Raw genomic sequence first — 121896 nt, 5'->3', positions numbered from 1 at the left:
TTCTTTTTCAGATTTCAGTAGTCTTAAATTTATTGAAACTTATTTTGTGGCTTAGCACGTGATCTATCCTGGAGAATGTTACATGTGCACTTGAAAAGTGTGTATTCTGCTGTTTTTGTATGGAATGTTCTATAAATAGCTATTAAGTTCATCTGGTCTAACGTGTCATTTAAGGCCAGTATTTCCTTATTGATTTTCTGTGTGGAGGATCTGTCCATTGATGTAAGTGGGGTGTTAAAGTCCCCTACGATTATTATATTACTGTCAAATTTTCACTCTATGTTTGTTGATATTTGCATTATATGTATCTAGGTGCTCCTATGTTGGGTGCATACATGCATACATATTTACAATTGTTACATCTTCTTGTTGGATTGATTCCTTTATCATACTAAATGTCCTTCTTTGTCTCTTGTTACAGTCTTCATTTTAAAGTCAATTTTGTCTGATATAAGTATTGCTACCCCAACTTTCTTTTCGTTTCCATTTGAATGGAATACCTTTTCCATTCACATACTTTCAGTCTATGTGTGTGAGATATTTTCTTTCATAATATTTATTTATTTATATTTTATTTTTTTGAATTTTATCTTAATTATTTTTTTACACAGCAGGTTCTTATTAGTCATCCATTTTATACATATCAGTGTATACATGTCAATCCCAATCTCCCAATTCATCACACCACCATCCCCACCCCCTGCGGCTTTCTCCCCTTGGTGTCCATACGTTTGTTCTCTACATTTGTGTCTCAACTTCTGCCCTGCAAACCGGTTCATCTGTACCATTTTTCTAGGTTCCACATACATGCGTTATATACGATATTTGTTTTTCTCTTTCTGACTTATTTCACTCTGTGCGACAGTCTCTAGATCCATCCATGTCTCAACAAATGACCCAATTTCGTTCCTTTTTATGGCGGAGTAATATTCCATTGTATATATGTACCACAACTTCTTTATCCATTCGTCTGTCGATGGGCATTTAGGTTGCTTCCATGTCCTGGCTATTGTAAATAGTGCTGCAGTGAACATTGGGGTGCATGTGTCTTTTTGAATTATGGTTTTCTCTGGGTATATGCCCAGTAGTAGGATTGCTGGATCAGATGGTAATTCTATTTTTAGTTTTTTAAGGAACCTCCATACTGTTCTCCATAGTGGCTGTATCAATTTACATTCCCACCAACAGGGCAAGAGTGTTCCGTTTTCTCCACACCCTCTCCAGCATTTGTTGTTTGTAGATTTTCAGATGATACCCATTCTAACTGGTGTGAGGTGATACCTCATTGTAGTTTTGATTCCCATTTCTCTAATAATTAGTGATGTTGAGCAGCTTTCCATGTGCTTCTTGGCCATCTGTATGTCTTCTTTGGAGAAATGTCTATTTAGGTCTTCTGCCCATTTTTGGATTGGGTTGTTTGTTTCTTTAATATTGGGCTGCATGAGCTGTTTATATATTTTGGAGATTAATCCTTTGTCCGTTGATTTGTTTGCAAACATTTTCTCCCATTCTGAGGGTTGTCTTTTCATCTCGTTTATGGTTTCCTTTGCTGTGCAAAAGCTTTTAAGTTTCATTACGTCCCATTTAAAAATTTTTTTTATTATTTTTGTTTTTATTTCCTTTACTCTAGGAGGTAGATCAAAAAAGATCTTGCTGTGATTTATGTCAAAGAATGTTCTTCCTATGTTTACCTCTAAGAGTTTTATAGTGTCCGGTCTTAAATTTAGGTCTCAAATCCATTTTGAGTTTATTTTTGTCTATGGTGTTAGGGAGTGTTCTAATTTCATTCTTTTACATGTAGCTGTCCAGTTTTCCCAGCACCACTTATTGAAGAGAGTGTCTTTTCTCCATTGTATATCCTTGCCTCCTTTGTCATAGATTAGTTGACCATAGGTGTGTGAGTTTATCTCTGGGCTCTCTATCTTGTTCCATTGATCTTCTGTTTTTATACCAGTACCATATTGTCTTGATTACTGTAGCTTTGTAGTATAGTCTGAAGTCAGGGAGTCTGATTCCTCCCGCTCTGTTTTTTTCCCTCAAGACTGCTTTGGCTATTCGGGGTCTTTTGTGTCTCCATACAAATTTTAAGATTTTTTGTTCTGGTTCTGTAAAAAATGCCATTGGTAATTTGATAGGGATTGCATTGAATCTGTAAATTGCTTTGGGTAGTATAGTCATTTTCACAATATTGATTCTTCCAATCCAAGAACATGTTATATCTCTCCATCTGTTGGTATCATCTGTAATTTCTTCCATCAGTGTCTTATAGTTTTCTGCATACAGGTCTTTTGTCTCCCTAGGTAGGTTTATTCTTAGGTATTTTATTCTTTTTGTTGCAGTGGTAAATGGGAGTGTTTCCTTAATTTCTCTTTCAGATTTTTCATCATCAGTATATAGGAATGCAAGAGATTTCTGTGCATTAATTTTGTATCCTGCTACTTTACCAAATTCATTGATTAGCTCTAGTAGTTTTCTGGTGGCATTTTTAGGATTCTCTAAGTATAGTATCATGTCATCTGCAAACAATGACAGTTTTACTTCTTCTTTTCCAATTTGTATTCCTTTTACTTCTTTTTCTTCTCTGATTGCCGTGGCTAGGACTTCCAAAACTATGTTAAATAATAGTGGTGAGAGTGGACATCCTTGTCTTGTTCCTGATCTTAGAGGAAATGCTTTCAGTTTTTCACCATTGAGAATGATGTTTGCTGTGGGTTTGTCGTATATGGACTTTATTATGTTGAGGTAGCTTCCCTCTACGTCCAATTTCTGGAAAGTTTTTATCATAAAACTTGTTGAATTTTGTCAAAAGCTTTTTCTGCATCTATTGAGATGATCATATGGTTTTTATTTTTCAATTTGTTAATATGGTGTATCACATTGATTGATTTGCATATATTGAAGAATCCTTGCATGCCTGGGATAAATCCCACTTGATCATGGTGTATGATCCTTTTAATGTGTTGTTGGATTCTGTTTGCTAGTATTTTGTTGAGGATTTTTGCATCTATATTCATCGGTGATATTGGTCTGTAATTTTCTTTTTTTGTAGTATCTTTGTCTGGTTTTGGTATCAGGGTGATGGTGGCCTCATAAAATGAGTTTAGGAGTGTTCCTTCCTCTGCAGTTTTTTGGAAGTATTTGAGAAGGGTAGGTGTTAGCTCTTCTCTAAATGTTTGATATAATTCACCTGTGAAGCCGTCTGGTCCTGGACTTTTGTTGTTTGTTGGAAGACTTTTAATCACAGTTTAAATTTCATTACTTGTGATTGGTCTGTTCATATTTTCTGTTTCTTCCTGGCTCAGTCTTGGAAGGTTATACCTTTCTAAGAATTTGTCCATTTATTCCAGGTTGTCCATTTTATTGCCATAGAGTTGCTTGTAGTAGTCTCTTAGGATGCTTTGTATTTCTGCAGTGTTTGTTGTAACTTCTTTTTCATTTCTAATTTTATTGATTTGAGTCCTCTCCCTCTTTTTCTTGATGAGTCTGGCTAATAGTTTATCAATTTTGTTTATCTTCTCAAAGAACCAGCTTTTAGTTTTATTGATCTTTGCTATTGTTTTCTTTGTTTCTATTTCATTTATTTCTGCTCTAATCTTTATGATTTCTTTCCTTCTGCTAACTTTGGCTTTTGTTTGTTCTTCTTTCTCTAGTTCCTCTAGGTGTAAGTTTAGATTGTTTATTTGAGATTTTTCTTGTTTCTTGAAGTAGGCTTGTATAGCTATAAACTTCCCTCTTAGAACTGCTTTTGCTGCATCCCATGGGTTTTGGATTGTCGTGTTTTCATTGTCATTTGTCTCCAGGTAGTTTTTGATTTCCTCTTTGATTTCTTCAGTGATCTCTTGGTTATTTAGTAATGTATTGTTTAGCCTCCATGTCTTTGTGTTTTTTACGTTTTTGTCCTTGTAATTTATTTCTAATCTCAAAGCGTTGTGGTCAGAAAAGATGCTTGATATGATTTCAGTTTTCTTAAATTTACTGAGGCTTGATTTGTGACCCAAGATGTGATCTATCCCAGAGAATGTTCCTTGCACACTAGAGAAGAAAGTGTAATCTGCTGTTTTTGGATGGAATGTCCTATAAATATCAATTAAATCTATCTGGTCTATTGTGTCATTTAAAGCTACTGTTTCCTTATTTATTTTCATTTTGGATGATCTGTCCGTTGGTGTAAGTGAGGTGTTAAAGTCCCCCACTATTATTGTGTTACTGTCGATTTCCTCTTTTAGAGCTGTTAGCAGTTGCTTTATGTATTGAGGTGCACTTATGTTGGGTGCATATATGTTTATAGCTGCTATATCTTCTTCTTGGATTGATCCCTTGATCATTATGTAGTGTCCTTCCTTGTCTCTTGTAACATTCTTTATTTTAAAGTCTATTTTATCTGATGCGAGTATTGCTACTCCAGCTTTCTTCTGATTTCCATTTGCATGGAATATCTTTTTCCATCCCCTCACTTTCAGTCTGTATGTGTCCCTAGGTCTGAAGTGGGTCTCTTGTAGACAGCATATCTATGGGTCTTGTTTTTGTATCCATTCAACAAGCCTGTGTCTTTTGGTTGGAGCATTTAATCCATTCACGTTTAAGGTCATTATTGATATGTATGTTCCTATGACCATTTTCTTAATTGTTTTGGGTTTGTTTTTGTAGGTCCTTTTCTTCTCTTGTGTTTCCCACTTAGAGAAGTTCCTTTAGCATTTGTTATTGAGCTCGTTTGTTGGTGCTGAATTCTGTTAGCTTTTGCTTGTCTGTAAAGCTTTTGATTTCTCCATCGAATCTGAATGAGATCCTTGCCGGGTAGGGTAATCTTGGTTGTAGGTTCTTCCCTTTCATCACTTTAAGTATATCATGCCACTCCCTTCTGGCTTGTAGAGTGACTGCTGAGAAATCAGCTGTTAACCTTATGGGAGTTCCCTTGTATGTTATTTGTCGTTTTTCCCTTGCTGCTTTCAGTAATTTTTCTCTGTCTTTAATTTTGCCAATTTGATTACTATGTGTCTTGGCATGTTTCTCCTTTGGTTTATCTGTATAGGACTCACTGTGCTTCCTGGACTTGGGTGGCTATTTCCTTTCCCATGTTAGGGAAATTTTCAACTATAATCTCTTCAAATATTGTCTCTGGTCCTTTCTCTCTCTCTTCTTCTGGGACCCCTATAATGCGAATGTTGTTGTGCTTAATGTTGTCCCAGAGGTCTCTTAGGCTATCTCCATTTCTTTTCATTCTTTTTTCTTTATTCTGTTCCACAGCAGTGAATTCCACTATTCTGTCTTCCAGGTCACTTATCCGTTCTTCTGCCACAGTTATTCTGCTATTGATTCCTTCTAGTGTAGTTTTCATTTCAGTTATTGTATTGTTCATCTGTGTTTTTTTGGGGGGGGGGGTACGCGGACCTCTCACTGTTGTGGCCTCTCCTGTTGTAGAGCACAGGCTCCGGACGCGCAAGCTTAGCGGCCATGGGCCTAGCTGCTCCGCGGCATGTGGGATCTTCCCGGACCGGGGCACGAACCCATGTCCCCTGCATCGGCAGGCGGACTTTCAACCACTGCGCCACCAGGGAAGCCCCATCTCTGTTTGTTTGTTCTTTAATTCTTCTAGGTCTTTGTTAAACATTTCTTGCATCTTCTCAGTCTTTGCCTCCATTCTTTTTCCTAGGTCCTGGATCATCTTCACTATCATTATTCTGAATTCTGGAAGGTTGCCTATCTCCACTTCATTTAGTTGTTTTCTGAGGTTTTATCTTGTTCCTTCATCTGGTACATAGCCCGCTGAGTTTTTATCTTGTCTCTCTTTCTGTGAATGTGGTTTTTGTTCCACAGGCTGCAGGATTGTAGTTCTTCTTGCTTCTGCTCTCTGCCCTCTGGTGGATGAGGCTATCTAAGAGGCTTGTGTAAGTTTCCTGATGGGAGGAACTGGTGGTGGGTAGAGCTGACTGTTGCTCTGGTGGGCAGAGCTCAGTAAAACTTCAATCTGCTTGACTGCTGATGGGTGGGGCTGGGTTCCCTCCCTGTTTGTTGTTTGGCCTGAGGCAACCCAACACTGGAGCCTACCTGGGCTCTTTGGTGGGGCTAATGACAGACTCTGGGAGGTGTCACACCAAGGAGTACTTCCCAGAACTTCTGCTGCTAGTGTCCTTGTCGTCATGGTGAGACACAGCCACCCTCCGCGTCTGCAGGAGACCCTCCAACACTAGGAGGTAGGTCTGGTTCAGTCTCCCCTGGTGTCACTAGTCCTTCCACTGGGTCTCGATGCGCACACCATTTTGTGTGTGCCCTCCAAGGGTGGAGTCTCTGTTTCCCCCAGTCCTGTTGAAGTCCTGCAATCAAATCCCACTAGCCTTCAAAGTCTGATTCTCTAGGAATTCCTCCTCCCGTTGCTGAACCCCCAGGTTGGGAAGCCTGACGTGGGGCTCAGAACCTTCACTCCAGTGGGTGGAGTGGTATAAGTGTTCTCCAGTCTGTGAGTCACCCACCCAGCAGTTATGGGGTTTGATTTTACTGTGATTGAGCCCCTCCTACCGTCTCATTGTGGCTTCTCCTTTGTCTTTGGATGTGGGGTATCTTTTTTGGTGAGTTCCAATGTCTTCCTGTCGATGATTGTCCAGCAGCTAGTTGTGATTCTGGTGTTCTCATAAGAGGGAGTGAGAGTACGTCCTTCTACTCCGCCATCTTGCTTCCTCTCCCTGTATTTTTTATATTTCTAGTAGTAGACTTTTCTTTTTGGCTTAGAGAAGTCCCTTTAACGTTTCTTTTAAAGCTGGTTTAGTGGTGCTGAAATCTTTTAGCTATTCATTGTCTGTTAAATTCTCTCTCTCTTTCAAGTCTGAATGATAACTTTGCTGGCTAGAGTATTCTTGGTTGTAGTTTTGGTTTTTTTTTTCCTTCTGGCTTGCAAAGTTTTTGTTGAAAAGTCAGTTTATAGCTATAGCCTTACGGAAGTTCCCTTGTATGTAACTAGTTGCTTTTCTCTTGCTGCTTTTAAGATTCTCTCTTTATCTTTAATTTTTGGCATTTTAATTTTAATGGGCCTTTGTGTGGACCTCTTTGGGTTCATCTTGTTTGAGACTCTGTGCTTCCTGGACCTGAATATCTGTTTGCTTACCCAGGTTGGGGTAGTTTTCAACTATTATTTCTTCAAATAAGTTCTCTGCCCCTTTCTCTTTCTCTTCTCCTTCTGGGATCCCTGTAATGGAAATGTTAGTATGCTTGATGTTGTCCCAGAGGTCTCTTAAAATATCCTCATTTTTTAAAATTCTTTTTTCTGTTCAGCTTAGGCAGTTTCCACTACTCTGTCTTCCAGATTACCGATCCATTTCTGTGTATCATCTAATCTACTGTTGTTGATTCCTTCTAGTGTATTTTTAAATTTCAGTTACTCTATTCTTCAGCTCTGTTTGGTTCCTCTTTATGTTTTCTAACTCTTTGTTGAAATTCTCACTGTGTTCATCCGTTCTCCTCCCCAGTTCAGTGAGCGTCTTTATGGTCTTACCTAGAACCCTTTATCAGGTTGATTGCTTATCTCTACTTCATTTAGTTCTTTTTCTGAGGTTATGCCTCTTTGTTCGGAACATATGCCTCTGTCTCCTCATTTTGCTCAATTCTCTATGTTTATTTCTATGTGTCAGGTAGGTTGGTTACACTTCCTATTCTTATTGTTATTTTATTTTTGGCCATGCAGTGCAGCTTGTGGGATCTGAGTTCCCTGACCAGGGATTGAACCTGGGTCACAGCAGTGAAAGTGCCGAATCCCAACCACTAGATCACCAAGGAACTCCCTACATTTCCTGATCTTAGAGAAGTAGCCTTGTGTAAAAGAAATCCTATGGGGCCCATCAGCATGCTACCCTCTGGTCACCAGAGCTATATGCTCTAGGGGTGCCCCCCCATATGGGCTGTGTGTGCCGTTCTTTTGTGGTGGGGCTGACTACTGTGGGTGTGCTGGTTGGAGGAGCTGACCCCTGGCCCAGTTGGCTGCAAGGCTGTGCCTTATGCTGTAGCTGCTGTGGCCAGCTGTGAGGCAGGACTGGGTCCCCGGTGCTAATAAACTGCAGGGAGGATTCCAGGGTGGAACTTATCAGCAATGCTGTTATCACAGTAGAATGAGCTCCCCCAAAATGGCTGCTGCCAACATCTTCACTTCCAAGGGGAGTCCCAGTTGCCTCCTGCCTCACCAAGAGGCTCTCCAAGATCACCAGTTTGATCCAGGCTTATTTCAGAGTACTACCTCTCTGCTGGGACTTGGAACATGTGAGATTTTGCAAGTGCCCTTTAAGAGTCAAGTCTGCTTCCTATAGCCCTCTGGCTCTCCTGAACATGTGCCCTGCTGTTTTTCAAAGCCAGAAGTGCTGAGGTCTTGTCTTCCTGGTGCATGACAACCAGGCTGGGGAGCTTGATGTGATGCTCAGCCTCCTCACACTTTGGGGAAGGACCTCTATGATTAAAATATTCCTCTTGTTTGTGGGTCACCAGATTCGGGGGGTGTGGGTCCTGACTATACTGCCTCTCTACCCTTCCTACCCATCTCGTGATTCCTTCTTTATGTATTTAGTTGTGGAAAATCTTTCCTGCTAGTCTTCAGGTTGTTCTCATAGGTTGCTGCTCTGTAATTAGTTGAAATTTTGGTATGTCTGTCAGAGAAGGTGAGTTCAGGGTCTTCCTACTTTTAACATCTGGCCACCTCTCTTATGAGCACTACTCTTAATGCAATACTCTTATTAAGAGTACAATGCACTCTAAAGAAATATATTTAGCTTAAGCTATATATATATATTTTAAATTTATTTATTTAATTTATTTATTTTTAGCTGTGTTGGGTCTTCATTGCTGCACGTGGGCTTTCTCTGGTTGCAACGAGTGGGGGCTACTCTTCGTTGCCGTGCGTAGGCTTCTCATTGCGGTGGCTTCTCTTGTTGTGGAGCACGGGCTCTAGGCACGTGGGCTCAGTAGTTGTGGCTCGTGGGCTCTAGAGCGCAGGCTCAGTAGTTGTGGCACCCAGGGTTAGTTGCTCTGTGGCATGTGGGATCTTCTGGACCAGGGATCGAACCTGTGTTCCCTGCACTGGCAGGTGGATTCTTAACCACTGCGCCACCAGGGAAGTCCCCTTAAGCAATATATTTAATCAAGATCAAACAATGGCACTTTTCTTTGGGTGGTAGAAATATGGATGTATTTTTCCAATTTTCTATTTTTCTGCATTTGCAAGTAGTCTGTAATGAATGTGTTACCTTTATAATAGAAAATAAAACATGTTGAAGGACTATTTTGATGAATAGTTTGATAATTATCTTTTTTTGTTATGTTATATCTTTTTAATGAAGATCTACTAACAGCAAAGTTGTGTTCCTTGTGTATACTGTGGAGTAGAACTCAAGAGGCCTACCCTAGAGGAGCTTATCATATTTTGTGTCTATTTAGAGTTTTAATATCTTAATAGAATTGCTGAAACTACTTCGTTGTTTGCTTTTGCTGACCGTCTATGACTTTGTCCACACTTTGTTCCAATTTTCATGCTTTTTTTTCAGATTTTCTTCTAAATTTCTCTCATATCTGACCCTGAATTTGTCCTCTTTGCTTTAATTGAAATTTTCATCTTTTCTTGCCTGTGTTATTGCAAAGGACTCCTACCTGTTTTTCATGCCTCTATTTTTAATCTATTCTAACTCCATTGCTCTACAGCAGCTAGAATGAGTAACTTAATCTTCTGAAGGTTGATCTAATTATGTCACACTGATTCTTGAAAACTCTGGTTGCCTTCCCTATACCTGGTATACAATCTAAGCTCCTTAAGATCATTCCTGATCTAGCCCCTCCCCACTTTGCTGATATTATTTTCCTGCGCTTGCTTCACCCTTGTTGGCTCTGGATAAACTTTAACATGTTTGACATTCCTTATATTGCCACACCCACTCTTCCCTCAAGATTTCACTCAAACAGATCTTCTCTGGCCTCCTTAAGTAGAGAGGCACATGCCTCTTTGGAGGTCCCATAGCATGCTAACTAGGGCAGTTAATTGCTCCAACTGTGTCTGTCTCTTCCACCAGAGTGTCTACACCCAAAGTTGACATCTTTGAGTTTCTCCTTTTTCAATGCACAACACATTTACTCGTTTAATAGTTCTCATGCCCCTACCTCCTCCCCCCATCCACGTACCTTTTTATTAACAATTCCTTTCCTCTTCCTAAAATCTTATCAAAATTCTTTGATCCTGTGGCCATCAGAGACCTTGAATAGAAGTGATTCAGAAAATTTGGACTGAATATGAAGTTTAAGGAATAAACATTTATTTGGCTGCAGTCTCTCTTCTTGTGTATGTTCAAGCATGATATGCTTAGAAACTTAAGTATGTTTAAAAGCTCGCTGAATAAATATAAAAAATTCTAGGTGCTAATAAAATTTTTTTTAGTCTTCTACTTTGAATAATCCCCTAATCCCCTTACCTACCAATGATTAAGATGGTCCATATATATATATATATATATATATATATTTATTTATTTATGTATGCCATATAAAGCAATGCTTAAGGGTACAAGGAACAGTCCCCTAAAGTCTCCTATGAAGTCCGAGTATTCCAGGCTTCAGAGAGTCCAGGAATCCAATGACATGGTATGTAAAATGTTGTGATTATGTCATAGGGAAGAACAAATCTAACTCCATATTGGGTCTGTTTCTTTTATTTTACCTTTGTATTCTATTGCTTTTGCTATTAGAATGTTGCCTATAGCCTGAAATATACAGGATAGCTCATTTTCAAGTCTCCGACCTTTAAAGGTATAACACTTTTGGGACTTCCCCTGTAGTCCAGTGGTTAAGACTCTGCTTTCCAGTGCAGGGGGTGCGGGTTCAATCCCTGGTTGGGGAACTAAGATCCCACATGCTGTGGGGTGCGGCCAAAAATTAAAAAAAAAAAAGGTATGACACTTTTCCATTCATATAGAGATAAAAAGTTACAGAACAGAGAATAACATTTGTCTTGTTGCAGGTTTACAGGAACTTAGTGACCTGATCTATGTGGATAGTTGCAAAAACAAAGGAATCTGACACCAAGAAGTTTGTAACAACCAACTACACCCCCTCCCTTTTTAGTGTAAAAGCCCGAATTCTAACTTGGGTAAGATAGTTCTCTGGACACCCTTAGTCTGCTGGCTTTCCAAATAAAGTTACTATTCCTTGCCCCCCAATAACTCCTCTCTTGATTTATTGGCCTGTTGTGTGATGAGCAGTACGAGCTTGGACTTCGTAACAATTAGGCCTATGTTATTGTTCTGAGGGGAAGGTCCATTGCTTTCATCAGGTTCTCATGGGACTACTCTAGAGTTTTTGTAGTCTCATGGTAAATAATACCACATCATATTTCATTCTTGTAATTAATTTCATTCACATGCCTATGTTATAAGCGAAGAGAACCTAAAAAGCTGTGTGTTCAGAGCAGTGTTTCCCAACGTGTTTTATAGAGCTTCTGGATAAGCATTCTCTGAGGTGTCTCTTAAAAATACAGATCCCTGGGTCTACACCAGGCCAGCTAAATAATAAGTTGTGGAGGTAGGGCACAAGAATTTGCATTTTAAACTTACCAATGGATCCTTAGGCATTCTGGTTTAAGAACCAGTATGAAAACCAAGGAGAAAATGAACTCTTTCAAAGGGAGAAAATTAGTTTTGTTTTTATTTATTTTTTTAATGGATTAATAGTAACTAACATGAAACACTTACTCCCTGCCAGGTGCTGTATGTTATATGGTTTAACTATTTAAATGGCTATAACAATCATATATTATTCAGTGTGAGGAAGTTGAGACACAGAGAGGTAAATAGACGAAAGACACATAGTAAGTGGTAAAAGTGGGATTTAAACTCTGTCTTGGCTCCAGAGGTCAAGCTCCTAATTGCTACCCTATATAGTTTCACTTAAGAGAGAATATTTTTATTAGTTTCCTGCAGGTTTTTTGTTTTGTTTTATAGTTATAAAAAGTATTGATTCTTAATATTTATTATTATTCAAAGCTTCACTTTGAAGCAAATATAAAAAAATCAGTTTTTCTTCCCAAGTGAATAGCTGAAAGAATATGTATGTAAGAAAACATTTTCTGGAACACATAGTTAAAACAACTACATCAAATTAAAAAATTTGATATGACACTGAGCAAAATTTAAAAACTTTAACATTTGTTGATGTGGGTGGTGTTAAATTTTCTGTACTGTTTCTGCATTTAAACTTGTGATGGCAAACCACAAATGTTTTAAAAAGAATCAATATTTGAAATGATTTTTAAAACTCTGACTTATTACCTGAAGCAATATTCAGTTTAAATGATTTGGAACTGTAGTTGAATCCTACATGATGTTTTTGGATCATCTACTATTCAGAAAGTGGTACGTGTTCATCATTGTGATCCCTGAGATGTAAATTATACTGATTTTCACCTTTCCTGAATTATTTTGGTAATGTTAACTTATATTACCATACTAAAATTCTTTTACTTCATACAACCAGCAAGGAAAAATAAGCGACTCTACTCCTCAGATATATCAAATATTTTCTGTATCAGATATGTGAATACAATTATTCACATTACCTAAGCTAGTTTTTATATTTAAAAATCACAAAAAGTAATTTCCCAGTTTGCCAAAAGTTTTGACTATTAAAGTCTGACAAATTTATTTCCACACAAAAATTAAAGGGATATGTTTATTTTATTAACTCCTTCATAAGAAAGAATATAGGTGAGAAACTATGGCTTACAGAATTGACTAGCCCAAAGCCAGTCAGCTGATTTAGTGGCAGAGTAAGTTACTGCATCACTAATTTGATATTTTCTTCTACTTTAATTTTTAATATTTTGTATTTTCAATAGCTGCCCATAGCTTAACATGCTGACATAAAACTAACAGGTTGTTGCTTTGTATTGATGCCTGACACCAGTAATCTACTTTATTGGAACTCTTATCCATGTGAACTCTCCTGAGTTCACAAAGTGAGTCTCTATGATAAATGATCATACTGAATAGTTAACAATTTATTATTCATGTGTTAGGACAGTATCCAGCACATCTCAGTGCTCTTTAAATGTTTTTTAAGTAAATACAAAATTTGGAAGATGTAAACATTAAATCCAGTAGTTTCTCTGTTACTTCGTTTACTGTTAATTCACCTCAGGCAAAGCCACTTTTTATGTTTATAAAATAGGATAGTACCATCTAGATCCTAGCTATTACAGAATGAATTAATATTTATAGTGTTGTGAGGTCTCTAAAGGAATATGTGATACATCTGGAGAAATATGTCTTAATTTTTTCCACTTTCCTTGATGGAAGATTTTTCTTCCTTTAAAACATTTTTTTTCCCTTAGCACAACTTTACACGTGGCAGAAATTCGACGTAGAACATTAAATACCTTCAACCTCTAACTTCATTTCCTTGTTTTTGTCCTGTCCCAGATTTTCTATATCCCTTCATGTGCTCACTTGCCCAGTGCTCCCCTCTTGTTCCAAACTTAGAATATTAATTTCTTAAGCATTTTTACATATACGACTATATTTTATTCTCTATGTTCCTGCAATGAATAGGAATCACTACACTATTAGCTATGTGTTGAGCATCTGTATGTCAGATGTGGATGCTCACAACCTGTGATAAGAGCCAACACTGGGAGTTTCCTGGTGGTCCAGTGGTTGGTGGGACTCCGAGCTTTCACTGCTGAGGGCCCGGGTTCGATCCCTGGTTGGGGAGCTAAGATCCCACAAGCCACACAGCGTGTCAAAAAAAAAAAAAAAAAAAAGCCAAAGCCAACACTTATTAGGTGTTTACTGTGTAACAGGCATTGTTCTAAGTGCATTACATATATTAATTCACTTTATCCTCATAATAATTCTATGAAGTAGGTACTACTACTACTATCCCCAGTTCAGATGAAAAAACTGAGGAAGAGAGATCAAGTAACTTGCCCCTAGTCACAGGTACTAATTGATGAAACTGGGGTAGGAATCTGGGTGAAGCCTGCTCTTCAATCAGAAAAACTTGAGTTTTCCACCTGTGTGTTTCTCCTTTACTGTCACACTATTACCACTCACAACACTTCTGACACCATGTTTCCCCCACCAAGCAATTCTCTGCAACACCAGCTGGGTGTCCTACAATTTAACCAACTCTGACAGTCTACCTGGAGGTAGCGTCAGATCCCACAGGTTAAGGGCTCGGTCCGAAAAGACTGCCCCTACTCCACTTTAGATACCAATCACAAAGTCCAGGTTGTTATCTGTGCTTCTGACCGATGGACTTTAAGTCTGAGGTTCCCATAACTCCCACCTTGGGTTTGATTAATTTGCTAGAGTGGCTCACAGAACTCAGGGAAACACTTATGTTTACACTTTACTAAAGAACATGATGAAAAATATAGATGAACAGCTAGATAAAGAAGTACATACGGTGAAGACTGGGAGGATCCCCAGCACAGGAGCTGCTGTCCCCATGGAGGAGGGTGCATCACCCTCCCAGTACGAGGATGTGTTCACCATCCTGTAAGGTCCCCAAACCCCATAATATCGGGATTTTGTGGAGGCCTCCTCACATAGACATGACCAATTATTAACTCCATCTCTAGCCTCTCTCCCCTCTCTGAAGCACGGGGGTTTGGGGCTGAAAATTCCAAGCTTCTAATCACAGCTTGGTCTTTCTGGTGACCGGCCCCCATCCAGGAGCTCACTTAGAGTCACCTTATTAGAACAAATGCTGTTCCCACTGCTCCTACTACGTAGGAATTTACAAGGGTTTTAGGAGTTCTATGCCAGAAACCAATATATATATATTTTCTATTGTCTCACAGCTCTTAACCACTGTTATATGTATATACCTATACCCAAGGTAGGTATAGTACCATATAGCTGAAGAAAATGAGTCAGAGATCAAGTATAACTCAAAATCAACCTAGTAAGTTAACTCCAAAACCTGTACTTTTTTACTATATCAGAAAAGAAAGTATAGGATATGGCTCTTAAGCCAGAAAGGCTAGGCTGAAATCCTGGTTCTACCACTTAATAGCTATATGACCTTGAGAAAGTTACTTCTCTTTGCCAGTTTCTTCAACCTTAAAATATGGATAATAGAATTTACTACATAAGAGTTGTGAGGAATAAGGATATAAATAAAATGCTTACAAAAGTACCTTTGCACTCAATATAAACTTTTATTTCTAACTTTCCTTTTTTATTTATAAGAAAATAATCTGGCATGTGCGCTACTCTGGCAGCAGTTGTAAGCCAGAAGTTAAAAGAATGAAGGCTCAAATTAAGCCGGCTTGGGTCCAAATCCCAAGCATATGTCCTTTAGGAAGTTAACCTCCGGGAATTTCAGCATCCTCATCTCTGACGGAAGAGAACAGTACCACTGCACAAACTTGTGGTAAATGTTTTAATAATAAATATTAACTACTGACCATCTCTGCATTTCTAGCAGCTAGCACAATGTTTAGTGAATAAACAGTGACATAGGTAAGATGTCCTTTGTGCTTTCCTTCACTAGTCCTCTCATTTTCTCCCTGGCATCATCCTAAAAATTTTTAAGTTCACCATTTCATCTTTTCCCTACTGTAAAGACCAGAATAACTATAAAGAAAAATGTAATTTTGTTACCACCTTTAGTTACCACTTACCCAGTAGTAATCATACCAGATTTTCAGCAAGTGTACAAAGAGCACCCACCAGTACAGAAGGGGAAATGGAATTTTTATCTTACCACATTAAGGACTATTAAAAAATATTCACATTTAATGTAATTAAGGCATATCTCTTTCTGTTTTTAACCAAGTTCCTCTTCAGTCCTAAGCTTGTACCACAATAAAATGTACAAAATCCATAAGTTTACAGTAGACTCATTATTAACAAGTATGCTGCTCGAGAATTATACTTTAGGTAAATGAAATGTCAGAACTACATTATAGCCTGTCTTACAAATAAGATGACTGCCAAAGGTGCATTCTTTTCACTTTATGTGAAAAATTATAAAAGTACTATAAGTTTGATTGTTGCTCCACAACTAGCTGTGGAATTTCCCTAGGCTACTATTTGACAGAATGTTGGAGAACTTTTTTCATCACCATCTCTCTTCCCATGCACCCTCATATTGTTCCCGCAGTTCTTAGTATGATCTGATTCCAAATTAAAACACAAATAAATTAAGCAGTAACCCAAACAATTTTCCCTATTGACAGACTTTTAAAAATTTACGGTTAGGTATTAAATATTAATACAATCATGTCACCAGTTAAAAATAAAAATTTATTGATCCAAAATTATTGCCAAAAAACTTAACCTAAGCAAAAACTTTATTTAAGCTTAATGCTCTTTTTAACCCCTGCACGAATGCCAGATAGTTCACCACTATAACGTTGCTCTTCTCTACGAACTTCACGAACCTGGCCTCTTCTGCGAATTTTGGCTCTTCTGAACTTCTCCCGGTGTTTCACTCTGGGATTCCGATCAATCTTCTTTCTCCTAGGTGTAAGCCCCCTATTTTTAGCAATCTGATAAGTAATGGCTCTCTTTGCATTTTGAACTTCAAGAGCCTGTTCTTCAGTACTATCTTCTTTCTTTCTCTTCAATTTTTGTCCGTCTTCTATTTCTTTATAGTATTTCAGTGCAGCTTCATCAAAATCAGAATCATCAGAAAGGTCTGTAACAGCAGAGGCAGCAACAGCAGAAACAGATTTTGGCTTGGCCTTTGTGGATTTTGCTTTTAGATTCAGTTCTGCCTTTCCAGCATCATCTTTAAGTGTGAGCAGATGACGAATCTCAGAGGACAGCTTCTGATCCACAAATGACAGCTTGTTGATCAAATTTCGGTAGGTAACAAGCCTTTCTATGACAGGATGTCCATGTGCAGGGACTCTCCTAGCTTTCAGGATCAGATAAAAACTGATGTTGGAGCAGTAGTTCAAATAGAGGTTGTATTTGGTCCTCAGGTATTGGCTTCCTTTTCCAGGTGGAATGATCTTTTGCTCCACCAACTGTAGCAATGGCTCCAGCTCATCCTTCACCTCTGTCAACTTAACTTTCAGGTCATCTATCAGCTCCAAGAGCTCTGGCGATTCCTTTCGCAGCATCTTCAGCTTCTCTCTCACTGAAACTTTCGCCAAATCCTTCACGACCCGTGTCTCAACCTCATTTACCCGAGGTACTGGTTTTGCAAAGGCCTCCACCCAGGTAACTCCAAAATCGTCCTCTTGCAGAGCTTGGGCTAAACGCCGCTGAATGAGCTGTGCCTCCTCTTCCTCCTCTCTTTCCTCTTCCTCTACTTCTTGTTGACTCTGCCGGCCTCGGGACTTGGAACCATAGTCCGTGTCGTAGTAAAGTTTTTTCCTCTGACCCCACGACAAACTGGGATCCACCGAGGCCTCAGCCTCACTCTGCATGGAGCTCCCACCATCATCATCGTCATCCTCCTCATTCCCCGCACTCTCTTCATCTTCATCGTCCTCATCGGCGATATCTAGGGCAAGAACCTCCTCCTCATCGCCATCCTCCTCCTCGGCCCCACTCTCCACTTCGCTCCACCCCTTAGCCAAGGCAGCCCGAGATCGGGCCTCATGGAAATCATCTACCTTATCTTGGTAGTAGCTGGAGTCCGCTGGTGAGGGAGGAGATTCCAAATTGTCATCATTTTCGTCCGCTGGGTCGCGACCTGCCTTAGCTCGCACAGCTGCCCACTTGGCCGCTCCGCGCCGCCGGGATCGCCCCACCATAGCTCGCAGTGTCAGCTTCTACAGCGACGTCTGGCTTTCGGTCACCTCTGACTTCCGCGCACGAGCCACGCGCTCCAGCAACAAGCCTCTATAACAGCTACGCGCTCTCCTACCATGCGCGTCTGCGGGCACTCCAGTAGGATGCAGGAGTTTCCACCTCCTTCCGGCCCCCAGGATGCTCTCTGTGTGGCGTTTGAACCAGGACTTCCGGTTGGTCCTTCAGGCCTTTCCGTGTAGGAACAATAGGTATAGGAAGTTCAGTTCCGTAGAGCCCTTTAACCCAGTTCTTACTCTCGCGAGGCTGGGCGTCGCTAGGGGGATGGCCTGGTGAACCGCGAGGTGATGTCGCGGTAACCATTGGAGGGCGCTTTACCTCCACGCCTAGGAGAGGTCCCGGGGCGGTGCGGTGAGTTGTCCTGCTTCCGTACCGGTTGTCACCGGCCTGGAGCCGAGTCCAAGTGTAGAAGATTTCTTTGTTTACTGGAATTGTTTTATCTTCTCTGCCTATCCGTCTAGAAGTTAATCAGGTTATTGTTGTCTCAGCAACGTCCAAATATGACATTTCTGGGCCCCGTAGCCTGAGGCGGCAGCGGCGCCACTGCGCTCTGGAATCCTGGCGCGGGCGTCCGGGAAAGCGCAGGCCGGGCCGCCGGGCGGGTGGTAGCCCGCCTTCAGCTCCCTTTCCGCAGGGCTCGGCGACTTCATGGGATTTGTGTCCCTGAGGAGTTTCTGAGGGATGACGGTGGGAAGGCAGAGCCGCGCTCTAGAGTTTGCTTCTTTCCGAGGAGCTCAAGTAGGCTGCAGAAGACACCGCGATTTCTCTGCCTTTTTAGTGGAAGAGGTTCATTCTTCAAGATATTTTGGAAATGGCACATTTTAACTTTCAAGGGCGGACGCTTCATGAATTGTTCAACACTTAATAAACACAGGGCAGCGTGCTAGGCTTTGGGAGAACAGTGGTGGGCGAAAGCAGACGCTGTTCTGCAGTGGTGGAACTTGTGGTCTAGCTGGGGGCACGTGTTAATCAAGTCATCATGCAAAACGTGCCTGATTATAATTGGGGTGAGTACAGGGAACACTTGTCCTGTGTTACCCAGCTGCTGAAAATACTCAACCTGCCTTTTTACATCGCTTTTTGTACACGCCATCCATCCCCCTTTACTAAACACTAAAGTGTTGAGTACTCCCGCCCAAATACGGGAAATTTCTGCTGTATTGAAGAGACAGTCTAAGCATCACCTCTTTGATCTCGTCTTTAATTCCCTTAGTCTTTTCCTCAGTTCTTCTGTATCACCTAGTAGACCTCAACGAACTATGATATTGCAAGCACGCAATACAGTGTCTGGCACAGATTAAGTGTTCAATGAAGATTTGTTTAATGAATAAGTATTGAAATTGCAGTATTTGATTATCTGTTTCAGGTGCTCCAATAAACGGAGGGAATGAATAATGCATAAGGCTGCGAACATCCTTAAGGGAGATAACCTGAGCTGGAATGGATTTTAGGAGTCATGAATTCCAATTCCAGTATCTTCATTGTATACATGTGGAAACAAAGACTTGGGAAGGTTACATTAGCAAATCGAGCACAGAAACCTGGGGTAGGGCTCCCACACCAGGCCCTCACATTCAGCTGTTATCAGTCCTTTGCTAATTCAATGTGAATGAGTTTCAGACCTTTTCCAGAGCATAGGCTAAGCTGGGTGGATGAAAGAAACCAAGAGCTCAGATGAAAGTGTTTGAAGAGGAGGGTGGTAATAAGGGAAAAATCAGTCAAATTTGTCTTTAGAAGTATTTCTAGGACTAGAAGTGTGAAAGGACTGCCCTGCAATCTTAGAGTAATTCAGGGTTTAAGTTTTCAGACATTACATATGATAGGTTCATATTCATTATATATGTTAGGTATTATGACACCTTCAGATGTGGGTAGTTGAAAGCTGAACTTTTGATAAGTTGCTAAAATTAATGGCGACATACAAGTTCTTTGCAGAAAGTGCAGTGTCATTAGGTTATGAAAAATGGTACAATTTTTTAGAAAAATGGTATTTTGAACTAAATATTTTTAAAGTGTTAAAAGTTATCTTAAGCATTAAAAAACCTTTACAAGATTTTAGGAAATACAATTTAAACAATAGAAAAGGTGTGGGTAAAAGTCTTATGTTCTGATGGTAAGCCCAGAATTCATTTTTGAATGTAAATTTTAATAGGTTTTGTCATTCAAATATTAACTGCTTATTAATTGTAGCAGAATGCTACATGCTGTAGTAGATTTAAAGGTGAATTAGCCACAGTCTCTTCTAATCAGGTAGAAAAGAAGACATGCATACAGATTATACTAAAATACAAGGCAGTGTGAGGTAAACCCAGCGCTGTGAGAGATCGTCTCTGGATTTGTTCTGGAAATGTTGCTTAAAGAATGTTGCATTTAAGCTGCGACTGTGATTAGATCCATGCTTTAAATGTATTAAATTTACATTATATGTAAGCATTAAGTTTTACTTAGGCATGTAAATCTCAATTTTTCTGTTCATTTTTATTGCTAATTATTTGAGAATTTGTAGTCATACTTAACAAAATGCGTATACTGTTATAGAGAAGGTAGAAAAATATTTTGGATATTTTTAATGGAATGATCACATTCCTTTAATATTATTTGGTTTATACTATACATTACATTTCCTAACTATTTAAAATAAAGTTGCAGTAACCAGTGCATATTCAGAGAGTGTTGTATTCTAACATTCTCAGATCTTTTTGATGAACAGTTCAGAAGTTAGTTCTTCCATTCCAGCAGCTCCCATAGTCTAATTTCCATAGCCTAATCTTGGAATTATTTGCCATTTGTTGAGGAAATTGTTTTCTTAAAAATTTGTGTTGCCGTGACTTACCTGGTGGTCCAGTGGTTGGGACTGATCACTTCCACTGCAGGGGGCGCGGGTTTGATCCCTGTTTGGGGAACTAAGATCCGGCATGCCGCACCGCCAAAAAAAAAAAAAAAAAAAAATTTATTGCTGGAAAGACAGATTAATGCTTTATTATATTATAAGCCTATGCCAATTAAAAAGAAAAACAGAGTCCCCAGAGAAAATGCACAAATATTAAATAACATTTAACCATTATTTTTGTGGCAACTATAATGTATTATCAACTTGAATCTTTATTACATTATTGTGATGCCTGCTCAGGAGTTAGCACACTACACATAATGAGAGCCAACAGGTTTCTTTTCTTTTTTTTCGTTTTTTTTAGAATACCCTTTTTGCCTTATTCTAAGCCTCTTGTAGGATTTTCTTACTGTAGAGGTGGGGTTCATGAATGACACACTAGGTGATATTAGGATACTTTCTTCAGGGCATGAGTTCAAGTTGTTTAAGATATTCTACCACCAGATTAGCTTAAACTGATCTCAGTTTCTTCTGGACTTGCAGCAATAATAATAGCTAACATTGAGAGTAGTTATTATGTTCCAGTACTGTTATAAGCTCTTGACATTTAACCCTATGAGGAAGTACTATGATAATCTCTAATTTAGGAAACTGAGGCACATGGAGTTTAAACGAGGTCTTAAGACTGGTAAATGGTAGAACTAGATTTGAACCCAGACAGTCTGGCTTTGGAATTCACACTATACTATAGCTAACTACTGTACTATATTGGCTTTCAAATATTCCCTTAATAGGTCTTTTCATTTCCAGTCTCTGCTATACATTTGATTCAGCATCATCAGGTAAATCTTCCTAGAATACCATTTCCCTCATCCCACCCCCTTGCTCAAAATGCTTCAATGACTCTCCGTTACTGTCAAGATAAAGTTCACAACATACATGGCCCTCCCACAGTTTTGCCTCAAAGCAACCTTTCTCGCCATACCTTTCATTACCTCCCTACTAAAATCTTCCATTCTAACTTAAATGCTCTACCACTCTTTATTCCCCAAACGTTGCTTTGTGATTTCCTCCTCTCTTTCTTTGCTCATCTTTTCAGTGTTCTCATAATTCCTTATGTAAAAAAGTTGCAAATCACTACAGACATCTTTTTGGTTAAATTCTCACACAGGTCCATAATGGGACCTGTATGAGGCTGTTTGAAAAGCTATTATTGATAGCAGGGTGTTGGAGACAACCTGGATGTCCATCCCTGGAAGAGCAGATCAATAAATGTCATGGGTGAACAGCATGGAATTTAGGAGCATAAAGTGACCATACAGCTTAGTTTGCTTAGTACAGTCTTGTTGAACTTGTTATTCTAGTGTAATTATTAATAGCAACCCTTTTACTTTTATGATTTAGATGATAAAGTATATGGTCATCTTAACTATGCAATAATTGGAAAGTGGATTATATATCCACATATCAACATGAATGGATCTTAAAAGCAATGTGCTTAAGAACAAAAGTAAAAAAAATGAGATATGTAATACAATGTGTACAACAATACAGCAGCACACATTTTGTAAGAACATATACAAACAAAATAATGTGCATTAAATACAAAAGAACAATTGCTTATGGAGGAGCAAAGAATGGGATGAGGCTTGGAGATTAGAGGAAATAGGAGAGGTATCAATACTTTCCATGGACCAATAATGATAATGTGCCAGGAACTGAGGAGAATGATTAACTGTTTGCATCTGAGGTTCAATTAAAAATAAGGAAAACAAAACAAAAAACAAAACAAATAAGCAGACAAAAAATGACCATATACGTCTCTAACTTAAAGTCCTTTAAAAGCTTCCCAACATCTATAGGATCAAGTTTATATTCCTTATGACCTGATTCCTGCATACAGCTTAAGCTTTACCTCCTACCACACTCTCACTGCTACTATGTACGGCATAGCCTTGTATATGTACACAACATATGTACAATAGATGTAAATATTAGGCTAAGAGCTAAAGCCTTTATTGTATAGCAACTGAGGGCTGACTAGAAAAAAAATTTATGTGGGTTGTGTTTCAAAAAGCTTCACCATCAAAACTACAGTTATCATTGTATCAATAATTAATATAAAAATAATTGTATCTACCAGGTTCCTCCGTAACCTGGTACAGGCTATGCTTTTTCTTGCTGCCTTTCCTTTACACATGTTGTTTTCTTCTATGCTTTCTAGAGAATTCTTACTCATCATTTAAGGCTAGTTTTTTTTTTTTTTGGCCACGTGGGAGCTTAATTTCCTGAACAGGGATCCATCCCGTGTCCCCTGAAGTGGAACCTCGGAGTCTTAACCATTGGACCACCAGGGAATTCCAAAACTAATTTTAAATGTCACCTTAAAAGCCTTTCCTTGTCTCCTCAGACAGGATGAAGAACTTCCTCTTTTGCATTTCCATGCTTCAGATCTCTATTTATACTTACTGCTTTCCCTCCATTAAGTGTATAAGCCCCATTAAGGCTGGATCCAAGCTGTTATTTTTTAAATCCCTAGAATCTAGGCCAGTATTTGAGAAAATATGTTTCTAAATGCAGTGTCAGCATACAAAATAGTAGCCTTTAACAATGAATTGCAATGTCTTTTGTACTGCTCTGGTCATCAGCACAGGTTTGTTTTTTGTTTTTTTTTTAAGTAACATTTAAAAACTGAAATATTTGATATATGGCTTTTGTGAACTTAAGCTAATAATTAAATGTGTATTTGCCTTTCATCCCAGTGTCACAGACTAGGTTATGATGACTGAATTTGTCGAAGAAGTAGTGTTTTTTTTTTGTTTAATGTTCAGAAGAAGTAATAATAGTTAAAATAATTTGATATGAGAGTAATAATGGGAAGATGTATTCTTGGTGTTAAAAGTGATCAACCTATTTAGATAATTTAATATACCTCACGGAAACTCCTTGAACTACTTTTAGGTACAAAAAAAGAAGGATTATTTTTAGGTGTAAGAAAGAAAATAGAAAAGATGAAGCATAGTTGCCATCTGCTTTCATTTCTGTCAGAAACCACTTACTCTGAAACCAGTAAGTTATTGATTCTTTTTGCAACTAGGGTGTGTATCTATTTAAAGACACAAAAATCCTAAACGTGATTTGGAAGTAAAATATAGAACTTATACTGAAGTATGAGATAAACATATGAACCCTTGTAAGCTTTTAATTAAAAATGACTAGGTTTGGTAGTTTTAATTACAAAATGAAGAATTTAATGAAATTGTGACACTACTTTCTCTTCCAAACTCTAATTCAACTAAATACTGCACAATTATTTTCTAAACATTATTTTAACCCCTTTTTGTTTTTTCTTGTCATGAGGAACCTTGTAGATACAATTATACATATAACTGTTGATTCAGTGATAATTGTACTTTGATGGTGAAGGTCTTTTGAAACAGTTCACGTAATTTTTTTCTCTTTAGTCAGCCCTCATTCTCTACAGTATAAAGCCCTCTTATCCTAATATTCATGGCCTGCCTATATCTGGCCCCAACTTATTTTTCTAGCTGCTGTCCTACTACTTTCATTGAGGAACTCTACATTGTAGTTAAAACTAAAATGCACATTGTTCTTTTTCTCTTTTTAAGATTTCCTTCCCTTGGCCTTTGCTTATGCTGCCCCACATCTCAATTCTTAGATGGCCTTCAAGGCCCAGCTAAAATCATATCTTCTCAAGGCTGTATTCTCTGATATGTTTCCTTCCTTTGGCATCTAATAGCCCTTTAACTCTTCCTATGTTAGGATTTTTTTTTTAAATGGAAGTATAGTTGACTTACATTATTGTGTTAGTTTCATGTATACAGCAAAGTGATTCAGTTATTTTTTTCAGATTATATTCCATTATATGTTAGTACAAGATATTGAATATAATTCCTTGTACCATGCAGTAAATCCTTATTGCTTATCTCTTTTATTTATAGTCGTTTGTATCTGTTAATCCCATACTACTAATTTGTCCCTCTCTCCCTCTCCCCTTTGGTAACCATAAGCTTGCTTTCTATGTCTGTGAGTCTGTTTCTGTTTTGTATATAGATTCATTTGTATTATTTTTTAGATTCTACATACAAGTGATGTCATATAGTATTTGTATGTCTCTGTCTCACTTCACTACGTGTAACATTCTCTAGGTCCATCCATGTTGCTGCAAATGGGAATATTTCATTCTTTTTTATGGCTGCATACTATTCCACTGTGGGTGTGTCTACACACACACACACACACCACACCACACACCACATCTTCTTAAGCCAGTTGTCTGCTGATGGGCACTTGGGTTGTTTCCGTGTCTTGGCTATTGTTAAGTAGTGCTGGTATGAACATTGGGGTGCATGTATCTTTTCAAATTAGGGTGTTCATCTTTTCTGGGTATATACCCAGGAGTGGGATTGCTGGATCAAATGGTAGCTCTATTTTTAGTTTTTTTAGGAACCTCCATACTGTTTTCCATGGTGGCTACCCCAATTTACATTCCTACCTACAGTGTTCCCTTTTCTCCACACCCTCTCCAGCATTTATTTGTAAACTTTTTGATGGTAGCCATTCTGATTGGTGTGAGGTGACACCTAATTGTGGTTTTGATTTGCATTTCTCTAATAATTAGCGATGTTGAGAATCCTTTCATATGCCTGTTGGCCATCTGTATGAATTCTTTGGAAAAATGTGTATGTAGGTCCTATTTTGGGATTTTAAAACATTTTCTCCATTGTGTTGAGACTATTTATATACTTGTTTTATATTTTCTGCCAGATATATCACCATTCATCTCTGTAACCTTTATAATATCTGATACAGTTACATAGTAAGTACCGATAATAGCTAATCAAATAATGAGAGTTAAATTGAGTTCTCTTAAATTTCAATAAGGTATTAGAAGTTAGTAAAAATAACTTAAAAATTTAATGAGTCTGAAAATGTGACTGATCTATATCTATTTTTGATATTAAGAGATAACTTAGACTTTATGCTAGGAGCAAAGGGGAACCATTGGGGGGTTTTAAACAGGACAAGATTAGAGGATTGACGGGAAGAGGTAAGATTATAGAGAGGAAGTTAGTGTGAGGCTGTTACAGTCATCTAGGTGAAGAATTTTAGTGTCTAAACTAGGGCCCTGGAAACAAAAATATAAGAAGTACACAGATTAACAGCTATTTACGCAATGGTATTACAGGACTCAGTGTCTGATTAAGGATGAGGAGGTGAGGAGTTAAAGTGACTCACAGGTTTTCTTGGACAACTGAGTGGATGATGGTACCCTCCACTAAGAAAACTCAGGAGGAAAGAGGTTAGCAGGGGTGAGGAAACAGAAAAATAAGTTTTGGACATTGTGCCTTTGAGGTGTCTGTGAAGGGGTTTAAGTGTCTAATCCCTTCTAGACAGTAGGATATATGGTTCTGAAGCTTGGGGGGAGAATATGAACTAGAGCAAGAGATTTGGGTGTCTTCCACGTTTAGCTGGAACATGAGACTATATTTGCTATTTAACTAAAAAACAAAATATGGTTTGGAGTTGTTTTTACCTAAGTAGCTAGCGTGCATGAATTAGTTGAACAGAAGGGATATACTACCTGCCTGCCACTACAGTTATAAGACTATAATCAAGTGTGAAATTTAAAAGGTTTGGATTAATAAATGAGCTACATGCAATTAAGTATGTAATTTTAAACCTATTCAAGTTTAAGACCTCTAAACTTACCCTGTAAAACTAAGCCATGAAAAATTACTAAAAACAACAATAACAAAAAATACATCTGAATAAAGCTTTCATGTGTGCTCATCTCTCATTTTTATCATGTTCAGAAGTTTTAGTCCCTGTCTGGGCTTTCTCCACTTGCTGTTGTCAATAACATTGAATATTTGGGGAGATACTAATTACATATCAGGCACTCTACTAGGTGTCTTAAGTATATTATCATATTTAATTCTCACAATATATCTATGATGAGGGTACCATTATTATCCTCTTTTCACAGATGAGGCTCAGAGATGTGAAGTAATTTGCCTGAGGTTATATAACTGGTTGTTAAACCCAAGTCTGTCTCAATCTGAAGTTATTTTTTTAAAACTATTTTATTATACTGTCTCTTAGTCTACATTTTATCACAATGAAAAACTTATGCCCAGAGACATATGCATTTCTGTTTCAATACGTACTGAAAAAAGTTGAACCCTCAGATTTATAGACTAAGATTACTCAGAGATATGGTATCAATTTCAGCCAATATAATGGCAGAAAAATAGGAGAATCAGGAGGCATCAGCCATCTTGCATCTCTCCAGTTTTATTTTAGGGCCTGGGAAAGCATGAATTGAGTAGATTTGTTCAGAGTACAGGCAAATATAGTCATAAAGTATAATTAGAGGATATCATTCAGAGATTGATCTATTGTTCCTTCATTGATTATTTTTGGGCAGGTTTATTCTGTGTTGTTTTTTTTCTTCTATGATTTTGGTAAAATTGTTTATTCACTATAAATTACTTTGTTTACTTCAACTTATTTTTGTTTACACTGATTGCCGTATCAGAGCATTACTTCACGTTGTGATTACTAACTGTACAATTAATGTTCTATTATGCAATATTTAAAGTAACAGTGAACACATTACTTGTTTCCTTTCATATAAGTATAAATCACTGATAATATTGTGATGTTATATTTAAAATTTGTTTCTTGTTGCTAAAGAGCTGAATTGAATGAAGATATTTAATAATCAAGTATAATATAGTTATCTATACAAAATCATTACTCTACAACCATATCATACAATAATGCTAAGTTTACATCCATGTAAACTATTTTAATTTTGCACAGCACACAGCACTGTAGTAGGTGCTTAAGGGTAAGTGTGTTGAAACATATGAAATATATGGTCTCTGGACTCATACTGCCGTACTGAACTTTCATTTCCTTCAATAGTCATGTTTTCTCTCAACTCCAAATTGTCAATGTTTTATTTATTCCTAGACCATAGTCCTCCCATTTTTGCCCTACTTCTACTCATCTTTCAATCTCAGCGTAGATATTGCTTCCTCTGGGAACCTTTCCTTGACCCTGCCTACCTCTCTCCCAACATCTGTGCTCCTATCGCACTTTGTACTTGTCATCATGTAAACCCATTTGATCAAGGGTCTTACCTATTTTGTTCACTTGTATCCCTGCCACATAGAGTTGATGCCAATAGATACTTGAGAGAAAGAAAAAATGAATGAATGAATGATCATTTGCATTAAGGGCCAGGTAAGCATTGGTCTTGCAGGCCACATATACACATTTGCTATAATGGCAACTTTATTTCAGTATCATAAAGAGAAAATAAATTTGAAATTTATTTTTAAATTTTTAAAATAAAAATATGTGGTTGCCTCCAATTATATGAGGAAATTATGAGCCAAAAAGATAGCTATATTAATTTCCTATTGCTGCTGTAATAAACATTGGTGCTATAAAAAAATTAGCCGGGAATAATCAATTATTGCACATATTTTGGGCCAAAGCAACTTATTTGAAACTCTGAGAGAAATACAAAAGAATTATATAATAGTCTTGAAAGAATGCATCAGATATTTTAAAAAATTTCTTTGGATATTCCTCACTATGGATTTATGCTTTCTCCTTGTTATTGGGGAAAACAGACTTAGTATGGCACTTAAATATGATGTAAAAACTGAGTAAAAGAGTTAGGAACAAGAAAAATTTTATTTTCTTAACCATTTTCCTAACTGAGTCTTTATAATTCCGTTTTGGTACTTCCTTATATCCTTTTAATGGGGTGCCAATTGCTACTGCTCTTTATGAACCCCTCTCTGCATCTAGAAAGTGTTTATTTATTTTTACTTTTTTAAAACATCTTTATTGGAGTATAATTGCTTTACAATGTGTGTTAGTTTCTGCTGTATAACAAAGTGAATCAGCTGTGCCTCTCCGTTGCAGAGCACAGGCTCCACATGCGCAGGCTTAGCGGCCATGGCTCACGGGCCCAGCCGCTCCGCGGCATGTGGGATCTTCCCGGACTGGGGCACGAACTTGCGTCCCCTGCATCGGCAGGCAGACTCTCAACCACTGCGCCACCAGGGAAGCCCTCCCCTCCCTCTTGTGTCTCCCTCCCACCCTCCCTATCCCACCCTTCTAGGTGGTCACAAAGCACCGAGCTGATCTCCCTGTGCTATGCGGTTGCTTCCCGCTAGCTATCTATTTTACATTTGGTAGTGTATATATGTCCATGCCACTCTCTCACTTCTTCCCCGCTTACTCTTCCCCCTCTCCCATTCCCAAGTCCATTCTCTACGTCTGCGTCTTTATTCCTGTCCTGCCCCTAGGTTCATCAGAACTGTTTTATTTTTAGATTCCATATATATGTGTCAGCATATGGTATTTGTTTTTCTCTTTCTGACTTACTTCACTCTGTATGACAGACTCTAGGTCCATCCACCTCACTACAAATAACTCAATTTCGTTTCTTTCTTTTTATGGCTAAGTAATATTCCATTGTATATATATATGTGCCACATCTTCTTTATCCATTTATCTGTCAGTGGACACTTAGGTTGCTTGCATACCCTGGCTATTGTAAATAGTGCTGCAATGAACATTGTGGTACATGACTCTTATTTAAAAAATTTTTTTTGAATTTGATTTATTTTTTTATACAGCAGGTTCTTATTAGTTATCCATTTTATACATATTAATGTATATATGTCAATCCCAATCTCTCAATTCATCACACCACCACCCGCCACTTTCCCCCCTTGGTGTCCATACGTTTGTTCTCTTCATCTGTGTCTCAATTTCTGCCCTGCAAACCGATTCATCTGTACCATTTTTCTAGGTTCCACATATATGCGTTAATATACGATTTGTATATTAACAAATATACGATATTTGTTTTTCTCTTTCTGACTTACTTCACTCTGTATGACAGTTTCTAGATCCATCCACATCTCTACAAATGACCCAATTATGTTCCTTTTTATGGCTGAGTAATATTTCATCGTATATACGTACCACAACTTCTTTATCCATTCGTCTGTCAATGGACATTTAGGTTGCTTCCATGTCCTGGCTATTGTAAATAGTGCTGCAGTGAACATTGGGGTGCATGTGTCTTTTTGAATTACGGTTTTCTCTGGGCATATGCCCAGTAGTGGGATTGCTGGGTCATATGGTAATTCTATTTTTAGTTTTTTAAGGAACCTCCATACTGTTCTCCATAGTGGCTGTATCAATTTACATTCCCACCAACAGTGCAAGAAGGTTCCCTTTTCTCCACACCCTCTTCAGCATTTGTTGTTTGTACATTTTCTGATGATGCCCATTCTAACTGGTGTGAGGTGATACCTCGTTGTAGTTTTGATTTCCATTTCTCTAATAATTAGTGATGTTGAGCAGCTTTCCATGTGCTTCTTGGCCACCTGTATGTCTTCTTTAGTAAATGACTCTTTTTGAATTGTCGTTTTCTCAGGGTATATGCCAGGAGTGGGATTGCTGGGTCATATGGTAGTTCTATTTTTTAGTTTTTAAAGGAACCTTTATACTGTTCTCTATAGTGGCTGTATCAATTTACATTCCCACCAGCAGTGCAAGAGGGTTCCCTTTTCTCCACACCCTCTCCAGCATTTATTGTTTGTAGATTTTTTGATGATGGCCATTCTGACCGGTGTAAGGTGATACCTCATTGTAGTTTTGATTTTCATTTCTCTAATGATTAGTGATGTTGAGCATCCTTTTATGTGTTTGTTGGCAATCTGTATATCTTCTTTGGAGAAATGTCTATTTAGGTCTTCTGCCCATTTTTGGATTGGATTGTTTGTTTTTTTGATATTGAGCTGCATGAGCTGCTTGTATATTTTGGAGATTAATCCTTTGTCAGTTGCTTTGTTTGCAAATATTTTCTCCCATTCTCAGGGTTGTCTTTTCATCTCGTTTATGGTTTCCTTTGCTGTGCAAAAGCTTTTAAGTTTCATCAGGTCCCATTTGTTTATTTTTGTTTTTATTAGAAAGTGTTAATTTATTTTTTATTTTATTTTAAAAATATTTATTTGGTTGCACTGGGTCTTAGTTGCAGCTTGCTGGCTCCTTACTTCCGGCATGTGGGCTCCTTAGTTGTGGCAGGTGGGCTCCTTAGTTGTGGCCTGCGAACTCTTAGTTGCAGCATGCATGTGGGATGTAGTTCCCTGACCAGGGATTGAACCCGGACGCCCTGCATTGGGAACACAGAGTCTTAACCATTGCACCACCAGGGAAGTCCCTTGAAAGTGTTAATTTAGTATGAGATAAATTGTACACATATGAAGAAGAGTGATAAAAATGGAAAGTAATATGCCAACTTGTGTAAAATGATATAAAGAGATATAAGATGAATTTATTAGCAATGAAGAAACAGAGTAATGGAGTGAACAGAATGGGATGACGTGAAGCAGGGAAGACTTACTAAAATAAGTTTAAAAAATTTTAAGATTTTTGGCAAAGATTGGCAGGAAGTAAAACGAAATTTATGGCGAGGAAATAACAGAGTAAAAAAGATTCTGAAACAGGAGTTAGCAAATCATATATAGGAAAAGGAAAGCAGACATATTTGACTAGAGCAGAGGCCTCCCTTGAAAATAAATTAGAATTTTCTTAAAGCAGCAAGGGACCAGACCACTGGAGTTAATGGATTGGAAGGAGTATTTTGTTGTTTGAGGGGTTTCCTGGAAACCTTGTTTATTATTGTGTCTCAAAAATTATCATGAAACCTAAACCATTGTTTTTCAAATGAATTTTTGGAGATAGGCTGTTTGTAAATTAGGACCAGCCCAGAAGGTAGTGTGGTGAGAGGGAAGAGCTCTGTATAATGGTCAAATGACTAATATGTAGTATCCCAAATAGCAATTCTGTGAAAAGCCACTGCAGGTGCAAGTTTATTTAAAAACAGACTACAACACAGGTGCAATTCTCCTTATAAACATTTAACCACAAAACACTACCCTGAAAGTCTATGTGGAAAGCCATTGGGAAAGAAAGATAATTCAGTTTCTTGTTTGTTTTAATTTTTAAAAGAGTTGAGGATGAAATTTCTTTCTCATAGTTTGAATTCTTTTTAAATTTAGTTTTTGCCTCCTGATATCTACATATAAATTTTACATATGCCGTGATTGGAGGCAGATCAATACTTGAAGAAATTCTGTATGCAAGAACCAAAATGTTTAGGGTTAAAAAATGTCAGTTAGAAGAAATTTCTCCATACAGGTGTGAAAAAAATACTATTGATGACTTTTGGTTTTGTGGGAAGTGAAAGAGACTAGAAGTTAGGAGGCTTAATGCTCTACTGTTAGCTTTAGAATGACTAAGATTGATTGAAAAATTCAAAATAGATTCTAAACTTGTACAATTTAAATGGGAAAAAAGTTACTCTTATCAATATAAAGAAGTGCATGGTGCCATTACTATGGTTTTCCCTTTCATCATTTTGCTGTAGCTCCAGGGTTCTTTTTGTTTGTTTGTTTTTTGCTATTGTCCTGGGCAGGCCAAGCTCTTTCCTATCTTAGGCCTTATACTTGCTGTTTCCTTTCTTCTTGGGATAGTGTTTGTCTGAGTCTGTGGAAGGCAGAATAATGTCCCCTCAAAAATGTTCATGCCCTAGTCCCTAGCACCTGGAATCTGTTACCCATTACATAGCAAAAGAGACTTTCAAATGTGATTAAAGGTATTGGCCTTACAATGGGGAGATTATCCTCAATTATCTGGCTGGGCCCAATGGAATCACATGAGTCCCTAAAAGCAGAGAACTTTCCCTAGCTGGAAGCAGGAGAGACATGGCAAAAGCCCAGGTTAGAGACATTTGAAGCTTGAGAAGGACTTGACCCACTGTTGCTAACTTTGAAGATCAAGGGGCCCACTAGTCAGGGAGTGTTGTCAGCATCTAGAAGCTGAGAACAAACTTCAGCTGAGAGCAGGCAAGGGAATGGGGACCTCAGCTTTAAAAGTGCAAGGGACTGAATTCAACCAACAACTTGAATGAACTTGTCAGTAGATTCTCTACCAGAGCCTCAAGATAAGTTAAGACTCAGGCTGGCTGACACCTAGGTTTCCACATTGTGAAATCAGAGCAGAGGAATTAGTTTACCCAGACTTCTGACTTAAAGATCTGTGAGGTAATTCATTTGTGTTGTTTTAAGCCACTCAATTTATGATAATTTGTTATAGCAGCATAGAAAGCTAGTTCAGGCTTCTTCTCACTTGCTCCTGTTTCAGCTTAGATGTTACCTCTTCAGAGAGCCCTTTCCAGAGTATGTCTTCTAAAGTAGGCTACATCAACCCTACCCCAGATGCTCTCTGTCACACTACAGTTGTCCTCTGGTATCCGTGGGGGATTGGTTCCAGGACCCCCTGGGGATACCAAAATCTGTGGATGCTCAAGTCCCTTATATGAAATGGGATTTATATAAAATGGGTCTGCAGATTGCGGATGTGGAACCTGTGGATGTGGAGGGCAGACTGTACTTTGTTTATCTGCTTCATTGCATTTATTGCAAACTGTGATTGTTTTATTTATTTTTCTCATCTGTCTTCTCCACTAGAGTATAATCTCTGGGAAGGCAGGGACAGGTTAGTCACGGTCAGCTGTATCTTAGCACCAAGGATACAACATATTAAATACATATTAGGTTGGCAACATACATTTTTTGAAAAGTAATTTTTGATATATAGGCATACCTTGTTTTATTACACTTTGCTTGTGTTTTCTACAAATTAAAGGTTTGTAGTAACCCTGCATTTGAGCAAGTCTATTGGTGCCAACAATGTTTGCTCATTTTATGTCTTTGTGTCACATTTTGATAATTCTTTGACTATTTCAAACTCTCCACCAGCAAAATTACAACTTGCTGAAGGCTCAAATGATGTTTAGTATTTTTTTTTTTAGTATAAAGTACTTTTTTAAAAAAAATTTTTCTGGCTGCACCACATGGCATGTGGGCTCTTAGTTCCCTGAGCAGGGATTGAACCCATGCTCATCTTAACCACTGGACCACCAGGAAGTCCCTAAAGTACTTTTAAATTAAGGCTAGTACTTTTTTTTTTTTTTAGACATAATGTTATTGCACACTAAATAGACTATAGTATAAACATAACTTTTATATGCACTGGGAAACCAAAACATTCATATGACTCACTTTATTGCAATATTCACTTTATTGCAGTGGTCTGGGACCAAACCTGCAATATCTCTGATGTATGCCTATAATAGTAAATGAAATAACTCCAAATAGGGTAGTAGAGACTATGTGACAAACCATAGTATATCGACATTATGGAATATTACATAACTACTTCAAAGGTTAACATGTGTTCTATATAAATTTTTGGAAATTGGTGTATAAAATATACAGGTGACAAAGAGGAACACAAAATAGTTTGCATAAATGTATAATCATTAAAATGCATTTATATAGACTTTTAAAGATTAGAAATTAATTTTGGAAATAAATTTAGTATTCTTAATTCTGCCCTTAATTCTAAGCATTTGCTTAACCTGTAATAATATGCAAAATGTGAGGCCATCATTTAATTCTTAATCTACAAAATAGATCCAGGGTTAAGATTCTGAAAGGGAAGGGATAGGCATGCACTGTTTGGAGTGCTAATTGGTCTTTCTTTGATACTGACTCAATTATCTTTAATTTATTATGAATATATAAGTTGTAAAGGATAATATAACAAACACCCATATACTACTACTTGATTCAAGAAATAAAACATTACAAATCCAATTGTAATTGCTTGTTTACTTCTTACCATTATTAAGCATATCTTTAAAATTTTTTTGATAACGATTCTCAATAAGTTATATTTGCTTTTGTGGAATTGGAAGGAGAGTGCTCTACAGGTGTTTTGGGAAGTCCAGACCAACCCAGCCAGGAAGGATCTCCCCTTCCAGGGGAGAAATAGATTACCAGTAGATCAAGGGCTTTAGCTTGCATTTGTCATAGAAAAACTCCCTCTTTAATCTTTGTGAGTAACTTTACGTACAATGGATTTGTGGAACTTTGAATGACTATCGGATGTTTTGGGGCTTCTAGGATGTTTAAAATTAATTGGTAACAATTATATATTTATTATACTATTTATAAATACACAACGAATTTTCCACTTTTTTTTTTGGCTGCGTCTGGTTGCAGCACGTGGGATCTTTGTTGAGGCACACGGGCTCTCTTGTTGAGGAGTGGGAGCTCAGTAGCTGTGAGGTGTGGGCTTAGTTGCCCCACGGCGCGTGGGATCTTAGTTCCCCGACCAGGGATGGAACCCGCATCCCCTGTGTTGGAAGGTGGATGCTTTACCACTGGAGCACCAGGGAAGTCACCAGAATTTTCCACTTTATCTTGCTTCTCTTGGAGATCATTTTTGCAGTTAATGATTCTTGGATCTTTCCTCCAGTGCTAATATGATCTTCCCTCAGTTTATTTTCCTATGTTAATTCAAAAATTACTTTTGTATTGTCTAGTGTCTCAAAGGTATAGAAAATAGATATATAGAGAGAAGGTGTAAAGGCTTTGTTTCTGATGACTCTGTAACATATTTTAGAAGTTATTTTCTGGAGCTGATTTGGGCAATACTATTTACTACCAAAACCAGTTTTTCATATAAAGTTCAAGGGCAAATTGGAGCAGTGAATTGTTAATACTAAATGTAGAATTTAATCCATTAGAAGGAAAATCAAGAGTGTTGAGCTACTTCTTGGATTTAAAGCCAAGAAGGCTATTAAAAAATATCATCCTTTTAAGTGTTTAACTGGAAAACTGCCAGGATATCAAGGATCCTTTTATATTATGGAAGACTTTCAAGGAGAGAAATCACATGATATTAAAGATAGAGGCTAAGGAGAGATTGATTACTTATGGTAAGTATTCATGCTCTCCTTATGGATGAAATGGAGAATTACAGTCTGTGTGATAGTATGGTATTAACTTGATAGTATGGGTTAACTTGAAATGAACTACTATACCCAAAATGTGCTTATTAATGAATTGTTGTTAGCTTGGAGGGGGACTTTAGATGTATGCCATAGAAGTCTATCTTCAGCACTATGCCACTGTACATTTTTATTACTGACTTAAATGAGGATTCTGATGGCATGTATATTAAGTTTGTAGATGCTGTGGAGCTAAGAGAAATAACTAATGTGCCAGGTTTCAAAATCTGGACTCAAAAAGAATCTAATAGGTTGTAATGTTGGTCTGAGTTTAGTAAGAGAAAACTTAGGGACTAATGCTAAATCTCACACCCAAATCCCAACTGTTCAAGTATGAGGAAGTTATTACTTTATAGAAACACTTATTATTTTTTTTCCAACAAAAGGTTCACATATTTATTACTGAGCTACACAGTGAGCAGTGGTGAGGAAAGATCAAGAAAAGAGGAGAGAGCATCAAACACAGGCAGCTGTTCCAGACACTAATGATGTTCTGATGCGGTAAGATACAGTTGACCTTGATAGCATAAGTGTGGGCCACTTCATATGTGAGGCTCCTTATAGACCCAGCTTGGTTCTTCTCCAATGTCTTCTCTTAGAGTTGTACCTGATTTTATTACCAGTTTTTATTTGAATCCACTGGGGAATGGGACGATTCTGCTTTTGTTTCTTGGCCAGGAATCTCTTGATCCTGAAAGTCTTGTGAGAAGACATGGCGAGGAGCAAATCCAACCGCACATAGGTTGGCGGACAAGAGAAAAGACTAGAAACACTTATTTTTTGAAAGAAGATTTTAGTTGACTGACATGTAATAGAAGCCAATAGAGTAACACAGTTGTCAAAAAAGAGATACTATAATCTTAAGTATCATTTATTGAAAAATGTTATATTCCTGCTGTGTTTTGTACTTGGTCAAATAACACTTGGACAGTTGTATACATATCTGGACATTACACTTTAAAAAGTGACATTGACACTATGGAGCCTGTCCAAAAAAGAGATGAATAGTATTAGAGGACTTAAAATTAGACACAGTTTTCAATGCCTTGTGAAGATGTTCTCCATTCATCCTTTATTCAATAATATATTTTAGGCAGTCCTGTGCTTCGTTCTTGGAAACAGAAGTGAGCAACAAGACAATGCAGTTCTCAAGGAGCTTTTATTCTAATGAGGAGGAGACAGATACTAAGTAAACAAAATAAGATATTTGAACAATGATAAATACTATGAGGAAAATAAAATAGAGTAATATGACAGTGACTGGTAGTTAAGATGATTAGCAATCAGAGAAATTGTCTCTGAGGCAATGACATTTGACTTGAGACTTCAGTGATGATGAGGGGCCAACCATGCAAGGATATGGAAAGTGTTTCATGCAGAGGGACTATAAAGTACAAAGGCCCTGCACAGAAGTAGCTGCTGGAGAATGATGAATGAAAGGGAGAGTTGTGGGAAATCAAGGAAGATAATGAGTTTGAATTTATTCTAAGTGTAATAAGAAGCCAGTAGAGGGTTTTAAGTCAGATATGATCTCATTTACCTTTTGAAAAGATCACTGCTGAGCGGACAATGAGTTATGGGGGTAAGACTGGATGTAGAGAAGAGTTTAGAGCAGAAAATAGTTTAATGAGTAATAAACATGAGACCATTTTTTCCTCCCAATCATTGCTTCCAATTACTGTATTTAAATTTTTCTTTGCCTTACCTTGACAAGGTTTTAAAAAGATTCAATAATTTTGGTAATTTTCCATTATTAAATGTTTGGTTTATTTGCTGTGAACCTGTGAAACTGTTGTAAAAAGTAGTCTATTAAAAAAAAACCTCTAGTTCAGTCTAAAAACTTTTATCTCATACTTTATGGAAACACTTATTTTTAAAAGAGAAGTTTAGTTGACTGTATAACTGATAGAAGCCAAATAGAAGCCAACAGTGTAACATAGCTGCCAAAAAAGAGATACTGTAATCTTAAGTAGTATTTATTGAAAAATGTTGTAGTGTTGCTTTTTGTTAATTTCAAGCCTCTGGCATCTAATTCAAACAAGATGGAATGGTAGAGACCAGATTTGCCCTCCTGCCTGGAACAACTGACAAAATCTATGAAATAATGATTTTTAAGACACTGTAAATTAGGCAACAAAGGACAGTGATCTCTGAGAAACAGAAAACAGATGAGGAGACCTCTGCAATTGCCCCAGCTTGCTTCCTTGAAAGAATTTCTAGGCCATGGCTTTACTGGTGAAATCTGCCAAACATTTAAAGAAAAAAATAATACTAATTCTACACTCTTCCAGAAAGTTGGGGAGGAGGAAATACTTTTAAACGTAGTCTATTGGGCCTGCATTATCCTGATAAAACCAGGCAAAGACATTACAAGAAAAGAACATTTCAAACCAATATCCATTATGAACATATATGGAGAAATTCTAAGCAAAATTTTAGTAAGTTGAATCTATCAATTTATAAGAAGGATATTACATCATGATTAAGTGGGGTTTATCCCAGGAATGCAAGGTTAGTTTAACGTTTAAAATCAATGTAATTTACCATATTAACAAACTAAAAAAGGAAAATCATATGGTCATCCAGTAGACAGAGAAAAAGCATTTGAAAAAATACAATATCCATTACTGATTAAAAAAAAAAAACTCTCAGCAAACTGGGAACAGAAGGGAACTTCCTCAACTTGATAAAGGACATTCAAGGAAAACCTAACATCATGCTTAAAAAATGAATTCTGAAGATGTGAATGTTTTTAACAGCTTTATTGAGATGTAATTGGTATACAATGAACTGTACACATTTAACCATACAATATGATAAATTTTGACTTATATGTGCACTCCTGAATTCATAACTACATCAAGATAGTGAACATATCCATCCTCCCTAAGAGTTTCCTCATGTGCCCTTGTAATCCTACTCTCCCTCCCTTTTCTCCCTGTCCCTACCTTCCCAGGCAATCACTGATCTGCTTTCTATCACTATAGATTTGTTTGCATTTTCTAGAATTATTTATATTAAAACATTATGTATTTTATATGTAACACTTAATATAAAATTTAATATCATACATTAAAATATATTTTTAAAGAATCTTTAAAAATATATGATTATATATTTTATAATATATTTAAATATTTTAAATATACAAAATATATGGGATCATACAGTATGCACTCTTTTTGATAATTTTTCTGGCTACTTTCGCACAGAACAATTATTTTGAGATTCATCCACGTTGTTGTGTATCGCAACAGTTCATTCACTTTTATTGCTGAGTAATGGATATGCCACAATTTGTTTATCCAGTTTTTTTTTTTTTTTTTTTTGCGGTACGCGGGCCTCTCACTGCTGTGGCCTCTCGCGTTGCGGAGCACAGGCTGTGGATGTGCAGGCTCAGCGGCCATGGCTCACGGGCCCAGCCGCTCCGCGGCATGTGGGGTCCTCCCAGACTGGGGCACGAACCCGTGTCCCCTGCATCGACAGGCGGACTCTCAACCACTGCGCCACCAGGGAAGCCCTATCCAGTTTTTTTAATAGACATTTAGGTTGCTTCCAGTTTTGGGCTATTACAAATAAAGCTAACACTTTTCCCAAGTGTCCTTTGCCTCCCCCTCCAAGTCAGAAAAACTTTGGATATATTCTTTTTCTTCCTTTTGGCTTTATTGAGAAATAATTGGCATATAATGGTGTGTAAGTTTAATATATATATCACATTTTCTTTATTTGTCTCTGTGTGGACACTTAGGTTATTTCCACGTCTTGGCTATTGTGAATAATGCTGCAATGAACATGGGTGTGTAGATATCTCTTTGAGATAGTGATTCAGTTTCCTTCGGATATATACCCAGAAGTGGGCTTACTGGGTTGTAGAGTAGTTCTATTTTTAATTATTTGAAAATCTTCATATTGTTTTCCATAGCCACTGTATCAGTTTACATTCCCACATACAGTACAACAGGTTTCCCTTTTCTCCACATCCTCACCAGTATTTGTTGTCTTTTGTCTTTTTGATAAGTCATTTCAACAAGTATGATGTTATATCTCATTGTGGTTTTGATTTGCATTTCCCAGATGATTAGTGATGTTGAGCACCTTTTCATGTACTTGTTGGTGATTTATATGCCTTCTTTGGAGAAATGTCTATTCAAATCCTCTGCCCATTTTAAAATCAGATTTTTTTTCTGCTATTTAGTTGTATGAGTTCCTTATTTATTTTATATATTAATCTTTTATCAGATATGTGGTTTACGAATATTTCCTCCCATTTCATAAGTTGCACTTTCATTTTGCTAACTGTTTCTTTTGCTGTGCAGAACCTTTTTAGTTTGATATAGTCCCAGTTGTTGATTTTTTTTCTTTTTTTGCTAGTGCTTTTGGTGTCTTAGCCAAAAATTATTGTCAAGACCAATTACAAGGAGTTTTTTCCCATCTGTTTTCTTCTAAGAGTTTTATGGTTTTAGGTCTTATGTTTAGGTCCTTAATCCATTTCAAATTAATTTTTGTGAGTGGTGCAAGGTAGAGGTCCAGTTTCATTATTTTGCATGTGAATATCCAGAAGAGACTGTCCTTTCTCCACTGAGTATTATTGTCTCTCTTGTCAAATATTAGTTGACCATACATGTGTGGATTTATTTTGGGGTTCTCAATTCTGTTCCATTTGTCTATGTGTCTGTTTTCATGCCAGTATCCTACTGTTCTGATTACTAATATAGATTTGTTGGATATTTTCATTCATACCTTATAAGGGTCATATAGCAGGAGCCCATATCAGTTTCTATGTTTCTACATGCCTGCAACCCAAGCGGATATGTGAAGCTCTCCCAGGAATGTTTTCCTTAAACTTCATTGCAACTGATAGCCCCAAGTTGAGTTTGCATTTTCTGCAACTCAACAAGGCGTGACCAACATAATGTTGGTGATAATTGTTATGATGATGATAATAATCACTGGTACCTATTTAGCACTTAGCATATGCCAAGATCTGTTTTAACTTCTTTATATGTAGTAATACATGTTAAGCCTCACAACAGTCCTATGAAATATGTATTGTTATTATCCCATTTTATAGAGAGGGGAATTGAAACATAGAGGTTAAATGATTTGACCAAGGTTTGCCTAGCGTCTCACAAATAGTAAGTGGTGGATTGGGTGGTAAACGCAAGCAGTCAGACTCAGAATCCTTTGTATTCCATTGGCCAAAAAGTTCGTTCGGGCTTTTCCGTAACATCTTGCAGAAAAACCCGAACGACCTTTTTGGTCAGCCCAATATTAACTATTATGTATATTGTTTCTCAGTTTCCCCTTCTTGCAGGGTTCTTGATCTCTTTATTTTCTTGATTCTCTCCCTCACTTACCTTTGGGGAGAAAAGAACACCTTGTCCTGCCCCCCTCTCAAAAGTAAAAGGGGGAAAATCTCTTACCACAAACAGTGCTATTTCCAAAAGGCCAACAGCTTCTGTGATAGCATTCTCCCTTTCCCTCCAAAGTTCTCTAAAGACTAGCGGATTGAACCTGGAAGTGGTGGGGTAGTGATGGTAGTAAGTTGAGTTCTGTTGCTTCTTGTTAAGTCTTGGAGGAAGTATCCAACTCTCTTTAGAATTTAGGGTACTTGGCCATTCTTGTTTGTCATCTGTGAGTCCGAGTTGCCAATGCTGGGGCAAAGGAAAAAATCACTTTTTATTACTGAGGCTATTATAGTAGTCTAGGAAAGAAGACAGAGGCTTGGACTAGGGTAGCAGTGAAAATGGAGAGAATCATAAAGTTGGGATATATTTTGGAAATAAAACCAACAAGACATGGTAGTAAATTGAATATGAGGGAGAAGAACAGAAAGGGATCAAAGAAGAGGATTTTGCCTTGAGTAACCAGGTAGATGGAGGTACCATTTACCGAGATGAGGAAGACTAAAGATGAAAAGAGATTGGAATGGAAGTGTGAGGGTGGCTTGTCATCAAGAGTACTGTTTTGCCTGGTTAAGTTTTAGGTACCTGTATCAAATAGAGAGTTGGATACAGGAGTTTGCAGCTCGATGGGCAAGGTAAAGTCTGCAGTTATAGATCTGAAAGTCACAGCATGTCCTATACTCAAAGCCATGGGATCAGATAAAATCAGTTAGGGAGAGGATGAGAGAAAAGAGAAGGCTGAGGATCAACCTTAATATTCAGAGGAAAACTCAGCTAAATACTGAACAGGAGTCATCAGTCAGATAGGAAGAAAACAAGGAGAGTGTATTGTCTGTGTCTCAAGAGAATCAAGTCTTTGTCATGATTTGAGTATCCTAAATATAATAAGCTATGTACAGAGGAAGTGAAGCATCGACCTATTTCAGATGGTTTTCTGAACTCAGGCTGTCTGCTGTATAGGAAATTGAAACAAAACTTGAGTGGGAATAAAGAAGGTGAGACTAAATTACCTTAAGATCTCTTTTATCCAAATGAGTCTACCACTGAAACTCTTACTGTAAGAATCATATGTTTAAATGTGGAAAAATAAATCATTTTTGGTGAAGAATTTAGAACATGGGGCTAAGCTCCCAATTATTTAACTCACTTGAATGGATACATTTTTTAGTAGGAAGAACAAAATCAGAGATGAAGTGGTTTAAAAATTAAACCAGACCTACTAAAAAGATTAGGAAACAATTCACCTATAAAACATAAATAGAAGTGAATATAAGCCTCAGCTAAGTGATTTACAATGTAAGCCCATTTGTTTAAAAAAATTACCTTTATTAGCTTCTGTCTCTTCCATTGTTAATGCTGCTAGTTATGTCTCCTCCCCACAGGCTTCTAGTCTACCAATTTTCAAATTTTAGTGTACATCAAAATCAACTGGAAGACTTTTTAAAAATACGTATTTCAAGGTCACATCTCTAGAAATTCTGATAGGGTGTAGCCAGGAAATCTATATTTTGACTAATACTCTAGGGAAGATGACCCCGGGACCACACTTGACAAAACACTTGTCCTGATCCTATGTTGCATGTATAGGTAACTCTCTTCTGGTAGCAGAAGTGCCACTTGGCACTGTCCACACTATTTTTATTAAAATAATTTATTTTAGATGCATGGTTTACATAATAGAGTTACAAAACTATAAGGCTGAAAGAATAGAAATCAAAGAGCTTTTCTTTAGCTTAGTAGTTATATGTCAGTCTTGGCTTTTATAAAAAACAAGTTTTGGGGGAGGCTATAATTTGTCTCCAGAGATTTATCCAACTTGCTTGTTGGGGAGGCAGTCTACCCTTGAGTTTATTTTCAAGGAAATAATGGCTTAAAAAACGTATCCAACTAACTTCTAATTACTCTTTTTTTTGGAGTGATATAATAAATCAGTTATTTAGATCTTAAGTGGTTGATCTTTGTTTTGACATCCTGACCACACACTAAAAAAATGAGCTTTCAGATGTTTCTTTTTCTATAAGATATAATTATTCATGTGAATCCAGTGTATTTTTCTTAACCTCAAATAGTTTCTAAGTCCTATGAAAGTATAAATTAAAATGAGAACAAAGTTTGACAGTGCAATAATATTGTGTGTTCTAGTGCCTGGCACTTTGTCCTTGCTAGACGTTCAGTACGTGTTGACTGAAGGAGTACAGTTATGTGCTAGTCTTTAATAGCTTTCATTCTGCCATTTTTTACTGCCAGCTGTGAAATCCGCTTGCCTACTTATGGTCCTGAAGTATTTCTTCAGTAACTCGCAAAATTCTATGAGATCCTTAAAAAATTAGGGAACTGAAAACCAAAAGTAACATAGATTTGATGTTGTATAATTGTAGCCAACTCTGCCTAAGAGACATTCTAGCATGTTGGGGTAGGAGGTAGGGGGATGCCCTATCCAAAAGCTCAGGGTTTTGTTTTGTTTTTTTTTACACTAATTAATGAAAAAAATTTATAAGCAATACTGTGGTGATTCAGTTTTCTGTTGAGGCATCTCAAACACGCATCATTTCATGGATTTACAATTCTGAAAGGTATAACTGGGCGAGCAAATACAGGGTCTGCTTTAATACTATCAAATTGAAACATGGCAACTGATAACATCTAGCATCCACCTGTTTCTAATTCCAGTTCCACATTTGAACTTATAAAATAACTGAAAGTAATGAGAATATGTATATATTATATATATAATCTATAATCTGTATGTTAAACCTGGTAACTTGGTTAATGAAGGACGAGAAGAAGTAGTTGACATAAAATGCAATTGGAACCTTAAAGGGCTTTAATTTTTTCCTCCTTCTTCTCTCTTCTTCATTTATTGTTCCAGGCACAACAAATACTATATTATGTTTGACTTGAAAACTTTATTATCTAGGTAATAACGTTGAGAATCCCCATTTAAACATTCTTAATGGACTACTGCCTTGAAATTATTATTAGTTTTCTGATTTAATTATATAGAATAAATGTAAAATAAAAAGTCATTGCACCAAAACATGGCTTTAGGGGATATTTTGGAAGAAAATACGTAAATCTGAGCCATGATTTCCTCCACTGCAGTATTTAAATTTCAGACTTCAACCGCAGTTGTGATTGTTTTTAGTTTGTTAGCTGCCTGGAGTGTTATTTTAAGAAAGCAGAAGCACCATCATTTGCACACTCCTTATAGACCACACACCTTAACCCTGACTTTTTAGCTCCAGTTTTTCAAAAGAAAGTCAAGATGAAGAACTATTTGCTTTTCTGGGGAGTCCTGGCCATTTTTGTTATGGCTGTTCTTGTGACAGGTATGTGGTATTTTGAGAATGAACCCAGATAAAAGGAAAAATAGAACACAGATCTGTTCTTCAGATTTAAACATTTATATTTGTGTTTTGGTTGGACAGCTAGCTGGCTACTTTTTTCTAGCATGTCTTAATCTTTGTATGAGCAGTGATATTTACATGGACAAGACTCATTGTAATTCTTTTTATTCTTTTTTCTCTTCTCTTATTTGTTTGCCTACTACAACCTAGAGAATAAGAAAGTAGATATTTCTGGATAAGTACAGATAGCTATACTTACACGAATACGCATATTGAATCTTGAAAATCAGTAATCTTTTCCTTGAGTATCTCAAATTTATATTCTGGAGAAATGAAGTAATAATTATTATAAATACAATATAGAGTGCATTGGGATTTTATTTCCCCAGAGAGCTTGGTATTAATACGTTCTAACAACGTTCCTGGATCTGAGCCTACAGATTTATTATGACCCTTTAACAATGTTTAATGTTGTACATGTTTCCTATAACTTGATGGCTGAACTTCAGTTATTTTGTTTATTAACTTTTCAAACTATTATAGAAAATGGATTATTTTCTGAATATAGAAGTACAGTGTTTAATAATTTTCATCTAGAAGGGCATATGAATTAGAAGTGATACAATTTGGCTGGTTTGTTCTAAGACTTACTGAGTTTCTTCTTTTTTTTTGATCTCATTCTTATTTCAAGACAGAGTATGATGTAATTAAGAACAGTGATTTTACATATACTAACTTAGCATTAAGAATAATGAATTTAATAACATTTAAAACAAAGATATTAGTAGTAAACCATGTATATGTACCTATACATATATAAATACATATGTTTATAACATATTTATATACCTATAAACATGTGAAACATATATATAGCTATATATGTATAAAAGAGCTATAATTTATTGAGTATATACTATATTCTAGGCATTATGCTAACTTTAATTCTCACAATAACCATTTGAGGGTAGGTACTATTATTGTTTCTGACATATAGTTGAGCCCATTGAAATTTAGAGAGATGAAGTAACTTACCTAAGGTCATACAACAAGTATGTGGTAGGTAGAACCCAGGCCATCAGACACTATAGTCCACACTCCTAACTACTATCCTATTCTTCCTGTATAAAAGAATCACCTTTTAGTAAACTCATTACATTCATATCTAGTATGTATTGTCTATTTTCTTACCCGTTTGAATTGAACTAAATTTAACAAATATTTATTGAGCACCTATCTTTCAGGTGCTCTTGGAATAAAGTAAGGCATAGTCTACAATAACAGGTTTATTAGGAAAAATACTGCTTGTTGATGAAACAGAATGTTAGAATCTTACAAGTCTTGGTGAATTGAAAGTATTTGTACATTTTTCTGGTAGGTATATTAGGCTACCTAGTATTTTTATATAGTAACAGTAATGATGGTTTTTTCCTAGGTTTCTGGCAAGAAAATATGTGCCATAACTAAACTACAGATATTTTCTATTTAAGATTTAATGGTCAAGTCACTACTTGACTCAATCTGTATTTTTTGGTCAGGCATTACATGCTCATTTCTGTTTTATTGAGAGAAAACATTTAAGAGTCATGAATACAGGAGGAGGAAAAGGACACCATTTAAGTCATCTTACACTTTTCAAAAAATTAAGAATTATATCATTGTCTTAAATTGCTTCGTAATGATTTTTCTCCAATACCATACAAACCTTAATCAGAAGATTTATTAAGAACTTATGACTAATGGCATAATAATACATTATAAAGTACTTCAAAACAATTATAAGTACAATAACAATGGTCTTAAAATGTTTTGTAATGACTGTTATTAAGACTGAAATACTGCAGTTAGCTCCTTTCTGCTCTGGGATTGTCACCAGAATAATTAGATTTCCAGTTACAGTTATATCTGTCCTTATCATTTAACCTTTATAACTTGAATTTGTGTGCTAAGTCTTTGTTTTTTTAATTGAGGCTTGATGGAAGGAAATTTTAAAGGTCACTTAGCTAAAATTATAGGAATAAAAAAGTTATTTAGCATCATTATTATTGTTTAATTAACACTATTAAATAAAGCTATTTATTTTTGGGGAGGGAGTGGGTTGTCACTTTTTATTTATGTCTTTTACATTGTTTTAATTTTTTACAATAATTTTTCAACTTTTTAAAGAAAAAACAATGTTTTTTTTACTCAGGTTCTTATGCATTTTAAGAGAGATGAAATGACACTGTTTTCCCCCCACTACATATATTATAAGCATCTTCTCTTTTTTTATTAAAAATTTTTACAAGACAAGGAAAGACTGAGGAACTGTCACAGATTAGAGTACATACATATATACTAAGGAGACACAACAAATAAATCCAATGTGGGATCCCAGATTGGATCCTTGGACAGGAAAAGAGTAGTGGAAAAACTGGTCAAATCTGAATTAGGTCTGTAGTTTAGTTTATAGTATTATATCAATGTAACTTTCCTCATTTTGATAACTGTACTATGGTTATGTAAGTTGTAAATATTAGGGGAAATTAGGTGAAGGATATATGAGAACTTTCTGTACTATTTTTGCAAATTTTCTGTAAGACTAAAATCATTTCAGAATAAAAAAATGTAAAACTTTTTTTATATATTCCGGAACTTAATTCACTATTTTCCTTTCCAAGCTTGCTTTTTCTTCTCTGTTCCTTATATTTATTAATGGGATTATTAGTCTCCTTGTCACCAGTAAAGCTATTTATTATTAACTCTTCAGGTATCTGTTAACTGATCTAAGTCCAGATAATAAGAAATTTTCTTTGTTAATTCTTTGCGGCACTTACCAGACCTCACTGTCTAGTATTCAGATTAGACAATAAATGTTGACATTCAGAGTTAAGGCTTAAATAGTCATCTGTGTATAATATTCAGATTAGACAATAAATGTTGACATTCAGAGTTAAGGCTTTAATAGTCATCTGTGTATTCACTCATTTATTATTTTTTTCTGTACACATGCATATTATATTAAATAGAACTTGTACCTCACAATATATTCTAAATTGTTTTAGCAAATTTATAGCACCTTATGTCTCTATATATTGTATCTTTAAAAATAATTCTTATAAGAAATATTAATAAACATAGCACTTATTATTTTATTGTATTAAATCATTATACTATGACAACCTGAATGTTATTATGAAAAAGAAGAATATAATTAAGTTTAGGAAACTTTTAGTGGAGAATATTTAAAGTGTTACAAAATAAGGTTATCTTTGGGAAAATATGCATGTTCTTAGTTCTAATGCAATCTAAGGAAAAAAGAAAATATAACTGGGAGTTCAGGAAGGACGTGACACTTCAAACTGGGCTTATTAGAAAGGCTGTTACTTTTTGTTCACTTTTGAATAAATTGCTCTGGTCTGAGAGAAATCCAGTTTAGATTTTTGTTTTCTTTCTCATTTTGGCATTTTGGCACTGACTTTCACAAAGCCACATCATTCAGAGGGTTGTGCCTATATTCATAGCATTAGATTAAAACCAGAATTCTTTCAGTCAGGTTAGAAAGACCATGGACTGGTCCAAGGGAAGGAGAGAAAATTCCTTTTGGAGTTCATTTGGATTTCCTTCACTACGCTGTGAGATTTCACTTAGCTATTTTAGATTAGGAAAAAGAACAAATGGAGAAGCCGAAACTGATCAACCATAAAACTTAAGTTTTCTGCTGGGGGGAAGGGCATAAATTAACTCGATAGAAAGTATAAAAACAGACTTTCATTTACCTTTCTTCTTAATTTGTTTATCTTTCAAGCCCAAGATGAAGATGAAAGGACTGTTCTTGTTGACAACAAATGTAAGTGTGCCCGGATTACTTCCAGGATCATCCCTTCTGCTGAAGATCCTAGTCAAGACATTGTGGAGAGAAACATCAGAATTATGTATGTGGTATTTCATGTTTCATTTTTTCATACTGTGAACAGAGATACTTTCTTATATTAGCAATTGTTTGCATGTGATACCTATATCTTTGCTCCTCTTTTTGATGTGTAGCACCTTACATTAGTTGAATCTGGTTAATGGGCTTGAGCCAATTATGTAGAAGTTGGGAGCAGGAACAAAGGTTTCCAGGCAACCTAAAACCAGTCAGCTAGATCAAATAATAACCGAAGGTCGCATCTAGTCATCAACATGCCCTGTTTATACGGAGTTATTTCAATTTGAATCAGAACTTTTAGTTGCCCTTGATCAGTTCAAAGTGAAACTTGAGATAACATTAAAAGGCTTGTTTTGTACCATATATGGACCACAGAGTATTTCACTTTGTACTCAACTGCCGGTCTCCATAAAAGTAAGGTAGACTAATCAAATTGACTAAATTAATTTCGTCTACACTTGTATATTGGACTTCAGATATTTATTTCATATCACACATAGTCTGTCATAAGCTATGAGTCTTATTCGACAGCAAAAATGCTAATAATACTTAAGAACTGAGATTCCTATTGGATCTAGTCATTAATGTCTTCCTTGTGAACTACTTCTACCTTGAATAGCCTCCCCCGCAAATCAAATACCTCTTATTGAAACAGAACATAGTATTCGATCCCATTTAATCAATGGGAGAAGTATAATATGCTTAAGAATTTGTTTCGAGTTCTGGCTGTCACTAAATAGCTATGTGCTGTGGGATGCTAGTTACTGAACCAATCTAAACTTCAACTTTCTCATCTTTACTAATAGGAAAATAATATGTATCTCATAGGGTTATTGTAAAGATAAATTGAGAAGATCTATTCCTTTTAAAGACTGTATAGTTCCTGGCACATTTTCAAAACATATTTGTTGTTATTTATTCACCTATGTGCCAGTTGTCATTATGTCACTATCCTTCTTAAAATCCCTTTGCTGGTTCCCGTAATGTTGTTACTAGGATAAATTACGAATGTCTCAGCCTAACCTATAACGCTCGGCAAAACTCTCAAGCTCTTCCATTGCCACTTCTTTTTTCACCTCATGTTTGAAAAGCCAGTACATTGCAGTACCTTTATTTTCTCACACTCACAGTGCTCTCTTCCTCCCGTTTTTGCATAACCTAGTTCCTCTGCTTGAAGAACTCTTTCTCCCACCCCTCTTAGCCTGGTTAACTCCTCACCCTGCATGTCTTAGCTTGGACATCTCTTCCTCTAGCAGATTTTCTCTGACCACAGAGTCTATACCACATAGCTCCCTGTTAAGGATAGAACAAATGGAGAAGTATGTAACTTGAGGAGATGGCATCCATGACACTGGCACTTAAACCATGTTGAAGAGAAGTGTCTATCTTATGTTTAAATCTCCAGGGGACAGATTTAAAATGGCACACCAGGATTCTCTAATTTATCTTTTTCTTCTATTACATGATTCTTTTTATGATATATTATTTATTGGAATCAGGCAATTCAGTTACTTCATGCCACTTCCCTGATGTGTATTGATGCTTCCCTAATCTTATTTCTGAAAGTTTTATTATCATTGCTGTGTCATTATGGCATTATTCCCAACTCCATCACTTACTAATGATGTGACTTTGGGCAAGTTACTTAACTAATTTGAGCCTGTTTCCTAAACTGAAAAAAAGGAATAATTATATAGGTATGTATATATACACATATACTTCCTAAGGTTGTGAGGATTAAATATAGTAATGTATAAAAGCACATAGAACAGTGTTTGGCCCATGGTGAAACACTCATACATGTTTATTCCCTTATTTTTCTCATTATTTAAAGCACTTTTAAATACTACTAGAGATTTTACAGCGTAATAAAGAGTTGATCATTCATCCATTCATTTGGCAAACATTTATTGAGTGCTTCTGAAAGCCACTGAGGATTGGAGCTGGGGATAAAATAATTTACATAAAACACAGTCCATGCCATCAAAGAATTTACAGTCTAGTAGGGAACTTTAAATAATTGAAAAGGCAATTTCAATACAGTATTGTAAATGCTATGACAAGAATAGGCATAGGATGTTATAGGAGCACAAAGTGGGGGCACCCAGTCCAGTCCTTGGGGGAGGTGGGAGAGTGGCAGGGGGAGGCAGGAGAGGGTATTTGGAGTAAGTGGTAGAAGTGGATGATGGCTGTTAGCTGACTGAACTGGAGTTAGCTAGGTAAATGTGTGTGGGAGAACGGCAGGGTTGATGGGTGAAGCAGATCATGCCAGGAAAAGGAAAAAGGGTTGCTGTGAGGATTATATGGAATCATCATGTTAACATGTTTATCATAGTACCAGGCACACTGCAAGTGCTCAGTAAATGTTAGAACTGTTACTGTTTTTGTCACTGTTAAGACTTGGAGATGAGAAAATCGTGGTTAGTTTGTGCAATTGCAAACAGCTGTTTACAGCTGGCACCTGTTATAAAGAGGGTGGTGTGGTGAGAGAGAAGGCTGGAGAGTTAGAGGTATTTCATGTAGTGTCTTCTGTGCCATCTTAATGATACCCTGTTTTCTAGGGGGAGACAGTGTAGGTTTTAAGCAGAGAAGGAAATTAGGCTTGTATTTTAAAAAGACTATTTTGACAGTAATGTGGTTAATACATTGGAGGGGTCAAGACTGAAGGAGAGTATTGCTGCAAACTAGGAGAGAAATGGTGGTGTCCTGATCAAGTAGCTGGAGTTCACAGATGCAAAGAATCAGAATCAGTTGAACTGTGAGATGGATTAGATATAGGTCATGACAGAGAGGGAAGACTGAGGGTGGTATCCAAGTTTTTGGCTTGGATATCTATGTGGATAATATTGCTAAATACTGAGTTAGGAAACATGAGGGGTTTTTTTGGTTTGTTTTTTGTATTTTTTGGTAGGGAGGGATGCATATGATGAGGAGTGGTGACATAGATGAAAAAATGTAAAATTTAACGAAATCACCTGAACTAGTTGATGTGTAATTTTTCATGGAACATCTCCAAATCAAGAGGTCTGGATTCCACTTCCAGCTTTACTACTTAGTAGTTGTGTGACCTTGGGTAGGTCACCAACCTCTTTGATTTATAATTACTGCATTTCTAAAATTTGGATATTAGTATCTGTCCATTCACTCCATAAATATTGAACATATTCTACATGCCACACATGTAGCAAGGCACTGGGAATGTGTAAACATTTTTGCTTCAAGGAATTTATAGAATCTAGAAGCAACTACTGTGTAGGTAAGCAACTGTAATATGGCATTTGTTATAATAAGATATATGAAACTTTAAGGAGACTACAGAGGAAGGAGTTTATTGAGGGGTGGGGATGGGATCAAAGTAAAAATCACAGAGAAGGTAAAACTTGAGCTTATTTTGAAAGGAAAAGCAGGGATTTGCCAAGTAATCAAAGATAGTTGACAGAGGAGTTGTTGTGAGGTTTATTTTGAATGACAATGTTTAAAATGTAACAATTACTGTGAAATCTGAGTAATAGTATTACTAAAGAGTGTTTATAGAGTGCTAAATGTCCGAATGAAATAGTAAGTACTGTCCTAGCAATATACCTATTACCAAAAATAGCAGTATCTGCTAATTTCATTATTCTTCTTTGTTTTCTTTCTTTCTTTCTTTCTTTTTTTTTTTAGTGTTCCTCTGAATAGCAGGGAGAATATCTCTGATCCTACCTCACCCCTGAGAACCAAGTTTGTGTACCATTTGTCCGACCTGTAAGAGATTTTCCTTCATACTAATATAGATATTGAAGTCAATAACTTTTAATTAAATTGTTAGTAAGAATGTTTTTGAAAACAAATTGGGGTATAAACATTTACCAATATAATTTGAACTTTTGAATACATTAATTCCTGTGTTAAACATTAGGTATCATAAATTCATAAAACTTTATCACAGATAAAAGTTAGCTGTAAATTTATTCTAAAGATGAAATTATTGCCATTAGTACAAAGGACCAATTTGTCGTTATAGTTCAATAATCAGACACATTAACATGCAGGTGTTTCTTTGGAAACTATAGAATCCAACATAAAAAATTAAAGAACAAACCCTTCTTGGTTACTATAAATAACTCATTTACTCCTAGTACCTCACAATCATATTATCATATTATTAATTATATTGCTTCCTTTCAACTGAAGGTTGAAAAATTACGTAAATAATTCTGTATTATAGAGACGTTGAAGTCTGAAAGGAGTCACCCTTTGTCAGAACTAATTGATTTTGGATAGAAATGTATAGTTACTCACATTCTGAGACAACATTTGATGGGGGTTGTCTAATGCATCTATTTGTTTTTCAGCTGTAAAAAATGTGATCTTACAGAAGTGGAGCTGGATAATCAAGTAGTTACTGCCACCCAGAGCAATATCTGTGATGAAGACATTGAGACTTGTTACACTTATGACAGAAACAAGTGCTATACAAACAGGGTCCCACTTACCTATGGTGGTAAGACCAAAATGGTGGAAACAGCTTTGACCCCGGATTCCTGCTATCCTGACTAATTTAAGTCATTGCTGACTGCACAACTCCTTATCTTGAGGGGCTCTCCATTTTGATTCCAGGTAGTTAATATATTTACTACCAGTGAATGTGAAACCATGATTTTTTTGGGGGGATAATATAAAACTAACTACCCCACTCCCCCCCACCCCCCTGCCCCTGGGAAAATAACTGAAATAGTAGCATTGTTATTTTTTAAGGTAAATTTCTAGCATTTAAAAAAATAAACAAGGGGAGAAAATAAAACTCAAAAGAGTAAAAATAAGGAGACATAACTAAATTTTGCCTTTTTTTTTTTTGGCTTTGCCCTGGAGAGCCCAAGCTTTTGCGCATTCCACACTATTCTCTTCAAAAAAAGTATCACTGTGCAGAGAAAATTTATATGTATATATAGGTCAATTGTTTGTCTTCATTAGAAAAATAATAATTGGAAAATACGTTTTGGAAATATTCATAAAATAATTTAAAATGGATCTCTAATATTTATGAAACCAATTAGCTGAAAGTGACAAAATTAAGCGTATAATTGAAAAATATATTTTGATATAACAGATTTGGGAGCAAATGATATGGATTTTTTTTAATAAAATTTTTTTGATAATCAGGAGTGTGAGAAATTCCCATTAGAAATCACCTCTGTTATAACTGAATCTAACAAATTATGTATTCCAAAATATGTATTCTCCAGCACAGTTTGAACAATTAAATAGATTCATAAGCATATACCTGTGTGAAATAATTTACTGGAAAAAAGTTTGCTTGTGTTAACTTTGCTGTATGTAAGTTAAAATATCATTTATGGGACTTCCCTGGTGGCGCAGTTGTTAAGAATCCGCCTGCCAATGCAGGTGACACAGGTTCATGCCCTGGTCCAGGAAGATCCCACAGTCTGCATAGCAACTAAGCCTGTGTGCCACAACTACTGAGCCTGCACTCTAGAGCCTGTGAGCCACAACTCCTGAGCCCACATGCCACAACTCCTGAAGCCCAGGCTCCTAGAGCCCCACCCTGCAACAAGAGAAGCCACTGCAATGAGAAGCCCGCGCGCTGCAACCAGAGAAAGCCCGTCACAGCAACGAAGACCCAGTGCAGCCAAAAATAAATAAATAAACAAAAATATCATTTATTACTGAGGAACGGTTTGTAAGTATAATTATGCATTAATCACTGAATTCAAACCTGTAATATTTGAGGTAGCTTTGTCATTTTATACCTAAAATTAAATAAAAAGGCCAGGTCCATCCTGACAAATATAGTGTTTCTCATGGCACATAAAACTTCTTATGGCAGAAAGTCAAGGCCAATTGGCATACATATCTAAGACTACTGTGGAAAGTAAATGCTGACCCTGCATTTAAAATAATGAGAAGCTGATTAGTAAAATCAGTTTCTTGAAGAAACATTGTTCTGTTTTCTTTTTTTTCAAATGGTAATAGTCATTTTTAATAACTTCCACTGTGTTCATACTGATTATTCAGTGTTTTTTGTTTTTTTTTTTAGGGATAAGGCTCCGACACTCTGGTACTTCAGTAGGAATCATAGTTTTGACATGCTAAAGACAAATCATTCTTGACCAATCTTCAATCTGGTATGTGGTTTTAGCCAAGAATTTGAACTTTATTTAATCAGTAAACAGTTATTGAATATTTACCACATGCAGGGAACTCTGGTAGATTTTTGGTGATTAATCTGTGATAAGTGCCCTCAAGATAGTGCCACTCACTTCCTAGACCTCTGCTCAGTTGGACCCCAGTTCAGTTCGGTAACAATCTTCACCATGAAGCTCACCCTGACTACTTAAAAAAAAATTGCAAATCCTGTTCCCTGTCTTGGTTTATTCCACCCCCATGTACTTATCACCCTCTAGCAGACTATATCATTTTACTTATATATTATGTTTATGGTGTCTCCTCCACAACAATGCATAAGTGCCACAAGCACAGCCATTTTCGTTTTGCCCATTGATGTATCCCCAGCACTGGGAAGGGTGTCTGGCACGTAGAGAAGCTCAATAAATACTTGTTGAATGAATGAATATGAGTACAGCTTAGTTGAGGAAACAAGACATATGCATAATCACAATCACTTGGCAGAGTCACGTAAAGCAAAGAAGTAGGTTTCGAAGTGTTCTGAGTATTTATGGGAGACTTCTCCCCCAGTTTTATTGAGATATAACTGACATACAACTTTGTATAAGTTTTAAGGTGTACAGCAGAATGACTTCACATGCTTATCTATTGTGAAATTGTTGCCACAATAAGTTTCGTTAACATCCATCACCTCATATAGGTACAAATTTTTTTTCCCTTGTGATGAGAACTTTTAGGGGGAGACTGTTTCTGAAGAGGCTCCTCTACTGTATTCCCATCTTTGCCTTAGTTTCTCTGCATACCCAATAAAAAAAGTTTTTGGTACCGTGTTGCAAATTCTCGTAGGAGAGAGCCCTATGCCAGTATTATTGCCTCATTAAATGCCAGCTGGAAGAGGACTGCAAACTTAAAGTCCTGCGGGTCTTCCTTCTTTCAGAAGTTCAGTTAAACTCTAGAATTATCATATTGAAAACAACTTAGCACTTATACTAAGTGCTAGGTGTTAGTCTAAGTGCTTTATTAAGCATTAACTCATTCAGTATAAATCCAGAGTAGCAGGTGACTCTTAAATGAGTTACTGAAGAGTGATTAAAGCCTTCCTGTTAGTTTCATTCATACATTTAAGTGGACAATTTAGCAGGGATACATGAGAAGTCAGTGCAGATGAAGCAGCTGTGAAAGGAACCTCTCCTTTGTCTTTGTGTGAGGTCCATGGGCTGTTCCCAACCAATGATGACTGAGTGTGGCAAAGATACTAAGACAGGCTTTGGGGTGGCAGTGTAGTATAGTGGTTAAATCCATGGCCTAGCTTGGAATACTCTACTTAGAGACTAACAAGTCACCAAGGGCAAGTTTATTCAATGTAAGGTTGAAAAGTGAGTAAAAATAACTATCTCATAGAATATCTCATGAAATAACTATCTTATAAAAGTAAGCATACATGCCATAATGTACGTATATCACTTAACACAGCTTTTATAGCTCTCAGTAACCTTCTGTAAATTACAGTTGATGTTATGTGTTGTCTTTTGGCTCTTCTCTTTGCTCAGGCAACAAATCAGAGAAAAATGTGAACACGTATTAGATCAGTGATTCTCAAACTTTAATGTGTGTGAGACTCACCTGGAGGACTCATTGAAACAGATTGCTGAGCCCCACCCTCAGATGCTGATTAACTAGTTCTGGGATGCCACAGGAGAAATTGCAGGTCTCAAAAAATTCCCCGGTGCTGCTGCGGCTGCCTGGGAATTGCTTTAGAACCACGACTTTAGAATTATAAACCTCCATCTCCACCTAGTGGCTGATTTGTGAAATACAATGCATATGCATTTTAACACGTTTCATTTAGTCCTCATAAGTGTCCTGTGAAATAATCATTGTCTTCATTTTACAAATCATGAAACTAAGACACAAAGGAAGTGTGTCTGTGAATAATTCTACCAGGGCATGAAGAATAAGTCTATATGTTAGTAGTAGCATACACCGGTAGGATCACTTACACTGGGCTACTAAACAAATTAACCACTGAGTGTTTCTCTTATTGGATTGGGATAGTGTTACCCCCAATATATTCTCTAGATCTTGCAGGTTATGAGTTGGTGATGGGGTATGGCAAGTCCTACTCTTTTTATCTGATGCTCAGTCGAAGAGGGGGAGTTCTTCCCTCTCTACCTTCCTGAGTCTTGTCTCCAGGCTACTAGTTCTGGGTAAATATTCTCTCTTCCCCCGTTCTTCTTCTTGAATGTGTTCCTCTGGCTGAGTTGTGTCTACCTGGTAAAGGCCATAAGAAAATTAAAAATAAAAGTAGGTAATAGTGTCTACTATTTCCAAAATACATTCTACAATGATGGTTAGGCTGGGCCAAGAGAAAAATTGGGATAGAATTTAGAGGAAATACAAAGAGGGAGTGAGATGGGCAGTCTTAAGATATGCAAATGGTATAGCAGGGAAAAAAGATAAATGGAAGGGAAGAAAGGAGTCAGAGAAAGAGATTGATTGACAAGTGATACACTGGGAGACAGAACAGAAAGGTGAAAAGAGAGGAAGACATATGGAGAAAGTAGATGTAAAGACTAGTGATGGTTAAAGATAGCTTATTATATAAGAAGTGATAGAGAAAGATGGGGAAGGAAAAAATAGAAAGCTAAACATAGAATGGTTGAAAGAAAGAAAAGAAGGAAGAGAAAAAAGGAAATGATAAAGGTAAAGAAAGAGGTAGTAGAAGAAAAAATTCCAAAAGAGAATATTAACCAGGAAAAAAAAAAAACCTGACAAAGACCAACATGAGAAAAAAAAAAGTACAGTGAGTGCATTAGGGTTATATTGATGTATAGATCTCCATACATAAAATGGAAAATTCATCTGCTTTTTTGTCTTGCAAAACCAGACAATTTTGCAAGTATGGAACCTTGAGAGAAAAAGGAAGATTCGGCAAGCAAAGGGAAACTAATCCAGACAAGTGGCTTCCAAGTTTCAAGGCACTGGTGGTCATAGCCTTCCTGTTTGTTTTTTTTTAAGTGTGTGCTAATTGGTGACAATACTAGATCTAGCAACTCCCAGAGCCCCAACCTCCTATTGCTGGAATGGGGAAAAACTTAAGGATAACCAAGAGGGTGAGATACTTATCAAATCTTGGGGGAAGAATGTCTGGAAACCACTGTAGAATAGCAGGTATTTTCCTTCCCCAAAGAATGCTTGATTGAGATAATTCCTAGGCCTGAAGTAGTAAGCAGTCTTGCACCTGGTCCTGTGGATTGGTCCCTACTTGAAGAGAATCAAATAGAGTGTGTTCATCTGCGTTAAGTGGGTCTACATTTATATTCTGAAACTGTGCCCTGGTAGCTAACTCAGCCAGTGAGTTAGGAATTTCAGTAGGCGTAATTGGATCCCCATCAAATGAGCCTTGCCTTCCAATGCTAGATGGAGTTCCAGTGCTGGAGGTGTGATACTTTGTTAATTTGGAGCCAAAACATGGTAACTGTAGGATGCTAGATGGTCTTTGCTGCCTTTCACCCTCATTTCCTTGCACTTCACTTGGAATTCCTTCTGGCTTGGGACCTTCATCAGGTGTACCAATAACAAGCTGCTCAGGAGTAAGATCAACAGTTCTTTCATTGAGCTGGTTGCCTTCAAATATTTGTTCCAAAATGTTTCCTTCTCCTCCAAGATCACTTTTGAGGCAAGGTGTATTCTTTGATTGAAGGGAACTGGTTTCGGGAAAGGGCATAATTCCCCTTTGGCCCAACTGATTTATAGAACGTGGTGTGTTCCTCTTCAGAGTGGACATGTCATCTCTGAAAGGACTTGGGTTTTGACTTTCTCCAGGCAGTCTTTTCTCTGAGCTGTTTCTTTGGCCAGCTAGGATGCTTGTCGGGGAGATAGTATGTCTTACATGCGTAGTTTGACTGTCTTCTATATACACAGGGCTGGTGTCTTGGTTCTCCCCTAGTGCAAGACCAAAAGATGGAGTGTAGTCTTGTAGAGCAAGTGGATTGTCCTTGGGCCCTGTGGAGCCACCAGCACAGCAAGGGCCTCTCTGGCTTAGGTGAAATAAATGTGCTCCTTTTTGAACTGCTGGGTAACTTGGAGGAATTAAGTCTGGGAAAACCAAGTGTTCTCTTTCTGGTGAATTTAACCTAGTGGTCTGCATGCCATAATTCAAATTCTCACCTTCATGCCATATTGGATTTTTCTGAAGCCCAGCTGGGGAGTCACTGGAATAAGGCTTGTTCTCCTTCTGGTATGGTGAACTAGCAGGGGCTTTGTGTAAATTTGTTGGCTGATCCCAGAAATTTCTGTTAAAATATGGCTTTCTTTCTTTCTGCTCTTGGGCTTGAATTCTGTGGTCCCAGGAATTCCAAGAAGGAAACATAGTGCTTTCTTCTTGTCCAACGGCATTATTAGCATAATAGCCCCTGCTCTCCACTGGCCGCGGTTCAGTGGGAGCTGTATTATATGATGGGAAATTCTCATCTGGGCTCCAGGGGTAAAATTCACCATAAGGGAAATCCTTCCTGGGTTTTGATGGATTAATATCTAAGGAATAGGGAAGGTATTCCTTTGGTTGATTTGAGGTATATTGCTCGCTTTCATAGTGCCTAACTGTTGGGTCTCCTTTAAAGCTTGACTCCGCCACACTCCATCTACTTTGTCCTGGAAAAGATTCATCTCCAGTTGGCTCTATTGGGTCTTCTTCATTATAAGGGATTGTCTTTTTTGGGTCTGGAGTATTCATGGGATAGTGTGGATTTTCAGGTTGCCTCATTGCATTGGGAGAATCATCTCTTTCAGCCCATGTATTACTTCTAGGGTATGGTGAGTTTTCCCTGGGATCATAGGGGTTATAGTCAGGGTAATAAACACGTCCTCCAGAGCCATGGGAAGGATGAGGTAAGTGTTCTTCATGCCTTCCAGGATCTTCCTTAAAAGGTGGAGAGATTTCTTGTTGGTTCCAAGTATTTCTTCCAGCATTAAAATGTTCCCTTGCAGGGGAAGGAAATCCCTCAGGGTACACAGGCTGATATATACTGTGCTTTAATTCTGGCTGATTAATTTCTGACTCATATGGAATTCTTCTTGGCTCTAAAATAATCCCTTTGAGCAAATTCTGGCTTTGGGTTTGTCCATTAGAATTTGGAGCTCTTCTGGAATCTCCTCTCAGGTAATAAGAGTTTTCACGTTGACCAATAGAATTAAAATTTGGGACTAGCATGTTGTCCTCAGGGTGAGGCAGTTTATAGTTTGATTTATTAACTCCATAGTCTTGAGAGTTTCTCCAGGGGCCACTTGGATCCCTTGTAGGAATGACTATTCCTTCTTTTTGACTTACTGGCTTCTCTCTTGGATTTTGGATGTTTTCATTGTGGCCAACAGTACCATGTTTGGGACCCAGAGGGGCAACATTGGTTCCCACAGGGTGTTTATTTGGCCCTTCAGGCTTTCTCCTGAAATTTGCTGGATTTCCTGCATAATTGGGAGAGTTGCCTCTTGCAGTGGAAGCATAAGCTCTGCGGTATATTGGATATCCTGGGCGAACTGCTTGTTTGCCTTCCAAAACAAAGGAGTTCCACCGGGGACCCCTTTGAATTTGTTGATTTCGGTAAAAAGGCCCATTACGTTTGTGCCCCGTAGCGGTGCCAGTAGGTCGCCATTGTCTTCCTGCAGGAAAACTACGGATGTTAGGATTTGGATAATTTTCATGAATATTTGTCTGACTTGGTCCCTGTGGGGTTTGACTTCTTGGAACTCCCTGGCCTGAAACATTTACTGCAGGGCTGTTTTGAGCTGTAGGATTGCTCACAGTGTTAGACCCCTGGACACTGTTTCCTGTTGGGCTGGTGTCATTTCCACCCTGACTCCCTCTGGGATTGGGTGCATTTGACTGGGTAGAATTAGTTTCAGGAACTGTTGAATTAACCGAAGGATCAGTGGCTGGACTCTCTGTTTTAGGAGGATCTTTTTCTTTTGGTTTTTCAAAATCTTGTTCAAACATCTCTTCTGAATAATAAGGAGGACGGCCCCCAAATCCATGATATCCAAAATATCCAAAGTAAGGATTCTGTAGGGAAGAAGATGGAAATTGACAATTATTCTTTGTTTCCCACCATGGTGCTGCTTGGAATTTTTAAAAGTGATAGTAAAAACCTTATTGGCCACATAATTTTTAAATCACTGTTGGCTACGCTTTCTTTCTTGAAATTTGATTCCTCCTTTTTTTCCATGACCTTTCTTCCTTCTGGTACTCTTACTCTCTGACCATTACTTTTCAGTTTTCTCTTCCTAGGCCTGGATTCTAAATCTAAGTTCTTTTTGTTTTTTTTTAGGATTCCATTCTCTATCCACCTTATTCTTTTGTTCTCATTTTGCACACCTGCTTTGATCAATCTATTGCAGTCCAGTTCTTTCAATACAGATACATGCCAGTGACTCCTAAAGCCATAACTCTGGCACATGATTCTCTCCTGAGGTTGAGACAGCAAGACTGCTACGCTAAAGAGTTTATGAGTATCTCCAATTGAATGTACCCAGACTGGACTCATTTTCCCCAAAACCTTATTCTCTAATATTCTATATCTAAGCAGAATTCACCACTATATACCCAGTTTCCCAAGTTTCCACTCTCTCCTTTATTTCCCCCAGATAATTAATGACCAAATCTTATAAAATCTAAACTTTCATCTTTGTCTTCTCCTCCTTTATCCCCAATATCCCTGAACTATTGCAACAGTTTTCTTACTGGTTACTCTGGATATAACTTTACTTTCCTGTAATACTGCCTGTCCATTGCCATCAGAGTAGTGGAGGTTGGGGGTGGGTATGTGGGAAAGTTCTGTCACTTTCCTCCTTAAATATTAAAGTTGCCCTTACCTTACAGGACAAACTGTAAACTCAGAGCATAACATACAAAGCATGGTGCCAAAGAGTGGGGCTCTAGACAAATATGGGTTAAAATCCCTATTCCACCAGTACTAATAATATGACTCTGGGCTAACCTCAGTTTATTCATTTGTAAAATGGAGATAATAAAATAATATCTACCTCATACGTTATCATGAAGATCAAGTGAGGTAACATATATAAAGCTCAGTGCCTAGTACTTACTAAGTGCCTGATAATAATAATATATAATATTAATAAAGATAATAATTATTATTTTAAATAATCATCTGGCCCATAACAATTATATCCAGCCTTATTTCCTCCCCCTTGTAGTTTATGCGGTTGTAAATCACACTACTTGCAGCACTATTCACAATGACCTTAAAAAAGAAGGAAACTCTGCAATATGCACCAACATAGATGAACCTTGAGGACGTTTTGGTAAGTGAAATAAGCCAGTCACAGAAAGATGAATGCTGCATGATTCCATTTTATGAGGTATCTAAAAGAGTCAAATTCATAGAATCAAAGAGTAGAATGGTGATTGCCAGGGGCTAGGGGGAGGGGGAAATGGGGAGTTGCTAATCAACGGGCTTAACGGTTCAGTTAAGCAAGATGAATAAGATCTGCTGTAGAACATTGTACCTATAGGCAACAATATTGTATTGTATACTTCAGAATTTGTTGGGAGGGTAGATCTCATGTTGTGTTCTTACTACAATAAATAATAATTTAAAAACAGCTACTTTTAGTTCTCTGAGTACTCTATGTTTCAGTGCCTTTGCACATGGCTTCTTCAGATTGAACTTTCTCTTTGCCTATACATTTATCCCTCCTGGAGAACTTGATTCATCTTCAGGACTCAGCTTGAGTGCTCCCTTCTCTGTCCTGGTTTTCTTAGGCAGAATTAGGCTCTACTCTCAGGTGTCCACAGCAGTATAGGCTTCTGCTTTAACAATTATCCCACTGAATTTCAGTTGCTTATTTTTCTGGGATTCTCCCACTTGAGTTTCCCATGTGAAGTTTTTGAGTGAAAACATTCTTCTCATCTTTGTTTTCCCCAGTACTTAGCACAGTGGGAAGTGCTTAATAAATGTTTGTTTAATGAATGATGCAATCATCATGAGCAGTGTCAGTATGTTTGTTAGACACACATGTGGCATTTAGGTCATTTAGTCTTTCTTTAAAAAAAAATACAATCTAAAGAAAAAGTATTTTTATTCCTACTTGTGGATAGAGATGAAGAGACGGATGGATGAGGATATGTCTCGGACAGCATGCAGCAAATCAGGCAGTGTCCCTGAGAGGTGGAATGCAGATGTTAATACCTATGCAAATTGCCTGTGTCATCCTCTTTCACTCTCTCATGAAATGTTTGTAAAAATTTGAAGTCCCCATATTTACAATAACCAGGACATGGAAGCAACCTAAATGTCCAAAAGAATGAAATAATGCCATTTGCAGCAACATGGATGGACCTAGAGATTGTCACACTGAGTGAAGTCAGAGAATGACAAATATCATGTGATACCGCTTATATGTGGAATGTAAAAAAAAGGGTACAAATGAACTTATCTACAAAACAGAAATAGAGTCACAGATATAGAAAATAAACTTATGGTTACCAGGGGGTAAGGAGGAGGAGGGATAAATTGGAAGACTGGGATTGACATATACACACTACTATATATAAAACAGATTACTAATAAAGACATACTGTATAGCACAGGGAACTCTACTCAATACTCTGTAATGGCCTACATGGGAAAAGAACCTAAAAAAGAGTGGATATGTGCATATATATAACAGATTCACTTTGCTCTACACCTGAAACTAACACTACATTGTAAACCAGCTATACCACAATAAAAATGAAAAAAATTGAAGTGCCCATTTCCAGGTTGCATGCACTTATCTGAATAATCATTTGGGATTATTTCACAATGATGTAGCTGAAAGCACCTTATGCCATTACTGAATAGGAATTTTCAATGTCATTATTTTAACAACCCGCCCCTCAGCCCCTCTCCCTAGAACTATCAGGTTTCCACATTTCACTGAGGACATATCACATATTTAGGGAAAAAGAGGAAGTACACTCCAGGGGTGGGGTACTGTGCCACAATCACTACAATGGCTTTTTTTGATGACACATTGCTAGAATATTTAAATAGCGTATCACTGCATTTGGCCCCTCTCCTAGTGTGGTGTACTAAAAAACCCATTGGATAGGATATCAGAACACTTGGATTCTGGGTCCAGTTTATCCTCTAACTCAGTAGGTAAAACTGAATAGTAATTTAGCTTCTCTTGGCTTCAATTTATTTGTACAATGAGGTCATTAGATGGTTACTTAATTTCCTTCTGGGGATAACATTCTGAGATAGATTTACTTCGTTCCTGTTGACTAGTTGTTCCATCACTGTTTAGAGTCCAGCATCAGCCTTGAGCAAAGGTTAGTAAGTTAGCCTTCTGAGAGAGAGAGAGAGAGAGAGAGAGAGAGAGAGGTTGATTTCTATACATGTAGGGGAGAAATGATATATCACATTTATTTTAGATTACTTGCTTGGTTTGTTTCACTTTTTAAAAATCACAGGTGCTGGAGCTACAGGTTCATGTGTTGGATTTTAACTTTTTTATTAGATAGAGATAAAAAAAGCAGAGACTTTCATATTGTAATTCCTAATGAGGATTGTAGCTTTGCTTGTACTTACTCCACCTTCTTCATTGCTGACTGGTGGACGTCCATAACCTGGTGGTACCCTCTGAAAGGTGAAAGACACAATGAACACAGAGAAAACCACTTTCTATGCTGCCATTTGATTGTAAAACTCAAGATTTTTAAAAATAGTTCAAGTCAGCGTTAGCACTGTTGGTGGCTTTTAGCTTCTGAGTCATTAGCTCTTAAAATCTAGCTATTAATAATTATGACATAACCATCAGTGAATTCTGGTAAATACAAAGCCTTCATCTGGATCCCAGGTTATCTTACGGAAAATACCACATGTGGCTGCATATCCTGGCAGTCGTCCTGCCCCATCACCAATACACACACGTGTGCGTGCACACACACACACACACACACACACACACACACACACACACACACACAGATTTGAGTGCTGTTAGGATCCAAACATTTATATTAGAATATCTAATAATTGAGATTAAATAATGATGTTATTTTTTGAATGTTTACATTTAAGGTGACAAACTGACAATCCTTCCTGGATTATTACTAAAATATTTTTATAGTCAAAACCAAGGTTTATTTTCCTAATCAAACTAGGAGGTTGGGTTTCTGCTCATAGGAGTGTTGAGAAAAGCATAGTGGGAGGGTTTCAAAAAGCAATTCAGCTCCCACAGAAGTTCTACATAGATGAGATTAATAGGTATTTCAGCAAGAGAATCATGTTCATCTCCTTTTTAAATCTTCACCTGGTACTGCCTTCATTTTCTTTGTTCAGTATTGCCAGTAAAAAGGATGTCACTCTTGCAAGGAAAAAGAAATAAGAAATTTTTACTGCTTGAAATGAATTGTTCCTTGGTTATAAGAAGCCTTCTTGACTATAGAGTTGTAGACAAGAAAAACCAATGCCATAGCTAAATGAAGAGTCATCAAATATTTATTGATGTTGTTTTTGTTAGTTTAACTGCAACTGACCATTAATATTTCTATAGTTCAGTTAGTTTATTTTGCGATTCATATCTTAAATGCTTGCCATGCAATTTCAACATTATGTTTTATTTTAATGATTTTAACCTTTAAAGGATTCCTATAATTATTATTTTGTAAAATTCTTTACAATGAAATATCTTTGTCTAGAAATAATAAGACATTATGGAAGGATCTTAGCCTAATCATGGTTTCCAAACTCCATTTTGTCCCAGTTTCCCCATTACATTAAATGAGGATAATCTTTGTGTTTTCTCATCTCTTGGGTGAGGAATAGTAGTGAAGGAGCACAACCTTTTGAAATTAATTCATTATCTAAGTTAGTAGTAGTGTTGGATGATTTAGGCTATGTTCATTTCAACAATTTGAGTAAAAAATCCAATTAAAAAAATCTTTTTTTCCTACATGATTACTGATGTGATGATTTTGTTTCATATTCTCTACTGATTGGCATATGGCATTCCATTTAAAATGTATGAACTCAAATTAGTTTGAGATACAGCATGCTAATATTATTTTTCAGTTCTAGTTTAAAGGAAAAGAACTCACATGTGGAACATGCCACGGTAGCTGTTGATAGGGAAATAGCCCATTGCCAAATGGTGGGAATGCCTAGAAAGAAGAAAAGAATCAGAGTGATGTGGGAATGAGAAGAGTAAATGAAAAATGAAACAAACTTATTAAAGACAATTATTTAGAACTTGGAAGTCTACATCTTCCTTTGCATTAAACTGAATTTTTTAAAGGCAGAGATGATAATAATAATAATAACAATTAGTATTATTGAGCATTTACGTTCTAGGTAATGTGCTGAGAATTTTATACTAGTAAGTTCATTTAATCCTCACATAACTGTAGAAGATATGTGCTATTATTATTTTCATTTCACTTAAGATTCTGAGGTTCAGAGAAATTGAGTCACTTGCCCCAAATCTCAGAGCTGGTAAAAATGATTGAAGCCAGGATTCAAAGCCAGGAGTGTCTTTTCATTCAAATTTGTATTCTCTACAGCTATAATAGGTCTGATAATGAAGGCTAATCGACTCAAGACAACATTTTAGAAGCTCCATGATGGATGAGATCTTGAGAAATCATCTGCCCGTCTTCTTGTTTTAAGTCAGGACTACATTTATGCTATCCTGAAGTCCTGGAAGCAGTGTTAACTTTCAGAGCAATGTTTTAGACAGTCGAAGCATAGATCTGGAAGGGACTTAGAGAACATTCCATTTACTCATGATGAACCTGGAGCCTAGAAAGGCAAAGTGACTTGCTCAAGATCATACAACTAATAAGGGCCGGGGTAGAATTTGAATCTCTGTTCCCTGACTTTTCTGTTGGTGCTCATGTTTGTACCCTGTTGCCTCTGTATTTCAAAAGGAGCTTCTCAACAGTATTTGGGTAATTTTCCATTAAATGAAGGCTAGAATAGACTTGCCAGGCAGTTTTGGATAGGTGGTGACAGCATCACCTTGGAAGAAAGTGTCCAAACTAATGATTCTGTTTTGTACATAGCGGTATCTGTGTTGAGGAGCATTGGAGGAAGTGTGTTTGTGGGGGTGGCATGGCCCTCTGAGGCCATTTATGACTCTGGTTTGGAATTTTGCTGGGCAAGCCTCACCTGAGGTGTCTGGGTTTCCTCTTGGGGCTGAGTTGGGGTGGGTGATGGCTGCTTTAAAGGATGCTCCGGTAGGGGCTGTTTTAGTTGAGGCTGGTTGGGTTTCTGGGTCTCTGGGGCTTGATCAGTCTTGCTCTGGTGTTTGGGTGCTGAGGGAGATGAAGGTTTCTGTGGGCGCTTCTTGTTGGGTGGTGGCTGAGGCCACATGGGCATCTGGTACGGCAGGAAGAGCTGAGGGAGCTGCATACCATTTCCATACAAGGGACCCAGGTGTACCATCTGCAAGGGTAGTAAATAACAGTAAATTCACATGAGTGCTGGTACTCCAGCTCTCCCCACCCTCTCTGTCAGTCTCTAAAACTCAGTCCAGGATCTTAAAAAGCCTATGAAGCTTAAGTCAACAATGGAAGCTTCAAGCTCTTTAGCTAGCATTTTATTTTATTTATTTATTTATTATTTTTATTTTTTATTTTTTTGCGATACGCGGGCCTCTCACTGTCGTGGCCTCTCCCGTTGCGGAGCACAGGCTCCGGACGCGCAGGCTCAGCGGCCATGGCTCACGGGCCCAGCCGCTCCGCGGCATGTGGGATCTTCCCGGACCGGGGTACGAACCCGTGTCCCCTGCATCGGCAGGCAGACTCTCAACCACTGCGCCACCAGGGAAGCCCTAGCATTTTTTTTTTAAATGCTCTCTTATACTTTTTATTTTTGTTATTTTTTTTAATTGTAGTATAGTTGCTTTACAATGTTGTGTTAGTTTCCACTGTACAACGAAGTGAATCAGCAATATGTATACATATATCCTCTCCCTCTTGGACCTCCCTCTCACCTGCCTAGCTAGCATTTCTTTACATGTTTTCTTACAGAAATGAATTTCAGTCTTTCAGAAAACCAATGAAACAAAGCAAAAGGCAGAATTAGGTGAGAAATTTCAGTTAAAGAATTCAGCTCATAATTTTCTAACTCTGAAGCCCTGACTCAGGTAAGAAGTATACAAGTCAAGTTACAGAGGAGTTGATATCAAGTTCACAATTCCTGTGACTTGTTATAGGCTGGATGAAGAGGAGAAAGAGCAAAAAGAAGACGAAGTGAGAGTGTTAAAAAAAAAAGAAAGAGAAAGAGTAAAAATTTTATGTGTGTAAATATCCTTATATGGGGCCTGTGTTCTCGATTACAGGTGAATCCCCATTAATTCCGTTTTCATTATGAAAATCTCCACAATTACAAGGTTGGCAGGGAAGCAAAAGCAGTTATAATCTGAAAATGCTATGTATGAATTGACCTCTTACAACAGTAGTTCCCATTCAAACATTCCCTCTCTGACTTAACACCAGTCTCTGTCTCCAGGCTTCATTAATCAGTCTCTCACTGTCTATGGATGATACACACACAATACCGTGCAAATGCCATGTGGATTGATGGAAGGTGAAATTGCAAATCTTGCATTAAGATGTAGGATTTCATGACAATTAAGTTGGTAAAAATTTCAAATCACTGGCAAAGTTGCTAAAACTGAGAATGAGAGTTTGAAAACTTGGGCCTATCAAAAGATAAAGATGAGAAAATTGACAATGGTGATGATTTTAGGTGAGAGGCTTTAAAAGAGAATGACTTGAATGAAAAAGATTAAGGGAAAATTGATGAAGTCCTTGATTTTTCCCCTCAATGGGTCTCATGATCATGTTACCAAAGTCAAAAGTAACATATAGTATTATTGTACTATCATACAATTTTTTCAGAAAAACTATGCCAGAAGATTCAACTGATAATATGTTCATTATTAGTTAGTTCTAAGAATTAGCACATAGTGGGAAGTATAAGCTAAATTTTAAAAATTAGACAAAAACTTATTTCATAATTTTAGTGTTATCTTTCAAGATAATCCAAATAAAACTTTATCCTCCTCCCAGTATTTACTTATGCTGTTTTTTCTCATTATTTGTAAATATATCTTGTATAGTCTTTTCCCAGAACAAATTTCTCTCAGATATAAAGAAGCAGTGTAATTAATAAATGCTTTTTTCTACGTGAAAGTACAATATTAATGAATAAGAAGAAAATTTGGTGTAAGGGGATAGGTGAAATAATTTTTTTTCCTTGAAACTCTTATAATGGTTAATTAAAACGTGAATAATGATTGGTGTCTTTATTAGCTAAGACAGACCTTATAACTATCTGTATATAAACAAGAAATCATTAGAAATAATATAAAGCAGAACTTACAGGTGGGGAGTTCATAAAGTTGAAGTGACCATAGCGCATCTGTGACAACAGGAATCCATTTATGTGGCACAAAGTGAAAATTTTTTATTCAATAAAATCACAAGAAGCAAGTTTCTGATTTTTAGATATAATAGTCATAATGTCTTTGACTAGTTATACATGAATTTAAAATAAGTAATGAAATTTAAAAACCTTCTATGGCACTATGATTTGAGAGTTTAAGAGGTAGAGTCTCTCTACCTCTTCCATAAGAAATTTTATATATCAGAAAGTTTTCCATTCTCCTTTTTATTTTTTGTTTTTTGGTGGCACCTGCAGCTTGAGGAATCTCAGTTCCCTGACTAGGGAGTGAATCTGGGCCTGGCATTGAAAGCCCAGAATCCTAACCACTAGGCAACCAGGGAACTCCCTAATATTCTTTTTAAATGAACTCTCAGGACAGGGCTCTGGAAAATGTCTCTCCTGAGACTAAACATACATACCTCCTCACTTTTACTGCTAAATCCAGGCATTCGGGGCATTTGCATCTGGAAGTGAGAGAATATTTGTGACAAATTCAGAACATCAATTGAAATAAGCCCAGGAATTTTCCCCAAACTATGCAACAATAGAACATAAAGAAAAGTCCTAAATTTTTTTAATACTCACTGGCATAGCTATGGAATAACAAAGCAGACCTAGAAAGACCAGGACACTCTTCATTTTTCCACTTGGTACCTGGGATACAAAACTGGATTTTAGTTTTGAACTGTGAAATAATTCTGCTGGGGGCACTTGGTGCTTATCCAGGCACTAGCCCACCTGCCTGTCAAGGAGAACACTGATATACACAGTGAAAGGGACCTCTGCTGCCATGTTTATTTTACATTAAGAAACTATTAGATGGTTATTACCTGGTACTGTTCTAAGCTGCCAAAAGGGTCAGTTAAAAAGGAAAGATAAAAGTAAGAGGGAGAGAGAGAGAGACAGAGACAGAGAGACAGAGAAAACACTGATGCTTGAAAAGATGGCTCATAGCACTGGAATGTGAAAATTAGAAATTAGGAGTTTATCTTGAAAAATGTGAATATTGGTGATTTTGAATTTCTAGTTGCTAGGCTGGTTTAGAAAGTCATAGTAGTGTCTATATTCACTGTTCAGGATAATCTCAGTCCCAGTGACGGGACAATCCAAAATCAGTACTTTGAGCTACTTTCTAAGGTGCTATAGACTACATTCCATTATAAAAAGGCTTGTTATGTACACTGGAATGTTTTAGAATCTATGCTTTTCTTCTTTCCACTATTGTTGTTTCTATTATTATTATTGTTATTATTTAATCTTTTTACAAATCACTTCTGCTCAAGGTCTGGTAAAAGAAATGGGAAAAAATAAGAAAAACTATAAATTTATCTCTTTGTTAGACACTTTGATTAAACATAGAGGAAAAGATAGAAACTATAGACAAATATGAAGTTCAGAGATTGTTTTCATGGATTTTATTTATCCCACTCTAGTTAATTTTGCAAGGCTTATATAATTAATACTTGTATTTACATCTTTGAATAAGGTTTCTTCTAAAGCATTTACTTGGGTAACCCCTTAAGAAAACTCTTCCACTTACATATACAATAGACAAAAATAAAGGTTTTAATCAGAATGATATATTTTCACGGTTTATCAGATGCAAGACAATTCCTAGCATAGTAACCAGGATATAGACACCAGTATTTGCTCATTCCTTTTGTTTCTTTCATTTTCTGGGCATGAAATGCACCTAGTAGTGATTTGAGCCAATGCTCACCCTTCTACTTGCTTTCCACAGAAGCAATATAACTAGAGGACACTTCATCATTTTCTTAAACTGTATGTTTAAACAGTTACCTTTTACATATCAGAGAAATTGGGAGAGTGTAATTAAACAAAGGAAGCAGTAATATGTAAATGTCTTTCCTACCAATTAAAGATTTTCAGAATCATAGCATTGTAGAGAATTAAAAATAACTGAAACTAGTGTGCTTAGTATAGGTTACAACAGCACAAGGAAGTTACTAAAGAGAATACTGGTGAATGCTTTCCTAAATCTATTTTCTAAGATTATGGCCTGAGATTTTGGGGGAAGCTTTGTATGTTTAATTTCTATCTTGCTTAATCATCCATCTAATTTCTATAGTAGCAGTCACTGAGATTCTTGATAATGCTAAACACTCATATAGGAAGATGTGGTCTTTTGTTTTGCAAATATAAAATGTCACTCTTTTTCTCTTTTATAAAATTAATATATTATGTTGGATGACTTTAAGATTCCTTCCATCTCTAAAAATTCATGATTGGATAAAAGTCTATGCTTAGCTGTTTTTTTAAATTATAATGATTGTTATGGAATACAATGACTATGTAAGTTCTTAGTTCTAACATTCCATCTGTGGTCTCAGATGCTCTTTTTTCTTCTGACATATTTAAATAGTGTTTTATCCTCTCAAGTGTACTTCTGACAATATTTAGTTCGATATGTGATCTGTTTGTATTAGGAAAAATAAATGAAAATACTCACCAGGTTATCTAGCTTAGGAGACGAAGCTTCATGCCTGCAGTGCAGCAGCAACATTTTTTCACCAAAATTTTCATAAGCCTTTAAGAAAAGTATAGATTTTGCATGAGAAGAAACTCAAATATAGAAATGAAACAGATAAATGAAGAAACTAAGAACAAAACTTCAGCTCTACCTTTATTAGAGAGTTTTCAAACTCTCTTCAAGCTTAATCTTCTGTTGCTTTAAGAGTAAGGTGAAAGCTAAATCAGAGAGAAAATGACCCAGGCACTGTATTTTGAGATACTTTTAGTGCAATGTTGACAAAACTTGAATGCTCAATGGGGACGTGTACAAAAGCCCAGTGTTAAATGAGATCTAATTAGTTTGGAAGAAAGCTTATAAGAAAAATAAATGCACCAACTAAACGAAGAAGTTTAAAGTTTTATCAGAAGATTACTGTACAAAAATTGATTATCAACAAACATCAAAGAATGCAATCAGGAAGTCAACCAACATCTATGAATTAAGTTCATTATTTGGAACTATATTAATTATGTTGAAAATCTCTAATACTCACCTAATGCCACTTAGAAACTCCAACATATAAAAAATAACTTTTACTTGAACTTTGCTAGCCTGTCTTTGAAATATATTCTTAATGGTCTACAGTGGAAATGACTACAAGTTGCTAAAGCCAGGGAGATCTCAAGAAGCTAGACACATTTATTTCTTAATGATAAAACAAAAAATTCTTCATGAAGATGTCATGTTCTGTACCAAAAAGGCTTAAAATAAAAAGACTCCTCCTTTTCAGAAAGCTTGGGTCACATTTAAGCACTGTTGTAGACCTGCACAACCAATCAGCTTTGAGAAAAATGGTTTTGCCATCACAAGAGTTTAAAACACAGCCAATGTAAAATTTATAATATGTTATTATAGGAGCTGTCAAATCAAGCCTCTTATTATGTATAATAACAGTCGAGGAAAATGAGCTTACAGCAGTAAGATTTAGAAGATGCTTTCCTTGATGAATTTGGGGTTTTTAAAGTATAGAAACATTGTTTATGCAAAGATATTTAGGGAACAAAGGTGAATGAATATTAACCATATGCTATTGTCATAAAGCATTGACCATGATCAAAATGCAGGCCAAAATATGTATTTAGTTTAATATGTTTAGTTAGTATATATTTAATATATAATTAAAATTAACTGGAATGTTATGTCAACATTCAACTCAGTGACTTGGTTTGATTCATATTACATAAGGATACCAGGCCATAGAGCTCTTTTTGAAGTCAGTATAGGTTAGTTACTGGGGATTCAGAGTTGTAGAAGAGAAAGGCAAAATGACAAATGAACTCTCAGCTATTCATGATAATACAACCTCATGAAAATCGGAGTTGAGAAATTCGCTGAAGGAATTATGTTATGGATGTTTTTAGAAATCTCACTTCCCATAATAAAGACTTCACTGCTAAATAAATAAATAGGACAATTATACTTTTCATTGACGAGAGCGAACTTTGTTATCTTTGCTGAACTTAGATTCTCCTGTTCCCTATGGCTCCATTTGTAGTGGTGATATTTGCTTATTTTAGTGTTGGCATTTAAATAGCAAGAATTTTTTAATTTGATGCCAAAAGATGGTTCCTACTTTGTGTGACTGTGCACATCAGTTCACCTAGGGGTTGTACAAGGTGCTGTTCTTCCAAGGCGTGAGAGGTGCCATGTCATTCCTCTTGGGCCAAATAACACTGCATTTTTTAGCCCTCAAACTCCCTGAATTTAGTACCACAAAGAATAAAATTGCACCGGAATAGATGACTTTAAATTGATCTCTAAATATCTTTTAAGTCTGTATGTGTCCAAGAAAGTGTGCAAAGTTAGATCTGCTCCAAGTGTCTGACTGTCTTTATCTGACTTTGTAGAAACTGAGTAGGAATTACAATATTGTGTGTATGCTGAGATTTGTTTGTAAGTGGTAGGACACTGAGGGAACAGTGTATTCACGAAGATGAAATGGGAATCGTGATGCTGGATGACCCTGGTTTCTGCCTGTACCCTTCACATAGAGGCTAGAGTTTTATCAGCCTTAGCCATATAGGTTCTTGGGAGTTGCTACTAAACCTCACTTGATGGCTTCTCTGTTTACCCTTGTTCCCTCTGCCATAAGGCTGGTTAGTGGTCATGAAATAATCCATGTTTTAAAAACCCATCTAAGGGACTTCCCTGGTGGTCCAGTGGGTAAGACTCCACATTCTCAATGCAGGGCGCCTGGGTTCGATCCCTGGTTGGGGAACTAGATCCTGCATGCATGCCGCACCTAAGAGTTTGCATGCTGCAACTAAAGATCCCGCATGCTGCAACGAAGATCCCGTGTGCTGCAACTAAGACCCTGCACAGCCAAAATGAATAAATAAATATTAAAAAAAAAAAACCCAGCTAAGCTATTGAATGGGTGAACTCTTAGTAGTGGTGGATCAGATTGAGAAAACAACCAAGCATCTTTTTTTTCTTTAAAAACACTAAAGAATTGCTTAACTCCATAGAATATTTTGAAATTAGTTCTTTGTGACTTTCCTTCTTTACTCCAATTATCTTTACTTATTTTATAAATACTTTTTCCCTCCAAACGATTACAACTGTTTTTGAATATGTTTATTATTTGGCTTTTTAAATTTTTAGAATTTCTCTCTCTCTTTTTCTCTGTTTCCCTTTTTGTCCACAAAACAAGACTTCTTATTCGGTCTGTGTAAACCCATGCCATTGTATGTAAGAATTTGTGTGTGGATGCAATTTTTTTCCCCTGAAGGAGAACCTATATCCTTGAAGGGTCTGTGACCTCCACACTCTCCTAAGATCCTCTCGTTGCCCTAGATTTTAAGCCACTGGGAGCAGAAAAATCTTCTGATTTCTGTGGTGGAAAGAGACTGAGATTTGGAGTTGCCAGACCTGAGTTTAAACCTTCCACAAATTAACCAACTGTTTAATTTCCTGTTCAGTAAAATGGGGGTAATAAATTTCTTCTAGGAAGTAATTTAAATAATGTGTGTAAAGTGCCTGACACCTGGCAGGCACTGAATGATGATCAGTTTATGACTGATCAATACATTAAGGTACTTTTGTGGTTCCACATTATACTTCATAATTAAGGACCTACGAGCAATAAAGGCAGTAATGATTCTCAGAGCAAATAGATCTTCTAAGCATGACTGTCACACTGAAGTTCTGTGGATTATTATTAGTAGAACCCTTCCACACTGCAGAATTGCTGAACTTGGGGTACTTGAAATAAAGTAGTGTTTTGGGAATCCACTATTGGTGGCCAAATAGTATCCAAGCATCCACAATCTTGATTTCTCTCTGGAACTATTCCTATAGCATATCTTCAGGCCCTAAATGTGAGACACCTTCTTTCATAAGGAAGACAACGTGTAGTTTAATCTTTCACAGGTTAAGTGGTTAATAATGTTTATTCCACAGACATTTCCCGAGCAGCCTCTTCATGCAAATCCCCAGCTGAGGTGCCCACCCATCCTGCATAAGCTGTTGGGATAGGAAAATTTCTGAGTCAGAACTCAGTAGTGGGTTTGAATTCTGGTATCTATGACTTAATTGTTTTAAAACCTTAGTCAAGTGACTTAAAGTCTTTAAGCCTCAGTTTCTTTGTTTGTAAAGTGGGGGATAATAATAGTATTTCCTTCATTAGTTTGTTGAGAATTTAATAATTTATTTAAAGTTCTTAGTACATAGCTTAAATAAATGCCACAAATAGATATATAAATATTACCTGTGATTATGATTAGAGCTTGCTCAATAGCTGTTTTGTTACTGACCACTGATACATTTCTTAAAGATTTTTAAGGCTGTTTCACCTCTTTGTGCTTATTGATGAAAAAAAGAACAAAAAGACAGAAAGCAAACAAAGAAACCTCCAAGGAGCAAACAAACATCTTCATAAATAGAATATAGAAAAAAAGCTGGATCATAAAGTTTATCAGATTTATTCAGTTTAAGTCTAGCTTTTGATCTACAAATACAAAAGTTACTCTGTGTTGCCAGTGAGTTACTGCTGGCAGGTGGTTATTTATTTGGGCCACCCTCAGAGGTAGTGTTTATATGTACTGAAGATCAGCTTAAAAATGACTCAGAATCTAAGAAGATTACTTTGTTCTCCATCTTCTCTCTTTAGTCTGAGAAGATGTAACCCAATAGTTAAGAACCCAGGCCTTGAGTTTCAAAATACTGAGTAATGTATACTTAGAATAGTGCCTGACTCATAGTAGGTGTTGCATGTGACTTAAGCATTTTTCTACTACTTATACTTTGTGGAAGCTGCTTGTAATGTCATCTCATCATGGAAATAATATCTTTTATATGTTGACCATTTATTATATGCATTGGGTGCTGCTGTAAGCAATTTTCATGGTTTAATTCTCACCATTCCTCACCACAAGCCTATGAGATAGGTTCTATTATTATATACATTTTACTATAAGGAAACACATAGAAAGATTAAGTAGCTTGTTTAATTACATAGCCAGTAAGTGGCTAAAGCCAGACAGTCTGACCCCAAGGTCCCTGTTCTGTCCTCTACTCCATATTGTCTTGGCCTGTATTGAAGCAGTGACATTAAGACACAGCTTATTTAGCTTTTTTTCCTTAACAATGACTGTCATTGTCCCTATTTGAGTATCTTGGTGTAAATGGTGGGGGAAAATCACAGGGAGTCAGAATACCTAGTTTCTAGATTAATTGATCACTCACCAACCCTGGGACATTGGGAATTTCCTTAGACTTCACTGCCTTTCAGTTTCCTTAACAAGAATCTCCCTATTTGTTTTCCAAAGCCTATGATATTGTCTTTTATCAGCAGAGTAGAATACTAGTAGTCTGGACTTTCAATCTAAGAGAACCTTAAAATATTTGCAGTTCAGTTCTGCTGAAATGCCTGGTTGAGAGAAGTGGTTTTGGGAATAGAGCTATTCAGCCACCTTCTGTCTCTGGTGTGACTTGAGTCACACCATCTGTAGCCCATACCTTTAGATTAGCTTAGCTCCTTTAAAGAATCACTTCCACTAAGGTGTATTTACTAAAGCTCACAAATGAGAGATAGATGTAGGAAATCTATTAAGCACCCAGCAGGTGCTGGAAACAGTGCAAGTGAGTGGTGTTACGATGGTAAACACCACAGACAGAGTCTGGTGCCATCATGGAGCTATTTATCCGATAGTGGATCTAGACCTTGCAATGTCAGGTGTAATACTGACATTGGAGGGATACGTAGGAGGGATTTTATGGAAGGTGTCTCAGAGGAAGTGAGATATAAGCTATAACCTGATGTCTGAGTTGAAGGTATCCAGAAGAACATATAAAAGTGTTCAAGGCAGAGAATAGCATTGGAGAAGTCTGGAAGAAGAATGAACAAGGTGAATTCTAACAACTTAGAAAAGTCTAGAATGGCTGCAAAAGAACTCCATGGCTGAGAGTGGTGAGAGATGAGGCTAGAAGAGGTGAGCAGGGCTAGTCAAACAGAATCGCAAGCCTAGAGAAGGACTTTTCCATAAAATATTGTTGAAAGCTGTACTATGTCTCTTAATATGCATTATATAAAACTCTACAGAGGAAATTTCTTCTAGAATTTTATTTCAGGAAAAACCTTGCTGTCCTTGACATCTAATAACTTATTTTTCTGGAGTCCCATTGCTAGTGGAGTATCCAGACCAGTGCCTTTCCCTTCTACATCTTATTTTAGGAATTCTAATCACTTTTCTTACAACCATCATGTGATTTATTTCCTGCTTTTACATAATAAGAAGTATGTAACATTCTGTGTTTTCCTACCACTCTGGTTACTAGCTAAGCTAAATATGATACTTAATTAACAGTGGATCCAGGTTATATGAGGCATTAGCTAGTATAATTTTGGGGGCTTTTCCTTTAAGAAAAACAACACAAAATTTAGATAAGAAAAAATGTTTGTTTAGATAAGAAAAGAAATTGCAACAAATTTCAGGTTTTTAAGAGGTGACAAATAGTACAAACAATATAAAATTTCGAAAAACAACTTAATATTTTTACTAGCTACCTGACCTCTGTTATAGCATCTGTATGTTTGAAGGCCTATTTCTCCTCCTCTACTCACATGTTTCCAGTGCCAGCTTTCAAGACATATTCGTTTCGCAGTATGATCTCTGGTCCTGCACCTTTAGGTCAGGTGTAGAATGAGTAGGTATTGAAAATTAGGCATGGGAAGTAGGAATATTCTTGGAAGCCATTCCCACATGAGGATGGCTAGCTATATTTTAACTATACATAGAAGTTTACTATGGATCACAGAAATATATCACACTAAACCCAAACTAAATGTCTCCACATCTCAGCTTCTGAAAATGCCCATGGTTATTCCAATGCCATTTGAATTTAGGAGAAGCGTGATGGAGGGACCATGGGAGTGGAAAGAGGCAGCAGGCTTAACCAATTGTAGTCAACGGACTCAACCTCTGACCCCGTGTTGAGCCTGTGAACTTCCTTTTTGCTTGTGTCTACCTTCTAATATTACTAACCTTATTATTATTTCTTTTTTTTTGAGTTTTTTTCTTTTTCTTGCACTTTTTAATTGAAGTATAATTTACAATGTCATGTTAGTTTCAAGTGTACAGCAAAGTGATTCAGTTATACATACACACACACATATATATATACATATACACACATATATATTCTTTATCAGATTCTTTTCCATTATAGGTTATTACAAGACACTGAGTATGCTCAGTTCCCTGTGCTATATAGTAGGTCCTTGTTGTTTACCTATTTTATACATAGTAGTGTGTATATATTAATCCCAAACTCCTAATTTATCTCCCCCCAATTTTACTGTTTCTTGCTGTGAACTGTCTAAAATAGTTTTTGAGAAGAGACAGATATTAAAAATTTAATTAATAGAATAAGATAGTGACAATAATAAACCCTGCCTAATTATCATTCTTTTACAGTAATAACACCTTGAAATACATAACAATAAATATCTTCATTTACTGCATGCTGGGCACTGGGCTAAGTGCTTTAGGTGATTTATTTTACTGTTGAAAAAATGGAGTCTTAATGAAGTTAAATAACTTGCCATAGCCTAAGTGGTAGAATGGAGATTTGAACCCACGTCTGCCTGCAGTTAACTATTTCCATCTAAATAGGGTAGACATACATGGTATGTATGTTTTTATCAGAGGTGTCAGGATATAGAACCAAGTTTCTACAAAGGACTTCTTTGTCAAAATGAAGTGGGATGTGAACTTATATGAAATGGGTTTGTGAAATTTCAATTCCAAATAGTAACATGACTTATGATTTTTTAAAGTCCAATTGCATGAAAAGTAAAAGAAAAAGTCTTGCTTCTCTTGAAAGCAAGAGGCTCTGTCTCAGTATTTGGAGTGTAGTGCATACTGGGCAAGATGAAACAATTTTTAAATAAACAGTTAGAGCAGACTAGATAATTGTGTAAGTTGAAGCTTGTTGAGTCTATCACGTCATTTATTACCAGACATCATCTAATCACTTTTTTCAGAAATGCTAGCATCTACGCTGACACATCCACACTGAAATGGTGCACACATTTCAAGCTCTTCTTCCTCAATAGTCCCAAATACATGGGATGCAGTCTTCTGTTTATGGCTTTTGTGTTGTATGGGTCCCTTTTCCCACCTGCCACCACCAACATTCACCCATCTGTTCACAGGGAGGGGGTCTCATAAACCCACCTGTGGGATGCTAGACCAATGTGAACTTGGATTCCGAGGTGCTACCACCCATTTGTTCAGCCTGAGATGTAGGGTTAGAGTTGTATACTTCAGGTATGTGGCCTTTTCCTCGTAACTCTGAATGGTAGATATTTAATACTGGTAGAAACAGAAACTTGAGGTGATTAAGTAACAAACATAAGCTGAGGCTACACAGAGCATTAGTTTGCACCAATGTCTGTTGCCTCCACTTTCCAGTTGCAACAATACCATCATCACAGGGCTAGGCAAATGCCAGCACAAGGGGGAGCCATCAGCATTAGTAAGTCAACGTTGTCCCCAGGCAGTTTCCCTCTATTTCTGGCCAGGAGTCCATCTTGGTTCTTCTGCTTTCCTTTGATGACAGATCATTCAGGGCTCACCAGCAATTTAGTATTTGACTGGAGCCATCAGCATTAGTAAGTCAACGTTGTCCCCAGGCAGTTTCCCTCTATTTCTGGCCAGGGGTCCATCTTGGATCTTCTGCTTTCCTTTGATGACAAGATCATTCAGGGCTCACCAGCAATTTAGTATTTGCCTTCTATATAAGAAATGTAGGAACCCAGCATAATTTAGTGTTCAAAAGATAAGCAACTGGATTGGCAGACCAAGCGCGGCTGCGGCGGTGACAGTAGTGGCTTTTCCTCTAGCCGGAAGCTGAGCTGAAAGCCCTAGAATAAGCCCAGTGTGTTGCTGCTGTTGCTATCCTCTGGCTTGGTTTGTGCACGCAGTGGGAAATATTGCTGTCTGACCAGCAGTCTTTTGACATCAGGACTGCATCTCTATTCTTCTGGAGTTTCAGAGGAGAAAGAGAATCTGTCATTAGCACTGTGTGCTTTTCACAATCACAATACCAGTAACCCTGCATCCAGTGGTAATAAACAAATTGGCTATGTTTCCTTCCTACCTTTCCTGAAGTTTCTACATTTGCAGAGTTCTGGAGAGCATTTGAAGATACTGGTCATCAGAAAAGAGGAGGAAGGAATAGCCGTGTGGCTGACAGGGTCTTGGTGCTCCGACCGGGTGTCAGGCCTGTGCCTCTGAGGTGGAAGAGCCGAGTTCAGGACATTGGTCCACCAGAGACCTCCTGGCTCCATGTAATATCAAATGGCAAAAGCTCTCCCAGAGATCTCCATCTCAACACTAAGACCCAACTCCACTCAACAACCAGCAAGTTCCAGTGCTGGACACCCCATGCCAAACAACCAGCAAGACAGGAACAAAACCCCACCCAGTAGCAGAGAGGCTGCCTAAAATCATAATAAGTTCACAAACACCCCAAAACACACCACCAGAAATGGTCCTGCCCACCAGAAAGACAAGATCCAGCCTCATCCACCAGAACACAGGCACCAGTCTCCTCTACCAGGAAGCCTACACAACCCACTGAACCAACCTTACCCACTGAGGGCAGACACCAAAAACAATGGGAACTATGAACCTGCAGCCTATGAAAAGGAGACCCCAAACACAGTAAGTGAAGCAAAATGAGAAGACAGAGAAACACACAGCAGATGAAGGAGCAAGGTAAAAACCCACTAGACCTAACAAATGAAGAGGAAATAGGCAGTCTACCTGAAAAAGAATTCAGAGTAATGATAGTAAAGATAATCCAAAATCTTGGAAATAGAATGGAGAAAATACAAGAAATGTTTAACAAGGACCTAGAAGAACTAAAGGGCAAACAAACAATGATGAACAAGACAATAAATGAAATTAAAAATTCTCTAGAAGGAATCAATAGCAGAATAACTGAGGCAGAAGAATAGATAAGTGACCTGGAAGATAAAACAGTGGAAACAACTACCACAGAGCAGATAAAGAAAACAGAATGAAAAGAATTGAGGACAGTCTCAGAGACTTCTCGGACAGCATTAAATGCACCAACATTTGAATTATAGGGGTCCATGAAGAAGAAGAGAAAAAGAAAGGGACTGAGAAAATATTTGAAGAGATTACAGTTGAAAACTCCCCTAATATGGGAAAGGAAATAATCAAGTCCAGGAAGTGCAGAGAGTCCCATACAGGATAAATCCAAGGAGAAACATGCCAAGACACATATTAATCAAACTATCAAAAATTAACTAGAAGGAAAAAATATTAAAAGCAGCAAGGGAAAACCAACAAACAACATACAAGGGAATCCCCATAAGGTTAACAGCTGATCTTTCAGCAGAAACTTTGCAAGTCAAAAGGGAGTGGCTGGACATACATAAAGTGATAAAAGGGAAAAACTTACAACCAAGATTACTCTACCCAGCAAGGATCTCATTCAGATTCAATGGAGAATCTGCTTTTGCTTACAGACAAGCAAAAGCTAAGAGAATTCAGCACCACCAAACCAGCTTTACAACAAATGCTAAAGGAACTTCTCTAGGCAGGAAACACAAGAGAAGGAAAAGGCCTACAATAACAGACCCAAAACAATTAAGAAAATGGGAATAGGAACATACACATCAATAACTACCTTAAATGTAAATGGATTAAATGCTCCAACCAAAAGACATAGACTGGCTGAATGGATACAAAAACAAGACCTGTATATGTTGTGTCTACAAGAGACCCACTTCAGACCTAGGGACACATACAGACTGAAAGTCAGGAGATGGAAAAATATATTCCATGCCATTGGAAATAAAAAGAAAGCTGGAGTAGCAATTCTCATATCAGACAAAATAGACTTTAAAATAAAGACTATTGCAAGAGACAAAGAAGGATACTACTTAATGATCAAGGGGTCCAACCAAGAAGAAGATGAAACAATTGGAAATATTTATACACCCAACATAGGAGCACCTCAACACATAAGGCAAATACTAACAGCCATAAAAGGAGAAATTGACAGAAACACATTCATAGTAGGGGACTGTAACACCCCACTTTCACCAATGGACAGATCATCCAAAATGAAAATAAATAAGGAAACACAAGCTTTAAATGATACATTGAACAAGATGGGCTTCATTAATATTTATAGGACATTCCATCCCAAAACAACAGAATACACTTTCTTCTCAAGTGTTCGTGGAACGTTCACCAGGATAGATCATATCTTGGGTCACAAATCAAGCCTTGGTAAATTTAAGAAAATTGAAATCGTATCAAGTATCTTTTCCCACTACAACGCTATGAGACTAGATATCAATTACAGGAAAAAATCTGTAAAAAATACAAACACATGGAGGCTAAAAAATACACTACAAAATGACCAAGAGATCACTGAAGAAATCAAAGAGAGAATCAAAAAATACCTAGAAACAAATGACAATGAAAACACGACGGCCCAAAACCTATGGGATGCAGCAAAAGCAGTTCTAAGAGGGAAGTTTATAGCAATACAATCCTACCTCAAGAAACAAGAAACATCTCAAATAAACAACCTAACCTCACACCTAAAGTAATTAGAGAAAGAAGAACAAAAAAACCCCAAAGTTAACAGAAAGAAAACAATCATAAAGATCAGATCAGAAATAAATGAAAAAGAAATGAAGGAAACGATAGCAAATCTCAACAAAACTAAAAGCTGGTTCTTTGAGAAGATAAACAAAATTGATAAACCATTAGCCAGACTCATCAAGATAAAAAAGGAGAAGACTCAAATCAACAAAATTAGAAATGAAAAAGGAGAAGTAACAATGGACACTGCAGAAATACAAAAGATCATGAGAGATTACTAGAAGCAACTATATGCCAATAAAATGGACAACCTGGAAGAAATGGGAAAATTCTTAGAAATACACAACCTTCTGAGACTGAACCAGGAAGAAATAGAAAACATAAACAGACCAGTCACAAGCACTGAAATTGAGACTGTGATTAAAAATCTTCCAACAAACAAAAGCCCAGGACCAGATGGCTTCACAGGCAAATTCTATCAATATTTAAAGAAGAGCTAATGCCTATCCTTCTCAAACTCTTCCAAAATTCAGCAGAGGGAGGAACACTCCCAAACTCATTCTACAAGGCCACCATCACCCTGATACCAAAACCAGACAAAGATGTCACAAAGAAAGAAAACTACAGGCCAATATCACTGATGAATATAGATGCAAAAATCCTCAACAAAATACTAGCAAACAGAATCCAAGAGCACATTAAAAGGATCATACACCATGATCAAGTGGGGTTTATCCCAGGATTGCAAGGATTCTTCAAATCAAGGATACGCAAATCAATAAATGTGATAAATCATATTAACAAACTGAAGGAGGAAAACCATATGATAATCTCAATAGATGCAGAAAAAGCTCTCGACAAAATTCAACACCCATTTATGATAAAAACCCTCCAGAAAGAAGGCATAGAGGGAAGTTACCTGAACCTAATAAAGGCCGTCTGTGAGAAGCCCACAGCCAACATCATTATCAATGGTGAAAAACTGAAACCATTTCCTCTAAGATCAGGAACAAGACAAGGTTGTCCATTCTCACCACTATCATTCAACATAGTTTTGGAAGTTTTAGCCACAGCAATCTGAGAACAAAAAGAAATAAATGGAATCTAAATCAGAAAAGAAGAAGTAAAGCTGTCACTGTTTGCAGATGACATGAATCTATACATAGAGAATCCTAAAGATGCTACCAGAAAACTACTAGAGCTAATCAATGAATTTGCTAAAGTAGCAGGATACAAAATTAATGCACAGAAATCTCTGGCATTCCTATACACTAATGATAAAAAATCCGAAAGAGTAATAAAGGACACACTCCCATTTACCATTGCAACAAAAAGAATAAAATACCTAGGAATAAGCCTACCTAAGGAGACAAAAGGCCTGTATGCAGAAAACTATGACACTGATGAAAGAAATTAAAGATAATACAAACAGTTGGAGAGATATACCATATTCTTGGATTGGAAGAATCAACATTGTGAAAATGACTATACTACTCAAAGTAATCTACAGATTCAATGCAATCCCTATCAAATCACCAATGGCATTTTTCACAGAACTAGAACAAAAAATTTCACAATTTGTATGGAAACATAAAATACCCTGAATAGCCAAAGCAATCTTGAGAAAGAAAAACGGAGCTGGAGGAATCAGGCTCCCAGACTTCAGACTATACTACAAAGCTACAGTAATCAAGACAGTATGTTACTGGTGGAAAAACAGAAATATAGATCAATGGAACAGGATAGAAAGCACAGAGATAAACCACGCGCATATGGTCACCTTATTTTTGATAAAGGAGGCAAGAATATACAATGGAGAAAATATAGCCTGTTAAATAAGTGGTGCTGGGAAAACTGGACAGCTACATGTAAAAGAATGAAATTAGAACACTCCCTAATACCATACACAAAAATAAACTCAAAATGGATTTAAGCCCTAAATGTAAGGCCAGACACTATAAAACTCTTAGAGGAAAACATAGGCAGAACACTCTATGACATAAATCACAGCAAGATCCTTTTTGACCCACCTCCTAGAGAAATGGAAAAAAAATAAACAAATGGGACCTAATGAAACTTAAAAGCTTTTGCACAGCAAAGCAAACCATAAATAAGATGAAAAGACGACCCTCAGAATGGGTGAAAATATTTGCAAATGAAGCAACTGACAAAGGATTAATCTCCAAAATTTACAAGCAGCTCATAGAGCTCAATATCAAAAAAAAGAAACAAGCCAATGCAAAAATGGGCAGAAGACCTAAATAGACATTTCTCCAAAGAAGATATACAGATTGCCAACAAACACATGAAAGAATGGTCAACATCACTAATCATTAGAGAAATGCAAGTCAAAACTACAATGAGGTATCACCTCACACCAGTCAGAATGGCCACCCTAAAAAAATCTACAAAGAATAAATGCTGGAGAGGGTGTGGAGAAAAGGGAACCCTCTTGCACTGTTGGTGGGAATATAAATTGATACAGCCACTCTGGAGAACAGTATGGAGATTCCTTAAAAAACTAAAAATAGAACTACCATATGACCCAGCAGTCCCACTCTGGGGCATACACCCTGCGAATACCATAATTCAAAAAGAGTCATGTACCACAATGTTCATTGCAGCTCTATTTACAATAGCCAGGACATGGAAGCAACCTAAGTGTCCATTGACAGGTGAATGGATAAAGAAGATGTGGTACATATATACAATGGAATATTACTCAGCCATAAAAGGAAACAAAATTGAGTTATTTGTAGTGAGGTGGATGGACCTAGAGACTGTCATACATAGTGAAGTAAGTCAGAAAGAGAAAAACAAATGCCGTATGCTAACACATATATATGGAATCTAAAGAAAAAAAGGTTCTGAAGAAGCTAGGGGCTGTACAGAAATAAAGACGCTGTCATAGAGAATGGACTTGAGGACACAGGGAGAGAGAAGGGTAAGCTGGGACGAAGTGAGAGAGTGGCATGGACATATATATACTACCAAATGTAAAATAGATAGCTAGTGGGAAGCAGCTGCATAGCATAGAGAGATCAGCTCGGTGCTTTGTGACCACCTAGAGGGATGGGATAGGGAGGGTGGGAGGGAGACGCCTGAAGGAGGGGATATGGGGATATATGTACACATATAGCTGATTCACTTTGTTATACAGCAGAAACTAAAACAACATTGTAAAGCAATTATACTCCAATAAAGATGTTAAAAAAAGATAAGCAACTGGAAAAGATTGGGTTTTTAAACAAAAGGATATTTTTCTTTCGTTTATTTTTAAACAATGAAATAGATTTTCCTGCATTGGAAAAGCTTCCTGAAGAGAGAAAATAATATAAAAGAGATATCATATATGTTCAGTTTTTTAAGAACTGGTTTCTGAAATAGTGGAAGATTCCACTATGAAGGAAGAGAAAAAGTTTCTCCAAATCATTAAATCTCAGAGGTAGAAGAGACTTTAGGATTATCTAAAAGGATGGTATCCTTGTTCTAGTTTCACAGACCTAAAGCCTTGGGATAATCTTTGACTCTTCTCCCATTCCTCGGAAAATCCCGTTAGCCCTACCTACAGAATAGATCCAGAATCAGACAATTTTGCACCTCTTCCACCCACTGTGGTCCAATCTTACCACCTTAGTGGTCCCTCTGCTTCTTCCTCCTTTTCAGTTTATTCTCAAATTAGCAGCCAGAGTGATACATTAAATATATAAGTCAGATCATGACCTTCCTCCAATGGGTCCTCATCTCAGCCTGTTTTAAAGACAAGCTTTAAATAGCCACAAGCCCCTATGTGTCTGATCCCAACTCTCTGATGTCCTTCTCCTCCTACTTTGTGTCTTTCCTCTGCTCAGGCCACACTGGCCTTGTTACTTTGTCTTGATCATACCGGGTATGCTTGTACCTCAGGATCTTTGCTATGCCTTTTGCTTAGAATGCTTTTACCCAGAGTCTATGCGGCTTACTCCCCTGCCTCCTTTAGGTCTTCACTCAAATTTTACCTTCTCAGTGAGGTAAAACTGTAGCTCTATCATCCTCACTAATCCCCTCTCCTGCTTTATTTTTCTCGATTTCACTCATCATCAGCTGACGTATATTTTCCTAACAAAGTTTTTGTCTGTCTTCCTCTTCTGCAATAAAGGCAGGGAATTTTATCTGTTTTGTCCATTACTGAATTCCTAGCACCTTGAACAATAGTGAGCACTCAGTAAATATTTGTGGAATTAAATAAAATCTGGTAATTCAACCACTTCATTGTGCATATAAGGTGGGGGGGGGGAGATGGTCTAGAGAGATTAATTGATTTTTTTAGGGTTCCACTCCTGGTCAGGGTCAATGTTGGTGGCACTGACTTTCAATTTAATGTCCATTTCACCACACGATGTTTTTTTTTTTTTGAGCAGTTATTAGCAGTTGATAACTACGCTCCAGGTTTGAGACTCAGTACATCAAATAACGATAATGGGAGAGGCAGTCAGCCAGAGAGATAGAGAGAGTGAGAGAGAGCAGAGAGCCAGAGGGTGCGAGAGAGGGAGACACACACACACACACACACACACACAGGTTGGGGAGACAGAAAGGGCAGACAGGAAAAAAGACTCAGAGGACAGAGACAGTCCTAACTGGATTCATGCCTCCAATCGTCCCGCATTCAAAGACACCCTCCATCCAACCCACTTCACTACTATCAAGGTTAATTTCACCCAGACCAGTTCTGGTCCTGTATCACTCTTCTCTGAGAGCTACAGAACAAAATGTACACTCCTTAGCTGGGCATACAAGTCACTATCTGCCTCCTCTTGTTTTTCATAACCTAACACTAAAGAATATTTCCTGACATCATGACACTCTTGCCATATTATTTCCCCTCCCCAGACTCTCCAGAGCTTTCTAAATATTTGTCCATCTGCACTTGTGGTTTTCTGAGCCTAGAATTCCCTCTTTACTTCTTCCACTTAAAAAACTCTGTATCTTTTCAGAGCCAACCCCAAAATACCCTCTTCTGAGAAACTCCACCCTTCTCTCCCAGCAGAGTCAACTTTTCTGTTCTTTGAGTCCTTATCTAAGCAGCAGCATTTACCGCAGCACCTGAGTTACCTACTTATCTTGGTATCATTGTGTCTCTAGTGGCCAGCACAGTACCAGGGTCTAGTAGGTGCTCAAAATGTGTTGGCTGAATGAATTAAGTACAATCGCAGAAGCTTAACTGAACTTGACTCTTATGATAAGTAATTATGGGCAGTATAAAATAGGGGACCATGTACATGTAGCTGCTTATACAAAATGACTTAGGCTATTGCCTACTTAAAGCCCTCTCTTGTGGCAACAAATAGTTAGTCTAAATTAGAGACTCATTAAGTCTAAATGTGCAATGGCAGTTTTTACTGGCAAAATTCTCACCAGCTTTGCTTTCTTTTCCAAAATCTATGGCAATTATGCATTTTTAATTCATTAAGTCATTCAGTAAATATTTATCAGGCACATATTCTGAGTCAGGTACCATTCTAGCATCTGGAGACACTGAGGTAAACAAGACAAATATCCCTGCTGTCACAGAGCTTATGGGCTATAGCAGGGGAGGCAGATTTTAAACAAACATTACACAAATAATTAATTCATTGCAATTGTAATGATAGGTGATATTATATACATCAATAGTTCTAAAAAGCACAGTAATTGCTAGCATTTATGGAGCTCTTAATATGCAAGTCAATATTGTAAGTTCTTAACAAACATGTTGAGTTTTAATACCTTTCTTAACCTTGCATGTTTTGCTTTCACATAAGGAAGCCATGGCACAGAATGATGAAGGAATGGGGTCACCAACCAGGAAGGGCAGAATTGGTATTTAAACTACTGTGCTGTACTGCTGTCCAATGAAATCCAGCCATGGAGTCAGGGTTAATTCACAGGTTTCCTTCTGCCTGTGTAACACCAAGACTCAGAAGGTGCTTTAGAAGTGGTAGAAGGTAGCACAGAATAACAGACTGGGAATACCTTGGTCAGACTGGCTTCCAGTGGGTCCCATGTTCTTCTCTGTGTAATTTTGAGCAAGTTATTTAACTTTTTTGGCATTCAGTGTTTTATTTTTTAAAATTTTAATGTACCTTAAAGGTTCTCTAAGGACCTTTCATTTTGGAAATCATCCCATTCAAATGTCACCTCCTCAGTGACCTCTCCCTAACCACCCCGTAGTATCTTCTTCCTCCTTCTTCCCTCACTCTGTTTTAGTTTCTACACAGGGCTTATCATTATTTAACATTGTATCACAGATTTGGTTTTCTGTTAACTGCTTTTTTTTTCAATGCCTGAAATAGTGCTTAGTGCATGGTGTTCACTTGGGTCTTTGTTGGACAAATGTGCTTTCCAGGAGACTGGGATAGGTAACCACCCTCAGCACCAGCATGGGATCTTTCACAAAAGTATGTGCTTGGCACTAACATTTCTAAAACTGCAAAAAAGGAGACAAAATCTATGTTTTCAACACCCACACCTTTCGTAAACTTGGCTTGAATGTAGCTGACTTGGCATATTTGGGCATGGGCTGGGTATAAAAGGAAGTCTCAGAGATCCAAGACAGAGGGACAGTCTTAGGATTTCTGACTTTCTATCTTCCATTTTTTTCCCCAAGGTTGTGCCCTGTAGTAATGCTGTAGCTTCCGTCATCTGGGACTTAGCCTTCCTTGCATCATGGAGTAGCATAACCCTAGACAGTCATATTGAAATCATGTCTAACCTGTGCTAGACACATGACTCCAAGGTTGACCATTTTATGTCAGTTTTTCTAAACACATCTTTAAATAACACCTCCACATTTCTAGATTGTGAATAAATTAGAATGTAATCCCCATCCACTTGGGAAAACCCACAGTCATTTTCTTTGCTGTGCTCACATAGCTTATCTTTAAGTCATTATCAAACTGGTGGTTATGTGAGGGTTTCTGGGCAGAAAGGTGCTGAGCCCTGTGAAAGATGAAAGTGCAGGCAGAGAGCTGAAGACATCAGCAAAAGGTATGCTGACAAACAGCTTCATAATGATCATTTCTCAAAGCTGGGAGTTTTGTTTCTAGCGTCTGGCTTCTGCAGAGTGTGGTTGCCGGTACTCCTACTTTCCCCCTAGTCTCTAGTGTTTATGGAAGAAAGGAACTGTCTAAACTTTGGGTTTGGTGCCCCTCTTTGCAAAATGCAGCCCAGCCTGTGTGTTGATATCCTTTGACTGATAGTCACATGCAGCCCATATGAGCTGACCTTTCAGTACGAGCTGCAGATTTGGATGGAAGTGGAACACACCTAGGAATTCAAAGTTGTCATGAGTTGGAGACTTGTTTTCCCAAAAAGAGTATTTTCAAGTTCTGAAAAATTCAGACTATGAGTCAGGGTCAGTTTGAATATTTGCTCAAGTCATACAATACCATATACTGGTAGGTATTTGAATGATTAGACTTTAGGCTGTCTGAGTAATCCCTGAAATTGTAGGGAGAATTTTATGAATACTAGGAAAGATGATTCATAGCTTTCATTTGATTCTCAAGTGGATGCTTGACTGCTGTGGAGGGTCTGTGTGAGAGTGCTGAATGGGAAATCTGAAGGTCTGCATTTTTCAGCTATTAACAGCAAGTAGAATTTGAAAAAAGACATTATTTTTCTGGGCATTAGACTCCTCACCCATAAATGAGAATACTGAATTAAGTTAGTGTTTTCCCAAACTTTATTCATATACATAGTCATTTATGTACTACTGCCTTCGTGATTGTTGCCATATCCTACCCTAATCTGTACTGTTTACTTAATTTCAAAATTTTTAACGCTTAAAAAATAAAATTTAGTTTAAAAGGAACCTCATTTTTGCATCTGTAAATGGAAAACTTGATGTAAGTAAAGTATGGTTATTTATGTACTACTTCAAAATTATTGCCTTTACACTGATGGCAGGTGTGACAATTGAGACACATTGGCGTAATGGATCTATTATGTTTACCATTCCAGATTCACTCCCAACCTTTCTCCACCCAGAATGGCCTAGAAGACACTTCCTTGACTAAGGCATTATGAAGAGCTCTGTGGTTTTATCCTCTGTAGGTCAGATAAAATGATAGGGGCTGCTGCTTTGGAATATCAATGGGTGATATAGAATTATGAAATAATAGAGGCCAGGTGGTGATGCTTATCTCTCAGAGACGAGGAGGATATAATAAGCCACCAGATGGAATGGTAGTCAGGGTGCTTTGACCTACAGGGATCTGTGGTGATGACTAGTAGATCATGGTCTCTAGAAAACAGTAGATGGACATCCTGTTAAGGTGCTGCTTGACATAAAAAGATAAAAAGATTCTAGGTTCACTAGGGGCAGGACAGAAATAAAGACGCAGATGTAGAGAATGGACTTGAGGACACGGGGAGGGAGAAGGGTAAGCTGGGTTGAAGTGAGAGAGTGGCATGGACATATATACACTACCAAATGTAAAATAGATAGCTAGTGGGAAGCAGCTGCATAGCACAGGGAGATCAGCTCGGTGCTTTGTGACCACCTAGAAGGGTGGGATAGCGAGGGTGGGAGGAAGATGCAAGAGGAAGGGGATATAAGGATATATGTATACATATAGTTGATTCACTTTGTTATACAGCAGAAACTAACACACCATTGTAAAGCAATTATACTCCAATAAAGATGTTAAAAAAAATTCTAGGTTCACCAAACCTAACTCAAGTCACCACAATGGAATTCACAGTCTCTTATCTAGTTTTCAGACCTAGAGCCCCTTAGCTGAGGGGAGATGAGGTCCCTGTGAGAAAGACCACATATGTATATTTTGGAAGTTTCCTTAGATTTTCTCTGGAAAGACTTGAAGCAGTTTACTGTGGTGACTGTGTAGGGTGGAGTGAGGGAAGAGAAATACCCAAACTTTCTGGAGGTTATTAGATAGTGGTTATAAACCTGAAAATCTTCATATTTTACCAAGTAAAGCTTATAGAAGTCATATGAGAGATGGAATCTTGGTCTACATCCATCTAACTGTGGCCCAATGACTCTATCTTGTGGTTATTTCCCCAGTCCCAGAATATATAGTCAGAATAGATATGCCTAACAATTGGCAGCATTCCACATTGATTCCTACCCCAGTGGAATGAAAGTTATAAGTAGGAAGGTCCAAGTGGAAGGAAGCTCCTAGAACTGTATTCCTTTCTTTAATCCCTCAACAAGATGGTAAAACCTATAGGGGGAACTACAGAGATTAGTGTCACCACTGAAGGCTTGGGAGATGACCTACCACATCCGCACTTAACTCACTTGTTTGGCTGATGTAAATGCTATATGGGTCATGGGGACACAGTGGATTATTGCAAAATCAATCAGGTGGTGATGCCAGTGGTAGCTATAGTTCTAGATGTGGTAGCTTTATTGGAACAAATCAGTATAGCCCATGGCACTTCATATGTAGCTATTGATATGACAGATGCTTTCTTTCTATTCCAATCAGTAAGAAAAATCAGAAGCAGTTTTCTTTTAAATGGCAGGGACAATACAAACTTAAACTGTTTTGCCCCAGGACTGTGTCACCTCTCTTGCAATTTGTCATAAGATAGTCCTGAGGGTCCTTGATCATCTTCAAATCCCACAGGAAATCATGCCAATCCATTACATTGAAGACACAATGCAACAGGTTTTGATTAGAATGAAGTAGCAAGCCAGAGGGTGAAAGATAAATACTGCAGAAGTTTATGGGGCTCCTGACATTTCTAGAGGTCTAGTAGTCTGGGGCATGTCAAGATAACTAAAGTGAAAGGCAAGTTGCAGCAGCTTGCACCACCCTACAGTAAGAGAGAAGCACAATGCTTTTGGATTTCTTTGTGTTCTGAAGACAACATATACCACCTAGTGTATAACTTGAAAGGCTGCCAGTTTTGAGTGGGACTTAGGACAAGGGAGGGGTACGTGTTGTAGCATAAGCTTCCCTGTCACTTTGGCATTATGACTCAGGGCTTTATGGAAGTATCTGTGGACCTCTGACAAGTCCTGACAGGAGAATAAGAGCACGGAACCTTAGGATTCTCCTTGTGAAAAGAAGTTCTTATCTTGCTACTGGACCCTAATAGACACAATATGCTGATTTTGGGATGCCAAGTGACTATGCTACTTGAGTTACCCATCTTGAACTATGTGATTTATGATCCACTGAACCATAAAATAGTATAAACAGCAGCATTCCATTGTAAGTGAAAATGATCAGGCTTTAGCAGGTCTGGAGGCATCAAGTAATTTGCCTAAGCAACAGGTTCAGGTTCCTCTTTATAACTTTGATGGCTTTCCCTCAATCCACACATTTGGCTTCACGGGGAGTTCCATATGACTAGAATAACCAGATGTCAAGGTTTGCCCTAGGTAGTACTGGTTTACACCTGTTGTCCGACATTCATTCATCATTCATGACACCACTTTTCGTTATCAGAGTATCCTAGTTTGGAGAATCAATTATATGACTACCTTATTTCTGATCAATTAATGGAGAGGAAAGAGTGTGTGTGTGGTTCATGGATTTCTATACTCAGGTATCAGCTGGAAGTGCACGGTTAATGCACCACAACCCCACTGAGTGGGCAGAATTTTAGTTTGTCTATTTTGTGTGGAAGGACAAATGGCCTGAGATATAGATCTATACAAACTCAGGGACAACACCAGATTGGTCAGCTGGTCAAGGACTTGGAAAGAACAAGATTGGAAGATTACTAATAAGGCAGTCTAGAAGGCAGGCTATTTAAATAGAGGCTTCGGGATGGGATGCAGTAGGAAGATATTCATTTCTCATATAAATTCTGGTAGAGGGAAGCCATAGTAGAAGAAATTCTCAATAATTAAGATGGCTCCTCCTGTGGGCGACATTTAGCCTCTTTCCCTGACCACCTTGGTGTTTTCTCATGGACTGGTGTTTGAGGTGGCTATGGTGGCAGGGTATCAACAACTTGGTATCCCACCTTGTCAAAGTTGATCTAACTATTTACACAATTAAGTGCCCAGTCTGCTTTGAGCCCTTTATAGGACAACATTCATCAGAGAAACCAGCGTATGTGAGCTCATAAATGTATGCTCTGAATTACAAAGAAGGACGAAAAAGGTAGTGTGTGGAAGTGTGAATAGAAAAGCACAATTTCATCAGATGATGGGAAAATTCCATTTCTCCACTGTTACTGCTGCTGTTTTGCTTGGTTCTCCTTATGAAAATGATCAGTAGGAAAAGAAGGAAACTACTATGATTTAGCAATTTTATCTGTGTACTTTATCTCATTTAGTTCTCACAACAACCTTGTGAGGTGAGTTGGGTTGTAGCTCCAATTTGGAAATGAAAGCACAGGAGCAGAGAGATTAAGTCTTACTTCCAAAGACTCATAGATGATTAGATGTGATGTCAAGGTTTGAACACATATCTCTCTATATGTCTTTTACCATACTGCTTTCTTTTTTTTGATGTGGACCATTTTTAAAGTCTTTATTGAATTTGTAACAATACTGCTTCTGTTTTAGGTTTTGTATTTTTGGCCCCGAGGCATGTGGGATCTTAGCTCCTCGACCAGGGATCAAACCTGCACTCCCTGCATTGGAAGGCGAAGTCCTAACTACTGGATTGCCAGGGAAGTCCCCATATTGCTTTTTAGGAGACTGTCTGGAGTGCTAAGGTGGGTCTCAGTGGGCATCTGCTGGCTACCATGGCAGTCATTCTGTTACACTTACACCTTTGCCAGGACAAAAACTGAATTTGAATCTCCTACATCCTCTTCTCTAGCCCATGGAGTAGGGGTGAGCAGAGCTCTGCCTGGAGAGAGCGAGAAAATAAGAGGTGGCTGCATGGTCCTGTTAAGGCTCCTGAAGTATCCCAGGTCAGGAGGTATCTCAGGGCTCTTTTCCTTGGCTGCATCTCCAAAATCTCCACAGGGCATGGAGGGGAATCTGAGCTCCGTGGAGCCTAAGACCTGGGCTGGGCAACTTGGGAGGAAGTGGAGAGAATGGGGGAGGAGGCTCCTTTTTAGGGATGAGGCTAATTTTCAGATCTGGCCTTGGAACCTCTTAATTTAGGCAAATAGCCGTGACTGATATATACCTAGCTTTGGTGACAAGTAATGATCATTTTCTGGTTATCCTTTTCCCACATTATATTTCACAGAAATGAGCTAATTCTTACATGGTGCCCACATAACTCTTCTTGTGTTTCTTCCTCTTGGAGGCCTCATTCTACAGATGCTTTTGATACTGTTCTGAGAAAACTTATGTGATCCCTCCCATCCCCTCCCATGCTCCTAACCTTAGGCTGGAGACACCCCTAATCTCCTCTGTGGTTCAAGAATACCCTGTACTTGGCCTTGTTATAGCACTTTCACATGTTTGCAGGTTTGGGAGTATCTATTTTGCAGTGTTGTTGTGAGATAATACATGTAAAGTACTCGGGCTTGGCCTAGAGTGGCTGTTTTTGTTATTACTGTGGTTGCTTGTCTGCTTGTCAATCATCCCTATTAAAAGCTCTGAGGGAAGGGGCTGTGTCACTGTTCCCTAGCACAGTGCCTAGGACATTGGTAGATACTCAATAAACTTTCCAGGAAAGAAAAATGAGTTGAATAAAATGGGTTAAAGAGTAGCAAATACAGGGGGTGAATATGCTTTTCTTAATAGTTTGAATATATGTAAATAATAAGCGTATAATTTCTGATAGTTTCAGTGAGAAAAATTTTTATTTAAAATAGGCTAGATGCTTTTACTAGATTAAATAAAATACTCTACAAATGAGAATTTTAAATCCAGTATACCAAACCCAGTAATACCAGTCAGGGCTTGTCCACCAATCCCCATTTAATAACGTTTAAATGAAATAACTTATAATTCTAAGAATATGTGCCTTTGCTTAGAGAAAAATTTCCAAAGCAATGTCACATTTCCTGGATATAACAGTGTCATGCTAGTAAGAGAAATTCTATAATGTCAAGACAGCTAAGAAATGGTGATTTTCAAATGCAGAGACCCTTAGACTTGCTCTGATGTTATTAATAGTATTTCTAAATCACAGAGACAGGCAACACATTTTATTTCAATAAGAGAATGAAAGCAAGAAGGGGACCTACAGTATTTCTAGCCACTTATATTTATTAGTATGTGCTTAACACTTTTAATGCCTTTGCTGCAGAGGGTAATAAGTGTTTTCACAAAAAGATAGACTATTGGGACAAAGCTGGGAAGCTTGTGCATACAGTAAGTAGCTGATATCTCAAGGCTCTCAGGGCTCTTGGAAATGCCATGCATCATGCTTAATCTGGGGCTGCTGGGCCTTGTTTCCTGGCATCGATGTGTGCTGACTGTCAGGGGTCACTGTGGAATCCACGGTGGTTTCTTCCTGGAGACCCAGAGTTGTGGTCTCATCAGCACTGTAGGTCTCATAAACATCAGCTAATCCAGGGGTCATCAGTGGGTCTGCAGCTGCTGGGGTGACCCTGAGGGGTCCCCTGCTCTGCCCTGCAGGGCCTCTTGCTAGGTTGGGGATATTGCCTTTAGGATTAGCAAGAAGCCCTCCAAGGGCACCAGGTGCTAGCTCTGAAAGGAGAGCTGGGTTTTCCAGATCGGCTGGGTTGGCCTCCGGCACAGGGGGGTCTTGTGCACCTCCTTCTCCCTTCTCCGGGCCTTTGGTTCCAGCGGCTGGGGAGTCAAATTCCAGAGTAAAGTCCCCGCCCATGGCTGGATTGGGGGGCATCCCTCCAAGGCCGGGCCTCATGCCTCCAAATCCCGGGAACATGGCTCCATAGGCCATGGGGCCTCCTCCTCCTCCCTGGAAAAAAACATTTATCACATATTATTAACTATACGATGCCATTATACCCGTCAGATTCACTGAAAAACCATAAAAAACTGATAGGGAACAGAGAGTTGGCTGACAGCTTTGTGTAAGCACATTTCTCACTAAATTGACTTCTGTACTTTTCTGGGTGGGGACGCTCACTTCTTTGAAAGGGAGATGAAGACCCTTTGAATGCCTGCCGAAGGGTAAGAGGGAAAGAAGCAGGGAAGTAGGACAGAACCAAGTGTACAGGCAAAAGGTAGTTTGAATTTCATTTTAAGAAAACAATAAACAGTTGAAAAGGGCAATACCATCATAAGACAAACAAAATCTGATGCATTCCTGAGTTTGTTGAGCAGAGTTTTGGAGGACATTGTCAGTATCATTTCTCAGTATCCCTCAAAATGAATGAAGCCCCATGTAATATTTTCTCTTTTGCTTTAAAAATTTTTCCTTCCTTCCTTCTCTACTTCCTTCCTTCTTCCCTCCCTCCCTCCCTCTGGAGAAACAGAAATATTTTCTTCCTGTGGACAGTTAAAATTCTAGAACTGACCATGTGTCCTTTTTTCCTTTGTTGTGAAAAATTTCAGGACCAAATCTTGGGCTTCTTACAGCAAGTGTGCAGGGCTTTGTAACTTTCGTATCTGTATTCTCATTTCCTCATTTTAAATTCTATCTTCAATTTTTTGGTTATATTTATTGTGTTTTTCATAAGCTACAGAAAAATCTTTTAAGAATGAGGCAAAATATAAATTAATTAAAATTTTAAAATAATAATTAACACACTTGAATTTTCAACCCATTTCGTTGGTGTTATGTAGAGTCAGTACTTTTTCCTCTTATATTCTCCTGGCTCTCCACTCGCAGATTTTCCCATCATCTCCTCCAGGGGTGGCACTGTGAACCCCTGGGCTGCTACCTTTATCACGTGATTTTCACATTTTCTGCCCTGTATCTATTTTTTCCACTGACTAGACTGTGAACTCCCTGAGATCAGGAACCTTATCTTATTTATCTTGCCTCCATAAGATCTTTTTATGTGTCTCACTCACAGAAGGCACTCAATAATGTTGAGATTCAAGTTTTCTTCAGTGATAGCATGTTTACATGTATTTATTAACTGAGTAGGATCCGTAGTTGATAATGATTTGTTAATTCAGTATGGTTTTGTTTTGTTTTGCTTTGTGCTCTAACAGATTTAACGTAGAAATTTCTGAGGGAAAAAAGTCCAGTTGTGTGAGTCTATTGATCTCAAATTTTAAAGTTGTAATATGCATAGATAATGATAAGAGAATAAGAATACACTTGACTTACATTGTTAATGTACTTTGAATTTTACAATAATCAAATTTTAAACTTGGTTAATTTTGTTTCTTTTTGATCTCTCAATTTTGAGGTCTAAGTGATTTGCAATTTTGTTGAATTTGTTATTTTGAGGGGTTAAGTGGTCTGAGAAGTAACGGGAACTTCACGAACCATGTGTATCTTTTTTGGTTTGAAGCGTTTGCTGTTCAATAATGGTGGCTTTTCAAGAGAGGTTTCTCCTGTTCTCATATTCAAGAAATGGGGCAAAATCCTATGTGCAAGAATGGTCATCACTCAGAAACGACTATATGGGAAATGTGATGAAATCTTTGCATACTGCTTCAAAATCAAGCTTTCGGTTTTGGAGTGGAACAACTTGAGTCCCATGTTGTATATTCAGCTATATTCAGGGCCAACACCTCTTGCAGCCAGTCATCTGTGACTGTTCTCCCTTGGGCACTATTTTAAGAAGACTTTGAAGACATTACTCACAGCCATTTCTTCTGAGCTCATGATGCCAAGTCTGGCAGGAGCGTTCTGTTCAAAAAGAAACACAGCATCATATTATGAGCCAGCTGACTCCTATTATCTTTGTAACTACTCAAGACAAAGTTAAAAGTCATTTAGTCTTTCTTTAAAACTTAATATTAATACTGTGTCCAGAGGCAGGGTAAAGTGGAGAGATGAGTCATTATTAAATAAATGTAGCCAATTTGGATAATTAAGATAGAAAACTGACCTTTTCTTTAATGCCACTGTGTGTGTGTGTGTGTGTGTGTGTGTGTGTGTGTGTATGTGTGTTTGTATGCCTGGCCAGAATTATCCAAATAGGAAGTGTCCCTCCTTGCCATTTCAGTTGCTAACTTAGGCATTCAGAGAATATGGAATCTATTGTTTGAGGCCTAGATTTTATAATATTATCTCTTAAGAAAACATTTAATTAAAATGATACTTTTTATAGGATAAAGACTTACCAATTGATTTGCTCCATAGGACATGTAAAATATTCCTGGATAAAGCTAAATATAAATACAATAATCATCACAAAATGCATTTCCCAAGAGAAAAACTTTTAAGTAAATCACAGAGAAGTGGTATTAAAAAAACTTACTGGAGGTGGTTTATTTTGTGGCACTGGTCCCAGAGATATCAAACGGGCTATTGGAAACATCTTTAAGTGGTAGAAAGAGAATAAGCAATTCATATTTGCTATAACACAGGCAAACCTCCCATTACGGCCATTTCTAGAAATTATATGAAACTTATTTTCAGATGGATTACTATGATAAACAAGTATTTAATACTTAAGCAAACAAAGGAACCCATTATATTTCATATTTATGGATAAATGGGGCAATTAAAATTTTTTACTCTCCTTTCTTGAAGTATAGAGATGTATTTCCCAAGAAAATGTCTTACGGCGATTTGTACTTACCGATGGATCTTGTGGATCAGCAAAATTCATTCCTGGCAACTGCATTACAGATAAATATTAAAATTACTGAACAATTAAAATAGACGAAGTGAACTTAAAATGTTCTTATCTTATTTACGATTATGATAAAACAATCTAAAATGAATTTCCTTGTTTTTACTTTCATTTCGCCTCTGAGGGTACAACCAAAGAGATTACAGTTGCCCTTTACTAACATGACTCAAGTGCACAGAGAGGAGATGGGGCATGTCTGTCATGAGTTTGCTTTGTTTTGCAGAATAGAAAGTAATGAATTTTGGAATCAGAGCATGCCAGATTGATTTGAATGCTGGCTGTGCCACTTAATTTTTGTGTAATACTGGGAAAATTTTATAACCTCTTAAAATATGTCTTTTTAAAAAAGGATGATAATATCTATCTTCATAGGATTGGAGTCAGGTGGTATGTGGGGATGTTAAATGCCTGCAGCATACTAGTTACATGATACCTTCCTTTTCTGTCCATTGCTCTTTTCTCAATATTATTACCTGATACTTTCGCTTGATTGTCTTCTCTATTACCAGATAGAGAAATAATAATGCAAAAATACTATTTGCAATGCTGAGGGATCAATCACTTTTCTCAGTCCTTCCAACATTGAAAAAAGCCTGATGATAAGAAGCCTGGAATTCTCTGGGCTGTCCTATTTCCTCTGAAAGCTTTCATCTTTTGTAACTAAGAAACCAATTTTACAGGAACAGGATCTTTTAGAATCCATGCCCCATCTCAGATGGCAAAGGGCAGGAATGGATATTTATATTCTACTCCCAGATATGTCAATTGCTCGAAAACATTTGTATTTTCGTGCATTATGCCCAAAGCTCTGATTATTTAAATGTGCTCTGCAAATCGATTTTCTTTCACTAAGTTAATGGACGATCCAGATCTGACTTCAGAGAAAGGAATTACCTCGGTCTTTGATGGCTTTTCTGATGGTGCCACCTGTTGAATCATTGGCCCCTCTGATTGCTGCAAGGGTGGATGTCCCGGGTAAATCGGAGGCTGAGGTATTCCCTTCTGGACTGTGTTCTGGACAGAGGTTACAACGGTGGGCTGGAGGAAAGGTTTCTGTCCTGGCTGTGGAGGCTGCAGGGATGGCTGCGATGGGAGAGGTGGGGGATGCACAGGCAAAGAATATTCATACTGCAGAGAAATTTGAAAGGAGCGTCAGGAAGTGATGGCTCACTGAACTGTGGTGTCTGACAAAGCAAAAGGGCTTGAGGAACTTTCTACTTGGAAGAGAGTCTAGGAGACTTGTCTTGAAGATGTGTTCCATAGGAAGCACTGATTCACTTAAAGTCAGTGTTTTTGGGAGCAGTCTGGTAGGTGTTTACCTCCCCTACTTCCTTTGGGACTATGACTGCGCATGAAGATGGAAAGCTATATGAACTTCTGGGTAGACTGAGCCGTTTCGTCCTCTGGGTTCCCACAGCTGCCTCTATGTATCTCTATTTTAACACTCTCTCACTGGATTACAATTACTCCTGATAAAGCTTTGTCCCTTGGTCAGCTGACAGAGGATAATGTCTTATTTATCTTTATAGCCCCAGGACTTAACATAGGTCCTAATAAGTGACTGGCACAGGTTAGATAATATATTTTTTGAGTTAATGAAAGGAGAAAGGGTAATTAAATAAAATACCAATCAAATTCTTACATCATGAGTTCATTTTGGAAATAATCAAGTGGAGAAAGAATCACCATTAACATAATTTACTGTCCCACTAAATGTGGCTTTAAAAACAAAAAAACAAAAAGTAAACAAAAAAGAAGTCTCACAACAATCTGGCTGTGCTTCATCTCTTCAACCATTGCCCATCTCTAAACTCCTGGGCTTTCATTACTTGTACCTCATTCATTACTTATACCTCACAACTTAGCACCCTGTAATATGTTGTCTTGTCTTATCCCCTAATCAGATGTGAAATTTTGTAAGCTTTGAAGGCATTCTTAAACACCTTCACTTTCATTTCCAATCTACCATTTGGTTTATGTATTTGTTAGGTATCTAATAAATAATGATTAACTGATTGATGTATTTATTAATTGCTTAGGGTTTATGATTTTTTTTTTTCTAGTACGTGGGCCTTTCACTGCTGTGGCCTCTCCCGTTGCGGAGCACAGGCTCCGGACGCGCAGGCTCAGCGGCCATGGCTCACGGGCCCAGCTGCTCCATGGCATGTGGGGATCTTCCCGGACTGGCGCACGAACATGTGTCCCCTGCATCGGCAGGCAGACTCCCAACCACTGCGCCACCAGGGAAGCCCTATGATGTTTTAACTAGGAATGTTTGGCATCATTTTAAATGTGTCTTTTAGTAATTATTTAAGGAATCTTGACTGAAATCAGAATTTTCCAGGATATAGCCTGCTTTCATTTTCAGGCTAGTTTATTTATTGTTCATATCTTTAACATAGGTATCTATGTTTTGGAAGCCATATCTTCCTATTTGAAGTAAATATACAAATGGGTTGAAAATTTGGACCATTTTATTTTAAATTTTCCTAAGTACTAAAAACAGTTATAGGTTTTGATTTATTGTTATTTGGAAAATTTTTTATTCATTACTGTTACCTGTCTATGGTTACTATATGACAACTTAGAGAAGGCAAGCAGGAGAATATTTTAAAGCTTGAAGTTTCAGACACATTGATGCAATTAACTTACCTGTTGAGTTTCATGTTCCCTTGGTCTCATCCACGGGAAAGAGGAATGTGGTGGGAGGAGACCATGCATCCACAAAGAATTAAATGATTTCCCAAAGCCAAATCTTGAATACTAAAGACATGGAGAAAAAAGTATGCTTATATTTCAGTGCTTTCTTAAACTTGGTTTCCATTTTCTAAAAAATCCAAAAAAAGTGTAGAAATAGCAAAAATTAGAGTGTTATTGGTTAATTTAATGTGGCTAGGTTAAGTCTTCCAATAGACTTGCTTTTTATTCTGAGCCAATCTGACATATTCCCATAAACTTCTTTGAGATTTTGCTTTTTTAAGCATTCATATTTTGGGCTGCATAATAAAATTAATAATACAAAAAGGAACTTTTTTCTTACTAAAGAAAATTCAACATTATTTTTATTTTCTCCTACCATCCCATCCTAGGTGCTTATTTTGTTTTAGGTTATCTCAATTACTCATTTGCTTTTTCAGTATTTAGGATATTGTTTATTCACAAACAAATTTTATGAATTACAGTGCTGCTGCTAATATCACTACCACCAACACCATGAATATTTGCAATAAGAATTATTTGAAAATAAGGTTACCTGAGAAAGCATGTTTAACCCCTGCAAACTTCCCAACTGTCTCATTGTCTATCAAGGAAAAAAAAATGTGGGTTAGTGTTTTTCACATACGTTCCTTTTGTGTATGACACAATTGATTTTTGCCATATGGTAGTATTAGCACAAAGTTTGGGGTGGGTCAATTTGAATAAAATAAGAGACACAAATCATCACTAAAAAGTAGAAATGTTAAATGTGATTCTGCCATTGTTGTTATCATTGCTATTAAAATAGTGAGCTTGCTTTTCATCATTAATTAAAAGAGAGAAAATATCATTTAAGTGGAGGTCATATTGAAACATGGGAAAATAGTTCATTGAATTGAAATATCAGTATAATCACGAGGACATTGTCTCATTGACTCTTTTTTCCCCCATTTAACTTACTTTGCCTTTTATAAATCCAGCCCGAAGAGGAATTTGAAAAAACAGGCAAACAAACCAAGCAAATTAAAACAAAACAACCCTACCTCCTTCCCAAGTAAAAGTTCTCAAAATAATAAATATAAAAAACACTGGGGAAAATGGTAAGTATCTAGATAGATGGTCAAGAATGCTGCCAATGCAACAGAAAGTCAATTTCATTTTTCCTGGGAAGAGGTTTAGAGTGCTTTGCGTTAAGTTTAAGCTAGAAAGTAAGAAAAAAAAACCAAAACTCAGTGAAATTAGCTTCATTTTGAAATAAGCTTCTAGCACAAAGTATCGATTGCCCTCAGACTGTCATGATATAAATAAATTTTGCAAGGCCTTGTGAAAAATTTGTAATCTCATAAATATTTTTCTATTCATAACTGTTTATATTTTTTACTGATATCTGAAACATTTCTATTTTGCTGGGGTTTTCTAGACAGAGTATATGTTAGGTATAAGAACTGCAATAAGACAGACAGAGGCTATGCAGGAGGCACTATAGTACAGTGTTAATGCTATTTACAGTCCTCATAAACAATTACATTTTGTAAGATAAACTTTCCTCATGGGAACTTTATCATATGCTATATGGAGAAGGAACTAAGTATAAGCCATTTGTGACTTCAGAATAATGTGTTTCAATTAATGTATATATATGTATTAGGTATTAAATATTAGTACTGCTTTGATCACACACAGATGATGTTCTAAAGACCAAAACAACTGAAAATTTAAAATTGCAGTAAAATTATAAGATGAGGCTCTAATAAATGTCATAAACTTCTCTAGAACAGCGCAGGAGGACAGCCACTGACTTCTGGCCAGGAAAACTGAGAAACAGCCCATGTATTTCTCTTATGAAGAACATACCAATGTAAGGATTATATGTAAATACTCTAACAATACATACCTCAAGGCTCAAACTAGCCATGCCTGGTGTCCCAGGTTGCTGAGGAAACACCTAAATGGAAATAAAAATAATTTTGAATTTTCTTTGATGAGAAACTTCATTACACACTGAAAATAGAAAGCCACACATATACATAAGGGCCAGCTAATATTGGTTTATTACCCAAATGACTTGAGCTTTTGGGTAGAATGAAGAAGAACTTAAATTGTTTGGAGTATTAACATAATATTAAAATTTATTTTTTTGGCTGCACCGCACGGCTTGTGGGATCCTAGTTCCCTGACCAGGGACTGAAGCCAGGCCCTTGGCAGTGAAAGCATGGAATCCTAACCACTGGACCGCCAGGGAATTCCTAATATTTAATAAGTTTGCTCCCACATGAATCATCTACCCTTTATCTACATCTTAATGGTGCAAATTTCTTCAAATAATGCAGTTTTGCAAGTGGATAGAAGGGAAGGAGTTATAAATGTGTAGCAAATACTCCAAGTAGAGAAAGAGGTTACCTTTGTAGACAAAAAGAGTGATATGTGTATGTGTGTGGTGAGAAAATTGTTTGGAATTTGAGGGGATGTGAGAGTAGAGCCTTCTTTCCTCCTATTAGCCAGTACAAAAGTAAGGTAACTGGGATAGACTCAACTACAGGACACAGTATACTTTGCTTCTATTTGATCCAAGTCATGAATTAATGAGCAATATTTACATGAATGCAGATAGACAGAGGATATCTTTCCCAGGGGGAAGTAAAAGGAGAAGAACATCTGATTTGGCAGTTGGCAATCTTAAGCCATTGTCCTCTTGCTCAGAGTGGACCTGACTGACACAGGTGTGGACCATTGTAAGTTCCAAGAGTGTTAAGGTGTTAGACTGATGGTGGATGGCTGAGGTGACCCCAATGTCAGTATCATACAAAGGTAAGCTAAGGTGGCAGCTTTAATTTTTCTTTCATTTAAAATTCATGTTGAGTGATGTAAAAGAAACTCTTTTTATCTGTAAAATGGAGGTTTTCATCCTAGCAGTCAGTTTTCATCCCCCTTTTTTGAAATGTTTTAACTTTAAGAAGCTCAAATGGCTACTCCTTTGTCTCAAGGAACTTAACTATTTAAAGTTCATTTAAGACCACCTATGAGCTCCTCAAGACAAGAGACCACGTCACATTTAATTTCACATCTCCAATGCCAGCACATTGCTGGATACACTGCAGATGCTCGGTCAATATTTGTCAAATGCATGAAGCAACTGAATAATGTCTTCGTGTAAACAGAATCACATGATATTGGCTGGAGTAGTTCAGTGCTCAAAGGATTGTATTCATATGAAATCATCTCAATATATGATGGAATGTACCAGGTGCAGGACTGTAACATACAAGTAGCCCATTGCATGGCATGTTTTAATTTAAGAAACTTCAGTGCTTAGTCACACAGTATCTCCCTATAAGACAAATTTGTTGGTTAATTACTAGCTTCAAATGGAATTACTTAGCTCAGTTTTGTAACCATAGTAATTTGGCTAATGTTGTTCTTTTAAAAATGAAGAAGAAAACTTACTTTACTTTTTTGGAGAAATTTCCTCTTTCCATTTTGATTTCATAATGGTTGCAGGTAATTGATAATAAATTTGTGCTGTGACATTGTTGGAGACCACATACATCTTTTAACTTTGAGTGAATGGAATAAGATGTAGAAGTTTTCTTTGGAAAATTTAAAATATCTTTTTGTATAACAAAATTTTATATTTGGCTTACTGCTTTTGGATTATAAGGGCTGACATCTGGGCACCTGACTTTTGACTCAGTAGGAAGATACCACTGGATTAATCCCAATGAGTCCAATTACGGACACTCAGCCACTTCCTTCAGTGTTGTTTGGTGTCTGGCAATGTCTCTACTAGGGTACCCTCTAGAAGACTGACTTACCGGCACTGCAGAACTCATTTTCAGGAGGCACAGGATCAGTATCATGTCCTTCATTTTGAAAAGTGGGATCTGAAACAGAGTTGCATTGGAGAATCAAATCGGATGAATTTTTATTTCAGAATGGCTAAAAGACAATATTTCCATGAGCTCTTTGCTCTTCCAAAACGACTAGGTTCAAAACAAAATAAAACAAAACCAAAACAGATAAATGTTGCTAAACAACTGATTTTTATTTATTAGTTTTTGGAATGAATTGACGAGCAATTAAAAAATTTCTAAGTACTTTTTTTTTTTACAGAGCTACCACCTAAATGAACATGTGGGAACACTTCCATGAATATTTAATTTCATTTCATAAATGAAAATGAATTAAATGAATTAAATTAAATTCATTAAAATTTTAAATGTGAAATGTTCCACTATGTGAAATGTTGGTCTATTAAGTATGATTCACAGGAAGTTTTACTTTGTTTCCCTCCAGAATAAATTTTGAAATGCATTTTAAATGTAATACAACCAACAGTCATTTCATAACAAACCTTTATATGCAGATATAAAGGGTATACTATTCTATGTTTAGGTTAGCCAGGAAACCATGCCAATAATTATCGTTTAAAAATAAAAATTAACTAAATATTTTAATTTCCTTTGATATTAGCGGAAAATATGTCTCAAAATTGAGTTTTCCTCTTTCTAAAATGAATTATCTCTTCAGTTTATTCTATAAGTCCAGAAGGCACTTTACTCTCACATGAACAGAAATCTGACTAGTCAAGAGATTTGCTCAACTTCTAATACTTTTCCAAATTAGGTACTGTCACTAACAATCATAAATAGTAAAAAAAGTCTATAGGCAAGTCTTTTTGTCCTTAGCTGAAAGGGTATTAGGCAGGTCTCCTCTGGAACATGCTAATAATGTTTCACAATAAGCTATTATTCAGCTTCTGGTGACAAATGAAGATAAATCCTCTTTATAAAAGCTGCCTGGAGATAGGAAAAAAGAACAGGAATCACATGGAAATCATAAAATCACATTTTACCTTCAATGCTGGCATGCACTGTGCTCTCAGGGCCTGGTGATGCCAACCAAGATAGTTCTAAGAAAAGAAGATTAAAATTTTTTTCTGGACTGTGCCTGAGACTCACTCTGTATCCCTCATTCAGGGAAGACCTGAAACCTTTATTTAAAGTGCCAATCCACCAATCAAAGTAAAGCTAAATGGGGGGAAAAAAATCACAACTCTGCTCCTGCAATTAGCCCACACCCTTTTATTTCATGCAAGGACATTGGCCCAGTAGAGTCTCATTATTTTTAATTGTAACTCAACCCCTGTATTTATTCAGAGAACTTGATTGCAGAGAAGACACTGAAGGAATAATAAACATAAACTCTGAAGACAATGGTTTTGGTGAGCTGGGGGAAATATATGTAAAATAGGGGCAAAATAAACCCTTATTTGTTTTGTGCAGGTTTTTATCTTCAGGTAAAGTTAGTGACCAAGTGCTAGTATTCTCACTTTCATGTTTGTTGTGGTAAAAGTAACGCTCCTCCCTTCTCCCAACATACACACAATCTAGAAGGAAACACTAAAATAACTTTCTGGGTTTAGAAGCGAGGATGAAAATATTAGATGGATAATGAATATGTTATGATTTTTTCCTCAGAATTTCCTAGATATTTTCGTATCTGAAGATTATAGACTAGAGATAGCCAAACTTTTGCAAGAAATTTCAGTTGGACCTGCTGAAATAATCACCTCAGGTAAACTTTTAGTGCATATTCTTTGGGAGGAGGGAGACATAAATCAGGACATTCTCCATGAACCAATCAAGTCCACGGGCACTACTCTCAGTTCACTCTTTAGATAGAACAATTTTCAGGCATTTAGTATCAAGCCAGGTTAGTAAGTCATATTCATGTCACTTAAAAGGCCAACATCAACATGAATGGAGTTTTCTCTGTGAACAAATAAGCATGTCTTAGATATGGATTGAACTTTAGCTGCTTTTGTTATTTCTCTGCCCCTCTTTGTCTTTCCAAAGGTATGATTTCAGATGTGGTAGGGATAAACATTTAAGATTAGTTTCTTGAGAAGGGATGAGTAAGTATACTCCTTAAGGAAGCAGAGATCTTGCAAATTACAGGGAACATTTAGGAAGCTGGTATTTTAGGAGAAAGATTTCTTCATACATAAGTTAGGCCTTACAGCTTCAAATAGTGTTATCTAAGAAGCTGTCCCTGAAAAACTCCATTTCCCATTGATAAGAGAATTATTTTAGGGGGCAAGGAAATAAAGATTGTGAATATGTTTTGTAAATAACAAAATGTTAATGAAATGATAAGTATTATTTTTGGTCTCTCGTCTCTCTCTCGCTGTCTTTACTCCAGCTGTGGTGCTTGATCAAGTCCATTAATCTCTCTGAGCTCCACTTTCTTCCTCTGTAATATAAGAATAATCATTTACTACCTACCATAGGCTTATTTTGAAGATTTGGTGAAACGATCAAGACACAACAGCTGCCATACAGTGGGTGCTTAATAAATAGGTTGATTGTCCTTTGTGTAGGAGAAACTACATGAAACATGTGACCATGAAGACATAGTGTGTGTTCGTGTGTTATAGGAGAAGTTTTGGTGGTTAGGTCCATGAGCTCCAAGGATGTAGAGGAGGGACCTGATGGAAGGCATTTCCTCTTCATGGAAGTTGATGCTAAATCTATGGGATTAAGTTTCCTAGTTGACAGCTAAACAGGGAAATGTGTGTGTGTGTGTACGTGTCTTTTATGGTTTATGAGCATGATCATAATTTTGGTAGCACTCACATGTTCTGCCTTACTCTTAAGCCAAATATCCAATACATCATAAGTAATGTTGCTTTTACCTTTTTAAAACATCCTTCATACTCAGTCCTGGGGTTGTTGTCTTCTAGATGTTTGCCCATTAGTTTCTTTTCCCTTCAGTTTCCTGCATACCAACACCAAATTTATCTTCCTAAAATATTGGTTTCAGCATTTCACTGCCACACTCAAAAACATTTAAAGTATCCCTAAGGCTATAATGTAAAATCCACCCTCTGTAACTAGACAGTCAAATTAACATTTTAATTCACCTTCCAATCATATCTCCCACTTTATGTGAGACACATGGGTATAATAATAATGATTGTTGTAATCAGTTGAAGTTAGTCTCATTTTGTATCCAGTACAGTTTTTTATTTTTGGCTTACGTTACTGGGAAAGTTAGTAAATATTCCTAATATATGCTATGCAAAATGTTTTAATTACAAAAAATCTGGCAATTATTATGAGTATATGAATGCATTTCTGATAGTGATTATAGGTTTTAAGGAAGTAACTACAGCTGATGGAAAGTATGTAATGTTGGTCAAGACAGTACCTATATAAAGAACAACCAGAGTCCCAATTTAAAAAATTCTGTGTCCAGCAAAAATAAAAAACCTCAGAATAACAGAAAATCTGAACACCTGAGGGGACACATGCCACAGAAAAAGTGATAAAGAAAAATCTAGAGAAAGAAGACCCTGTGGACAATGTTAATAATTATAGTAGCTGAGAGCACAGCTGTTTAAATCCCCTCTGTCACACTGATCATGCGACACTGGGTGAGCTACTCAACTCGAATATATATAATATTTTCATATAGTAATTTCATCTGTGAAGTGTGGTCTACCATAGGACAGCATTAATTTCATTTAATTTAAATAGAATACTGAACAGAATACTAAAATAGGATATAGTGCTTAGCATGCTCTCTGATATGGAGAAAATGTTCAACGACCATGAGTTATTCTTCTTCTTGAAGTAAAGAAACATATATGCTGAAAATATGCTTCATATTGAACTGTGGGCCTTGGTGTGGCTGTTCCAGCCACCAGTGGGAACTGTAACAATTAACTAAAATGTATAGAAATGATTTTGTATGTTGATTCCATGTGACAAAATATGAACTTTGATTTTTGCTTTGTTTTTACATATTGTCCTTTCAACCTTCTACTCTAGCCAGAATTATTTAGTCATTCTCTCCAGTTATGCCCTGGTTTTTCTCTTCCTGCATTTTGGATGAAACTTCCTCTCTGCCGAGACTCTTTTCTCATCTCTTCACAACTTGTTTTTAAAGTTCTACTCAAATTTTACCTCTTCTGTGACTCCTTCCCCCACCATTCCATTCCTCTGTGATTTTCTCTTCCCTGAATTCCAAATAATTGTCAGTCACTTGTCAGTTGTTCGTACACTACATGGTGACTGTTTGTTGTATACACTTCACATTTTACTTTGCATGTGGGCCTCTAAATTTTGGGTATGGTTTTCATGTCTTTTCAACCATACAAAACATTCCTGTGAGAACAGAAATCATCCATTCTACTATGTTGCACCTTTTGGTTCTATGCACATTATAATAGGTAATATTTGGATAGTATTTACCATGAGAAGGCATTATTTTAGAGTTTTACATGTATTAATTTATTTAATTCTCATAAGAACTTTATGAAGAAGATACTCTTCTCCCCTTTCTATATATGATGAAACTGATCTATAGAGAGATGAATTGCCCGAAGTGACAATCAAATAAGTGGTGAAACCAGAATGTGGACACTTGCTTCTTATGCACTATGCTAAAATGAATCAATCATCCATGGCAGATGACATGGACCAATCATTTCAAATACAGAGAAGTACAACACACCTGTCTGTAAGGAATTTATCAGGTATTTAATCAAAGAAGAGAGATACACAAAAATAGTTAATAAAACATATAACAAACCAACAATAATTTAGTTAAAAAGCACACATAATATCAAAAAGCATAGCCTCACATGGATTAACTGCTAAAATAAGAATGCTACAGAACAGTGATTCTCAGTCAGGGATGATTTTACCCCTCAGGGAAATGTCTAGGGGGTCAGGGGGTATTTTTGGTTGTCACAATTTGTAGCAGGGAATGGGGAAGGAGGGATTTGCTATTGGCATCTAGTGAGTAGAGGCCAGAGATGCTGCTAAATATCCTACAATGCACAGCATAGGCCCCTCCACCTGACCAAAAAAGTTTATCAAGCCCCAAATGTCAACAGTGGTGAGGTTGGGAAACCCTGCTGTAGAAGATTGCTATAAAATTTTTGAGGTTGGAGAAATACTTTGGGACTTTGGGGTCAGGTATGAGGAGAATAGATTCATGCTGAGCCTTGAAAGAAGGATAAGCTTTGATAATATTCTCAGTCAATAGCTGGTGACTGAGTGAACTGTCAAATATTAAGTGTTCCAGGGAAAGAATCTGATGGAGTGTCAGGCATTAGACTTTAGTGGAAGGAAACAAGGGCAGAGGGTATTATCATGTCAGGGAAGGCCAATTTTTAAAACTGATTTTGTATGTTGAATAATAAAAGCAATAATAAAGGGTTTATGGATCTTACACCAAAGTCTACAGTATATAATATTAATAGCTTATTTTACATGTACACACTGCTATATGTAGAATGGATGGCCGACAAGGACCTACTGTATAGCACAGGGAATTCTGCTCAATATTATGTAACAACATAAATGGGAAAAGAATTTGAAAAAGAATAGGTACATGTATATGTGTAACTGAATCAGTTTGCTGTACACCCCAAACTAACACAACATTGTTAATCAACTATGCTCCAATGTAAAATAAAAAGTTAAAAAAATAAAAAATTATTATATGAATAGCTTATTTTTATCAACCACCATTTACCATGCACTAGGCGCTGTGCTTTATATTCCTTATCTTAAATCATCTTCATTAATCACCTCATGAGATAAGTACTGTGAAAACTGGACTTTAGAAAAGATACTATGTCCTTCAGAGTTAATAAGTAGCATGACTGGAGTCAATCTGCAAAGGCCATGCTCCTGACTGCTAGGCCACCCATATTGATTGCTAGTGCTTAGTGTTTTATAAGGCTCATTGTCATGCTGGTTTAGGCTAATGTTTATAACTGATTTTTAACTTTTACAAAATTTGGATAATAAATTTTTGTGAAATCTATTGATACATTATTACCATATAGTTCTACAGCATAGGAGTCAAATTTGAATTATTTTTGCTTGCTAATAGTCAAAGTTGTTTTGAAAACTGCAGAAAATATTAGAAAATAGTATTTTTGTTGGATTCTGTTTGTTTCATAATTAAGAACAATAACCAGAAAAATAAGGTGATTATGATAATGATTGTATAAATAAAAAAGAGAAACAAATTAGACAGAATTTTACTACCTTACCAGCTGTTTTTATTTTTTTCTCTTACAGTACTTATTCATGTTAAATTCATATTTATCATAGTTATGATTGTAGTGTAAGTATAATTTTGTATTGGGCTTTATGCTTTATATTAATATGTAGGTATAAAGACTGTATTTTAAGTTGCTTGGGTAATAGCTTCTCAAATTGGTGCTTAAGACTCCTGTTTTAAAATGTATTTATTTATTTATTTATTTTTGGCTGCGTTGGGTCTTCATTGCTACACGTGGCCTCTCTCTAGTTGTGGTGGGCAGGGGCTACTCTTCTTTGTGGTCCGCGGGCTTCTCATTGTGGTGAATTCTCTTGTTGCAGAGCATGGGCTCTAGGTGCATTGACTTCAGTAGTTGTGGCATCGGGCTTAGTTGCTCTGTGGCATGTGGGATCTTCCTGGACCCGGGCTCGAACACGTGTCCCCTGCATTGGCAGGCGGATTCTTAACCACTCCGCCACCAGGGAAGTCCCAAGACTCCTACTTTTTGACTTTTGATTGTTTCTAATTTTTCACCATAAATATTTTAATAATTTATATTTTAATTATTTTCTTAGTATAATTTACCAGAATAGGATTCCTAGTTAAAAGTATGCATTCTTTTATGACTCTTGTTAAGTATTGCTGAATTATCCAAGTTTATATGTTATCAGTAATTTATGTATACCAGTTCACTTGCCAGAATTTGTTCATCTAATTAATTTTTCCCCGTAACTTAATAGGCATAAAGCAATATTTCATCATTTTTTTGAGGTATAATTGACACATAACTTTATACTAGTTTCAGGTGTACAATATAGTGATTCAATATTTGTTTATATTGTGAAATAATCCCTGCAATAAGTCTAGTTATCTGTCACCATACATGGTTACAATGTATTTTTTTTCTTGTGATGATAACTTGGGGTTTTGATTTATATTTCTTTGATCATTATCAAGGTGAAATATTTTCCTCCTGTATTTATTTTCTAACTATACTTCTACTTTATGTAAATTGTTCATGTATTTGCTTATTAGCCACAAGGAAATTGATATTCTTATCAATTTGTGTTTTATATATATATCGCTGAGCATATATTATGAAACTCTTATATAACATACAAATTAATCTCTTGCCATGTTTGATGTAAACTTTTTGATAGACATTTAAAAAATATATGTTAAAATGCCTTCCATGTAAAGAGTTTGTATTTTATAGTAATTTCTCACATAGTATGTTTCATGTATACTTATTGGAGTCAGGTTGAGCTCATTTTCTGCCCCACTTTCCTTTCTTTGCATGGTGGATTCCAAAGTCACATACTTGGAAACTCTGATGATGAACAAATTTGTCATTAGTCCTTTACAAACAAAGGAATTTGTGACAGAAATATGTGTAATGGGTACAGTAGTTCTTGGTAGATTGTCAAGTAACACACCCACTTGCTTTGTATGTTAAAAATGGTGATTCATTTGTATTTTTCTGGATTATTATCTGCCAGTTGATACCCATTATAAGCCACTTCAGAAGAACTTTTGGAAGAATGAGAGAGTTGACCACAAACCAATACAGTGACTTCATGTCTACACACATTGACCCTACAAGATGACATAAAGTTAGTTTTACAGTAGAAATGGTGTTTTGTTTTTACCCTACCCAGGAGAAGCTTCTTGCATAGATAATTGGAAAGCAAGGCAGGAAGCATGTCTTGTGCTAGTTACTTAACTGCTGAGTTTGTTAAAGAGCATTTATTAAAGGCTCACTATGAACAGACTACATATTAAATTTAATGATGGTAAAGAAAGACACTCAAGCTCCTTTTCTTCAAAAGTGTTACAGTCTAGGGCTTCCCTGGTGGCACAGTGGTTGAGAGTCTGCCTGTCGATGCAGGGGACATGGGTTCGTGCCCTGGTCTGGAAAGATCCCACATGCCGTGGAGCGGCTGGGCCCGTGAGCCACGGCCGCTGAGCCTGCGCGTCCAGAGACTGTGCTCCTCAATGGGAGAGGCCACAACAGTGAGAGGCCCGCATACCGCAAAAAAAAAAAAAATGTGTTACAGTCTAGTTGAAGAAACCCTACATAACGTTGATACATGAGCTGACGTGAGCCTTATTATGAAAAATCTTATGTTGAAGAAGGTAGGACACAAAGTGCTTAGCTGATGAAAATGTGGGCTTTGGGGTTAGTGTGGTTGGGTTGGGATAGAGATTCATGACTTTCTAGCTGTGTGTCTTGGGCAAGTTACTTCAGCATTCTATGCCTCAGTTACTTCATCTGTAAAAGAGTATAAATAAAGAAATCTACATAGAGTAAATAAAATAATGTCTAAGGTACTTAGAACAGTGTCTGGTACACTGAAAACATGAAGTTAATGCAAATTATTATAGATTTAGCACAAATGCTAAAGGGATGTCAAATAAAGAGTTTATTAGAATGGGAGAGGCTTAATCATAGAAACACTTTTGCAGAAAGTGAGTTTTACAACCAGGGTTGCAGATAAAGAATATAGAAGATAAGGTGAAAGATGCTTCCATATTGAAGGAATGACTTATGAAAAGAAAGGAACTGGTTGCATGATGGTGAAAGAAAATGTTGAGGTCAAATGATACTAGGGAATCTAGTGAAAAATGTATCCGATTAGTAGGATGTGATGTGATCATGATACCAAACATACTGAACCTTAGTTTTTCTTTTTGGAAGACGAATATGGTAATAAATGCCTAGGACAGTGAAGAAATTAGTTTCTCTTCTTTTGTAAGTTACTTATAACCAAAGTATGGTATCATGAAAAAGAAAATTTTATCTCAGTTTTTGAATTTTTTTGGTCCCCATAATGTAAAAATCTGATATTTGGATACATACATTAAGAAAAATTCAAAGTTTATGAAAATAATAGATTATATTTGCTAAGTCTTTTCTATGTTCTAGATCCTGGCCATTTATTTCATTTCCTCTGTACAACAGCTCCATCAGGCAGGTACTATTATTACTGTTAATGTTTTATAGATTAGAAAATGAGTTGAGTCAATATAAGTAATTTGCCCCAAGTCACACAACTAGTAAGTAGCACTCTGAATTCAACCCAGATCTTTCTGACACTGGAGTCAAATTGCACCAAAAGATTAAAAATTCCTCAATGGAAAGGAGCTGAATATTAAAAAGGAATAATTATTAATTGGATGATTGAATTTTATTGCAACTTAAATGAGAGGTTAAAATTGCTCCCTTACCCATTTAACAGGCTGAGCATCTAATGTGTACCAGGCATTGTTCTAGGCATTGAGATTTGAAAGAGAACAAAACAGACAAAAAACCCTCAGAGAGCTCACCTATTAGTGGGGGAAACTGTCAATAAACACAGTAAGTAGGTTAAATATGTAGTATGATAAGTGCCAAGGGGAAAACATTAAGTAGGAAAGAAACATAGGGATTGTTGAAGGGTATGTGTTGAAATTTTAGGTACGGTGGCCATGGAAGGTTTCAGTGTAAAGATGTCATCTGGGAAAGAAGTGAGGGAGAAGGCCATATGGATATTTGGGAAAAGTGTATTCCAGGCAGAAGAAATAGCCAGTGCACAGAGAGATGGTTCCATTGGTGTTTAAAAACAAGTAATGGAGGCTAGGTTTGGTTGGAAAGGATTGAATGAGAAAAAATCATAGAAGGTGAAATCATGGAGGATCTCATAGTTCATGGTAAAGACTTTGGCTTTTACTCTGAGTGAAGAAGGAAATCATTGGGGTTAGAACAGAGGAAGAACATGTTCTGATAACATCTTTATAGGACTATTCTGGCTGTGTTCTGTAGCCTGAAGGGAGCCAAAGGCAGAAGCATAGTATAGGTTAGGAGCGATTGCAATAATCCAGGTGAGAGATGATGGCAGCTTGGGCTACAATAGTGACAGTTGAAGTGGCTGGACTCTGGATATTTTTCAAGGTAACTCTGGTAGGATTTACTGCTAGAGTATATGTAGGGGTGAGAGAATGAAAGGAATCAGCAAGGGTGGCGTAATATTTATCTAGTGCATTTAATTCAAGGGTTATTTATCTTTAAATGTAGCTATTTGGAACATGTTCAAGAACTCAGAAGTAAGCAAAAAATTCTCTTCAAAGCCACTAAAACAGAGAGCACATAGCCCTAAAGCCAATGTGCTTATAAGAGATTTTTCTTAGTTCCTTTTTTGTTCTTATTTGAGTTATAGTTCAAATAAATATCACCATTTTATTATTTTCAGATCATAAGAAAATAAGAAAGGAAAGAGAAATACTTCTAAATTTAGAAACACATAGTCACCAGAAATAATAGCTGAGACTAAGAACAAAGGTAAAAACAAACAAAACAAAAACATAAAAATCAGACAGGCTGAGGATGCTTTATACAGAATATCATGTTTCTCACTGTCTTAGAAGGCCCTCTTAAAATAGAAAAGGGAGTTTTAAATGATCATCGTGTCATTAAAATCAGGTTACATTATGTTTTTATCTTTTAGTCTAGGAAGCAGAGAGGTAAAATTATAGAGTTTGCCTCTAAAATGATGAAATGTGTTGGAATTCCTTACCCTTATCAGTTTCTAGGGTGAGCACAGTGAATTCTGATAGATATACACAGCTCTGGTAGTCTCGAATTATGATCTCCTTTCCTTCCCTGGACAGCGGGCTTAACAAACCATAAGACAGTGTAAAGACCCTTTTTTCTTCCCTTTCTTTTAAAACTGGAGCATAGAGCAAGCCCCATTAATGAATTACCTTTTTTTTTCTGAGACCCTTCTTGACACATTTCAAAGGCCTGTAGGTGCTCCCAAAGCTCTCAATAAGCCCCAAAGACCCCTGAAACCAAATTCTTTCAAATATTTCAGCTTTAGGTCAATAAGTAGAGTAAAAAGCCACACAAAATTTCAACTCAAGATACTTCTAATTTCAAAGCTTGTCTTTCCAGGCCTCTGCAGCTTGCCATCTGTAGTTCTACCTCTCCTGCCAATGACCATAGGCCATAGTGTTGCACTGTCTGCCCTAAGCAGGGTAGGGAGGAGGACAGGGGCTCTGGCAGCATTTTCTGCCTTGGACTGGGATATGGCTTCTTCTTCCTGTTCTTCTTTAGTCAAGCTATCTACACTGCTCTGAATTCATAATATGGGCTTTCGCTGCTTCTCCATATTTCTCCATTTTCTTCTCTGCTTTCTAGAACTCATTTTAAGTAAGCTGGGGCGAGTGAAATAGTAGTGGGTCAACTGCAAACTTCATTTATCTGAAATTCACATACGTGGAATAGCTCATTCTCTGATAACCCTCACAAATGGAGCATTATTGGTTATACAGTGTATATGAAGACATGTTTCACATGATTATTTCTTTCAAATTTAATTCTATCATTGAGAAGTAAATTTTAACCATTTCTAGAGAGAGATGGATTAAAGTAATGACGGAGGAATCTTATTGTGACTCTGAGACACTGCATTTCACAGCGTCACATTTAATGATACATCATTAAAAAAAAATCCTGACCATGTGAGTCCCAGGGATGAAGAGTTTGGAGGATTTTACTGAATTTTAGATAGAGGAAGGTAATGTTGGGTTGATGTAAAAATATAAGACTCTAAACCAACTGGACTGCAAATGTAAGAACAACTTCTCCCAGAAAGCAGCCAGGATTTCTCATTCAGGCAAGAGGAAGATCCTGTCACTTTCCTACTGTTGTCTCAGCATTTCTGGCTGAAACACAGAAGTGCAGAGAGGTACAAAACTGTAAGCAAAAATAATAGAGGAAGTACACATGATGAAGCACATGTATTTGCTCTTTAAACCAGAAAGATGTGTTTATCTCTTGACTGGTAGCTGTGCTTTCCAGGATATAATAAAATCTAGCATAGAATAGGGGGGAAGTGAATGCTATCTGTTAGGGTCTACTTTTACTCTATTCCTGGTATTTTCCCTATATTATTACATTTATTCCTCATAAGAACCCCCGGAGGCAGGTATTATTATGAGCGCTAATGTTTAGATATGGAAATGAGCATCAAGGAGCTTTAACTATTTGCTCAAGGCCATGCAGGCAAATAGTAGAGTCAAATTTCCAATTTAGTCTGGGTCCAAAGTCCACAGCTCTTCCGCTGTAGACATGTAGCTCAACCTTACAGGGTTCAATATTTGTTGAATAAATGACTTAGTGAATAAATAAACTAATATCTTTCACTCTGGCCACTCCAGACAGATCTACCTGAAATGAAGGGGCAGCACAGATCTGTCCTTACTCAAGGTGTAAGAGGCAAGATCCTTAACCTTCTGTATTGTGTCTAAGGACATTCAAGTCTTCTCTCATATTTTCTGAGATATACGTGAAATTGGATTGATCTTCATGTTGTGATGGGGGAAGATGGGATAGAAATAAGAAAGTAACATTTATGAAATGTCTGCTAAATAATAGACAATGGACATTTTTTCTATATTATTTCATGAAATTCTCTTATAAGCTTTATAAAGAAGCCTTATTGTCCCCATCTTTAGAGATGATAATACAGGCTTTGAGAGGTTAAGGAACTTGTCAAAAATATATATCTGATAAGCATATCAGAATTTGAATTCAGGTCAGTATCACTCCAAGATCTGTACATTGCTGGGTTTTGTTTTTGTTTGTTTGTATATTTGATTTACAATATTATATTAGTTTCAAGTGTTCAGTATTGTTATTCAGTATTTTTATAGATTATACTCCATTAAAAGTTATTACAAGATAATGGTTATAAATTCTTTGTTCTGTACAATATATCCTTGCTGCTTATCTATTTTATACATAGTAGTTCATATCTCTTAATACCATACTCCTAATTTGCTCCTGTCCTTCCCTTTCCCCTTTGGTAACCACTAGCTTGTCTTCTCTGTCTGTGAAACTGTTTCTGTTTTGCATATAATTTATTTGTATTATTTTTGAGATTCCGCATATAAGTGATATCCTACAGTATTTGTCTTTCTCTGTCTGACTTATTTCGCTAAGCATAATAGTCTCTAGGTCCAGCCGCATTGCTGCAAATGGCAGAATTTTATTCTTTTTCATGGCTCAGTAATATTCCACTGTATATATATATTATATCTTCTTTATCCATTCATTTGTTGTTGGGTACTTTGGTTGCTTCCATATCTTGGCTACTGTAAATAGTACCTCTATGAATATTGGGGTGCATATATCTTTTCAAATTAGTGTTTTCATTTGTTTCCAGATATATACACAGTAGTGGAATTGCTGAATCATATGATAGTGCTGTTTTAGTTTTTTGAGGAACCTCCATACTGTTTTACATAGTGGTTGTACTAATTTATATTCCCACCAAAAGTATACAAGGGTTACCGTTTTTCCAGATCCTCTCCAACATTTGTTATTTGTAGGCTTTTTGATGATAGCCATTCTGACAGCTATGAGGTGATATCTCATTGTAGTTTTGATTTGCATTTCTCTGATAATTAGAGATGTTGAGCATCTTTTCATGTGCCTGTTAGCCATTTGTATGTCTTCTTTGGGAAAATATCTATTCAGGTCTTCTGCCTATTTTTTAACTGAGTTGTTTGTTTTTTTGATACTGAGTTGTATAAACTGTTTACATACATGCTGTTTACCCTATATCACACTGTCCTTAAGTAGGAAACTGAATCTGAATGGATTATATTAATCAGCATTATTTACTTTGAGCTTTGAAGTGCTTTGAATATGTTATATATTAATTCATAATATTATTTCACAATATTAATTCATAGTAGTTGTTAAAACAGAAGGAAGCTTAGACGCATTTGACTCAATTACTCTCATTTTGGTTATGGGATCTTGTACATTAAAACAAAACAAAACAAAAAGACAATCTTCTACCTAAACCCTGGAATTGTAAGTTATGGTGTAAGTGCTCTGTAAGTGTGTATGTTGTGTCACCATGCTGCTTTTTTAGATAGTATCTCCTTACTCATTTCTTAGCTAAATTTCGCCATTTGTACCAATCCTTCAAAGGCAAGAAAACTTACTGATTTGTTTTGGAAGAGCTGGGCAGAACTGGCAGTCTCTGATTAAAGGCCTAAACCAACTTGGAAAAAAATCACATTATTTTCAATTCACATTTCTGCCTGATAGGCAATGTCTGAAGTGTGTCTATGGAGGTAATTACCAGGGAAAATATAGGCTAGAAAAACCAAGAAACAGTGGACTATCTTTCCTCCAAAAACCAAAGAAATGAATCAACAGAAAGTAAATCAGTAGAGTCAGCATACCTTAAATTTTAGGGTTTCCATTTAAGAGACCAGTAAAACTGGAGAAGCATTTTAAAGAGTATGATCAAAAAATTTTTGTGAGATAAATATATATTAAGGAATTAGAAAATGTAAATTTGCCAAGCAGTTTCATTTCTCCAGATGATTCTTATAGATATGTAGCTGTTAATGATGATTGTAAATGATATAAGACAATAATAATGAGTATTAATGAGGTCTTGCAATGTGCTGGACATATAGTAAGCATTGAACATGCATTATGCCATTTAAAGCTTAAGTTCTCTCATACTGTCATTCTGAATGGTAACTATAACCAATGTTAAGGTGCAATTGTTCCCTTTAACAGGGCAAGCATCCCTCCTTACTTCCCTTACATCTGTCTGTCTTCACTCATGTATGTTACCTGCCTTGCCTGGGTAGGCATTTTGGCTTTTGAAGCCTGCTCTAAACCTTAAGTACTTTTCACTGCAGCATGCAGGATGACTTTGGCTAAATTGACTTTCCACTTTCTCATTCAGCTTATGATGTAATGGGACTTACACTGTTATAAGTTGTAAGAACAAAATGTGCTTCTTACTTAATGAAAGCGAAATAGGAACAGATGTATTTTCAGGCCCCATGGAGATGGAATGTCATCCAATACCTTGTAATTGCTCTGGTATCCAGCAGCTTCACAACTCAGCAGGCACTGCAGCTTTCTCTTCTGGTAGCTGTGACATCTTACAGAAACATAGCTGTTCTCTGCTGCTTTTCATGATCCAGCTAACTAGGTTTACTAACTGCCTCTTCCTAAGTCTCTAAATTTCCTAAGACAGAGGACATGACTGATTTAACTAGTCACCATTACATATAGGAACTCTGAACTGGGCAGGACTTTTGAGTCAGGGCAACTCATAGAGAGTTGGCCAGAAAAAGTACCCATCCCTAGTCCAATAAGTTGTGTCCATGGAGGTATGGTGAAAGTTATGAAGCATGACTAAGGAAATTTTAGAAGGGGAAGTGGGTCTGGCAGGCATTTTGAAGCTACCAGAAGGGCTTATGACTGTCAGATACCTTTCTTGGCCTGTTCTGTATAAGCTTCTTGACACAATGGTAATATTAAAAACAGTCAAAACCAAATTATTTTATTAATTTATAACAAGCAGCAGAGCTCTCTCTGGTCAGACTATTCATGATCACTTTACTATTGCTCCATAGAAAGACCTATATCAAAAGCTAAATCATAATCACATAATTCTTTGTGAACATAAGGTTAGCTGGCAAAAGACTAAGTTAGTCTGGCACATATAGCTAACAAAATGGTGGATTTGTCACTAGACCTGGAATACATGGAGTTGCTTAGCCACAACCTCCTGCATCTTTCCTATTAGAGATGGCCTTACAAATTGTTTGTAATTTTGAAGATTCACTGGGAAGAGCTGCTTCAGTAGGTGATGTTGGCTAGACACTACCAGTGTTTGTGGCTTGCCTTTTTCTTTTTTTAAAAAAATAAATTTATTTATTTATTTTTGGCTGTGTTGGGTCTTCATCACTGTGCACAGGCTTTCTCTAGTTGCAGTGAGTGGGGGCTACTCTTCATTGTGGTGTGTGTGCTTCTCATTGAAGTAGCTTCTCTTGTTGTGGAACATGGGCTCTAGGCATGCGGGCTTCAGTAATTGTGGCATGTGGGCTCAGTAGTTGTGGCACACGGGCTTAGTTGCTCCACAGATTGTGGAATCTTCCCAGACCAGGGCTTGAGCCCGTATCCCCTGCATTGGCAGGTGGATTCTTAACCACTGCGCCACCAGGGAAGTCCCTGTGACTTGCCTTTTTCTAATTTATTTAATTTTTA

At 37.1% G+C, this 121896-nt stretch overlaps 5 protein-coding genes across 7 annotated transcripts; 1 reads left to right on the top strand and 4 right to left on the bottom strand.

The window, feature by feature from the left end:
- Nucleotides 1–16246: 16246 nt before the first annotated feature.
- UTP3 (UTP3 small subunit processome component) lies at nt 16247–17916 on the bottom strand. Its single transcript, XM_004328911.4, has one exon. It carries the CDS (start codon nt 17726–17728, stop codon nt 16313–16315), a length of 1416 nt encoding a protein of 471 aa, XP_004328959.1. The 5' UTR covers nt 17729–17916; the 3' UTR covers nt 16247–16312.
- A 417-nt stretch (nt 17917–18333) lies between these two features.
- Nucleotides 18334–53518, top strand: JCHAIN (joining chain of multimeric IgA and IgM). Of its 3 annotated transcripts, none has more exons than XM_019932673.3 (4): nt 18334–18790; nt 48136–48262; nt 51922–52002; nt 52593–53518. In XM_019932673.3, the coding sequence occupies exons 1-4, from the start codon at nt 18763–18765 to the stop codon at nt 52795–52797; spliced, it is 441 nt and encodes a 146-aa protein (XP_019788232.1). In that variant the 5' UTR covers nt 18334–18762; the 3' UTR covers nt 52798–53518. The 3 variants fall into 3 exon arrangements, with proteins under 3 accessions (XP_019788232.1, XP_019788231.1, XP_004328961.1); XM_019932672.3 differs by lacking the exon at nt 18334–18790 and adding an exon at nt 19209–19329; XM_004328913.4 differs by lacking the exon at nt 18334–18790 and adding an exon at nt 44196–44330.
- LOC117312418 (large ribosomal subunit protein eL39-like) lies at nt 36144–36310 on the bottom strand. Its single transcript, XM_033857120.2, has one exon. The coding sequence runs from the start codon at nt 36308–36310 to the stop codon at nt 36155–36157; it is 156 nt and encodes a 51-aa protein (XP_033713011.1). The 3' UTR covers nt 36144–36154.
- A 3983-nt stretch (nt 53519–57501) lies between the features above and the next one.
- ENAM (enamelin) lies at nt 57502–60413 on the bottom strand. The gene has a single exon (XM_033857118.1). The coding sequence runs from the start codon at nt 60374–60376 to the stop codon at nt 57596–57598; it is 2781 nt and encodes a 926-aa protein (XP_033713009.1). The 5' UTR covers nt 60377–60413; the 3' UTR covers nt 57502–57595.
- A 35236-nt stretch (nt 60414–95649) lies between these two features.
- On the bottom strand, nt 95650–106632 carry AMBN (ameloblastin). The gene is made up of 11 exons (XM_019932655.2): nt 106618–106632; nt 105578–105646; nt 103660–103710; nt 102322–102369; nt 101721–101831; nt 99963–100196; nt 99015–99053; nt 98691–98750; nt 98554–98598; nt 98072–98116; nt 95650–96265 (listed from the first exon to the last, which is right to left on the bottom strand). Exons 1-11 carry the CDS (start codon nt 106630–106632, stop codon nt 95720–95722), a joined length of 1263 nt encoding a protein of 420 aa, XP_019788214.1. The 3' UTR covers nt 95650–95719.
- Between the last annotated feature and the right edge of the window lie 15264 nt (nt 106633–121896).

The sequence above is a fragment of the Tursiops truncatus genome, chromosome 5 (assembly GCF_011762595.2).
Source record: "Tursiops truncatus isolate mTurTru1 chromosome 5, mTurTru1.mat.Y, whole genome shotgun sequence".
NCBI classification, from domain to species: domain Eukaryota; kingdom Metazoa; phylum Chordata; class Mammalia; order Artiodactyla; family Delphinidae; genus Tursiops; species Tursiops truncatus.
This window is presented reverse-complemented; position numbering and strand designations above follow the sequence as displayed.

Excerpts from the sequence above, each read along its gene's own strand:
- UTP3 (XM_004328911.4), bottom strand. The coding sequence starts at position 17,728 with ATGGTGGGGCGATCCCGGCGGCGCGGAGCGGCCAAGTGGGCAGCTGTG.
- JCHAIN (XM_019932672.3), top strand. The coding sequence starts at position 19,224 with ATGGATTTTAGGAGTCATGAATTCCAATTCCAGTATCTTCATTGTATA. Across the intron at positions 19,330-48,135 it reads ATCGAGCACAGAAACCTGGG|CCCAAGATGAAGATGAAAGG; the intron begins GTAGGGCTCCCA and ends TTATCTTTCAAG. Across the intron at positions 52,003-52,592 it reads GTGTACCATTTGTCCGACCT|CTGTAAAAAATGTGATCTTA; the intron begins GTAAGAGATTTT and ends TTTGTTTTTCAG.
- LOC117312418 (XM_033857120.2), bottom strand. The coding sequence starts at position 36,310 with ATGTCTTCTCACAAGACTTTCAGGATCAAGAGATTCCTGGCCAAGAAA.
- ENAM (XM_033857118.1), bottom strand. The coding sequence starts at position 60,376 with ATGTTTGAACAAGATTTTGAAAAACCAAAAGAAAAAGATCCTCCTAAA.
- AMBN (XM_019932655.2), bottom strand. Across the intron at positions 101,832-102,321 it reads GGTTAAACATGCTTTCTCAG|TATTCAAGATTTGGCTTTGG; the intron begins GTAACCTTATTT and ends CCATGTCTTTAG. Across the intron at positions 100,197-101,720 it reads GGGAACATGAAACTCAACAG|TATGAATATTCTTTGCCTGT; the intron begins GTAAGTTAATTG and ends ATTTCTCTGCAG.